The sequence below is a fragment of the Oryza glaberrima genome, chromosome 9, assembly GCF_000147395.1.
Source record: "Oryza glaberrima chromosome 9, OglaRS2, whole genome shotgun sequence".
NCBI lineage: Eukaryota > Viridiplantae > Streptophyta > Magnoliopsida > Poales > Poaceae > Oryza > Oryza glaberrima.
The window spans coordinates 4157358-4290723 of record NC_068334.1 but is presented as its reverse complement, the minus strand read 5'-3'; the positions used below and the strand labels follow the sequence as shown (position 1 = coordinate 4290723).

The 133366-nt window shown below is 40.4% G+C and overlaps 4 protein-coding genes and 4 pseudogenes across 9 annotated transcripts; 6 read left to right on the top strand and 2 right to left on the bottom strand.

Moving 5' to 3' along the window:
- Positions 1-12364: 12364 nt before the first annotated feature.
- On the top strand, positions 12365-15580 carry LOC127784917 (dimethylnonatriene synthase-like). 2 transcript variants are annotated; one of them, XM_052312336.1, is made up of 2 exons: positions 12365-13327; positions 14630-15580. In XM_052312336.1, exons 1-2 carry the CDS (start codon positions 12386-12388, stop codon positions 15260-15262), a joined length of 1575 nt encoding a protein of 524 aa, XP_052168296.1. In that variant the 5' UTR covers positions 12365-12385; the 3' UTR covers positions 15263-15580. The 2 variants fall into 2 exon arrangements, with proteins under 2 accessions (XP_052168296.1, XP_052168295.1); XM_052312335.1 differs by having other exon boundaries at positions 14582-15580.
- A 7265-nt stretch (positions 15581-22845) lies between these two features.
- LOC127784668 (uncharacterized) lies at positions 22846-33012 on the top strand (annotated as a pseudogene).
- Positions 27794-28298, top strand: LOC127785491 (uncharacterized; annotated as a pseudogene).
- Positions 33013-34483: 1471 nt separating the features above from the next.
- Positions 34484-35239, top strand: LOC127784261 (pumilio homolog 1-like; annotated as a pseudogene).
- A 3091-nt stretch (positions 35240-38330) lies between these two features.
- On the bottom strand, positions 38331-41675 carry LOC127784099 (cinnamoyl-CoA reductase 1-like). Its single transcript, XM_052311289.1, has 5 exons — positions 41477-41675; positions 41062-41216; positions 40352-40531; positions 39477-39832; positions 38331-38938 (listed from the first exon to the last, which is right to left on the bottom strand). The coding sequence occupies exons 1-5, from the start codon at positions 41601-41603 to the stop codon at positions 38782-38784; spliced, it is 975 nt and encodes a 324-aa protein (XP_052167249.1). The 5' UTR covers positions 41604-41675; the 3' UTR covers positions 38331-38781.
- Positions 41676-57425: 15750 nt separating this feature from the next.
- Positions 57426-71323, bottom strand: LOC127784137 (GBF-interacting protein 1-like). Of its 4 annotated transcripts, XM_052311333.1 has the most exons (13): positions 70910-71050; positions 69110-69181; positions 68942-68985; positions 67974-68076; positions 67475-67598; positions 65773-65843; positions 65500-65697; positions 65319-65423; positions 63517-63898; positions 62377-62632; positions 61712-61870; positions 58695-59180; positions 57426-58248 (listed from the first exon to the last, which is right to left on the bottom strand). In XM_052311333.1, the coding sequence occupies exons 4-13, from the start codon at positions 68035-68037 to the stop codon at positions 57955-57957; spliced, it is 2139 nt and encodes a 712-aa protein (XP_052167293.1). In that variant the 5' UTR covers positions 68038-68076; positions 68942-68985; positions 69110-69181; positions 70910-71050; the 3' UTR covers positions 57426-57954. The 4 variants fall into 4 exon arrangements, with proteins under 4 accessions (XP_052167293.1, XP_052167291.1, XP_052167290.1 ...); XM_052311331.1 differs by lacking the exon at positions 69110-69181 and having other exon boundaries at positions 65500-65649; positions 65728-65843; positions 70910-71323; XM_052311330.1 differs by lacking the exon at positions 69110-69181 and having other exon boundaries at positions 70910-71323.
- A 5059-nt stretch (positions 71324-76382) lies between these two features.
- Positions 76383-84701, top strand: LOC127785039 (phosphoglycolate phosphatase 2-like). 2 transcript variants are annotated; one of them, XM_052312461.1, is made up of 11 exons: positions 76383-76554; positions 76721-76788; positions 77838-77930; positions 78017-78088; positions 79159-79230; positions 79862-79921; positions 80016-80068; positions 82400-82497; positions 82570-82672; positions 84079-84182; positions 84279-84701. In XM_052312461.1, exons 1-11 carry the CDS (start codon positions 76464-76466, stop codon positions 84377-84379), a joined length of 915 nt encoding a protein of 304 aa, XP_052168421.1. In that variant the 5' UTR covers positions 76383-76463; the 3' UTR covers positions 84380-84701. The 2 variants fall into 2 exon arrangements, with proteins under 2 accessions (XP_052168421.1, XP_052168419.1); XM_052312459.1 differs by having other exon boundaries at positions 76385-76554; positions 82573-82672.
- Positions 84702-96693: 11992 nt separating this feature from the next.
- LOC127785127 (uncharacterized) lies at positions 96694-104757 on the top strand (annotated as a pseudogene).
- The last annotated feature ends 28609 nt before the right edge of the window (positions 104758-133366 follow it).

The following is a 133366-nucleotide window of genomic DNA, read 5'->3' as shown; positions in this document are numbered from 1 at the left end:
GTAGCATTCTCAAGCTGAGATAAAGAGCTTTTGCCGCTGATGTGTCATGCTAGGTATCTTTTATTGGCCATTCTGGATTTCTCTCAAGGGATTGAAGACTTTCCTCTATACTGACAGAAGCAGAGAGGCTGGTAAAAGAGAAACTACTGGAATGAAATCAGCTCCGGCGCACTAGCGCGAAAGCGTTAGCACGCGCATCCGTTTTCTTGCTTGATTTTATGCACAATTTTTGAATACTTAAATGTCAGTTGTATATGTACCTGCACGAATCTTTCAAGTAAGCTCTTTCTAGTTCGCTAGCAAGGCATTTTCCGAAGCAGGCAGGGCTAGAGCGAGGGAATTGGCCAATGCTAAGTGATCTCCTCGCCAGCGACTCCCGCGAAGCGAATGAAGGGAAGCTCTTCGAGCTTTCTCCGCCTGCGGCTTATGTAGTGGTCGGCATTCCTACGTGCTCCGACTGATTCCCACAGGAGATTATATGAGGGGTCTTGGAAACTGTCGTGACGCTTTGGTGACGAAGGTCACCGGGGTGACAATGGAAGGATTCCGTGGTAGTCTCTGACTCCCTCCAACTCAATCAATATCAAGAACATGTCGTGAGCATGGGGGTTTGGCCGACTACTAAACTATATTATTTATTTTGGGTTGTTGGTTCAACCCAAAATTTATCTTTTTCGTTCTTAAACGGAATTTTTTTTATTAGCCAAATAATTGCTAAAAAAAGTACGCAGTTGAGCATGGGATTTGGACACATCAGCACCAGTTGTTGAAGTCGAGTATGAGCTTCTATCCAATCGAAAGAAGAAGCAAAGGCTTTTTGGTAAAGTATCCGTTTTTTAGTGGTCCTTGCATTCACTCCTCCAAGGAGGTGGGAATTCATCCATAGTACGCCTATCTATGGAAAAGTTCTTGGAAGATTAGCAAAGCGGAAAAAGACAGAGGGAGGGGGAGCTGCATCTTATTCTCTTCGCGAGAACTTCAGGATCGGAGAAGCATTCGGAAGGGGCGAGGCCTTCATTTCGTTGGCAGAAACAGAAACGATCCAATTATAGTGACAAATCTATCTTTCTTCCGCTTGCATGACATGTTCTCCACCACATTAGTGTCTTCATCGTATAAAGTATCACCAACGTCATCATTCTCTGCAACAAAATCAAGAAATCTACTTAATTCCAATGGAATAAAAGTATATAGGCATTGACAAGGTCTTATACAAGCTAGGTGTGTACATACCAGGAGGCTCGACAAAAGTGTTTTCTTCACTGAAGTGCACATTACCACCCATTGGTGCAACACTTGGTGCATCAATGTCCATACCGTCAGGAATATTGGTGGGTGTTTCGTACGGCATTTTGAGATTCCATCTGGTTTCGCCGTTAGGGTTATATAAAGGATACGCCAATGGGTCATTGCAACCATGGTATGCTTTGATATAGCTAGGTTTCTCGCCTTTGGCACGCACCATCACATGCTTATCAAAAGTTCTCACCGGATCATCCCCTTCTAGCCAGATAGCAGCAACTTGAGATGTTGTAGGCACATTATATCTTCACTGGTCAGGGGTGACATTCTTGTTGAGCTCAATCTTATACTTCGAGCTGCTGCCATTTGGCTCTGGCCGGCAGATGTGCCCCGGGTACAGCCTCAGTATCAAAGTCATCCAGCTCATCCTCGCCAACCTGCTACACGCCTTCTCCTGGAGCCTCCCCGATGGCGTGGCTGCTGGCGAGCTGAGCATGGAGGAGATCTTCGGGCTCACCACGCCACGGAAGATCCCTCTCCTCCCCATCGTCAAGACCAGGCTGCCGGACAATCTCTATGCCGAGCCATATGACGCGCCATGCGTTGCGTGCATGCATGGATGTGCGTCTGTTGGTGCTTAGTTTGATCGAGGTCGTTGTGTCTTCTGCATTAATTCCAGGAAGCTATAGGCTCCAATTCAAGGATATATATAACTCCCTAGTGCGTAGTTGCGATGATTTGCGAATAATAGCACTAGAATGGTTTCGTATTGTAGCACTGCAAGATGCAAGCTCAAAATGTTGTCACCAGCACTATGGATGTATGATGGTATGTCTTATGTTATGGACATATCCAGTCCCTCCACCTTGCTAAATAAAAGGAATTCTATGTTCGCCATAAGTTTGATTATAAAATTTATATTTATGTTTATGTTTATCTATCTATCTATCTTATCTTATCTTAACTAATTAAAAAATCTACACAAATTGCCTTTATCCTTGGGACGTTTATCATGGAGGGGTGTGTGATAATACATGAGGTGCTCCATGAAAAGTGAACCCAAAAGCTGAAAGGGATTATAATGAAAATAGACTTTGAGAAAGCCTATGACAAGGTAAACTGCGACTTTCTGATGGAGGTAATGGTGAGAAGGGGCTTTCCAAACAAGTGGATTAGCTGGATTAAAACCTGTGTGATGGGAGGGAAAGTTTGCATAAATATTAATGGGGAAAGAACTGACTTCATTAGGACTTGGGTCTTAGATAGGGAGACCCCCCTGTCCCCTCTCATTTCTAATCTTGTTAGTGTTGCCTTAGTGCAATGTTTGACACTTCCAAGAGTGAAGGAGTTTAATATGTTGATGATACAGTCCTGTTCATTGCCAATGATGAGAACCGAAATTGTGGCAACAAAATTCATCTTGTACTACTTTGAAGAGATGGCTGGCCTCAAAATCAGTTACCACAAGAGTGAGGTTTTCACTTTTGGGATGGTTATCTCTTTGTCTTAATACTATGAAAGACCAAACCTTTATCATCCTCGTGTTTCTAATTTTATAGGTTTTAAAAGTCACACCAGTTGCTACCCCTTCTTTGTTACCCCATCATTATTTGCTTGCTCGATCTACCACTGCTTCTATTCATTCTCCTTGGAACCTTTAAAAGTTGAACCTTATAGTTTTTAGAGTTTATTGTCTCATTGGGTTTCAATTTTTATAACGTATAGAAGTCTCATCAAGCACTGCCACTATACTCCTCTACAGCCCACCCATTACCTCTTCCCTTCATTGTCATCAGGATTTTAAAAATCGAACAAAATTATCATTTGGATTCAATTTTTACTTTCTTGATGTCCCGCCAAACCGTTAGCTGATTTGCTACTGTACTGTACTTCTCTACGGCTCACCCGTTACCTCCTCTCTTTACTATCATTGAGATTGTAAAATTGAACATGACTATCGTTGGGGTTTATTTTTTACTTTTTAGAAGTCCCGCCAACCGCTGAGACCATGCTGCTTAATGGCCTATCCGTCATCCCTTCTTTTAATCATCATTAGAATTTTATTTATGGTTTTGTTAATAGTTTAGATGTGCCACCAACTGTCACCACTCTAATCTTTTTCATGCATGTTGCTTGGAAGTCCCGCCAAACACTACCACTGCACTCCTCTACAACTCGTCTGTTGCCTCATTTCTTTATTGTCATCAGGATTTTAAAAATCAAATATAATTATCATTTGGATTCATCTTTTACTTTCTAGAAGTCCCACCAAACCATTATCGGCTTTGCAATTGTACTTCTCTACTGCTCGTCCGCTGCCTCCCCTATTTATTGTCATTGAGATTTTAAAACTGGATACGATTATCATTGGGGTTAGTTTTTTACCTTTTGAATGTCCCGCCAACCGATGTGATTGTGCTGCTTAACGGTCTGTCCACCGTCCCTCCTATTAATCGTTGTTGGAATTCTATTTAGGATTTTTTAATAGTTTGTAGATTTCACGTCATCTGTCACCACTCTACTCCTTTAGAGGCCTGTTGCTTCTTCCATCTTTATTGTCATTTGTCATCGTTGTGTTCTAAATAAATATTTTTTTCAAAATTTTGTATTTTTTATTCCGATATATTTTATTTATAAATTATATTCGTACTTGAACTTTTATAATTGTTTTTTTATTTTTTGAATTTTTTATTTTTATTCAGAATTTTAATTAATCTCGTCGTGGGTTCTAGATGGTCTCTTCTTTCAATAGTCTTTATTTTTCTATTAGCAATTTTATTTATTTATAAATTGTATTCCTAGTTAAAATGTCATTTTCCTTTTTCTAATTTCAATTTGTTTTTTATTTCCAATTTTACTTGATCTCGTACTGTGTTTTATACGGACTATTATTTTTATATTTCTTATTTTCTTTTCCAGTTTATGTTGTTTCAAAATGGTATTCGTACTTGAACTCTATTTTTTATTTTTCTAATTACAGATTTTATTTTATTTTTTATTCTGAATTCTAATTAATCTCGCATTGGTTTCTTCTATGGACTCTTCTTTTAATGTTGGTTATTTTTAATTCTGAATTACCGTTATTTTCAAATTATATTCGTACTTGAACTCTTCGTTTTTTTTCTAATTTCGTATTTTAGTTATTTTTTTATTCTAAAATTTAATTAATCTCATATTTTGTTAATTATTATCTGGACTCTTATTTTAAATTCCAAATATAAGTTATTTTTAAATTTTATTTCTACTTTAACTTTTTTTCTTTTTTCTAATTTCTTCTTTTATTTTATTTTTATTCCAAATTTTAATTAATCTTGTATTGGATTCTTATATGGACTCTTCTTTCACTATTGCTTATTTTTAATTCTAAATTTCAATTATTTTTAAATTGTATTCCTACTTGATTCTTCTTTCATTTTTCTCCGATTAATGTGGAAATTTCTAGCCCCAAGTAAACGTGATACTTCCTTTCAAAGCTGTTATAATAATATAATAGATAAATATCATTACTATTCGCGATATCGGTTGGATGCCACTGAAATTTTTCAAAATTGAAACCGTGCCATCACCGTCACATTTTAAATCCTTCCGACTTCTTCCTTCTTCCTTCTCTTCTCCTCTCCTGCCTTCTCTTCGTCTCTTCTCCTCCCTATAGTTCGGTCATGCCTGCTGGTCCTCGATGAACGGCCGCCATGCCTACTGCTCCTCCCCCCACTGCCCTGGTGCGCTCACCGGCCGATGCCGTCACCATGTTCAACTCCTCCTCATGCGAGCTCCGGGGAGGTCGAATCCAGGCGTGCGTGCTCCCTGGCCGGCATCATTGCCAGTGCCATCTGCACCACTTGCTCCTTGTGCGAGCTCTAGGGAAGCCATATCCAAGCGTCACCGCCATATTCTCTTCACCTCCTCCTCCTCGTGTGAGCTCCAGGGAGGCCAGATTCAGGCGCGCGTGCTCCCCGGCCGACATCACCGCCATCTTCACCACCTCCTCCTTGCGCGAGCTCTGGGGAGGTCAGATCCAAGCGTCGCATAATCACCTCCTCCTCGTGCTAGCTCCGAGGAGGCCGCATCTAGCCTCCACCGTCATCAGCCGAATCCAGGCGCTACTACCATCTTCACCTCCTACTCCTTACTGTGGTTGGAGAGGTGATGGTGGTCTCCACTGTCGTCACTTGCTGCTCTGCCTTCGTGATCTTCACGGGTGCCAGTTATTGCCGTCATCGATTGTTGCTCCGCCGTCCCCGACGCCATCCTCACCGCGCCATCCTTCTCTATCATTGACTTTCCTCGCTCCTTAGGCTTTGGCACTGGCGGCCTCGCCTACTTCGTCGGAGCTCGCTGGTCGGCCTCTGACCTCTCTCGCTCCATGGGCTTTGGCGCCGCCAGCCTCGCCCGCTCCACCGGAGCTCACTGCCTGGCCTCTTTGTAGACGACCGCTTGATGGGGAGAAGAAGGAAGAAGATAGAAGGGGTGGAAAATATGACAGTAATGGCACGGTTTTAATTTTGCAAAATTTCAGTGGCACTCAGCTGATATCATGAATAGTAATGATATTTTTCTAAAGCTATTTAACACCAATCATCTCTCATCATGTCTTATGTGTTGTGTAAAACCAAATCTCATACATGATCTAGTTATTTTGGTTTTTCTTAGTAAATCTCTTACTATACATATGTATGTCACAGCTCAGTTGATTTAAAAAGGGATCCTAGGGAATCATCGGGCATGCCATGGAAGTCTTGCTTTTCTACCTGTACGTCAAATAATGGAGTAGCATTTATCCCGTGCATAAGTATTATTTCACGGCTTAATGACTACTAGTGTACTGTGTCCATGAGGAAAATGCAAAGGAAATATATAAGGCCAAGCATGTTGATCATGCATGATGTGCCGCAGCTGGCAGCTGGCCAGCGATGGTGATGCCCTAGCTTCCTGTCCTCCTACGTACGTACGTCTCCATGGACGGATGGACCATGCGTATAACCCCTCTCCCATTATATATCGACGACATTTTTTTTCAAATGGTATCTTTTAAAGTATTTGGTTGGAATTTGGAAGATAAATATATAAAGGGGGCATCCGATCAGTAGAAAAATATTTTTTCTAGACGGGCCAAAAAAGGTTTTCGTGTGCGGACCTTCGGCCCCGTCTGCTCGGAAGGGTCTGCGAAAATCCAATTTTTCCATGAGCATGGCGCATCCACTCACGAAAAATGTGCGGGTGCATATTTCGACCGCACGCGAAAACAAAAATCCGAAAAAAAACCACAAAAATCGAGCGTGTCTGCCGCTGTCGTCCGCCGCCGGGGTCCTCCCGCAACTGCCGCCGCAATCCACCTCCTGCTGCTGCCACCTGCTGCTGTCGTCCACCGCTGCCGCCGCTGGGCTCCTCACGCCGCCGCGTGTGACATTCCGGGCCAATTAGGATGAGACATGTGTGGAGCTTTATGCGCATGTTTAGTTCCATTTTACTAGTTTAGCAAAGCTGAAACCAACTTATAAGGCTTCTTCCCTCTAACTATATCACTCTTGAGTTAACTCTTTTATATGAAGCGATGACAAAAGTGTAAGTGGAGTAGTATGTGTAAGTGGGTCTGCCCATCGGTTGGGCTGGGCTACACGATCCTGAAGGGAGGGCTGTTTCAAATGGTATTAGAGCCGACCCTCGTGGTTGCACGTACGGGTCAGTGTACGGTCATATGGCGCATGGCGCATGTGGGCTTTGTGTGAGGTACATGGCATGGCATATAGCACTAGCACTGGACGTACGAACGTGTGCTAAGAGGGGGTGAGTTGGACCGACGGGGACGTCGGGACCTTTGAGGAGGTGTGTATGGTCCCTGGGAGCAGTGTACGCATATTTAGTACCACATTGTTAGTTTAGTAAGGGTGAAACCAACTTGTAAGGCATCTTCCCTCCAACCATACCGCCACCGTTCTCCTTCCGCTAGCACGTATGGCTCCTCCCGCCACCGCCGCTGGATATGTGTGGAGGACGGCCGTCGCCACACGCCCAACACAGCGCGCCCAACGTCGCCTTCACCACGCTCATGCTGGCCGCTTATGAGGCCTATATGGAAATAGCTCTAGTTTTTATACGGCTCCCTAAGAGGGCAGTCTGCGAAGATATATTTTCACGTGTGGGTCTCTTAAGGAGTCATAGCGAAAATAGGAGAACGAATTTTTCCTGACGCAGATATTTATGATTCATCTGCAACATGCTTATACAAGAAAATTATTTGTGTATCACTGTCCCCTTAGCGATGAGAATCCATTGCTATCTTAATTCCTAACCACCCCCTCCAAAAAAAAAAAATACATACTCTTTTCGCCCCCAAAACAACTTTATTTTTTAACATCTAAATATATTATTATCTACTAAAACTCTATTAAACTTCCTACAAATGCTCCTAAACCGTCACGTGGCGTCCTACAAACACTCCTAGGCTGCCACGTGGCATTATCAAATCTCACCATCGATTTTCATTTAAATTGGTGGCCCATCATTTTACACCATTGGATTAGATCTATTATTGAAAAAATTTAACTTTCTCTTTATATGATTTAAGCGCTACTACTATTGGTTTATACGATGTCTTCTCCCGTACGTACGTAGTACAAAAACAAAACAATAGTTTACGTACTGTTCGCTGGAAAGAAAAGAAAAAACCATACGCATATGCATAAAAAAGATGACAAAAAATACATCATAAAAATCGATGATCTTTATATAAAATATGGTTTTCTAAAATATATTACATCACAAATATAAATATATATAGTTAAACTAAGATCTATAATAATAATATAAAATATCCAATCAATGTTCCTTAACCATCTTCTAAATTATTTTTAAATTATATATCTAATTTATGATTTCGTTATTTTTCTTTAATTAAATTATAAGAATTATATGGTGGTCCTAAATATATCACGACACATGAGGATGATATATAATAGTTTGTTTTTTTTATAATCTATTATATACTAAAACGCCATTAAACATCCTTAAAACGCTCTCAAACCGTTGTACAGCTTTCTACAAACACTCGCATCTCACCATGTGTCACTCTAGCAAATTATAATACAAACAAAACATCTAGTCATCGATTTTCACTAATATACGGTACACCCATATTTTCTATCCTCGGATTTTACTTAAAGAAAAAAAAAGAAAGGCCCACACCCCACCGCTACCATTCATTACGTTACATTAGGTATATATACGTAGTTACGTATCATAATCCCTGCCCTCACCCTAATACATGAGGGCAACATGCCCTCCTATTTTCAAGCATTTTCTTAATTAATATTGGAAAACGTACTTTGTAATAAATTATTTTAAACAACTATATCATATAAATAGCTTTTTTTTATCCGTGCACAGGATGAGATTATTTACAATAAAATTTAGAATTCAATACCTAAATTAACTACATTTTGAAAGTAAAATAAATGTATTTCTTTGGGTCATATAATGCTAGAGACTACCTATTGGTCACTCGATACATATTTAGAAAAATCACATAGATTTTTAAACCATATGAGTGGCAACATTTAGCTTATATTAGTAAATACAACACCCGACACATTTTATAATAGGTCTAAAATTATATCTATATTTTAAAAATAGATAAGTAAAGACTAGGACCCGTTGGAATATGTCTCAGAAAAAAAAATATCCATCTCTCGTCCTGCTGTACATATACCTCCTCTAATCCTCTCGCTTTATATTTTTTAACTAACAACCTAATATTAAAAAAACATAGCTAAATGGCTTATAATTTCTAAAATTATATTTGGTTTTTAATTTGTTTTAACTATTTTTTTATTTACAGTTAATTAAATAATTCAATATCCATTATAGTTGTATTTTACTATATAAAAATTAAAATACTCCTTTGCAGGGCAACTGAATGAAAATGAAAAATTATAACAGAATGAAAACATGTATTTTTTTCATATTAAACAATCTACGCAATAAAAACCAATTAAACACCTTTAGAGCACACTTAAGTCGCCATATGTCACATTTTAGATTATAAAATATTTCAATTAAATCGATAGACCCGTTATTTTCAACCATTAGATTTAATTTACAAAAAATCTTACGCCACCACATGTCATGACCTGAAAATCATAAATAATCTTAGAAATTTTGAGAAAAAATTAAACCTTTCATCATTGATTTTAAGTTACATTATTTGGAGAAGTTATAAAAATAAATTGCATCTACCGCCTCGCCCCCTTCGCATGCGCGCAGACCACTGCCAATCCCATCCCTATTTTTGGGTAGGACTAAAATAAAAGAGAAATAATCAATATGTTAAAACAACCAGAATTTTTAAGTTACATGTCTAATTTCTAATATAATTGTTGCTCTGTTTATAATTAAACTAGGAATTTAAGATCCGTATCCTTATATTTTCCTATATACAAAATATGACATTCGACCACATTCAGCCTGCGTGCTTTGCATACCATTCAAATATGATTGAAATACCTTAAACAAATTGGCTGCACATATTACATCACTATACATCATTCTGCAAACATGTATAGCTAAATCAAGTCAATAGTTATCCAAACAAAAATTACAAAGTGAACTATGAAACATTTTTTTATTAAGGAAGAACACCCCTGCCCTTTTACATGTCATTTGAATTGCTGTAAAAGAATTACGAAATAATCCAATACAGGTTGCATCATCATATATATGTTGTTTGTCAAACATGCATAGCTAAATTAGATATACATTATCTAAGAAAATACAACTAACTAAAATATGAAATCCAAACCACCCAATGCATACAAAATCCAATGGCTTTAGTTAGAGAAAATCCGATTACTTCATGATTTTTTTAAAAAAATATGCTAAAATAATCCAAGCAAGCTAAATGATCTATCGTATATTTGCTTTAAACTATGTTACTATCTAATTGACTTTAGATGGTGCTTAATGCACTTTTAGTATATCATTGATATATGTTCAAGCGTGTTGTTCTAGCGCCTTCTAAGCATTTCAGGTAACTCCGTTTATTTTCTTTGTGCAGAGACCATTCAAAAGGTGAATCATCCCTATATATGAACATTAATCGTCTGCAAATATATTTTTATTGTATATATATATATACTTAAATGATTAACTTTGGAGTCCATTTAGATTTCACGATATAACAAGACATGGAAATAAGAGTAACTAAGCTTGACCAAAAATGTGATCACAACTATGATGAATCACAAGGCAACCTCCGTAGGTGCAATGACCACATCTCAACACGGTGACTAGGAGGTGCATAAAGCCATATAGCGGGGGAAAAGGAACAATGAATTTAGCTAACTCTTACATTTTCATCACACAGGGCCCAAAGCATTCAACAAAAAAAGAAAAAATACAACTTGCTTTTAATTTAATAAACATGTTTTCTAAACAAATTAGGTCTAACTCCTTTTTAGATAATGATGAAGATTATATATAATTGCTTATACAAATTAATTAAATACTATATAGTATATAGCATAGAGAAATTATTAAAGTGATGCAACGATGAATATTTGCTGAGGGAATGCACTTCCAAAACATGGCGGAGGCTATCTGATTAATATGATCCGTTTTCAAATGCAGTGCACAATGCTTGCCCGCGCGAATGCATGGGCTACCTTCCTAGTTATATCAAATTTATGCTTAGATATATAGGGAAAAGAGTTTATGCTTAGATATCTTGAGAAACAAATACGTACGTTGGAGATAGTGGGGTGTTCCAGGCAAATGAAGCTGGTGCTTCACACTTTTGGAGAGGGATTTTAAGTATCAGAAAATGATTTGTCCTAGGGGCTGAATGGAAATTAGTATCAGGTAAACACATTTCTCGGGGAAGATGTTTGGTTAGGTAGAGAATTAAATTTGAAAATATATTGTTTGTTTGTTCTTTTCTTAAGAATATTCAGAATGTAATTTATTTGATAGAAATATAATGTTATCTCGCACAACTGTTACGCGAAAATGTCTATACGGACGGTCTCGCACGATCAAGGCGTGAGACCGTGCAGTGTCGTTCGGAGAGGCTGCTAGACTGAGCGGTCCATGTCATATATGGCCGCTTCCATTTGATTAATTATTTGCTAATCAGGGTAATTAATCCCTAATTACATGGACGTTCGCTGTCGCTGATTCTATATGCGAGACCGATCAGTCTTGTTGTCCTGTTCTGCGAGCCGTGCGGTCTCGTCTGTCCCAGCGCGATATGGCTTGCATCATCTTTTTCGCTCAATAGTCTAGTGAGATTGATGGTATATTTGTGACATGCATCCTAAATACTTCCTCTGTTTTATATTATAAGACTTTCTAGCATTACCTATATTCATATATATATATATATATGTCTAGATTCATTAACATATATATGAATATGGGCAATGCTAGAAAGTCTTATAATACGAAATACAGCAAGTATTTATGTGAACAGTATATTTTTAAATTTAATTCGGTAGGTATGAGATCTGTAACCAGCAGAAAGTCATCGTTGCAGGGAAATTGGAAAATGGCCTGAGCTACCTAACGTTCAGACGAGCTAATTTTGGTTCCCTAGAGAGAGCTGTCTGGGAGGAGTCAGGGTCACAGTGACTTCAGTAACATTCTACGATAATCATAAGTCTAAATCTTTATAGAAGCGAATTTTTTATTGAGTTATTTGTGAGGCTACGCTCCCAATTTAAATGAGGTTATTTGTCGGTTCAAGTTCTGATTTAAAATGTTACAAATATCTGGTTGGATATAGATGCCGGGTAAAAAATACATTTCTCTAAAAAAAATCTATCTACTTTTTATAAAAGCAGGGCCAAGAGCCTTCTCTCTAAAAAAATATTATATCAAAATAAGCTTATATTATAAGTAACTACTGTATTAGAGTTTGTAAAAGTCAGAACAAATATATTATGGCTAGCTACAGTGAAAGACATTTACACTGGAGTTGGATAACGTGAAAGGCATATATTCTAACCATTTCGTTTTTTATTAGTATGCGGGAAATTCATGAAAAATGAAGATATTTTTGGATGGAGGTACTACAACCCATTCTAACCCTTATAAATTTTCATAGCGCTGCAACATCGATCTATATACCCATTACAGCACTTACCAATAAGCAATGGAGTTACTACCATCATGGGCAACTTTCTTTGCCGTCATGGTCGCCACCGTTGTCTTCGCCTTCTTCCTCCAGGCCGTTCTGCTCCGCCGCCGCGGAGCTTACAAGCTCCCTCCCGGACCAAAGCCATGGCCGATCATCGGCAACCTGAACCTCATCGGCGCGCTGCCGCACCGCTCCATCCACGAGATATCCAAGCGCCATGGCCCCATCGTGCAGCTCTGGTTCGGCTCCTGCCCCGTCGTCGTCGGCTCCTCCGTCGAGATGGCCAAGCTCTTCCTCAAGACTAACGACGCGGTGTTCGCCGACCGACCCAGGACCGCCGCCGGCAAGTACACTGCCTACGACTGCGCCGACATCGTCTGGTCGCCCTATGGCGCCTACTGGCGCCAGGCGCGCAAGATGTGCGTCGCCGAGCTCTTCAGCGCCAGGCGGCTCGAGTCGCTCGAGCACATCCGCCACGAGGAGGTGCGCGCGCTGCTGCGTGACCTGCACAGCGCCGGCGTGGCGGGGAACGCCGTGCAGCTCGGGGACCACCTGTCCATGGCGACGCTCGGCGTGATCTCGCGCATGGTGCTCGGAAAGAAGTACGTCGAGAAGCAACCGGCCGGAGCCGAAACGGCGTCGTCGCCGCCGACGACTCCGGAGGAGTTCAAGTGGATGATGGATGAGCTGTTCCTGATGAGCGGCGTGCTCAACATCGGTGACTTCATCCCATGGCTGGGTTGGCTGGACCTGCAGGGGTACGTCAGGAGGATGAAGAAGGTGAACAGGTTAATGCACCGGTTCCTGGACCGTGTCCTTGACGAGCACGACGAGCGGCGGCGGTTACAGGGGGATGGCTTTGTGGCCAGGGACATGGTGGACGTTCTCCTGCAGCTCGCCGATGACCCTAATCTCGACGTCCAGCTTACCCGGAATGGTGTCAAGGGTATTACCCAGGTAATTCATCATGCTCTGAGACCTCAGTAACAACACAAGGTTTTGAAATCTCAGTACGACCGAATTTTATATTGGGTTGTTTAAGGCTGCATATGTCTAGATATATCCGGTTGGATATAGAAACCAGGTAAAAAATATCCTTCTCTGAAAAAAAAAGTAATACATCAACCATATTCATATATTATCGAGGTTTTCTTTCCCTATTTTATGTCTTGGCAATTGAAATTTTGTTCACTCCTATTCCATAATTTAGTACGGAATACAATATACCTTATCAATACTTATCTGGATAGGGATTTTTCTAAATTGAACTAACGTGTGAAAAAAAAACCCGCAAAATCTAAATCGAGAGACATCTCGTTTTAGTGCTAACAAGTGACGTCATCAGATGTTGTCCAAATATATTACTTGTCTATCAAGTAAGTATAAAATATGTTCCTACCACCTTTGCTCCAAATAAATTTTTCTCTTAATTTAGTCATCCGAACTACGATCCAAATACACTATTGTCTCCGTAACAATTAAATATTTACAACAAGATCTTACATGATTATATTTTAATGAAAAAATACAAATTAATTTTAGATTTTACTAAACTACATCTTAGATATATGTAAGTAAATTTAATAAGGCCTAAAAGAAATTTATATATATTATAGCAGTAACTTAAGAAAAAGAAAATAACTTGTCACGGCATTATAAGTAAATCAGTTGTGGGGTAACACATCAATTAAATCTAATTTCTAGATAGACTTATGTTTTTACCCCACAACATATTTACTTTTAATGCGATAACAAGTTACTTTCCTTTTCTTCTAAGTTACTTATATAATATATGTAAATTACTTTCAGGCTTTATTGAATTTACTTTTATGACTAAGAAGCAATTTAATAAAATCTAAAAATAATTTAGATAAATTATAAAAGTAATTTATATTTTTTCAGAAAAAATATAATCATGAAATCGGATCGTAAATCGGATGAGTAATTTAAGAGAAAATTCTATAAGAACAAAAAAAAAAGCATGCACTTTTGGGTCTACTAGACTACTAGTAGCAATTGGATATGAGATTAAGGTCGCTGGTTACGACAATCCAGCGTACGGTCTCGTCGTAGTCACGTCAAAAAAAAATATAATAGTGTTCACAGCTTGAAATTTTCCCTCTGTGCAAGTCGAATTTAACTTTTCTTTCTAATAAATATAGTAATTTTGTATTGTCTAATTTTTATCCTATTTTTTGATATAATTATTAGGACGACATTTTGATACAGTGCACCGTTTGGCATATATGCCTTGTGCAGAACCTTGTCACCGGTGGCGCGGACACCAGTGCAGTGACCGTGGAATGGGCCATGTCAGAGGTCCTGAAGAATCCGGCGATCCTTGCCAAGGCCACCAAGGAGCTAGACAACGTCGTCGGCAGTGGCCGCTTGGTGACAGAGAGCGACATCCCGCACCTCCCCTACGTCGACGCCATCATGAAGGAGACGATGCGGATGCACCCGGTGGCGCCGCTGCTGATACCCCGGATGTCCCGCGAGGACGCCACCGTCGCCGGCTACGACGTCCCCGCCGGCACGCGCGTGCTCATCAACACGTGGACCATCAGCCGCGACCCGTCGCTGTGGGACTCGCCGGAGGAGTTCCGGCCGGAGCGGTTCGTGGGAAGCGGGATCGACGTCAAGGGGCGAGACTTCGAGCTTCTGCCGTTCGGCACCGGCCGGCGGATGTGCCCCGGGTACAGCCTCGGTCTCAAGGTCATCCAGCTCGCCCTCGCCAACCTGCTGCACGCCTTCTCCTGGAACCTCCCCGACGGCATCGCCGCCGGCGAGCTGAGCATGGAGGAGATCTTCGGGCTCACCATGCCGCGGAAGATCCCTCTCCTCGCCGTTGTCAAGCCCAGGCTGCCGGACCATCTCTATGCCGAGCCATGATGCATGACGCACCATGCGTCGATGTGGGCGTGCATGCATGCGCGTCTTCTGCATTCGACGAAGCTATAGGCTCCAGTTCAAGAATATAAAACTCCCTAATGCGTCGAATAATAGAACTAGGGTGGTTTAAATAATCGTACAGTAGCTCTGCAAGATATGCAAGCTCAAAATGTTATCACCTGCACTATAGACGTATGATGGTAAGTCATTTGTTGAGACGGATATGTCCAGTCCATCAACGGCTCCATCCTAAATAAAGGAATTTTATGTTTGCCACAAGTCGATGATCAAATTTATTTTTATGTTTATTTTATTCTTTATCTTTATCTTTACGGATTAGATACCTACTTAAAATATCCGTAAAGTTTTGCCAAAATTTTGACAATTCACTGCTAGAGAAAGGGGGTTTTACTCCCGATTGGTAACCCCAATATTCCCGGTATGCAACCGGCACCATGAATCCGGGAGGTGAAATAACCGGGATTAAAGTTCCGGTTAGTATTACCAATCGAGACTAAAGATGGAGCCAAGCCAGGTCCGGTTGCCATTTTTTTCTTTTCTTTCATTGTTTTTAACATTGAAAATTGATTTCACTCCATCCCAAAATAATCCCCAAATTGTGAAATCCCAAATCGATCCTCACAAATCACAGAACAAAAAGATCATCTCCAAATCCTCAAATCGATCATCTCCACACACACATCACAAATTCATAAAAAAAATTACACCACAAGTTCTAAAAATATCATCACAAATACATCACATATTCACATCGCACACAAATCAAATACATCACAAATTAATCACAAATCAAATCTGCATTTGAATCACAAATTCTAAAAAAATAACTCAGATCCAACCGAGGCGTAGGCCGCTGGCCACCGGCCACCACCGCGCAGGCCGCCGCCCGCCGCGCCTCCCTCTGTCACCGGCCTCGCTAGCTCCATTGCGTGCTCGCTCACTTGAGAGGATAAGTAAGAGGAAAAGAACGAAAGGAAATGGAGAAGATAAGAAAAGAGTGCAGGAGGATAAGGGTAGAGGTGGTTGGAGGATAAGTGCTAGGGATTATATATTATCTGCCAATTTTAAGTCCCGGTTGGTGTTTCCAACCGGAATAAAACGGGTAGGAGGGCGGACACTTTTTCAACCGGGACTGAAAATGATATGTAGTCCCAGTTGGTGTTATCAACCGGGACTAAAGATCATAAAATGGTTGTAGGCTTTTCAACCGGGGTAAAGATGATTTTTAGTCCTGATTCTTTTTGTAACCGGGACTATTGTGATTTTCGGTTGACCCAACAAAGATTAGTTCTCCAGTAGTGATTTGACCCTTTTAGAAAACTTATTTGAAGAATAGTCCATGTCAAAAACATATTGCAAAAATAGACCAAAACCTTAGCGCCTGTGGTATTGGCGCTCAATCCAATGATATGATGTATAGTGGCTACTCGGATAGGTTTTTAGCGCCAAAATATGTGGCGCTAAGACATTATAACTCAGCGCTAAACCCATTAGCGCTGAGGTTTTGGTATATTTTTGTAATAAATTTTTGACATGGTCTTTTCTTCAAATAAGTTTTTTAAAAGGTCAAATTGCCAAAATTTATCCGTCGACTACTCCAGCGTGTTGCTCCTCGCGGGCGCGTCTGTTCGGGAGTCCGGATCCTGTATGCTCAGATTGTACTCCCCTCCCGGCTCATTGCTCCCGTACATCCGATACTGCCCCAATCGGACAATGTACACATCCATAGAAGGCCAAAAGGCCTGGGGCCGGACGGCCCAGCCCTAGTACAACACGGCTTAACTGGGTCAGTCCTGTGCAGGCCCGACCCAACCGTTGGGTTGTCACTACTACAGAATAGATTTTCCTGGACGCCCCCGCCTTTTGTTTCCATACGGTTCGTAAGTGAAACCGTAAGGAAAAATAGGGGACAGGCTCCAGGCTGTCGCCCGCACGTGCAGATCCGGCGGAGGGGGGTTTGGGGGCAGTGGATCCGGCGGCGCTCGCCCCATCCCCTCCTTCCCCTTGCAGATCCGTGGGAGGGGCGGTGGATCGGGCGGCACGAGGCGGGAGGAGAGCACGCGGCGGCCACGGGTGACAGCGGCGGCGGCGCGCCCCCCCCCCCCTCCCTTCCCGTGCAAATTCGGCGAAGGGGGGGCTTGGGAGTGGCGGATCCAGCGGCGCCCGCCCCCTTCCCTCCTTCCCCTTGCATATCCGGGGGGAGGGGGCGGCGGATCCGGCGGCGCGCGGCGGGAGGAGAGCACGCGGCGGCGGCGGCGGCCGCAGGCGACAGCGGCGGCGGAGCGCGCCCCCTCCCCTTCCTCCCTCCCCGTGCAGATTCGGCGGAGGGGAGGCTTGGGGGCCGCGGATCCGGCGGCGCCTGCCCCCTCCCCTCCTTCCCCTTGCAGATTCGGGGGAGGTGGCACGAGTCGGCCGGCGCCGCGCGGCTCTCCTCTCCTCCCTTGTAAATCCGGCGGAGGGTAAGGGGACCGGCGGAGCGGTGGCATGCGTCGGCAACCGGTGACCGGATCTATCTCTCCCCCTCCTCTCTTTGTTTCTTGTGTTTTTTGTGTGTGATTTGTTCATGTGAGATGTGTTCATGTGATGTGTTCTTGTTGATGTGTGATGTCTTCTCTTGATGTGTTCGGCAGCGGGCGACCGCGAGGGCGACGGCGGCGGCGGCCGACCGCGAGGGTGACGGCGGCGGGCCTCGGCTAGGCAGCGGCAGATTAGGGTTAGGGTTAGGGTTTCTTTTTTCTTTTTTTGTTAATCGGTTTTCCCAGACGACTGGGTGCATGCGGGCCGCCCACCCGCATGCGAAAATTGGCTAGCCCGCACGGAAAAATTGGTGTTGTAGTAGTGTGTGCATGGTCCTCTACCTCGACAAGGTGGACTGGCCCAGCACGGCAAGGTCCAATGATCAGGGAGGCAAAATAGACTTATTTCAGCCAATAAGCATGGCCCAAAGAAATGAGGGACACATTATAGACTTTTTCCAGCCATGCAAGCTAAATAGATTTATTCTAAGGAGGAGCACGGTGGGTTTTTGTGCCTAGGCCGCTGATGCAGCCCGTGGGCAGGCACTACCCGGCCCAGTAGGTTGCATCGTGCCAGCCTGACTATTCTCAGGCTCAGGCCTGGTCATGGCCAAGCCAGGCCAGGCCGACCGGCCCATTTGGCCATCTATATACACATCCTCAAACTCATGTCCTGCTATGCTGCCCTCGAGTCTGCGCTAGGATAAAGTCATGGATGCCATAATTGTTGAAATGCACGCAGCTAAGTTGTAATGCTCTACTTTATTTCTTTTGCATCAATCGTTCTTATCTTTAACTGGTTAGATTGGCAAATTTTGAGCCTTTTGGAGAGTTTAGTTTTCCTAGCTGTTAGACGATCGGTACTCCTAGCGGCTCACCCACTAGGCCACTAGACACGCTTCACATCTAACTTCCGTTGTCATAGCCTTAGCTCCTCAAGCGAGGAGGAGTGGCACCCCTTTTTTGGGATTCGGCCAGGGAGCGGGTGCGCGGAAACGAGGTGATAATCGTGCGAAGCATAGGGATAGGCAGTTTAGACAGGTTCAGGCCGCTTCAATGTTCTTGCTCTATATGATGAAGCTTACAATTAGTTCTTAGTGTTTATATAAGTAGGAGAGGATGAACCCTTCAGTGTTATGAGGCTAGAATCTAACTTACCTCCTCTCTTTTTTAAGTGGCCTTTGGTCTTTCCTTTATAGTTGCAAGGGGATATCACAATGATCGGTTTCTTACAAATGGGCCTCAACATAGGGGTTAGGTATATGTTGGTCGTGGTTCTTCTTGGTGAGTGGGCCTGGTCGTCAAGCCTAGATGGAACGGAGACCTTGCCGACCCGCCGCGTGTCCTGAGCATGCTAGCAAAGCTTGGAGTAGAAGCCTGAAACACGGTTGACGCCCGTGGGCCCACCTATCAGCCACGGATAAGAGAAACTGCGAGATGGTTGTGGCTCCAGTCTCGCGGCACGGCAGTCAATCATACTGCCTGACAGTCCACGCTTATCCACACAGGGGTGGTGAAAGCCTATCGCGAGGCTGGTGTGCATTGTCTTGTCACGTGTTGTTCAGGCGGCGTGCCGAGTTGGTATATGTCGCCTCACATTAAATGTAAGGCTTGGTGGGGTCCATGCACTGCTGCTCCCCTGAGTACTCGGGAGCAGAAGGCGGATGTGCCCCAAGCATGGCATAGTGGGACCGTGCAGATGTGTCCTGAACACAGCCCGTAGAGGGCATGCTCAGGAGCTGGCTGTAGATGTGCCCCGAGCATAGCCCGCAGGTGGCTGCGCTTGGGGTGGCTTTGCTTCTGAGCATAGCCCCCTACCTGCAACCAGCGAAACCCTAGCTCCCAAGTTGATGTCATCGACGCTGCCACCACTGCCATCATCGTGCTCGCCGTAGTCCGTTGCCGCCATCATCACCACTGTAGCAGTCCGCCATCACCAGATCTGTGAGGATGGATTCTGCTGTTGCCGGATCTGTGAAGGAGGGGGAGGCCGACGATGGCGGAGACGGTGAATGCACGTCGCCCCCTGCCGCCACCACCAGATCTGTGGACGGGGAGGGCCGCGACGACAGATCTGTGCGGGGGAGAGTCGCCACTGCCGGATCGGTGCGCGTGGGAGTGCCACGCCACTACCACCGTCAACGCGCGCCTTCTCCATCGACCTCCTCGTGCACAGTCCGCCGTTGCTCCCGCCGCAATCTGTCGGAGCCGCAGTGGGAAGAGAGGAGAGGAGAGGGGGTGAGAAGCCGTCGGAGCCACTCGGGTGAGTAGAGGAGAGGGGGTGAGAAGAGAGGAGATGAGTGGGAAGAGGAGATGATAAGGGAGGATTGGGCTGAGAGTGAGGAGTGGAGGGAGGAAATTAGATATTCTAAGGTGGTGGTGGGCTGATGGTCCGCCTACGAACAGGGGCAGAACTAGAATAAAATGAAGAGGGGTTCCACTCGCTTGCTTTACTCTGGTTTGAATCAAATTTAGCTTGATGTGGGTGCCTATGTTTAAACTGACGGGGTATATATATGGTGAAAATAGATAAATTATAGGTAAATTTTTTTTGAACCAGGTTCCTGGGCACCCCCTTAGTTATACTAGCTCCGCCCCTGGCTACGAAAATCGGTTTTTTTTATTGCATGCGAGTGTACCTGTAAAAATTGATTTTTGCATTCGAGTATTTTAAGGAGCCGTATATGAAAGCGTATATGAAAGTGTAGGCCAATTTTATAGGTACGGCCAATTACGGTCCACACGTAACCTACAGGGGCTCTCGTCTGGAAAAAATGCTTTTTAGTAGTGAGTTCTAATTAAACAGTGGAAACAATCTTAATCAATATATAGCATGGAGTATATAGGTATCAAATCGATCGATGCCATATGCCAGGATATATAATTACTGGAAGTTTTAATTACTAGTAACTCATAGCCAGATAAGCACTGATAATACTGTATAAGTACATACGGCCGGGATACAGCTAGCGTGGCCATATATATTTGCTGCCCGTATTACTGTGAGATATAAATGAAAAGAAAAGAAATAATGAATGTGAGTCATCGTCACCAGCAAATATGTATGCGTATAACTTTTGAATTCATGTTGTTTGTGCAACAGAAAGAAAATTAATAGTCCAGCAAGATGATGAGTTGTAAAATATTGTCTGTATCTATATATATAACTGCATGTGAAGGTTTGCTTTAAATTTGGGCTGCTAGCTAGTTAGCGCTGCGGTGCTTCCAAAATCAAAAGAAAAGAGAAGAAAAAGGGAAGAAAAAGTTGGCGTCATTCATTTTGTAGTTTTGTACTAGCTAGGTATGTATTTGCTTAATTACGACGCCAGCCTCAGCCTTTCTTTCTCTTTTGAGCATGTAGCAGCTGGTTATAACGTTGTTAGATGGGAAGTGTTAATTAGCTAGGCTGCTAGCTAGGCATGTAGACACCTGGCATGGCGTGCACAGCCTCCATGGCCAGTTGTGCTGATGATCCTTCAACTCACGGTCTCACGCCTGCCTTGCATGCATCCACGCTCGATCGGTTGAGTTTTGTATGTATCCATCTTTTTCTAGCACATATATATAGCCAAAAAGTGGCAAGTACTCTTTCCGTTTCACAATGTAAATTATTCTAACATTTTTCACATTCATAATGATGTTAATGAATCTAAATAAATATATATGTCTAAATTTATTAACATCAATATAAATGTGAAAAATGCTAAAATGACTTACATTGTGAAACGGAGGAATAGTAAACATATATCTGTACGTAGTACACGCGTTCTAAACTTGTGTGTTCTGAACACGCGCGCGCGTTCTGTCTCCCGCATATCGATATATATCAAAGTTAGTACTTCTCTCCATTTAGCTAGTTCTTCCATTTCCACGACTCCATATATCCAATTTTTCTCATTTTCTATTTTGCGCGCACATACACACACCGGCGCTTCGAACTGCTGCTGGTGGTAGTATTGCCGTGCCCGTATAGCCAGCCGCCGTTTCTCCGTATACCGTAGCTACTTTCAGGTAAATTAACCGATCTGGCCTGGCTGTGCTCCACCTCTGTATGTTTTGGTATTCAACCCGGCCATCCATAGATCTGTATTGTACTCCCTCCGTTTCAAAATGTTTGACACCGTTGACTTTTTAGCACATGTTTAACCGTTCATCTTATTTAAAAGAATTTGTGAAATATGTAAAACTATATGTGTACATGAAAGTATATTTAACAATAAATCAAATGATATGAAAAGAATAAATAATTACTTTAATTTTTTAAATAAGACGAATGGTCAAACACGTAATAAAAAGTTAATGGTGTCAAACATTTTAAAACGGAGGGAGTATTATATTTCCATGCATATGCGTGTCGACCGGTCTCAATAGACTCCACCCACACCTGCTGCTTGCTCTCTCTTATTAAATCTTCACGCTGGTCGGATCTCTTTTCCCCTTTCTTTTCCGTTCAGATCTATACCCACCATAAACAAATTTGGATAAAATCCAGATTAATTTTTAGGATTGGATTTTAATTAGCTTTGGTGTTTTTTTTTTACTTCGCCCCTCCCTCTCCTTTTCCCCTTAATCTTGCTTCTCATTTTTGTTTTCTACAGAAAACAATATATCTATCTTCTTGATGTCTGTTGCTTTTCTTGAGTCCATGCTCAAACGATCCGTATTTGTTAACTTTTGTTATATTCATGATTTGTTCCGTATGCAGATCTATTTGCTGAAGAAAAAAACTTCTAAACCTGCTTAGAGAACAAATCATGAATATATTATAAGTCGTTTAACTTTTTTTCTTAGTCAAAGTTATTTATGTTTGATAAAGTTTATAGAAAAAAATAGCAACATTTACAACACCAAACTAGTTTCATTAATTTTAATATTGAATATATTTTGATAATATATTTATTTTGTATTGAAAATATTAGTATATTTTTATATAAACTTATTCAAACTTAAAGAAGTTTGAAAATAAAGTTAAACAATTTATAATATAAAACACAGAGAGTATCATCCTTAATTAAATATATATTTGGCAGGGGGTGCGAGAGAGACATGGAGAACGCAACTGCTTGTGGAGGGGCACCACAACCACAAGTTAGTGAGGAGAGGCAGAAGAAGATGAAGCACAAGGCAGCTCAGGAGATTGCTGATGGCAGCAGCACTAGTGACATATTACATGCTGCTGCTGATGGTGTGTGCTTCCCGCGTGGTTCAAGTACAGCCCCCATGTTGCTCGCGCAGCCACAGCATACTCCCTCTGTCCCGGAAAATGTCGATTCTTGGATTCCCGAGGTGAGTTTAGTACTAAGGTGAAAATACCAAAATACCCTCATTGAGTACATTCATTCGTCAGCATGGTCGCTATCTATATCCATTAATTAGTACTACTAGTACAGCACATACAGGAAGCGTCTATGAAAAAAAAAGGCAAAATAAATTGAATTTTTGCACTGCCGAAAGAAGAGACATCTGAATTCATATGCAAGAACTAATTTTTACACTTGCCGAGAAAAAAAAAAGAACTAATTCAGATGCAAACTGAGAAAAAAAGGATTGCTCTGAATTCAGATGCAAGAACTAATTTGTACACTTGCCGACGGAAAAGATAACATCCCTCCGATCTGAAAAAAACTGATTTTAATTCACCTGCATGAACTAGCAAGTACCAAGAACATAGAAAAACCAAGAATAGAGAAAAAAAAAGAAATTTGCATCAGATCCGTCAACGGCACCGCATCCACCAGTCGCCTCCACCTTCTCCTCCATGAAAACAGCATGCCATTGCCTTCGCCGCCGCTGCATCCATCCAACGCCACCGCCGCCTTGATTGGATCTGCCTCCTGCGGGCCTTCCTCAACCGCCACAGCCCAGCCGCCGCATCAGACGCAGAAAATCGTGTGTAGAGGAGAGTGAGGGGTGGGGCAGGACTGCGGGAGGGAGGGGGAGAGGGGTGGAGAGGGTAGGACGATAGGAGGATCAGCGAGGTTGCGCATCTGGATGCCGCCGCGAGAGAACGAGAGAGAGAGAAACGCGAGAGGCTTGGGAAGAGATAAGGTTTGCGCATGTGAACGAGGAGACGAGAGATTGTTGCCCTCCATATTCATTAGTATGGAGTTAACGTTTCTGGTTTTTTGTGCTAGAATCGGTTTTTTGTGGGACAAACCCCTCCCTCCAGGATTCGATTTATTGTGGGACAGAGGGAGTAAGGTAAATGCATAACCATGTTTCTAAAAATTAATTAATCCTTAATCCTTATACTCCACATTAACTGAGGCACTATGGTACTCGGGCACCAAGATTTAAATGAATATAACATTCTTTTATAAGTAATATTTAGGTATGAGCATTAACTTCTTTACTAAGTAGTTCATAAGTTTGAACTCGATTTGAACTTTTTTTTTTAGATTTTGATTCTAGGTAATATAGCATCTAAACATATAATTAATATCATTAGTTAGGTATGTAATAATAGACTGTGAAATAAAATTGAATTTGAGTTGTTTTGTTGCTAATTATAGGTATGAATCAAATTCTTATACCTAGGTATATTCTCACAACATGAAACATTTTAAAAATTTTGAGTGAATTTATATATTTCATATCTTGGTGTCCGGGCACCATGGTGCTACCTCATTTCTCAACATAAAATAAAAGAGAAGAGGGTATATGAGAAACAGAAGCAAAACGTAGTCACATATATACCATGACGTATACGATGACACGATGTTGTCAAGCTAATGTAGGGAGCGTCTGAACGAAAATTAAAAAAAATGTAGTATAACAAATTTAAATAGGTAATAATAAAAACAATGTTGTGGTTTTTTTGGGTGGGGGCATGGCTAACAGACCGTGTAATGAATATATTCAGAAAAAGTTCATTTTGAACCCTCCAACTACTAAAACTGGCAACATGACTCCCTCGACTGTTTTGAGATTTTTTTTTAAGCTGAGGTGACATCCATGTTGTAAATTTAAAAATATACTCGGGCCCCCAATATAAGTGACTACCTCACTTCTTTCTACTCCACCTCTCCCCTTTCTCCTCTCTCTCCATGAGCAGCACTAGCGAGGGTCACGTGGATCCGGACATCCGGCCACACCCTGCCATAGCGCATAGCTCCCGTGGAGCGCCCAAAGCACCTAGTACAGGTCAAGCTCGCTGGCCACGGCTCTGGCTCAGGGGAAGTACTTTTCATCCTTGTGCAACCCACAGCGGGAGTCAATGCCGAGCTCACCGAGGAGGAGCGAGAACCCAGCGTCAAGCAAAAACCCATCCCATCGCGCAACGCCATCCGGCTGCACACTTCATTGGTGTTCTCTGCCTTCTACGGTCGCACGAACGTCAGAGAAGGCCATGTTGCTCAGCACCTACACCCATAGGTCAGGGTTGAAGTACAGGTTACCAAAGAAGTTGTTCTTGTCGTTCGTCATCGCAAAACCACCTAGGCTCGCTAACGTGGCTATCCAGGATCACCATGAGTAGATGATGCCGTCCTCCCCGAGCTTGTCTACCACGGCCTGAATGACTTGATCAGCGCGAGGTCGAGGAACCTCAGGAATCAGGATGGTTGCCTCGACGCCAGTGACAGTCTCGGCAAGGTTGTGGGCTAGGAACGACATCCACACGGTGAGCAATGGCAGCGACACGTTGGTCACCAATGTGATCGAGGGTAGGTAGGTCCTCCATGAAGAACCCCAAGACAAACAATTTCTTGGTGATGGCATCCACTGACTCCAGGTGCAATGGCACGTTAACATGGGCCAGCTTCATTCGCTGCCCCGCCTCATTGACGATCCACTGCGATGACGTTAACAGTGTGACATATACTCTTGCACCATCTACGGCTGCAGTAAAAGAAACAACCCAATGAGTGAGGAGCAAGCTGTAAAAGAACTTTGTTGGTGCTGCTCATGGTTGTGGAGAGAGAGAGAGAGGGGGGAGAGGGGAGTGGGGAATGGAGGTGGAAGATGAGTCACATACATATGGGCCCCACGTCTACTGTTTAATTCTTTCATGCTTGGGCTGCCATGTTGATGTCACGTCAGTGAAAACCGCCCTAAAAAAGCCTAGAGAGTCGGTTTTTTCTGGTTTCAAGAGTTGAAGAGGTCTTATATTTGAGGGACTAAAATTTGACTTTTTTCCTATTATGATACCGTAGTTGGGCTTTAATTAAGGCCCACTTCAATTGGCTGCCCAAATGAAACACGAGATAGCTAGCTACAAGGGGATTAGCTAAAAGTTTAGTTTAGTTTAGCATCAAACTGTATGAAGTACACAAAGACAATGGGTCGGGAAGCAACTTCAGGTCTGCAACAACATATGCTATATATATGTAGTACATATAAGTACTTACACAATTTAATCCATGCTAGATTCCATATAATACCCTGGAAAACCTATAAAAGACATGTAATATAAGTGTGTATAATCCACGGTGTTCATAAATCAATCACAAAAGTGACATCAACAAAGATAATTCCCGATGTTTAGACCTACCTAGAATTTATAAATGCCCCGTACGTATACATCCCTTCACATGGGTTCCAAACAATACAGGTACATTTTTTTCTTTGTGTGTATGTGGGTGCGGGTGGGGGTGGAGGGATAAGGGAGGGGGTCGGCAAAAAAACATCCATGTACACAATGATAAAAACACACAATCTAATTGTGGCGGAGCTTGTTTTATAGGTTTGAAGAGGCCAATGTAAATAAAAAAACTCCCAAAAACAGAGATTGTTTTGCTATTTCGTTAATAGTAAAATATAAAAGTTAAGAAGTATCTCATTGAAGTTCTTGTAAAGCTTGTGGGGACCATGACCATGACCCCCTTTTTTTCTCTACAAGGCTTCAGCTTTGTTCATCAACCTCCTCTCTTTTTCCAAAAAAAGATTGATAGAAGTACAAATGTGCTTAGAGAAACATGCTACCTATCCCTGGTAACACACCTTCTAACAATGGCCACAGCCAAATACATGGGCAAACCAAATGGGAATACAAGTCAAAGGACAACCGCTTGTTTCGACATTATTACATTCAAGTCAATTTGTGCTGATAGACACTAAGCTCGCATCTCCACCGGCACTAGTGCCATGAGCTCTCTATGTAAACTAAGTATTCTCTTTCCGTTCCCTACTCCTATCATGGGAGGTCAATACAAGATATAGCAGGCGTGGACAAAATGGGCCTAACACAAGATGGCAGTTTGATCAGCAAAGGACGCCGAAATGAGACATGAGCTAACAAGAGCAGTATTACAACATGTGGGTGTTCAAGCGCGCCTCCGGTGAGTCATGTGCACTGAGTAAGCCATCACCACATTCTGCCACGACGCTCAAGCACAATTCCTCAGAGTTAAGCATACAAGTCAACCATGTAATTGACGCAATGTTGTGTTAGCATAGATTAGTGCTAAAATATGGTACTAAATAAGTAAGGAAAAAGTACGAATTACCCCCTCGAAATATCGTGGTCGGTCGAATTTCCCCCCTAACCCGGAAACCAGACATAACTCACCCTGAACTTTTAATACCGGACGAATTACCTCCCTCGACCCAATCAAGAGCGGTTTTATCCTACGTGTCATACGCGTGGCAACACAGTCAGCATTTTCTTTTTTTAAAAAATGCTGGGGCCCACCTGTCATACACTCTCTCTTCTCTTCCCCTCTCTCTCTCTCAGCGCGGACACAGCGCGGCAGCTATAGCGTCGTCGTCTGCGCTGGACACGGAGGCCGCGGCGGCGGCGGCATGGGAAGAGCCGGCGGCGGCGAGGGACGCGGAGGCCATGGCGGTGCTGGACACGGAGGCTGCGTCGACGGCGGCCCCTACATGTGCCCCCCGCGAGATGGTCGTAGCCTGCGTCGACGGCGGCCCCCCGCAATGTGCCCGCCCGCCTACACGACCATGGCACTGGTAGCCGCGCCACCATACCGTGGACTGCTGGCCAGAGAGAACGAAGAAAACGAGCAGAAGTAGAAGAAAGAACAAAAAGAGGAAAAAAATGAAAGAACCAATGAGCAGCAGCACAAGCCGTCATCTTGGTCCGCTGCATAGACATGACCGCTGTGCATGCCGTCCGGCTGCCACACTGCATGCCGTCCTGGCTGCGTCTCGCCGTCGCTCAACCACGCCTCGCCGATGCACGGCCATGCCAAGCACCATCCGGCGGCACCACCACTGTCAAGCCGGGGAAGGAAAGGAACAAGAACAAGAACAAAGAATATGAAATAAAAAGGAGGAAAAGCAGGGAGGCAGTGCCCGTCGCCGTGCGTCCGCGCCTAGTGCCACAGGAGACCCACCGTCTGCCGCGTCAACCGACACAAGGTTGTCCATCGCCAGCCACCACACCATCCGCTACGCATCGCCACCGCTGACTGCACCGACGCCCGGCCGCGCCACGCGACGCTCACCTTTCACCTCCGCACGGCCGAGCGACGCACTTCCGCACTAGGATCGCGCCCGCGCCGTCTTCCCACGTCCCCTCACGACCACCCGCTGCCGCTTGACCTGCGTCTCGTGCCGCCGCCCACCACCCGCCCTAGCACGCTGCCGTGCGTGCCGACCGACCGCCGCCACGCGCCACCGTGCGGCGCCGAGAGAGAGGAAGTGGGGAAAGGGGAAAGAGGAGATGAGAGAGCAGGTGGGCCCTACCACTAAAAAAAGCTGACTAGATTGCCACGCGTACGCCACGTAGGCCAAAACCGCTCTGGATTGGATCGAGGGGGGTAATTCGTCTGGTATTGAAAGTTTAGGGTGAATGATGTCTGGTTTTTGGGTTTAGGGGGATAATTCAGCCGGCAACGATAGTTCAGGGGGTAATTCGTACTTTTTCTAATAAGTAAATATAATTGATTGTATCATTCCAAGAATCTAGATGTAACACTCATATTGAAATATCGGAAGCAATATGGCAGATGTGCATGACACTTATGACCATTACAATGCTTCTTAAGTGAGGTTCCTTCAAATTATCCAAATTAATTTTATGAGTTATTTTTCACTAGAAAACTATTTGTAACTCATGCCAACACACGCCACACTTGACAATGGCCACACCGACCAATTTAATAATCGAGTAAAAAACTATGGGAATGAGTAGACTCAGAGAACAAATGCTTCTTCAACTTCGCGTTCAACTCATTGTTGTCGTTGGACACAAAGCTCTCATCTCGGCCATTAGCAGAGTCAATTGTTCTTTTTGTTGACCATGTATTCCCTCTTCCTTCTACCACTAGAGTGGAGTATTGAATTGCCAGATATAGCAAGCGTACTCAACTAGACATGGCTAGGGCAAGCTGACAGTTCGAGCACATTACAAGGGCACATTGTCTAACAAGAGCAATCTTACAATATACGGGTGTTCGAATGCACATCCGGTGACTCATGCAATCTGAGTACAGATCGCATTGGTCGAACATGATGCTCAAGCAATGGTGTCTTAGAATTAAGAAAATAAACCATGTTGTTACCACGATCTTGTGCTAGCACAGATCTATGAAAAAAATGGAATAAATAAGAATGGGTGCATTGTGATAAGAATACCATCCCAAAAAAATTGTGTGAAATGTTAAAAGTACTTGTGTAAAGCTACATTCAAGTCAATCTGTGAGATGCATTACAGAAGGTGCGTATACCATCTAGGGCCATTAATCCCGATGTTTTTTAAGTGGAGTTCATTCACATTATCCAAATTTTATGAGCTGCAGGAAAACTCTTGCTACTTATGTAACTCATCCTTGCCAACATTAGTTTGTTTGCATGCATGCCATACTCAATATTGACTATACCAGTCAACTGAATATTCGGGTAAACCAGATGAGAGTGAGCACTCAAGGAACAAGTGACTCTTTCGTCAACTGAATATTCAACTCATTCGTGCACCATCGAATGCAAAGTTTATCTCATCTCAGCCACTTGCGAAAACAAAAGCTCGCTTTGTCGACCATGTATTCCCTCTCCCTCCTCCTATTACCACCATGAGAGGTCAAAGTATTGAACTACCGGATATAGTAGGCATACTTAACTATAGACATAGACATGCCTAGTGCAAATCTATAGTTAAGCAGAGCACATCACAACAGCACACGGGCTAACAAGAGCAATATTACAACATGCAAGCATTGGAGTCAACCTCTATTGAGTCATGTGGGTTGACTATACCATCGTAACAGTCCGACATGATTCCTCGGAGTTAGAAAATCAACCACATCATTGCCACAACCTTGTTTAGCACTAATTAGTGCAAAATATGAAACGAATTAAATAAGTAAATATGGAGGATGTGTATGCCACCGAGGACCATAAATCTCAATGTTTCTTAAGTAAGTGTATTCAGATAGTTCAAATTCTATGAGTGCATTTTGTAGGAAACAATTTGTAACTCTAGTTCCTGCTAACATAAGTCTGTTTGCACACGCGCCGTACTTGATACTGGGGCCACCGGCCCATAGAATATTTAGGTAAACCAAATTGGAATGAGCATATTCAAAGAATAAGTGCATCTTCCTCTTCACATGCAACTCATTTGTGTGTTGGACAAAGCTCTAATCTTGACCATCAGTGGAGTTAAGAGATCACTTTGTTGACCATCTATTCCCCCTCCCACTTCCTATTGCCACAGTGAAAGATCGAAGTACGTTGAACTACCAGATACTCTCTTCCTCCAAAAGTCTAACGCATATTTCATTTTCTGGTTTTTTTCCAAATGAGATGGACATATTTTTAGTCTCTGTGCTAAATTAAATCGGTGATCAAAATCCAAGAGCATAGTTATGGCATGCAGGCATTGGAACACACCTATAAGGATTTAATGTTGGATGATTGATTCATTGCAAAGTGCTCTACTGCCGTTTGACCACAATACCACAGAAAGAGGCAGATTGACCATATTGTCACAACAATCCTAGGTGAGAGTAGATCAATACTAAATATGGACTAAATGTCAGCGCAAATGATCATGTAATAATTCTCATTGATTGAGGAAATAATACATAAAGCCAATCCCCTTGCCTTATCTCTAGTCCTAACTTGTGGCAATAGAATTATATGAGATTGGCATAGGATAATGGGAGTGTGACGTATGGTGCTAGAGGGCATGGCCACATGGCCAATTTCTATTGTATCACCTTGCCCACATGGACAAGACTACTCTCTTCCAAACCATTACAATTAATTGTGTGTGGATCTAATGCAAAACGATTTCCATACTATAGCAAATCAAACCAAACAAAATTAATATATGATCAGACATCTCATTTTCTGATTTGAACCACCACTATGATGCCCTAACAATTATAGGTTTTAATGCAATTAGGGTATGCTAGAGTTCTTTGAAACAAATTTCTATTATTATGATGACATACAAACATCCTAGAATGTAAGAATCTATGTGACACCATTAACACTAGTAAATAATAGGAAGTTGCGGGGTGTATTGCATCACCTCATGTCTATTTATTCCCTTTTACTCAACAAACTTATTGGATTTGTGCCGTATAGCAAAAGTTGGAGATATAAATTATTTCTATTATCTTAAAAATGAACTTAAGAAAATTTTACAAAGGAATGTTTGTACCTTTGATTTAGTATTGGATATGTTCCAAGTGAGCAATTAGTAAGAATATCATAGAGAGGTCACACATGGATCGGATGTCCATCTAATATTTCTTTTTTTCTTAACGAAGAACTACTATTGCCTATTGAAACTAAAATGCATATTGTATGTGGTTCCTTCTCCAGTAGTTTAGTCGTTGTACATATTATTGCTAATATTTATCTATACTCTTTTGAAAAGAATCCAATGATGGTGGCAATGAATTTGCCATCCCACCTACTTCCAATGTAATTTTTACATATTACCCCTTCAACCTCTTAATATTACATAACAACTAGATCTAAATGGATAGCCACATATAAAATTAATGTGGATCGCCACATTTTCAGAAAATGTGGATAACACATTTCATGGTAAATATGATTTATCTATTTTAGCAAATATTGTGATATTTTTCCTTTTATCCGCAGCAAAGCACGTGCATTTAGCTAGTCAATAACATTCATGTATTAATTGTATTCCTCCTTTTAGGGTTATAATTCAAGTAATCAAAATGTGCTTGCAAATGGTGCCACAGACATACATACCAACAATTTGGCAATGCAAACACAAGTTCCTACTCAAACTAGAGAAGGACCAACTTTCACACAGCTACTACTCGGAGAGGAAGATTTTGACCTTCCTCCATATGTTCTAGATGAAGCTGAAGAGAATAATCAGTTCTTTCATCAAACCACGAATGAGTTCCTCAACTTGAACCAATTGGGAAACAATGGGACAAGAACTACTCAATTGGAACCTCAGGAGCATATGATGACATTTGGCTCCAGTTCTGGTATAGGTTCACAACTTTCAGGTTCTCAAGGAATAGAAGTAATTGATGTTGTAGGAGGTCTAACTTCACCATGGGGTACCTAGCTATATGAGGGTCATCTTGCACATCTAATGTCATATATCCGTGCATTTCATGACCCAGAGCAACAGACCCCTCCCAACCTTGTCATGCATCAATCTATTGGGCCAGTGTTGAATCACTATGCTCGTAGTGCACGGATGTCATATTCCATGAGATATCCAGAAAATGCAGTTACTTATGGACCTCAAAATGTTTATGGGTTTCCCCAGACCTATGGACATATCAACACACTGGACAACAGGAACTCTTGAGTTCCATTTCTTGCTTGAACAAGCAAAGAATCCAGAGAACAATGCCATGCGACTAATCAACATCAAGGGCCATGTACCTGCTTTCAGGTGCACACATTACTCATGCAACAGTCAGTGTTTTATTGCTTATTCCTAATTTCATTTTTTATTTTGCATATGCAGCGCTGATGCATTTGGAAGTCGTTTCATACAACATAAACTTGAGAGAGCAACACCAACAGAGTTACTTACGGTGTATGAAGAGATTGTTCCTTATACCTGCATGTTGGCTATTGATGTTTTTGCCAACTACGTAATCTAGAAGGTTCACCCAAGTGCATATTAACTTCTATTTTGAAACAAAAATATTTTTTATTCATACTTAACTACATCATGAATATACATTTTAAATTTTTTACAGTAAATAATGAAAATGTGGAACTTAGCTGAGCTAATTTTGTTTTACCCTTTCAGCTTCTTGGGTATGGACCTACCTTGTACAGAAGGGAACTCATCGGTAAACTAATTGGTCGTGTGGTAGCCTTGAGCCTTCACATGTATGGATGTCGAGTGATTCAGAAGGTAAAATCTGAACATACATTGCAACGAGCTGTTTTTGCACCATGTTAGCTAGGGTATTTCAAAGTAAATTCTGGCACATGCATTATTACAATACAACATATACTTTTTTCCCCGTCTCAAAAGTATTACAGAGGTGTTGTTTATTGTTAGAGGGCTTTTTGCTGCAATATTGATAGAAGTTCGTTAGATTTAAAGAACAACTTAAGTTAGTTTTCCCATTTATTTTTTGGTATATAATGTTATTTAAGGTGTTCCATGGATTCTTCTTTAATTAATTAATGCATATAATTTTGACGTGAGGTTGCAGTTAATCATAATGTGTAATTAGACTATTCTTTATATAATTTTCATTGCGTGCTTTAATTAATTAGGCTTTTGAAGTAAGTGATATGGATCAGAGGATAGAGATGGCCAACGAGCTTGGCAGAAAGTTGATGCAATGTATATACGATAAAAACGGCAATCACGTTGTGCAGAAGTGTTTGCAGTGTGTGCCACCTCAATATATAAAATTAATCCATGCAAGCTTCTGTGGGAAGGCTGCGATGTTATCCACCCATCCTTACGGATGTCGTCTCATTCAGGTTGATATATATACACAAACACACTCTTTGTTTTTTTATTATTTGTCATATATAGTATAAATGCTTTTAATTAATAATTTTGCTAGTTATTAATTAGTTGATCATTTGCATTAATTAATTAATTGGTGTCATTTCGATCCCTATGCAGAGGGTGCTTGAGTGGTGTGATGATCTAGAAATACTGAAAGAGCTCATCTCTGAAATTGTGGAAGGCGGCCTCGAGCTGGCTGTGGACCAATTTGGAAACTATCTTGTGCAGGTAAATGATCATGTTTCATATATCAATCCTAATTAAGTCCCTAACTAGCTAGCTATGTAGTCTCTCCATAGAAAATTTTCATATATCGACCCTAATTAAGTTCATAATTAGCTAGCTATGTAGTCCCTCTATAGAAATTCATAGGATGTATGATGTATCAAATATAAATTAGACTTTAAAGATTTTGACCAACAAGAAATAAAATTATTATTTGTGTATATGTAGAAGTCTTAAGTGTACATTAATTTAGTGTATAGAAGCTATGTCAATAGATTGATCATATAATAGATCTAAAGTGTTTTAATGAAATATTGATTGTGTTTTACTTATTACATGGATGAAATATTGATATATATGTGTGTGGTATATTAATACATGGATGCATGCATATATATATATATATATATATATATATATATATATATATATATATATATATATATATATATATATATATATATATATATATATATATATATATATATATATATATATATATATATATATATATATATATATATATATATGCAGTATGTTGTGGAGCATGGAGGGGAGTCGGTGCGAGCGATGATAGTGATGAGGTTGAAGGGATTAATGGTTATGTTGAGCTACAAAAGTACGGATCGAATGTGATGGAGAAGTGCCTGACAATTGGTAGCATCCATGACCGTCTCATCATCGCAGCTGACATCGCCGGTGCCAGTGAGGACCAAGTCATTGTTAGTACTCTTTCTACATTCCTCGTCGATCACACACGCACACACACGCGCACACTCATTCACACATACACACACACACACACACACACACACACACACAAACACGCAGACACACACACACAGACCACACATGTTTGTGTGTGTTTATGTTGCGGTTGATGTTGATGGGCATGCGTATATGTAGATAGTGATGGTGAACGAGCATGGAAACTACGTGATACAGAAGATGTTGGAGACGGTGGCAGCAGAGTGGGTGGTGGACTTGATAGTCATCATCGTCAACCGCAACTTCTTCAGGCTCATCCACTACATCCATGGCAGGCACGTTCTCGCCTGCCTCAAAATCCTGCTCGCCGTTCGCGGTTCGTATATACTACCTTGCTCTTTTATTAGTTTTTAACTAGCTTGCATTGTTCAATGCATCATCTAGTGATCTTGTTTGTGTGTGTGTGTGTGTGTGTGTGTGTGTGTGTGATTTCTCATAAGCAAGTACTAAGTTGATTCATTCAATTCATTGATTGATTCAGGTATCCAATCGTTACTGCATGCAGAGAGGAGGAGGCTGCTGGCCCTTCTCACCCCGCCGCTCTACTACTTAGGTTAATTTCAGTCGATAAACTACTAACTAAGCTAGCTAGTTGCAGGTTTCCTTCGTTTTACCATGCATGCATGCCGTAACTATGTTTCGTCAGTCCGGTAATGTCGTACAATCACAATCAGTTCATCACAATTGTACCAAACAAGCGTTTTAATTTAATTAGTGGAATAGAATTGACACTACTTAAAAAAACTAAATATGTGTTGATTGGGAACAACGCATAGGTGTCAGTTTTCCAGGTGGCACTGATGAAAGAAATCAAAGGTGTTGATTTCAGAACTAGCACCTTTAAGGTCCCATGAATCCAAAAGAAAAGACAACTCGATTCGAGCTGATGCATCGAGTAGCTTCTAATCATCCCTGAGATCCCCATCAAAAAACATCCAAGAACACAACCATAGAATGGAGAACAAAATTAACACAATGATAAGATCAAGAATAAAATCAATCTCCATGAACATATTCAAAGAGGAGGCCACCGTCGCTGCTGCTACCGTCATCATTGAGCGGGCCGTCCGCCGTCCCCGTGCTCGCAATAGTGGATCCAGCTGCCCCCTTAGGCGCGGCGGAGGATCCGGTCACCCCCATGCGTGCGGCGGCAGATCCAGCTGCTCCTGAGGGGAGAGGAGGAGGGGACAACAGGACGAGCCGTCAGCAAGGAGGGGGGCAGAGCCGCTATCGCGCCAGGGGTAGGGAGGAACCGGCTGTCGTCGTCCCAGCAAGCGCCGCCGCAGGCTCCATCCGCGTGTGGTGTGGGAGAGGTGGAACGAGGAGGAGGAGAAGGAGGCGCGGGCAGTGGTGGAGGCATGAGGAAGGGGATTTGGTTTTGTGGGGCAAAGAACGCAAGTGAGGGAGAGGATTGGACTGAGTTGGCTGGGCAGCTCCGCTCGCTTGGCAAAATATCTATTGTCCCCCTAGCTCAGTCAGTCTTTGGTGCCGGTCTTTTAAAAACCGGCACATATATACATATTATATGTGCCAGTTTTTCTAAAATTGCACTTTGATGTGGCAACACATATATATACTCATAGATGCCGATTTTCAATTTTAGGCTCGCCTTATAGGTGCCAGTTATAGAAGTTCTTGCACCTTTAGTGCCATCTCTTTTTTGCTGTTCTATAGTATCTGATACTAGCTACCTTGTACTAGCTTGGAGTATATATATGTTTGAAACTTAATTCGATGATATCTTTGTCTGCAATCTGTTGCTGTACCGTCTAGTTGAGAGTAAGATCGAGTAGGTAGGATTTGCATTAATATATAGATACGCATGATGAATTGATAGAAGAAGGTACAATTAATTAATTAAGCTAGTGGTTTGGAGTACTCCGGAGAATAGAAGAGATACCAGATATAACTCTAGTAGTTGTTGACAGATATACTATGTATGCTCATTTCCTGTCACTCAAACACCCATATTCTGCATTGCATGTAGCTGAACTCTATCTGAATAATGTGGTTAAACTCTATGGGATGCCTAAGCAATTGGTATGTATGCCCCTTTCCTAAGCTGGCATTTAAGTATTTTTTGACCCTTTACCAATTTTGGTCCGAGTAGGATCGGTGGCATACATACATATTGCAGCTACCTGAGATCCAGTTTTCCATGTCTCCTAGCTCAAACAGTTTGGCCCTGATGCTAAGCCGGTCTTTTCTACTCTATCGACTCCTCTGCAGCTCGATGTTGCTGATTTGATCCCCTCTGAAATTCTGGATTGTCATATGGTTAAAAAAGGGAATGATGCTATTGTTCAAGTTTTGATTCGTTGGGGGTCATTGTCGCCAGCTTTTGCTGCTTGAGAGGATTTTGATGTTATCCGTACTAGATTCCCGGATGCAATCGCCTGGTATCAAGCTCCATCTCATGCGGGGGGGGGGGGGGGGGGGGGGGGGTGGGGGGCATGTCACGCCAGGGAACCTGACGAACATCGCAGCAAGGGCGACAAATGACCGGGAATAGTTCAATTTTGGCATGGAACAGAGGCAGGCAGGAAATCGAAAGATGTATTCATGTGGAGAAGACGTATCACTGGAAATGGGTGTTAGGTGTGAGTTGTTATTCTGTCGTGTGGGCCCAAGGACACCGGTGCGTGAGGGAGATATAATCTCCACAGCTGTACTGTTTAAAAACAGAAAATGGAAAACTAATCGCTTCCTACTCTGTCTTCTTCTTCCTCCCCTGTTCTTCTTCCTCACGCAAGCGTCATGTCCACCAAACACCGGCGATTTGGCTGTGACACCACTGCATTGTGAGTGAATATCCTCCTCCTCAGCGTCACCTCTTCAACCGGTTTCTCGCTTTCTTTCTTTCTTTCTTCCTTCCTTCCTTTCTTTCTTTCTTTCTTTCTTTCTTTCATGCTGATGCTGCTGATGCTTCCTATGCCCCTTGTGTGTTCGTCACAATGCCTCACAAGGAAGGCGCGTCATTATTCATCAACCCTCTTGCCTCTACCTTCTTCCTACATGTTTGATTGCATTCATCGGTATTATTTCTCTCTCGCGCATGCAATCTCTGTCAATTTTGTTCTATGAATGTCACATGTGAACTAGCATTGTACTCTCCCAAGTCCCCCAATTGCTTAATTTAGCCTTTTGGCCTACAGTAAACCGTCTTAGAGTATTATTCTAAGAAAACATTGGATGGACACAGAAATTGGCCAAATGATACCCAAATGAAATATACTCCCTCCGTATTTTAATGTATGACGCCGTTGACTTTTTGACTAACGTTTGACCATTCGTTTTATTCAAGAAAATTTTAAAAATGTGAAAATATTTATGTCATGCTTAAAGAACATTTGATGATGAATCAAGTCACAATAAAATAAATAATAATTGCATAAATTTTTTGAATAAAACGAATGGTCAAACGTTGGACAAAAAGTCAACGGCGTCATACATTAAATATGGAGGGAGTACTAGTATAGCCCATATCTTTATATTATATTATTATTAATGAAAACTTGTCATGCCCAGCTATGGCTTGGGGGCGAAGTAATAAGAGAAAACATAAGACATAAGAGATAGAAATAATTAATAGCAAGCGTCAAGGTGGCCTGCTTAGAAGATGTAAAGGCAGCTGCCGTCGTCCGTTGGGTCAAAGTTCTTGGCAACAGGGTCGGTGCAACCTTCCGGCACAGGCAGGTTACCTGCTTGATGAGCTCCTTCCGCGGGGCGAAGAAGCAGAGATGCCGGCAGCAACGAGGATACGGGCAGACAAGCATGGTGGTTGAGCCGCGTCATGTTAGGGGACAGCCTCAGTACGCAAGTACCCGTCGTGCCCCTATGAAATGAACACCTGGATTCTATTTGGTACATGGAGATGCCATCTAAATTCTCAAGGTAGGATGGTAAAAAAATCCACAATAGTGAAACATACAGTTCAACACAACAGGGCCAACAGCTAAAAAAGAAGCAGGACATGATTCATGCGAAACATACAGTCCAACACAACAGCTAGCAAACAAGCACGACTAACTCATTACATTTATATAATACCACGATAATACATGAAGGATGCATAGAACCGGATGGAATTTCTCCTGTCCTCAAAGAGATGAATAAGGCGGTAGGTGCCCCTTCTCCCTTAGGCATATCAGTGTGTTGTACAAACTTTCTTTTATGGGGGTGAATGTGAGGCCCAAGTCTCTCAGCCTTTGATTAGAGAACTTGAAAGGTTGGACCATCTGCTTGCTGTCTTCACACCTAGTTATGAAACAATGAAAACACACAAACACACACAATTGATAATTGCAAAATTTCTATGGAAATAATTAACATGTCATTTTTGAAAAAAATATATATATGTAAAATAAACAAGCCAAAATGGATGCTATTTCTTTACTCATACTTTTTACTAATAATAAGATAATGCATGGATGTATACTATCTTATGACACTAACAAAAAAGAATATCAATGTCCATGTATAGTACCATATTTGCTGATACATTTTTTTTCATGGAACACTGATGTATTTCATCTGCACTGTTCTGAAATAATTGGAGCAATATTAATTCTAGTTATATAAACCATTTCATCAAGAATAATTAAAATTTTCCCTATATATGTGTGTATCGATTTTTCGCGTAATGTTTGATCATTCGTCTTATTCAAATTTAGTATAAATATGTACAAAAGATTAGAGTTTCTTTGGTGATAAAACAAGGCACAGCAAAATAAATGATATTTATATTTTTTTAATAAGACAAATATTAAAAAGTAGAGGGAGTATAGTTTCTTACTTGTTACAGGTGATTGGATACTGTGGAAAGAGTTCTCTGATCATCTGAATAAGCTCCGACCGGTGAAGCACAGTAGCAATGCAGAGATAACGCCCATGCGCCTTGGGGTCTTCATACACCAGTGCATGTGCACGGGCCACATCGCGCGCATCAACATACCCAGCGACAGCATTCCGGTGGGTTTTCCTGCTTCCGTTCAAGAAATCGGCGATATGTCTGATGCTAGGGTTTATGGTTGATTGCAACATCTGGCCTAGTGTCATGGCAGGAAGCACCACCACTAGCTGAATCCCTCTCTTCGATGCCTGCTCTGCTGCTACCATCTCAGCAGCCGTTTTGGCATAACAGTACCAGTCCTATATTTGAAATTAAAAAATTAGTACTACATCCTTATCAAAATATGATTTCAACATGCGGTTATCCGAATTTATAGCTAGATATGTTTATGTTTCAGATGATTAAGAGGGGGTAGTACATAATAATGATGGCCAAGGAATAAAGGAAACTGCATTTGTTTAATGCACAACACATAAATAATTATGTGTGGTTCTTCAGGTTGCAATTATCCAGCATGCATATATCTTGCTTAATTTATCTTACGGTAAATAAATAAGTCTATTATAACTATTATATTTTCAAAAATATACTATTAGATCGTTAGAGAAAAGATATACTATACTCTACATTCAAAATATAACAATTCAGGATAAAATAGGATGCATTCCTAATACTAGGAATTTAGACGGAGCCTATGCAAATTCGATTTGTAGTACGTATATGTTCTATCGTATTCTATATCGCTATGTTTTGGAGCGAATGTAGTATTAGCTAACATAGAGCATGCTGCTTTAATACGGAAATTAAATTTACTTTACTTTTTGTTTGCAGAACTCAAGGTTACTCCAGCAGCTCTCATCCACAACTGTATCATGGCTCCTATTTGGGTCCATGTGTACAGCACCGAAGGTTGATGTGAACACCACGCGTCGTACGCCCATGTCTGCTGCAGCGTTGATCACGTTCTTAGTTCCTTCAACAGCAACGGGCACAAGTCGCTGCACACATATGAATTTAACTACACTCAGAATCAACAAAATTACCAATTACTCCCTACTGTCATAAGTATATTTGATTTTTAGTATAAGATGTTATCAAACTTTTAATTTTTTTACCATCAGTAATATCTCAAATGATTAGTTTTAGAAAAAAAAAATCTATGCCTAGATTAGCCTTGAAAAATAGTATCGTATAAACTTATTTATGTATTATAGAATTAAAAGATTTGTTCAATATTGTTCTAAATTACTCCCTATATTTCAGGTTGGTAGTAGTAAATATAAGGTTAGTCAAAAGATTCAGTTTTTGTCACTTTAATTATTAATTTATAAATTTTGAATAGCTTAGATTCCCTTCGAATTATCTGATTAGATTTGAAATTATTGAAGTAATAGGAATCATGAGAATTGATACAGGAATGCATTTTGAATCCTAATCTTATTTTTCAAAACGAAGTTTATAAAATATTTATGACCGGTAAGCATGAGCCTAAACAATGATGTTGCTGGCATGAAATTGAGAGACTCACCGGATCAACGGATACAGGTGAGGCAACATGGAATACACCTTCACATCCATTAAATGCAACAGAAAGACTATCAAAGTCCATCACATCTGCATAGTTCAGACTGAGCCTCTCTTTGGCTCCTTCAAGTTTTTGCAAATGGGAGTTCTTTTGACTAGCTTTGCATCCAGAAAATACAGCAAATGAAAAATAATATTAATAATAATAACTGACTATATATCATAATTTGAACTAAATAAGGAGAAGTTCAAATGTAAAAATGGAGAAAAAAAATTATGAAGGTCATGCTTGCATATACAATTCATATATATGGTACTTCAAACTCATAAATAGACTAGGGCTTTATATAATTTGCATATACTTGTTTATGTATCACTGAAAAGAGATCAAAACACAGTAAAGGATTTGTAGTCTTTACATGGATCTCTTGCAGTTCCTCTCACGGCATAGCCACGGAGCAGGAGCTCCTTCACCACCCACGACCCAATGAAGCCTCCTGCTCCTGTCACACATACCATTTTGCCCCCTTCAGCCTTAGCCATCATCGACAGCTAGCTAGAGAAATGCACAATAAAGCTGCTTGATTTTGTGGTCTTCACTCTTCAGCCTGCTGTGCAGCCTGACTTCAATTTAAAGCCACACATAAGAGAACAAACAAGTTAGCTGGCACGTACGGAGGAGGTAATCGTCGTCATAATAAAAATTTGAATTTGGTATACAATGACTAGCTAGTTGTAGGAATGACACACTCTTATTATCCTACAACTAGCTAGTCATAGTATGTACATATGGGCCCACATGTAAGTATGAGGTATGTCAAGTTCTTCAAATCGTGCTATTAAATTCTGGTGGAGATTTACTTATTCTTTTAAATTAATCCAGGAAAGGATCCATAATAGTACGGGAATAACTAAGAGGACATTCAAAATAGACGGTTCAGTACCAATTATTCGGACCATCAGGCAACGCCAAATCAAAATGACCTTCAAGCATTCCTAGCAGAAACGCTATCCCATCATCCATCGAGAAAATAGCGCATGGGGGAAGAAAATCACAATCTAAAATATATGTCATTGTTACCTCCAAATTTAGTGCGTCCACCATTCGAGAGAGAAAAGCGTCAAATTTAGTATTCCTCTTTTCTCATGCCATATTACAACCGCCTACATCTGGAGCGAGCTCCCGCCTCTAGTTGGATCAATGACTCGCCCAAGAACTCCTACCTCCAACCGGATCAATGGCTTGCCCATATCCATTGTCACCAACCGGACCAAGCTCCGCCAAAGGCACCTCCACCCATGGCACCTCTGGCCAAGCTCTGGAGATGGGGATGGATTTTGGGTGAGGGGAATTGGTCATCGCTGGCAGACCAGCTATGCCCGCGCCCTTCTCGTCCTCCCCATCCTCTTGATTGTAATAGTAGAAGAAAGGAAGAGAAACAAGGAACAGAACTGAGATGAGAGAGGAAGATTAGTTGTCTGTTAATTAGCATTTGAGAAGAGAATCTGTTAAAAAAAATTATCCATCCTTTGCAAATTTAGCCATTACAAAATATCAATTATGAATATATTCGTTCAAATATAATCATTTAAAAAATATCCATGATAAATACAGCTGGTCAAATTAAAAATCTATAGGTAGTTGAAAGATATTATTAAAATATAGGAGGGTGTGATATTGAAAATGTAATATGGATGATCTATTAGGATGAGAAGGGATATAGAGAATTTTTTTTGGAAATAATATGATTTTAATGGAAAATAGCAAAAATATAGGTCGGTTAGACGAAATCGTAAGTTTAGCACCTGTCGAATAACCGTGGTGTCGAACAACTGCAGTCGACAGGGTAGTAGGTCCAAGGAAAAATATAAAAAAGTATATCAACAGTGCCCGGGCAGGACATATCGAACTGGCAAAATTCAACAGGGTCTCGGTTACAGTGCCCTGCCTGACATATCGAACATGCAGGTTCGGCGCTACACGCTACAATGTTTTTTCTGTTTCCAAAAATTATTTTATCAACTGTCGAACTGGCATGCGGTTGTTCGATAGGTATGTCGAACCACGGATGTTCGACAGGATGCTAAAGTTACGATTTCGCCTAATCGACATATATTTTTACGATTTTCCATTAAAATCGTATTATTTCTAAAAAAAATCCGAGGGAATCTCTATTACATGGACATCCAAATAGGTATATGGAGAATTAAGTATGGATAAGCTGCTGGGAGTGCTCCCAACTCTCTGTTTTGAAGGGTGGTGGATGTAATAAGTACTGTTTAGATGAGAGGGAGCACATTTGTGTATTTAGACCTAAGCTTTGCATAGTTTATTATTCATGTGGATTAATACTATGGAGAAAAAGTGTAGTTGAACTGGTTAGATTACTTATGGTGAAATCTGTCTATCCGAGTTTAAGTTCTAAACTTGACACATGTACTCGCATTAATTTAGGGATGTTTTTTTTATTGGTGGGCAACGATTGTGTGGCGTCTTTCGACAAAAATAAACATTTGTTGTATGGAACTCCAGTGTTAGTATCAATGTTTCAACAAAAAATAAACGTTTGCATAGGGGCACCAGATTTGTATACAAACCCGTGAGAAGAAAACTATATATACTACCATGCCCCGATGCATTTTTGTCTAGGTCTAATAATATCGTGAGTTGCCATTAGCTCTTAGCCTCTTACATATATATAACCTAGTTTCTTCAAATTTTCCTCTCTCTCCTCACTAACCCAAATGTCGCATCAGATTTTTTACGTATGTGAGACAAGGTTATTAATTCCATGGAAACCATCCTGCGTGCAGAACTAAGACACGCTATTTAGAAAATGATTTGTTCGAGTACCATGCATGTATTTCAATTCATCGCACTCATGAAATTCGTTTCGGGGCACATTTATTTCGCATGCACACCACATGTTTGGGATACCTCAATTTATGTACGATTAGTGGGGTGAGATGGAACACCGTATTGGAATTATTTGGCGCTTATGTCAACTTTGATTTAGACAGAAGGATTTCTCGGAGATTTTTTTTTGGGGGGGACATGATGGCATATCAAGAAGCGGTGCAATAGAAAAAAAAATTCGGAACACAACTCCAAGTTTCTCAAACTTCTTGCATGGTTTTCGACAATATATTCTCCTATACACAAGTGTAGGATGAATGATCGTCTTAAACAGATACTCCCTCCGTATTTTAATGTATGACGCCGTTGACTTTTTGACAAACGTTTGACCTTTCATCTTATTCAAAAAATTTATATAATTATAATTTATTTTATTATAATTTTATTTATCATCAAATGTTCTTTAAGCATGACATAAGTATTTTTATATTTGCATAAAAATTTGAAATAAGACGAGTGGTCAAATGTTGATTAAAAAGTCAACGGCGCCATACATTAAAATACGGAGGGAGTAGTAGTTTTCAATTGGTTATGAATTTTGTAATTTTGGTGTTGATGTAACTTTTCTGTATACTCTTTTTATTGAGTAAAATACATTCATGATATATCAATTAGCATATGGGTGCAATTTAATAAAAAAAACTTGAAAAGTGAGTGTGCTAGTACAAATACTTAGCAGGTGGGTATAAAAAATATAAAGAGTTTGAGGTTTGGACACAAGTATTATAAGAAAGTAGGTTAAATTAAATGAGAGAAGGTTGTGATTGGTTGAGAAGAAAAGATAGGTAAAGAACTTGAATGATAGAAGGTTGTCATTGGTTGGGAAGGAAATATAGGTGAAGAAATTTTTATGTTTTGGGATAAATTTTGAATGCTAAATTGTTATATTTGGATACAGAAAAGTAGAATAACTTAATAAATGAGTTTACAGGCACAATAACTAAAGCATGTGTAATTTTGGTACAATAACTTATGATGCAACAAATTAATAATTCGGAGTACTTTTTGATATACTCATTTAAATTTAGTTTTTAAATACTTATTTTATCAATGTACTTGCAAAGATTTATACATTATAGTAATTAAAGAACAATTAAATTTTACTGTGTAAAAAATTTGATATTTTGGTTGAGATTTTACAAGGTGAAGAAAAAAAATCCAAACCGATAGTGAAAATTGTATGATAACATAATTCTTATACAATAAATCCAAGATTAAGGCAATATCTATAAGATTTCTATGTGATGACATATAATATCGTGAAAAAGAAAAATTCATCTAGCACTTATTAACCAAAACAATACTAATCTAGCCAAATTCTTACATCAAAATATTAAATTTTTCAAGTTCTTGATATTCAATTCTCAAGTTTATGGTGGTAAAATTTTACAATACTACTTGTTACTTTTTTTTATATGATTTAACTACTTATACCTGTAAGGGTTTTGAAATATTCCCTTTAAATAAAAGTATCTACGGCTAGTTGTTGTGTCCACTGGTGGAGAAACTATATTTACTCCCGGTTTGTAACCCCCTATAGTCCCGGTTTCCTAACCGGGACTACGACTCTGGGACTAAAGATAGATCTTTAGTCCCGGGCGAAATAACCAGGAGTAAAGATCTATCTTAAAGAGAGGGATCTTTAGTCCCGGTTAGTGTTACCAACAGGGACTAAAGAGAGGATAGGGACAATCCCGGATGGTCCCCTTTTCTTTTTTGTTACTTTTTTATTTTCTCCCGAGTCGGATGGCATGCACATCCCAAATCAAACCCCAAATCCCCAAATAAAGTAACATCTCAAATCCACATCACAAATCCCAAATCCACATCACAAATCTTAAAGTTACTTATACACACAAATCTAAAACATCACAAATCCTAAAAAATTTACACACAAATCAAATACATCACAGATTATACATCTCAAATCCATACAATGAATCACAAAATTACATCTCAGTGAATCACAAAATATTAAAAAAAAACAGAGAGACGGCCGTCTGCGCCACACGCCTGCGCGTCCGTCCGTCCACCGCGTCCGCGCGGCGCGGCCTCATCCGTCTCCAGGGGAGGGAGGAGGAAGGGAAGGGGAAGGAAGGAGGAGTGGCCTCATCTGTCTCCAGGGGAGGGAGGAGGAAGGGATCAAGGGGGAAGGAAGGAGGAAGGGGAGAATCTGTGTAAGATAGGAGAGGGGAGGGGGGAGAAGATCTGTGGTCGAGGAAGTGGTTGTGATTGTGGAGGAGAGGATAAGGACTAGGAATTATATAATATGTTGAATTTTAGTCCCGGTTGGTGATTATAGATCTAAATGATCTTTACTCCTGGTTGGTAACTAAAGTGGTAATCTTTAATCCCGGTTGGTAGTATCAACCGGGACTAAAGATCCTCGGCGCCCTAACATGCCTCTGACAGGGGATGAACCGGGACTAAAAATCATCTTTACCAACCGGGACTAAAGATTAATTTTTTTAACCGGAACTAAAAATCGTTTTTAATCCCGGTTTTTAATGAAACCGGGACTATTGTGGAATTTGGTTGACCGACCAAAGATGATTTCTCCACCAGTGATCCCATAGCAAGCGTACGATGTTTGGAGGATACCACAATCAGTGTACAGTAGTGTGTCCCAGCCTCCAGGGTGGCATGATGCACATGTTTGGAGGCTATCTCAATCAATGTACGGTCTGCACTCTGCCGTTTGGTGGTGGTGCACACATGTTTGGGAGTCTATCATCATGTGCCAATGCTCTTTGCTAGTACTCTATCATTGTTGCTGTTCTTGACTGCCTATCTTCCTAGAATCCATCCGATGATGCACCCACCCATGCATTTCTTCCCTTTTCTTGGCGTCCTCACACGAGGGAGGCCGTTTCTGTGCGTGTGCTGCTTCTTGACCATGCATCAATTATCAATTGCTTGCTAATTTCACGTGTGGATTAATGAGGGCAAAGAGTACACTACATTACATCCTCCATTTCAAATTATGGTAGTACAAGATTCGTTCTAAGGCTGCGATCGGAACTACAAGTACCCATCTTCTGCTCCCTTATTTTTCGTTAACACGCTTCAGGGACTGTTACATTGCGTTTTAAAAAAATATATCTACATAAAAAATTCTTAAAAAATATATTAATCTATTTTTTAAGTTCTTTTTCTAATACTTAATAAATCATGCGCTAATGAGTCATCCCGTTTTACATGTAGGAGGGAAAGATTACAACCCCTCCATCTGAACCAGCATAAGTCACAGTTATATCTTTTAACTATCAATTAGAAAAATTCTTAATAGTAAGTTTTAAATTTTGACATACACCGTGAGAAAGATATTTATAATAATTAGAGTAAAGTGTATTGGCGGTCCTTAATCTTGTAGAATTGTGTCATATAGGTCCCTAAACTCTAATGCATATCCAAGTCCCAGAACTTATCAAAGTGTATCATCTAGGTCACAAATCGACACATCCCCTCTAGGATCCTATGTTGCGCTGATGTGGCATGCCACATGGACGTGACATGTCATTTTCTTTTCTTTTTTTTCTTCTTTTATTTTTCTTTTTCTTTTCCGTTTTCTTCTCATTCTTCTGCTCGGGTCACGGAGAAAGGAGAATAAAGGGGAAAAAGAGAAGAAAAAAAGAAAAAGAAAAAAAATTTAAATGGGTCATATTTGTCAGTCAAAATAATGCCGCGTCATGTCTGTGTGGCATGCCACGTCAACGCCACGTAGGATCCTGAAGGGGTTGTGGCGATTTGGGACCTAGATGACACACTATGACAAGTTCTGGGACTTGGATATGCATTTTGAGAGTTTAGGAACCTAGATGACACACCCATATAAGTTTAAGTACCACCCGTTTACTTTACTCTAGTAATTATTATCATGTAGCGTTGAATTTGTAGAAAGTGATAGTCAACGATTGTTATGGATGGAGTAGTTTTCTCCTTGGAACACATCGACTACTTTGCACAGAAAAAATAATATATGTGTCGTACTTTTGTTCAAATTTCAGTTGGTATGCCCATAAAAAAGATTACCACTCCCACATACCACATAGTAGAAGGCCTAGAGTCGCGCGAATGGGCGACATCATAGGCTAGTAAAGTAGAATGCGATACAACAACCAAATCCAAGAAAAATCATGCAACAAAAACTATGATTATGTTGGCAAAATTAAATAAATAAATCCCTACCAACTAAAAAGGATTACCTCAATAATTCATCGCCCCCAAGCACCGGCGCTGCCTTCTCCCCATCCCAATCACAACCATCTCATCTTGCTTATGCCGCCTGCCTCTCTCCTCATCGACATCAACGGCGTTGCTTTCAGATGCAGGTAATGCCTTCTCATCCAAATGGTTACTATGCAAGAGGATTTCTTAAAGAAACCAAGGAATAAGTGCATATGGTTGGAACATCAGTTTTGACTTGTGTTCATAGATAAAGGTAAGGGGATATATTCAATCAATTTCAATTTTAGGGTTGAGTATACTAAAGTGCATAACTGCATCCGTTTTTATATATACGACACATCGTTGACATTCTAATTATCAGCCAGTTTAAAATCTTCGAAAAGTACAAAATTTCACTAATGGGAATGATAACATGTAATGCTAATGCAAAATGAATTATTCATCGCAGTTTCAACAGTTTCTTAGAATAATAACCTAATAGGAAAACACTCAAGTTGATTTTGTGTGCTGAAATAGAGTAGTATAAAAGAAGCCTCTTGCATCTGTATACGAGATTTTAGTCTATTTTTCGTTAACACGTTTCACGGACTGTCACAATGCGTTTTTAAAAGAATATCTACATAAAAAATTCTTAAAAAACATATTAATCTATTTTTTAAGTTCTTTTTCTAATACTTAATAAATCATGCGCTAATGAGTCATCCCGTTTTACATGTAGGAGGGAAAGATTACAACCCCTCCATCCAAACCATCATAAGTCACAGTTATATCTTTTAACTATCAATTAGAAAAATTTTTAATAGTAAGTTTTAAATTTTAACATACACCGTGAGAAAGATATTTATAATAATTATTATCATGTGGCGTTGAATTTGCAGAAAGTGATTGTCAACGATTGTTATGGATGGAGTAGTTTTCTCCTTGGAACACATCGACTACTTTGCACAGAAAAATAATAATATATGCGTCGTACTTTTGTTCAGATTTCAGTTGGTATGCCTATAGAAAAGATTACCACTCCCACATACCACATAATAGAAGGCCTAGAGTCACGCGAATGGGCGACATCATAGGCTAGTAAAGTAGAATGCGATACAACAACCAAATCCAAGAAAAATCTTGCAACAAAAACTATAATTATGTTGGCAAAATTAAATAAATAAATCTCTATCGACTAAACAGGATTACCTCAATAATTCATCGCCCCCAAGCACCGGCGCTGCCTTCTCCCCATCCCAATCGCAACCATCTCATCTTGCTTATGCCGCCTGCCTCTCTCTCCTCATCGACATCAACGGCGTTGCTTTCAGATGCAGATAATGCCTTCTCATCCAAATGGTTACTATGCAAAAGGGTTTCTTAAAGAAACCGAGGAATAAGTGCATATGGTTGGAACACCAGTTTTGACTTGTGTTCATAGATAAAGGTAAGGGGACATATTCAATCAATTTCAATTTTAGGGTTGAGTATACTGAACTGCATAACTGCATCCGTTTTTATATATACGACACATCGTTAACATTCTAATTTCCAGCCAGTTTAAAATCTTCAAAAAGTACAAAATTTCACTAATGGGAATGATAACATGTACTACACCAATGTTAATGCAAAATGAATTATTCATCGCAGTTTCAACAGTTTCTTAGAATAATAACCTAATAGGAAAACACTCAAGTTGATTTTATGTACTGAAATAGAGTAGTATAAAAGAAGCCTCTTGCATCTCTACACGAGATTTTAGTCCTGACATTCAAAATAAATATTGTCGACGTTTGATGTCATGACTACGGTATTTGCATGGTATGGGGATCGTTGGTACTAGGATATATGTGAGATTGTGGTAAAAGAGATGGGGACGAAGTTTTTTATATATGTTCGGGCCCCTGAATTGTTAGGTATAACCCTATTCCTGTTGGCCGAAGTCGGTCGTTGCTCTTATTCACCATAATCACACCAGTGCAATATTTGGGGTAGCCTCTCTAACTGTTGTCGACTTGGCGGTCTGAAGTGCTGACTCGTAGTCGACAACAAGGTAGCCTTCCTCCTCGAATCCGCATGCGGCAAGATCAAAGACAGCGCTATGTCTCTCTTATCAGTATCCATAGACACCATAGGGGACTAGCCATGCTTATCTCTGAAGTCGATATCCGGCGTCTTGTCTTGGCGTTTGTTGGCCCGATCTATTGTTCCGTGTCCCTTCTCCTCTTAGGGGGTCTTGTATTTATACCTATAGGTGTCCCCTTGTTCAAGTAGAACTAGGGAAACCAATATAGATACAATCCGAGTAGTCCTTGTCGTTTCCATGTAGAACTCTGGTTGTCTTTCCTTATCCGAAACTCCCTCCATATCCGAGGTCAGTTACCGTATAAGACATGGTATGTGGTGGGTCCTGCCGAGATTTAGTCAACTACTATTAGGTATGTGGTATCCATAACCCTGACAAATGTATAGTGATTGATACAGCTAGTCTAAACCTTAAAGTTACTACCTCGGTTGCCTTAATGGTGTGGTTGTGAATTACAGCAGAATGTACACATATTCTTTGGAGTAGTAAATTACAGGATTTGGGGAAAAAAACTCATTACTTTACTACTCTCAATTAGGCAAGAGCAAGAGCAAAATTTTAACGGGAACTTCCATAGTATGGCTGTTTTACTAAATTTTATTACTTTGTGATACCATTATTTTTAAAGTTTCAACTATATATTTGGTTGAATGTGAGAAAATAGACGGTACAAAATGACAGTGGAGCTCTCACCGCTGTGGAAAATGCACATGACAATATTCATAAAGAGTAGATGATTACATCCATTCAGATAACATATTTATTAGGATTGAACAGTATTATTATCTTATACGAACTGATTTGCCTAGAATTTTATATGGAATCTGCTATATCTGCACATATTACGTAGCCACCTCAATGTCTTTATCCCAAACAAACAAGCTGAAATGAATCCTGAAGATTCTCACTGAATATAATTTAGTTAATATGAGATTAAGCAAAGTTTGAAACTGGCAGCACATATCGTGGGTATCAAGTCATCCAAATTAGTGAGATGATAAGGTAGATCATATTTTTTAAATCCTGTAGCTCCTTGGTGCTTGCAAATGTTCAACTGAATTTACCTTTTCTTTTCTTTCAGTGAACTTGAAAACATCAAGAGCAGTAGCTCAATTACTGATTTATTTATTTATTTTTGCATGTATAACATCTAAAAAAAAGGATTGGAAACTAAACTGAATGAAGCAAGGTATGAAAAACACACACAATTATCCTTATTTGGTTACTGAAAGAAAATTAGGAGAAAAACTATCATTAGAGATGGTTTGGCTTGCATTAAAGTTGCATGTATATGACACTAAAGCATTTTCTACACAAAATTTGACTTGTCGTTTGTGCTGATATAAAGCTAAATTAGTTGGAAGAGAACTACTTTTTCTGCTCCTCCAAAGCTAATTATTTGTAAATTTTTTAGTTCATAATATGTATGTCAATGATTCAGACAACGAACACAGCAAAGCCAGAGTGGATTAAAGAGGGAAAGGGTGGCTTCAGACTTTGGGAATTGGGACTTGATCATGTGAAGTACGACAGTGGTGACGATGGGCATCAAAGAATGACCAGATATAGTGCGACTGTTTTGGAAATAGAGTAGTGATAGTCTTACGTGATGCGTTCATAACCCCTTCTTTTTAGCAAGAAGCGTAATTATACTGAAGGATCATAGTAAAGCAAGTCATCTCCTATATTCTTTTTAGAGAGAATCCCTTATATGCCACTCTAAATTAACCGGCTCCCTTATATGCCACTTCAAATTGGCTTCTCCCTTTTATGCCACCGGTTCAAGTTTCTCCTCCCTTTTATACCATTGCCGTCAGTCCACCGTCAGTTGACCGTTAACTTCATTGTAAAAAGACGCATTTGCCCTTAAGAATTAGTATACAACCAATAATAGGTATTTTAGCACTAATATAGCTACTGGATACAATATATGAAAATTGATTTTTTTTCTGCATCACATGTAATTTTAGCCATTACCATCACAAATAAATTTTCAATATAAGCATGAAACATGCAGTTTTTCAACAATATTTTTAATATAAAGAGCATTTTTCACTGGTTCTGACAAAATTTTGTTCACTCAAAAAAGATTTAAAATAAATTAGTTATGATTTTTTGAAGTTTACACATTTTTAGTTGAGAGGGCATATTGGTCATTTACGAAAAAAACTTACCTTTGACTAATGGTCAACTAACACTATTGTGATGGGAGTGACATAAAAAGGTGAAAAAACTTGAACTAGTGGCATATAAGAGAGAAGCCAATTTTAAGTGGCATATAAGGAAACTGGTCAAATTCTAGTGGCATACAAGGGATTCTCTCTTCTTTTTAAATGTAAAGCATAAAAGGTGAAACATGACCTACCAACTTTATTCATTGGAGTAATATATTTTTCAATTACAGTAAATAAGACAATTAATTAATACTATTTTCAATTCGAGTGTATGTCATTTAAAAGTATACAAAGCACATAACAACATGGTTAGAGTCGTGCATACAAATGCACGACTTCATAAGCTTTGAAAGAGCGGGTTGTTATATTACTTTGTACTTATTCGGTTCACAGGGTTTCCAAATCATAAGATTAGAAAAAACTAAAAGGTTAGCATATCACATACACTTCAATCCTTAGGAATTTTTCAAGAGGTCTCACCTCAATACTTCATATATATTAAGAATCCTATGAAATAAAATTGTAAAACTACAATCCTTAGGAATTTTGTAGGAACTATTCCTATGAAATGAATTATGCATATAGGAAAAAAATTAAGTTTTTAATTTGTACAAAATTCCTTTGAAAATCCTTCAAACCGAATAAGCTCTTACTGATTAAAAGGTTTTTTCTGTGTGTAAATGAACAAAAATATGTGCACATGATTGTTTAAATTTATTTCATTTCTAGAAGTTAGTTCATTTTAGACATTTGGAGTATTGGCTAACCCCATCTTCTATTGCGCACTAATCAACTTCAACAAAATTTGTACAATTTACATGGAGAGCTGAAATTGCCCTTAAAATTTCATCGAATTTGATTCAAACTCATTTTTAAAAAAAAATAAATTTTGGGTTTTAAAATTTGGTGTTAAATAATTATGTACCTTTGATTTTATTTTTATAACTGATATTATCTTCATCATGAGAATTGTGTTTATTTACTTCGATCTAAGATTCTACATGAATTTCAGCAAATTCTTGCGACCGAAACCTAGTTGTAACATTAGCCAATGGTAACACTTTACCTATCCTTTTGCCACCTTTGTGTGTGCTCCTTCAAAGTTCAAACATACATTTTCTACATACACCTACAGTCTGCATATGCTAACACCGTAGATCCGTAACACGGTGGAATGTTGCCTCTGGATGTAAAGAGATAAAGAGTATAAATTTCAGTAACCCGTGTTTAATGGTCACAATTGTATAAACCATGACGGGTGTCTTATAATATCAGTAACCCGAGCCACATGTATCAGGTCTCAAGTTTCAAACCATATCCCTGTTGAGCACATATTTATTTAAAATTTTAAAATATAGTATATATATTTTTTATGTTTATTTCTTCACTGAGGTTATTTGGTTTAATTCACTACTTTCAAAAAATAATGTGTTAGATATGAATAAATCAATTACAATTTAAATAAGGGTGTGGTTTCATAACGACCTCATTCACTTGGAGCATGTAGTTTTCTAAAATTAACTCAAAAATAAAAGGAACAGCCCCATCTGACAGACATATAACATGCAAATCAGGCGTGAGCGTGAAACTCAGTTTACGTGCGTCACTTGTTTCTTTTAGAGCGAGTTTCTTATAGCCATAAAATAAATATCAATTTAGAGCTCCTTTGAAACAATTGAAAAAGCACATGATAGAGAAAATGTACAAATAAAAGAAACATATAATTATAATAGGAGTGCAAGTGTAAAACATAGAACAATAAAATACAGAAAAAAATACAGGAATAACCATGTTAAGGGATATTGGGCTAAGAGGCCATGGCCCGAGGATAGCCCAGTACTGGTAGAAGGAATGGTACCCTCTCTCCTAGTAAGTCATATGGTAGCTCAGATTGTTAGGTTATATTGAATTATATGGTGTTCTTCATATCTTACTAGATTTATTACTAGATTTATTGTTAAACAAACTATCATAATATGTAACTTTTTTATTTAAAACATCTTATTTTTATACTTGTTGTTAGTCAAAGTAGCATCTCGAAGACTGTGTCGAGGTCAAAAAATGCTTATATTTTGGGACGGAGGGAGTAGTGCATATGTTTTAGCAATTTTTTTTTACATGCCTGAATAGCATTGATGTTTAGAGCAATACGTTTGTTAAATTTTAACATGGTGGAATTTGATTCGTTTGTTAAATTTTAACATGGTGGAATTTGATTTGTGATTTCTTAATAAGTCAGATTTTTTTTTTTGCAAAATAAGAACAGTTTTTCTTTTTCTCTCTTTAGAAATATTACTAACTGATATAAAGTTTGGTACGTAAATTTAACTTTTCTTGTCCGTTTTCTTTTTCCACAGAATGGTACATATTAAATTTCGGTCCTCTTTTACTTGCCTAACACTAGATCCAATGGTACATATTAAATTTCTATTGCATCGATGGTTCTTATTCACCTAATGACGTGGCTCATTCTAGGATCATCATGGGATTTACTTTTCACTTGAAGAGATATGCCTAGAACTCCCTTCATCCCAAAATATAAGAGATTTTAGTTGGATGTGACATATTCTAGACTACGAATCTTGATAGAGTCCATCCAACCAAAATCCCTTATATTTTGGGACGGAGGGAGTATTAGTTATTGGGGTTAACACAATAAATAATTAGAATTAATCTCCCTCAAGTTTTCTTCCCCAACCTATAATCTCTCCTCAAGTTCTCTTCCCCAACCTGAAGCCGCTCACCTGTCTTTTTGGCAATGTTTACCTTAATAAAACCGTACAAATAACAGGCCATTTGATTGAACCGTACGACACTTCTTGGTTGTATTTACCCTAAAAACCTACATATAACAAACCATTTGGTTGGACTGTACCAAAAATGCAGGACTTTGGAGAGAGAGAGACTTGAAGGAAAATTTACATGATGTTAAATTTCCTTTAAAGATTTTATGGATTAAGACATTTCATAGGAATTTCATAGAACCAGTAATGTAAAATCCTTTAGAAAAAAATCCATTCGTATTGAAATCCTAGAAAATCTCTATGTTTTTCACACAGACTAGCCAATTGAGTCGTGCATTCGCACGACTATGACTCTTTTTTTCATTGTTAAGTATCATTTATAATAATTATAAATGTTAAAATTTCTAGTCGGTCGTGTAATTCCTAATATGTTCATGACTCGAACAAAATATTTGAAATATTTGGACTGTATCTATTGCCTGGTGTTGCAGACCATGCAAACTGAACCAGTGGGAAAATCTGGTTTTCCATATTAGGAAATAGATTTGATTAAAAAAACTGATTACAATGTCTGAATGGTGGGCCTAGTTTTGCAGATTAGGAAATCGATACGATTACCAAAAAAAATTGATCACCGAATTTGATTCCGTGTGCGATAGACGATGGATGAAAAGAACACCGGAACCCCTACGTATTTTTTATTAAGTATATAGATATGTTAAAATTTAACTGAGTAATTACAACTATTATTGGTATAATTTAAGTTTTGCCGAAAACTGATGTTTGTTGGGTATTCCGTACTAAACGACATAGGAGCTATTGGCTATGATAATGTTAGGAATTAAGATATTGTTACACAGTATATGAAAGGTATTTAAATGCTGCTAGGTGAGCAAAGAATACAATGAGGCATTTTGGGTTATTATAGTTGCTCTTTCCTTTGTCATTTAGCAGCTCTTATTTCAATTGTATTTTTTCTTTCAGCCTTATCATTCTGCAAAAATTTAAATTTTAAAACCTAATTTTGGAGATGTTTTTTAAAATATTTTTAACGTAGTTTGTTTTTAGCATTGGCTATTAGCGATACATATGTATATATTTTACCCTAATAGATCGTTAGGTATATAGTTCGCTCTTGGGTTAGCGATGTGGTTTTTCCTTTCCCTAGTCAAAGTTGCCTAATAATTAGTGCTCCCTCTGTTTCAAATTATAAGACATTTTGACTATAGCTAAAGTCAAACTGTTTTAACTTTGATCAAGTTTGTAGAGAAAAGTAGTAACATTTTCAACTCAAGACAAATTTGTTATGAAAATATATTCAATTATTGATTTGATGAAACTAATTTATTACTATAAATATTACTATATTTGTCTATAAACTTAGTTAAACTTAAAATAGTTTGACTTCGACTAAAGTCAAAATATATTATAACTTGAAACGGAGGGAGTATTTTATAAGTGACATGTATGTCTTTCCTAATTGATCTCTCCAGAATGGAAGTCTGTGGACTCTTCTTCTGATCTCTATCAATCCGATCAATCCAACCGTTCCCCCTGAATCCAAAGGCTCATGGTAAAGGTGTATACGTGGCTCACTGCGGAAAGGAATAAACATTCTTCGTTCATTAGATGAGATGAGATGAGATAAGGGTACCAAAGCTTTATAAATTGTTTGGTCACCACCGTAATTTGCGCATCTGAAAAAAGTTATTAAATCGTTACTAATCTTACGTGACCACAAGTGCCCATGACAACGTTGTTCAAAATACACCATACCCAAAAAATAAAATATAGACGTATGTCTTGGAGGGTTTGGATGGAAATACATGCCGTTTCGAACAGCTGAAATTGGCCTGGCCTGCACTTGGTGCAATTTGCTTATTGGAAACGGCAAGTAATATTCATCTGAGGGCGTATTACAAAAATCTCCAATCCTTCCTCATTTCAAGGAATTTACTAACTTCACCGTTGTAGAATATTTATCAAATCAAAATGGAACGAGAGAATTCCAGTTTGTATTCTGCTGCGTTTTGCACCATATTTAATCAGGAAATTTAGATTTCATAACGTGCGCCTTGCTCTTTTGGACAGATTGGGCACACGATTTTTATGTGCTGCATTTCCACGGGAACAAAGTGAAAGCTTCACTTGCAACAGATGCTAACACGAGTTTTGTCTGAAACATCAGATATGTCACCTATATTTGCTGCACATTACTACGTAACTGCAAACAAATTATCACCAAAATTTCGTGAACGGGCTGTGAACGAGTACACAAAATGTTTCCCTCTGAAAAGAACAAAGATTTCGCTGCAACTTTAGGGTTGGCCTGTTTGTATTACACCGAAGTACAACAGTAGTGACATGTTTCTCGAAGCACCAAAATTTACTTTACAGGTGAAGAGGCGGAAAGAACGGCAATCCCACCAGCTCACTTTAATGAACTTAAATGTCCAAAGAGTAACTATAACCTCGGAGAAGAAACCCCACGCTTTCTTGCAGCAAACTTAAAACCAAGGGGAGCAAAGGCCAAAAAGGGGCAAAAAAAAAATTGGAACAAGCGTGGACCCTCGTCTCTAACTGAATGGTCAGTTCCAGCTACATATAATACCACAGAAATAAGCGCTAGACCATTTGGGAATCTGCAACATTTCCTTGCAGATCATCCATGCTTGATATATACACTCTTGATCAGGCACCTCTATGCTGAAAGCCCAAAAAAAACTTCCTTTGCCAACACTTAGATATCCAACAAATAACTGTTCTTTTTCATCCTATGATGGCTACTCGGAAAAATATACTACCTCCGTTAATAATTAGGCCAGTTCATCTGAGCCCGTTGTGGCTGCTGATAACCATTGGCAGGTGGTCCAACCATTTCACCAACCCCAGCAATGGCCTGAGGTGGCTGTAGTAGTGGATGAACAGCGGCTCCAGCCATTGTTTGTGCCGGGTGATATATCCCTCCAAAAGTACCATGACCAGCTTGAGCAGGGGCAAACGCCAGGTGCTGTCCCTGCAGAGGCAGTCCGTAATAGTTGCTAGGCTGGAGACCAGAAATATCACGTCCTGGGGCAGGAATCCAGACACCGGAGCCTTCGCTCTGATCAAAATATCCAATCAGTAATAAATAAGACTACCAGATATGTATGCAAATAAGTCTTACTAGATATTGTGTTATTCCCTCCAGTAATTAATGGCTAGAAGGAGTAACAGACTTCCAGTTTTTACTATACTGTTTCTAAATTTGAAATTTTTCATTGACGATGGTGGAAGTACAAGTAGCATAGGAAAAAAGAAAGCATGAAGCTAGAAAACATCCTATAACCTGATGTGTCTGAATTTAATCGACTGAGTAATCAGAAGAGAACCCTAGTCATCCAAATGATCACAAGAACATATCTGAAATTTTTGAAAATTAAAAATGAAGGTATCATCGTGAAAAAACTGAACATTTTTTATTTTGTTTTTCTAGGGAATACGCAAAAAACCAAACTTAAAGCTGCCGTTTACAACATTCTGTTCATAGATATGCATATAAACATTTACCTGCTGCCCGGCAATATAGACATTGGTTTCTTTGAATTGGGATCCACTGATATCATCACTCTCGACAGAAGTTCCACTTGCCACCATAGTGTTATTTGTATAGATTGACGGACTAGAATCATATGTTCCATATGCACCATGGTTTCCAACATGTGTCTGGGTTCCATTGTTAGCACCAGGCTTGTATGTATTGGTTGGGTATTTACCTGGTGGTGCAACAGCTGCACTTACAGGTGGATACATGCCTCCGGTTGAAGGGGGTTGAGGAACCATGAAATGAAGGGGTTGTGGTGGAACATAGAGTGGATACTGACTGTATGGGAAATAATTTGGTGGGTATTGAGGTAAAACACCTAAATGCTGGCGGAATAATTGAAGTGGCTGTTGTGGAATACCAACAGAATTTGGTACGGCTCCAGGGGTTGGGGTGGCAAGTGGAGTAGACCCAACTGAAGGCAGCACGAAGGAGTTGATTCCCTGTGGCAGCTAAAACAGAGCAATTAGGAACTGAATTGTATGTAATAACAGAAGACAACTCAAACTGCAGAGTGCAAGTGCCTCAAAGAAATTATCAGCCTACTCAGCAACGAACTACTGCCAGACGTCGAAAATGTAAAATCATAATTATACAGCAATGTTATTATGCTATGGTACTTGGACAACTGGCATAAGAACAGTATGCATCAGACCAAATGAACTTCGAATATCCCTAAAATAAACAAAACAACCATGGAAATGCACTGAACCTTTTTCACTCAGGACAGAGCATAAATTCAAGATCCAGCATACCAGATTAACACGATGTAATACATGGCAAGGATTTATACATCTGGGATTATATGCTCCTATTATCACACAATCATTGGATTCAAGGTACGTACATCAAAATTACCAATTTTTACACTAATAATATTTTAACTATTTCTGAATCACTACACTGTCTATGGAGAAGACAGAACACAGCAACACGGGTGTAGAAATCTGAATCAAATTGGGGTGTATGATTCCGTGAAATATATATATTGAACATGGAAGTGTTATTAGGACATGGTGATGGGTTTTAAAGATTCCCCAACTACCATATATCCAACCCTCCTACCCTTTCCACCAGTCTAAATTAAATAGCGTGAAAAGACTGAGATGAGAAATGCAGAACTTGGAGACTTTCGATGAGACTGTCATAGAGAATTCTTCATTTGTCATCCAGTGTATGTGAGTCCCCTTATGTGCCATCAAAAACTTACTACTCCCTCTGTCTTTTAATAGATGATGCCGTTGACTTTTCAACACATGTATTCAAAAATTTAATGCAAATGTATAGATCATGCTTTAAGTACTTTGAGTGATTAACCAATTCACAACAACATAAATTATAATTACGTAATTTTTTTTAGTAAGACAAATGGTCAAACTTGTGACCAAAAGTCAACGGCATCATCTATTAAAAAACGAAGGTAGTATTTCTTTAGATGGCACCAAACAAAATGTCAAGTCCCATGTATACTACTAAAATTAACATTCCATGAAAAACGTCATCAGAGGTACGTTTCTCAGAATTTCAATGACATAGCAGAAATGACCTTGGACCTCACCAGTCAGCCTCCTTTCTTCCACTTCTTTGCACTAGGCAACTCAGCTAGCTGCACATACATGATCCACTGCCGCCATTGCACATGTGCTCGGCAGCGAAACTTTGTCAGGGTAAAAGCGAACCATGGTGGTGAAGAGGAAAGTGCAGAGCAGGAACCCACCAACGCTATTGATGGAGAAGGTGGAAACAGCACCGACAGTAGTTAGGGTCCTAGGAACAGTGGACCAGATCACGAGGAAGAGAGAGAGGAAAGAAACTGTCAATCCACCACATGTGTGGCTTAATCAAAGGAAAGCTAGAAAGGTTCAATTTTTCGTGACCTGCAATGAGAATTTCCATTGCATGTGGTAGATTTAGTTGCTGCAGCCTAGCCTGCTCAGAGTTGAGCACGAGAGAAAGAAGCACTCCGTTCTCTGTCCCTCTTTTTTTTGGCTGCTCAATGCGGAATAAAGGGCTTCCATTCTTTTTCTATTTCCGCAGTGTTTCCCATATCAACTTAGGCTGTGTTCTTTCCTACATTTTTCCAACCCACCTCTCTCGTTTTCCGCGCGCACGCTTTTCAAACTGCTAAATGGTGTGATTTATGCAAAAACTTTCTATATGAAAGTTGTTTAGAAAAATCATATTAATCCTTTTTTCAAAAAAAATAGTTAATACTTAATTAATCATGCAATAATATGAGCTTCGTTTTGCGTGCCGGGGCCTCCCAAACACAGCCTTAAGCGCCTAGGACAAAATGGTATTTGCTTAAACTTTTCGACAACACACTAACAGCAAACAAATGAGTGTGGCAAATAAGGACAAAATTAAGGATGGATAAAACATAAGGGAATAGTAACATTTTTTGATAATATACAAGAGAACTAGTGAACTTTGAATGGACAATAACGATTTTCTCTATTTCTTGTTAAACTGTCTTAATGGCCTTCTACAGTGCATAACATTTTATAGCACTGACTTGACTGATTCGTTGTACAAGCGTTGAGACGGACTTTAGGTCTTTTGGGTTGGTTGTGCTAATCCAATTGGTACTAAAGTTCTTGAGTAAATATATTATAAATACACCACTTTGTGACCCTGTGCCATCAACTATTTAAATGCAAATGCTTAAGGGAACTCTTCAGCTACTAGCTTTATAGTACCTTGCTTTATTCCACACTTTCTTTTCAGACATATTCCCGACAACTGTTATAGTGCTCAAGAATTAAATAAATGCATTTTTAACAGAATTTATCTTCTCACGATTGAGAGCCATGTTTCAATTTTTAGCACGTAATAGCATGCGATTTGTACTTAACCAATCTGTTACAAGAACGAAAAGTTGTTAACAAAATAGATGGTACAGGTGAATATGCATTAGATAAGTTATATATTTATAAATAAATAAATAAAGTTTTAAATTAATTGCTAAGCTGTATCTACAAACCTCTTGGGCATGCCCAGTTTGTGTGGGCATAACCGACAAGTTTCCGTACTTGATAGCAGCTCCAGAAGCAGTAAATGGTGAGATACGGCCATCAAAATCAGCAGGTGGTCGGTAAAATTGTGTATAATAGCCTGCAGAAGAGTCATTGACCTGTTGTACCTGTACGTGTAATCACTTGTTAAGACGCACAGAAAGTCATTAAGTTATTTTTAAAAAAAATGAAAAGTCACTCAAGTTTTTTTTTAATGAAACAATTAGACAGATTGAGCACAAATAGCTCAGAGGATTGTTCTATTCAGGAGCTGGGGAGCTCATGTCAGGTAGAAATAACATAAATGGTTCGACCAATGCAAAACATCCAATAAATGAACTCCTAGGGCAACTAGAATGCCTACTATGTGGGAAAAGCATTCAGCAAGAGGGTAAAGAAATATAAAATGATGCAAAATCAATTTTATGCTGAGGAATTGTTAAAACGTCTAGTATAAAAAAGTAATTATGTAATCATGCATAGCATTTCAGCGTAACACAGTGACTATGAGAGAACAGAATAAGATTCCTTTGCTTGTATAATGTAAACCAACATCTAAGAAATCAAATCATTTGACATATGAACAGGAGATATATAAAGAAAAAATGATGGGTCACATAAGCACCAGACGTGCCTGAGATTCAGAAGTTTCAAGTGATGGAATCTGATCTCCATGTGACTGTTGTGGTGGGTAAGGTGTAGTAGTTTCAACTGAATCTTGAGGTACATGTGAAGCTATTGTATCGTTTGATTGGTCTGATTCTGCAACTTCAGGAATACTTGAGGAACTATCAACCTTCTGAGGTAAAATATTATCTGCCGTTTCAGCAGGCAGCTGCTGCAGATCTGACTCAGCTGCCATTTCAACAGTTGAGGACACACCCTGATGACTGCAGTACAGTTACCAAATTAAAATGAAGGATGAATGCAACTGAATACAGAAGGTAATCATAATGTGAAAAATAAATTAAATTGCAAGAAATACTTTAATTAACAACCATTAAGCTACATGTAAACATGAGAACCATGCCCAAGGTTACCATACGTATACAAATAGAAAGCACTAGACCGAGGTCCATGGGCAACGCCCGATTGCACTAACTCATACAATGTATCCCACCTGAATTTCAAGCAGCGGTTAGAAGGCGCTGAGAAACTGGGCAAAGCAGAAGGGTGGTGTTTAGCACGCAGTCAGCAACTAGCAGGCAAGGCATGAATAACCTTGGCAGCCAGCAATGACAAGCACTAGGGAGTAGGGTAACATCTAGTACCTAGATTAGGGGGGCATCGTTTATAGCAGTGATTTCAAGACATGAAAATGAAAATGAAGCACACAGACGTCTTAAAAATCTGAACAGGAACATGCCAACAAACCCCTAAGCCCCCATGGAATTAAGGTGAAGTGTTACATTGAAGTAATAGTATTATCTTATGGAAAGTCCAACTCCTCACTAGATCCATATCCTCAAAATATCCAACAAGGATTTTATGTGACCTAAAAACAACGTTAGGAGAACCTTTTTTTATGCACCAAAAATTGTGAAAAGTACCTAAATATTATATGTATAAGAAAACATGGACTGATTCCTTTTGGCATTTACACAGTAGACCAAAAAGGCACAACTAACTAATATGGGACATGGAAGGTGGAGCAATGAGCCAAAACTAAGTAAATTATTATGCTGGTAGATACTCAGAGAAGTCAAATTCAAGCATACATAGCAAAGAGTTTAATAAGACTGCTGGTGTCAAACGCATTAACTAGAACACAAACCTTGCAGCAGGTTCATCCAGAACTTCATCTGCGTCCTGAGACGATTCACATTGAGGTGTAGAGCATTTCTCACTTTCAGTGTCTTTTGAAAAGCTTGCAGATTGCTCAAAACAGGCACCGAAACTGCCAAAACTAAGCCCATATTTTTCTGACTCTGCAACCTGAAGGTGATCAGGAATAATAACATGCTGTTTGTCAGACAGGCGCATGTCACTTGGCCTTGTCTCCACTCCTGAAGTGGTATCTTCCTTATGGATGGAATCCGATACTAGAATCGACTGGGGAACAGTCTCCACAGAAACAGGCACTTTATCACATATAACATTTTCAGCATGGGCTGGTTTGTTTGTTGATTTTGGCTTCCATTCTTTATTTGGAACAACTAGACAACACAATTATAACTATAATCAGCAAAGCAGAGGCAATATTCTCAAGTAGAAAGAACAATCCATCCAGATCCAAAAAAAATTGACTTAAATAAGTAACTTAATAATTGATGAATAACAATAATCTGTTGGGGAATAAAGAATTTGACAACTTTACAGCATGTGGTATAAACTAGACACAGGAAGTGTTGAAGTGGAATGAAATGGAGAGTTGAAATGCTACTTCTTTTATGACAATTTTGGTCACACTTTTTTATTTTTCGTAGTAAAATGGTATGAACATCTACCAAAAAGCATTGTAGATTCTGTATATGGTAGCATCTACCATACATGAATTAAATAGTAATTAATTCATAACATAACTTAGCAATATAGATTTCACGGATGAACAAGTGAACAGCCAGTAATGTTTAAGCGTCACTGTTGAAGGTTGCCAATTTCATGTATAAGTTAGTACAACAAAAGGGCCAGCAAAATTGGTTTTTCATCGTCATCTGGCAAGGGTGCGAGACAGGAACCAGGATTCAAATATTCAAATCCTTAGTTCCCTAGAACCAATATGAATGAACTATTTTATTCTCCCTGGAATATCAGCAAAAGAAAAAAAAAATCCTACCAAGGTACCGTACTGAACCAAATCTTTTATTCTTTTCCAGTACAGACGTTGTAACAACTATGACCATGGAAGCATCCTCAATGGACAACAGAGTTGTGATTCTAGTTCGTGTACCGGCGATGCAATTTACTCTTAAATATAGAGCGAGCCAGATCATAACAGCTTGAATTATGGATGAAAGTATGTGCCAGCCACATGTATTCCCTGCTGCATGATGGCATTCAAACAGGTTGAATTATGTACATCCCCATTAGAGATGGCAACGGGTGCATACCCATCGGGTTCCCTTGCCCCATACCCACACCCACGATGGCTAAATATTCCCACTTAAATACCCACACCCGTCGAGGGTACAAAATCGTCCCCATGCCCACACCCGTGCGGGTAACGGGTACCCATACCCATATAATAGAGTAAAAACCCGTCGGGTGTCGGGTCATGGGTTCCCATTGCCATCTCTAATCCCCATGCGTGTTTTGAAGGCTTTGAATGTCTACAAAGGTAACTTTTATACTTTATAATCATTAGAACTGATGATTGTGAAAACCTGATGACATGTCCAAACGTCCAATTAATAATCTAACACAGAATATTAACATATTAAATGCCATGTAGCAGCCGCTATCTGCTCAATAGCAGCAGCAGATATAATGCATTTGCCCTAGTGTCGCATTTGGAAGGTCAAACATCAATTGCAAGGTAACAATCATAAAAATCTACACAGTGACATCAACATATCATTTGCTTCAGTGACGTGCAAAGGATTGGACCCAAATTTAGAAGTTCAGAATGACAAGTACCTTTCTGTACACTGCTCAACTGCTGTGCACGACTACTGCAGCTTGAAGATGGCCTACTACCAGAAGGTACCACAGTGGATGACGAACCAGAAGATCGAGATGTGCCTAGAGTATGAAAAGGTGTTAAAAACATGACAACACTAACCAAAGAGTCCCAAGACTCCCAACTCAAATATTGTACCTTGTGAAGCCGTTGATACATCATTAGAAACCACCTTTTCTCCTGCTGCCAACTGACTTGCATAAGCATGTTTGGTGGAAACAGTCTCACCGTGGCCGTGGACTTCAGGGGCTGGTGTAAGCACTGGGTCCAAAGCTGGTATGCACTCCCCTGATATAGATGGTGCTGACTGTATTAAAGATAGTCTTACATCTGGACCTAAGCCATTGACAAGCTTTTCTGGATTACCTTCCAAATCAGATATTCCTTTTGAATCTGAAATCTGCAACTGACCTATAGCAAGAGAACTTTTCTCCATGGAAGCAACAGGCTCTGATGAACCATTGGATTGGCCAACTGACAAACTGGTAAAGAAGTCAGTTGCATGTCCAAACAGGTGCATTTTAATTGGATAAGCTAATACTGAAATAAGTGGACCTCAATGTTTTATCCATTTGGCAAACTCCAAATACCAAATGATCCAAGAAACCATCAAACAATGTGAATCAAAGAAACTAAGTTGTAAATGAAGAATAGCTATGCAGTCAAACAGCATCGGTAAAAAAAAAATATTTACATCAAGCCACAAATTCTGGTTAAACTCCAGATCATAGTGGAAAAAACCGGACCGGGCTGGCGGTTCGACCGGAAAAAACCGGAACCAGAGGTCTCCACGGTTCGGTTCAACTGAAAGACCGGACATGCATTCGACCCGGATTGAACCGGCTGAACCGGGCGGGTTTTGACTAAACCGGCCATTAAACCGGCTCAGTTGGACCGGACAAAGGAGTTAAGGAGTTTAATGGGCCATGTTAAGGCCCAGTCCATGCCCTACAGGCCCACGTGACTGTTTTTTTGACAAAATGCATAGAAAAGGGTGGTGGAATGGGGATTTGAACCTGGGTACGCGCATTGAGAGTGAGTAGGTCTAACCATCCCACCTTTGCTTCGTTTTGTTTTAGAGATATACATGTTATATATAATAACTTATTGAACCGCGGTTCAACCGGCGGTTCACCGGTCAGACCGTCGGACCGGTGAACCGAGGCATCGTCCGGGTTACTCACCGGTCCAGTTTTTTGCACTATGCTCCAGATCAGAATAAAAGAAATATAAGAGCAAGTTTAATAGTATAGCCCACTACTAGCTCCAAATCATCTATAGCCAATGTAATAGCTAATTCATACAATAGTTGCTTACTATACTATTAATAGCTGGTCCCACCTGTCATACACACATTATGCCTTGGAGTCCGTGCTGCAGCTGGCTGCAGATCTGTAGCCTGCTACTCTTCTCTCTTTTCCTTTATCTCTTTAAAATATGTTTATAGCTGGCTTATAGCCTGCTATTGTACCTGCTCTAAATACTCTCCACTGGAATACAATGTAGAAAACTAGCAATTCATAAATTTAGGTGGTCTATTCCTCTTAGCATTTTACAATTTTCTAACATAATCATATACTAAGACACAAAACTACAGCTCCTTAATCATTCCTCCCAAAAGAAAAAAAGAACAGCATCGTACTGATGTTCTGCTGCAGCTGAATAACATAAATCTACACCACACATGGCACACTGTTTTAAGAATAAATAGATACACACATATGTTCTACTTTTTCGTTGGAATCCAGAAAATGTGTATGTTTCAAGAAAGCACATGAAAGTAACCTACAAACAGTGCTTCTGAACATACACAACAAAGATACTACTAGCAGTACAGTTTGGTATGGGTTTCACTCAAAGAACCCAGCCAAAAATGGGAGTGTAAAGCAGAAACATGATCTTGTCAAGAAAAACATCTACAATCCACATCCAAATAAGAATAAAAATCAATTAACAAATAACTCCGGCCAATTAACATCCTTTCCAATATGAGTAATAAAAAAATACCTTACCAGCATGTAAATACCAACAAAAAAGGGGACTCAAGGTTAACAGGATTTAGTAAAAAGAAAACAATAATCATGTGACTGAAGATCTTTTGCACTATAAATACCTTGAGATCGAAGTAGACGTCTTGGTGTCTGTGTTTGGATTGACAGGTACAGAGCTGTTACATTTGTCCATGTTTGGATTCACTCCAATTTCCTTTTCAGCAGGAGCATTTCTCCCAGTTATGTCTGAAGTATCACAGAATAAAACATGAAATGGTTATAAAGTTTCACTAAAAGGCTACTCTTGAAGTGGGTACAAAACATGTGACTATAAATGTCAAGAGGATACTTAACCCCAGTTGATTCAATATACTAAGCTCTTATATCTACTCATGCATTTGAAAAGTTGGAGAAAATCAAATGGCAGTAACATTCATATAATGAGCAGGCAGTTCTACATATTACAAAATCCATCAGATATCAAAGAGAAACCACTCTTTAAATTAAACAAGATTACAAGAATGCAACATGAGCTGCTCATAGTGTATCACAACACGGATGCCACATGTAGTATAGGTTTGATAGAGCACTTCCATTTTTGAAGACAGATGCCATGCATACCAGAGGAGTTGGATAGTTGGCGTGAAGAGTTTCCCCATCCACCTTTTCCACCTCGCCCCTGCATCCCAGGCCTCCATCGAGCATCGGCAGATTCTTTGGCACTCTATACGAGAAAGCAGGAAAATACACATTCAGGCACTTTAGAACAGAAAGTTACTTAAACAAAAATGTCCCAATTGATTATATGGCATTCTATAATTGTGGCAATTAGAATTGGCAATGAACCAATATAACTGATTAATAATGTATTTAAAGAGGGGACGAGATTTTAGGATTCCTTTCTCAAGAATAAAAGAAAGTCAGAATCAGAATGCATATCAGGAGAACAAGAACAGAAAGATTCAACATGATAAGAAAAATTTGCGTTGAACAACATTACTATGGAGACTCTTTCAACCATATCCAAAGCTTAGGTAGAATTAGTTGTGTCAAATTTGTAGTCTAACAAATATCATGTTGCCAATCATTAGCATATATGTATTCTTTTTTTTCTGACATGTTCAATATATGATGTATGTATCCTGCAAATCATGTCCTGCTGGCCGATTTGATACTGATCTCAAACTAACTTCTATCATCACCAGCATGTCATATCACTTGAACATCTTCTAACGGTGTTTCCATCTCATAGCTTTGCACATCAATTACATTTGCATATGACTCAACCTAATGTGTCTGACCAGATATACCTAACACAAGTCTGACCACCCATTTGGAACTTACATATCTATAGCAGGTCTAATTTTGAAAAAAACAAAAAAAAAGTAAGTGCTTGGGTACATTGCAAAGATCACAAAGTTGGAAAACATCATTCATGTGCCATTGATTTAACTGGGACCAGGCCACATGTTCTCACATGAAATCTAATTTTTGAATTCACACATAATTTGCACCAGTACTTAACTTTATGAAATAAAGATAAAGAAAAAGCAACAGAAGCAAGGGAGAGGGGAGGATATGATACTTGCCTCCTTTTTCTTGTCTCTTTTTCTTCTGACCTCATGGAATGTACCTGAAATAAGTGAATATTTGATTAAAAGGTTTGGTAAAATCAAGCATCTTCCATAGAATGTGCCTAACATAAAAAAGGGGGGAAACGTTAGCAAAATGCATGCAGTTAAGCACAAAAGGGATACCTCAAACAGTCCATAAATGCTGTTTACCTCAACACAATCTCCAGGGAATATGACATACGAAAGATCCATTCTCTACATATAAAGACAAGGTTCTCTTATGGTGAAAGGACTAGAATTTAAGCTTTGGTGGAGTAACGCATAAAGATTAAAAAAAAATAGTGAAGTTGATGCTAACACCACTAACTAGGCATGGGTCAAAGTCATGTCATGATGAATAAATCCTGACCATCTTGACCACAAAAAGGATGCTGGATCTCTTTAATCTTTAAAGCTATCTTTGAGATAAACTCCAGTACTCCAGCCACTCCAAAGAAGTCAACCATGACCCATTAGCTAAGGTATCTATAAGACTAGGTGTAAATCCAAAGTCTCTTAATCGGGAAGAACATACCATGTTACAAAAACAAAAAAGATGAAATAAAATGCTATGAACCAACATTAAGTTTCTCAAAACCATGTAACACATTTGGCCTTTGATGCTCAATGCAATGCTTTTCTTTAAAGTTCTTATGGAGCCTATTCAGCTAATCTGAATGACATTCAAAAATTACACAGCTCATGGTTGTAGCTCTCGCATTCCCACGGAGTATTCCGATGCTAGGATGAAGTAATATCATTTGTAAATTGCAATATGGTTTAAAGAAGGGCTATCCTAATACCAATATATCAAAATTTGGTTCAGAACGAAATTAGGTTATCATAAAATCCACTGCTATTAAAAACAGATCACTGTTCTATGCTTCACATGGGTTTGGGTTATCTTTTGAAAAAGGAAGTACTACTCAAGATAGGTTATGAATAGACGCCTAGTCACGAATGTGTACCTGGATGATCACACATTAAATCATGAAAACATGAGAATTCATCTTTTGCAGATCTCAAGTGTAAATACCGTAATGAGCATGTAGAGGTGTTGTTTGGACGTTAGCATTTTTTTCCATTGTCGAAATGCATTCTCGGGGTCAAAACAATAATTAACATCAGTTATAAAATGAATATCAAGTAGGACCAATGAAATTTTGTGCTTCATACTCCAGAACAGTATGATTCTATCCAAGTTTAGTTTGATTTACATGTATGGCATCTTTATTTTGGTAGGCCATTCAGCTTCAATTTCCACACAAACATTTGTGCATCAACTTCAAATTTTCACTACAGGTAGCACTAGAAGTTCCATGTTGCAAAGGTGGAAGCATCCATCCTATAGAAACCACTGCGCCTACAGTGAAACCACCAGCCGTACAGTGCAACTACAGAACGAAACCAAAAGCAACGATGTCCCTCAGTTCATAAAATTTGTAATTACTTCAGATCCAAGCAGCAGCATCCAGAAGGACTATCCTTGAGCATATTCTTTCACTCCAAATAAGACACAACCAACAAGTAAATACGTAGCTCCCATGGGGCATAACAAACTGAAGCAGTCACGATACCAAGCCGGATCCAACAGGAGGCATGAACCACACAACACAACTTAACCTCCAGCACACCACTCTCTCTGTAAACCCCAATTGATTATAGAAAACATTCTTGCGCTCTTGAATCAAACAAAGCAGGGAAGACCGGAAGAAGAGCGGTGCAGACTCTAGAACCCTAAATCAAACCATGCACGCATCAAATCAGGCGCGGGCGCGCCACGAGAGAGACCTACCATGCATCACGCATCGCATCGTCCCCTCCCCCCCACAAGCCAAGGCTAGGTTTTACCAGTGGAACCAACAGAACCGAACCGAATCAAATCAAACTAGGATCGAGAGGGAGGGAGGGAGGGAGAAATGGGGGGAGGATTTGGGATTTTACCTTGGTTGAGAAGCCTATCGGTGGTCTCGTTGGGATCCATGTTGCATTCGCGGAGCACGGCGTAGACCTCCTCGTCGGTGTGGCCGCCCGCGATCTCCTTGATGTTCTGGATCGTCCGCCGCACCGCCGCCGGGATCGAAACCCTAGCCGCCGCCATATCCTCCCTCCTCGCCCTCGTCCTCTTCTTCCTCCTCCTCTTACTCCTCGCCGCCGCAGCTGCCGCCGCCGCCGCCGCACGCGCCTGCTTCTGCTCCGCTACGCTCTCCCGCACGGGCGGATGAACGGAGGCGAATCCCGAGAGAGGAGCAGGGCGGAGGAAGGAAGGAAGGAAGGGGAAGGAGGGGGAAAGGAGGAGAGAGAGAGAGAGAGAGAGAGAGAGGAGAGAGAGGAAGCGGAGGTGGGGGGGAGAGAGAGAGAGAAAGAGGGATTTGTGGGAGGGTTTTGTGGGGGGTGGGGAAGGGAAGGGAGGAGGGAGGAATGCGTGCGTCGCTCGCTGGCTGTGGGGGCTCACACACACTACACTACTGGGGTATACAAAAACGGAGGCGGCGCCACAGACGGAAGAATTTTTTTTTGTTTCCTAAACATTTACTTATTTATATATAATATTGTGAATGCTCCAGTGTAATGTTGGAAATGATTTTATATCTTTGTTTGATGTCATATTAAAGAATGAACAGATGTATCGTTTTTGTCATGTCATTTGAACAGGGCAGCCAAAGTATTCTTATTTTAATACATAGCACAAACACAGATAAACTATAAACACACATATGTACGCCTACCTCGATGAGCATGTACCAAAGACTAGACCGACATATGTTGAGATTAACAAGTCACGATAGGTATCTCATTATCGATGAATACGTCGTCTGCCGCTAAAATATGAGTATTCATACTAAGTCAAAGACTTGAAATAGTATAAACATTGTGCTTATCGAAGTGTTTTTTCACTTTGGACTAGATAATGTTGGCAAATATTACACTTCATACCAGGTAGCCCACATGCAGGGGCCGATCTAGCATGGGGGCGGCGGGGTCTCGAGCCCCCACTACTGGCGTGAAGACTATGAGAGACCCCACAAAGACCCCACTAAAATTTTTTACCATATGTAGATGGAAGGAGGGATTGTAACTCTATCTAGTTTGCTCAGACCCCGCTGCTATTTCTTTCTGGATCCGCCACTACCCACATGTAAGTAAGACATTAACACCATAGTCTTATTGACATGTGGTCCACCCGGTTCAAAGGGCAACTTTTATAAAAATAGCTAGCTCAGAGTGAAAAGGATGTTTTTAAGGTGGTCTAAAGTGAACTTTGATAATAATATATGGCCCCAAGTACAATTTTTGTTATGATTTTGCTATCTCGAATCCCCTTATAGAACCTTTCAGAAACACATTCTTTCTTGTGCTTTCTAAAATAAGTTGCCCCAACAAACATAAGACAAAATAAGCTACATTGGATTGGACTGGACTAAATTGGACCTCTTCTTTGAGCAACCAACCCCTGATATGTTGTATCACCTTGGAACCGTCGGGCCTCGATGGCACCACCAAGACAAACATGAGAAACATGACGGGCTTGCATATGAGCACGAATGCTAGTTGTTGCTCTGCACGAGCTTGGAGTGCAAATTTGGATTAAGCTTTTTTGAAGGGTCTTCTTTAAAATAAGTTCTTAAAAGACTACAATGTCAAAACTATAGTGAGGAGAGTTGGAAAAAAATATATATATTATAATGGTTCATTTCGGTCTTTGTTTTAAAGAAAATACATCCAATTATTAAAAAGGTTGCATGACAAATGATTACGAATTATAAAATCACAGCGTAATTGAAAAACTACTTGGGGTGTGTTCGGCAAGGGGCATTCTCAACTTCTACCCTCGTTTTCCGTGTGCACGTCTTCCGAACTACTAAACGGTATGTTTTTTATAAAAATATTCAATAAGAAAGTTGCTTTAAAAAACGATATTAATTTATTTTCAAGTGTTTTCAGCTAATACTTACTTAATAATGTGCTAACGAGTCATTCAGTTTTGCATGCACAGAAGAGAAGCTCCAAACCCTTACATTCAAACTCAACCTCAAAACACCACCTCAAATATAAAGAATCTCTACCGATGATTTTTTTTTGTCTTAATGGCATTATTGTATTTCCCACAAAAAAGGTTTTTTTGAATTTTGTGACTAATCATTTATTGATCGTATTTTGCATATATCATGTTGTCTAACCAAAGTGAAAGATAACATCAAAGAGTAGCTAACCTATTCATTCACCCAGATCTTACCACCACATATCCATTGAAGCCTATCACACATGAACACAACCACCAAGGATGCCTCACCAGTATGAAACCTCCACTGCGATATCTCCGAGAAGCTCAAATTCCTATTAAATTTCATTTTTTTTCTAAAGGTACTACTAAAATAAGGAAATATCATAACATTTTCTACGAATACATGAATAAACTTCAGCAATTACCATCACGGTTCGATATTTCTTAACAACTACTACCAGAGTAGGAGATGCCGAACAAGCTCGATGGACGTCCTCGCCTAGCTGCCAGCGTCGGCATTTTGTGCTGCGCGGCTGATGGAAGTTCAACGGCACCGCACATTGGGCAGAAGGTGCTCATTTGATGTACCGTTCTCTTACATAGGTCGCTGACATGGCATGTGGGCCCACAAGCTGTGAAGCTCATATATCAGCCACTAGGGTTCACAAAACCAATGGAATTTCGCGATAACCGATAAGTTTTCTTGAAACTACTATGTCTCGGTTTATGAAAGCTGGTCGGTATTAGCCGGTTTTCGTACGATGTTGATCAAAGTCATTGGTTTTACCCGTTTTCGGTCAAATTTTAGTAAATCGGTGAGAAATGGTTTTTACTTTGAAATCGAAAAGTTAAACCCTGTCAGCCACTCAAAAATAGATAAAAAAGTTAAACCCTGTCAATCACTAAAAAATAAACAGTAAGGATGAGATATACAGTCTGGAAGAGATTTTGTTTGGTTGGTTGTATAGATATGAGTGTGTTTACCTCTTTATTTGGTTGGTAAGGTTACCTCCATAATAGGGTATGAAAAAGTATACTACAGTTTAACCGGCTAGTACATAAACAATTTACCACATTAAAAAAATAATAGTGTTTAAAATCCCTGCAGTATACTCTGCATGTAAACTTTTTAATAGGCAATATGAACCGGTTAAAAAGGAAAAACAATAATCTAAGACATACACATTGCACAGCATATTGATCGATGTGGGAGTACTGTTGGAAATTTGGTCATAATTCGGCATATTTTAATCCAAAATAACAAGATAATAAACATGATATTTACAATGGGATTTGATCCAGTGATAGTGGTGAATGTAATCAACATGAGCATGCTTAACGTTGAATAAGCATCAACAATCACATAATAACACAATGTTGACATTGCGATGAACATTAACAGTAAAACTTCTAATTGAAATAATGTAATAAGGTTATACCCCAACAATGGTCCTCCGCTGGAGTTTGAGGCAGTATTGCCTCCGTTGGTGTTGACGGGAGTCTCCTCCTTGTCTCCAGTGTTCGACATGTTGGTGAAGGTGAAGTAGACGTTGACGAACAGTGAGTAGTCACGCCTTGCGCTCCCCAAAAACCTGATCGCCCGCCCGTCTGTGCAAACGTCGCAGCAACGCGTGGTTTCGGAGGCCTACTCTCCCAACGCGTGTGCACACACTCGTCGGGATGGGATTACCGTAGCAGCAACAACATTGGAAAATGGATGAAAGTGTGTCTTCCTCTTTCGCGGGAGATCAAATCCATTCTCATTTTATAAGAGGAATGGAAGATGAAGAGTAAGAGTCATGGAATAGGAAGAGGAATAGAGTAACTAATTCTCATCAATTAGCCATCAACCATCCTCTACTACACAACCATCACCAATGGAATAGGAAGAGGAATAGAGCAACTAATTGTCATCAACTAGCCATCAACCATCCTCCACTACACAACCATCACCAATGGAATAGGAAGAGGAATAGAGCAACTAATTGTCATCAACTAGCCATGAACCATCCTCCACTACACAACCATCAACCATCCATCAATTAGGACTAATTGATATAACTTACCAATTCCCTAATCAAATGGATTAATTCTCAAAACTCTTCACCCTATTGATATCCCATAAAAAAATGAATTCACATGAATACCTAGCATAATGAGCCTTGGAATTTATTTGATTTAATTGATTTAAATGGATCAATTACCCAATTAAATCTAACAAGTACTTTATCATATACCCTTGAATCGGATAAAAAAAGAAAAGAAAAAAGGCAAAAAAAAGGAAAGAAAGACGGCAGAGTTGACGTCGAGCTTCTCCACCCTAGCGCTGCCCCAACGCCGGCTGGCCTGCAGCTCGCCTACGGCGCCACCTCCGATTCGCTTATACCGCCGCTCACCCTGAAGCTTGTCGCTTTCAATCCTTACAGTCCTACCCTCTGGATCTGGATCTAGTGGCTGGCATCGGATTTGGTTGCCATCGCCGTCGGAGATAGGCCGCCGTTGGGTCTAGTAGCCATGAGCTCTCGTCTGCCACCGCCTAGGAGCTCATGGGTGCTGGATCCGACTGGCCCGGTCGCTGAAGAAAGAAGATGAGCAGTTCCTGGCGGAGAAGATGATGGCGGCTACAATGAGAAGAGGAGGAAGATGCCAGCGGCTATACGTCGATGGAGATAGTGGCGAGTTGAGCAGCGGCCGAGCGAGCAAATGAGGGAGAGGGAGGTGATGGGAGCGCAACCCCTCTCGCTCTTTTGCATCGGCACATCCCCATGCCTGCACCCGTGTGTCACACTGCCTACACGAGCCTAGCCTGGATGGGGAGCGAAGCTCAACTCGAGTGTTTATCACGGGCCTGGCTGCGGAGGCCGTTTTGCATGCGCGGATCTAGGCCCGACGACAGTACAGTCAACCAAACGACCTCCTCCTCTAGCACCCACGCATGTGAGCCACCCTCCGTGCATGTAACCAAACACGCCCTAATGATCCTCACCGGTCATGGCCTCGTGGTTTGAGGCAGTTATCTTACATACTTATATAGTTCATCCCTATATACTTATATAGTTCATCCCCACTAAATATAGTTATTGCTATTTCTTCTTATCTTAATAAGCCACATCACCTCAATTATTTGCTATTGGATGATAGATCTATGGTCCAAATTGTCTCTACTTTCTTCTCTAATAACACCATACAATCTCAACTATTTATAAGTTTAAAATTTATAAGTATCAATTTGTTTTAATTTTAATAATTATATTTTATCATAATATTTGTACATATTACGTAATTTAATTTTCGGCAGGATATTCGTAGATGACTCGGACAGATTTTGCTACTAGTCGCACACCGTAACGAGCGCTCTCGGCCCACAGCATATTCCTCTCCTCCCCGTCTGTTATAACGGTGGCGTCGTCGTTGGAAGGGGGCACATTCGAATCTCACACCAAAAACCAGCGGAGGCGGAGCAGAAAACAGCAGCCAAGGAATCATCCATCCATGGCCAACGGGCTCCCCAACCCCCTCCTCACCGCCGACGCCGCCCGATCCCTCGTCGACTCCGTCGACGCCTTCCTCTTCGACTGCGACGGTATTCGATCCATCATCGTCTCGTCTCTTTCCCTTCTTTTTTCGAGGGAGATTTCTTGGGGTTTTTTTTTTGGGGGGGGGAGTACCTGTTCGATTGTGAAGCTGTGATTAGGGTTGTTGTTTCTGTTGCTCTCCAGTAGTAACTTTTTTTTTGGTTTGGATTGCAGGGGTGATTTGGAAGGGGGATCAGCTCATCGAAGGGGTCCCTGAGACTTTGGACCTCCTGCGGAAAATGGTTTGTGCTGCTAGCGACAACATTTGCTTAGTTCGTTGTATCCTGCTAGCTGTGATTAGGGTTTTGTTTGGTGATTGGAATCGTTAATTGCAGTAAACCACAGTTACAACTTAGTACAGCTGCTCTTCTTGTATTCTGTTAATTGTTTTATAAACTCACTAATCGGATGGATCAAAGTACATCAAGACTGTGAATAGGAAAAGAAAATGATATGTTTCTTCCTAAGTTGCTGATGTTTTTTTTTTAAAAAAAAGAAGTTGTGAATTTAAAGTTGCTTGTGTAATTCATAGGATACCATCCTGAATGAAATCTTTAGCATACTCTGGACCACCGTTCAGTTATAGATAAAATGGAAGAATTAAGACTAAGAACTAAATTTGTATTTGTTTTCTTCTTGGCACACCAATTTTGACCTTGATGTAAGACTAGTCTTTGGTTAAGAGAAAATAGATCTCTATTTCATGACTAGCGGATGAAATGACTAATATATATGGCTGTGTTCTGTATTGATTACCCATTTGGTATTTTGGATACTCTGTAAGATGAAGGAAAACATCAACTTCTGCATACTATGTATTTTTGCTGTTAGCTATCATAGTTACAGAAGTACATAAACATTGTTTATAATACATGAAAATGATAAATAGAAGAAGCTTAGAGGATTGATCTGCAATGGCAGGTTGAATTAGAGGAGAAGCAGAAAAAGGGTGGAGGAGAAACGGACGAATGTATATAAAAACAGCAATATTACCTGTTCTTAACACCTTTTTTTTCCCTTGATGATGCAATATGGTTTTGCTTTAACATGGTTCTAGTGCTAATTATTTGAATAAACTGTAAGTTTTCTGTATATAATTATGAGTTATGACATAATAGGCGGGGCATAACATAATCCATCATAAGTCTTTACTACCTTTATCTTGGGCATTTAATATGAAACTTAGAACACTTTCTGAGAACATCACTGTATTTAGGTTAGCTCATAAATACAGCACCAGTCCATTATGCATAGGTTAAGTAGATGATTTTATTGCATTGACTTGGTGCAGGGCAAGAAATTAGTTTTTGTAACGAACAACTCTAGAAAGTCGAGAAGACAGTATTCAAAGAAGTTCAGAGCACTCGGACTTGAAGTTACAGAGGTAGTTTCTATACATCCAGATTCCTCTGATGATAGTTTCCTGTATCGTGATTATTTGTTACATAGTAATTGTTATCTTCTCTGCAGGAAGAGATCTTTACATCATCATTTGCAGCAGCCATGTTCTTGAAGTTAAATAATTTCTCTCCAGAAAAGAAGGTACCACTAATTCATATTACCTCCATTCTTTTTATTTGAAGCCCTGAAATACATGTGGTCAACCTTTCTAAAGTTTGACTACTGACATGTTTGAAACTATTTTGATTTTTTAATAAAATGTGTGCCATTAGATTTGTTATTATAGATGCTTTCACAATTTCATAATTGTATTATCACATCTTAAAAGTTTATAATAAGTAATGGTCAAAGTTGCATCTTGAAGATTGTGAAGGGTCAAAATGTCAAGTAAAAAGGCGCAACTGTACCAAATATTTGAATTTAATATTTAGGTATTTTTTTAATCTAATTTCAATCTGCTTTCTAGACATGGTGTTGAATATCTTCTGTACTAACAGTTACTAATGTTTTCATCAAGAAAAAACTATGAAGGCACTTTAACAAAGCATTGGCTTAGGAGTAGTGTAACACATATATGCAGGAAGCTTCATGACATAAAGTGACTCTCACATTTTTTATTCCGTTCTACTTTCTGAGCCTTTTTTCTTGCCAGTAACACTGTTGGTGTGACAGCTTTGGTTATCACACCACCAGACCATCCTCATGAGCAATGGTATGGCGAGGCCAAACTCTTGCCACAGCACGACTTCGCTCTGGTGCAGAGCTGTGTTGCTATTCCAGCTGTAGCCTGTATGCTAGAGAGGCACAGCAAAAAGGGTTTAGATGTTGAAACAAGATACACATGTATTTAGTCTTAAATTGTATTAGAAAAGGTTAAAGAAATAAGTGCATAGTTTGTGTGTAGCTGTGTGCTAACCTCCAGGTTGAAGCTGTCTATACAATAATACAATATACACTCAATAAAGTCAATTTTAAGTTGTGATAAGCATTAACTATGATATGACTGATAAAACTACCTCCACAGGATTAAGAATTGGTATCTGCTAAAGATATTTAAAAGACCATTTATGCAAGGGACAAATAGTGATGCTTGATCTTACCATGCTACTTAATTTATGTTAGTGTACCACAAAACAGTGGTTTTTCATGTATTTTGTGCCCTTGTTATCACTCATGTAATACTGATCAAAGTTGAAACTTCTCTTCTTAAGGTTTATGTTGTCGGTGAGGATGGTATTTTGGAAGAGCTCAGATTAGCCGGTTTTGAATGTTTAGGTGGCCCGGTAAGATAAGCATGGCATCCTTACTCCTTCCCTTACAAATTAGGTAGATTTTCCTTTATCCATCTCCGGTTCATGTTTGCAGTGGAGGTTCCTCTTATTTCACTATGATATTCTATTTTTGGTGCATCTAATGCTTCCTAGAATTTTGACTTCTAGCAGGTCTCCTTTATGTTGAGTTCAGTTACCTAACACTGATGATGCATCGTCTTAGTTCTAATATGACTCCTATGCATTGTTATATTGAGTCTTATTTTTCTAGCCACCAGTGAAGAAGCTATAGTAATTAGTGGGCCACCACAGAGGATATATGCTTACCGTAGGCCATGTCCTATGGTTTGAAAGTAATAGACACAGCATCACCAGTGTTGTTGAAAATAAAATAGGCCAGAAGTATCCACACAAATTTGAGTTTCTAACAGCTGCAGTTGGACTTGGATAAGTATTGTAGTCAGTGGCCAGAGGAATGCATAAATATTGTAGTCACATAAGCATGTTTCTTAAATGTAGCATGGTGGATTTTCCTTTATCCATCTTAAGGGACAGGTGCTGAATGACTGAAAACTGAAATTCCCCTTCCAGGGATATATTACCATATTTCACCTTCCCATTCAACTAATGATGTTTTCTACAGGAGGATGGCAAGAAAAACATATTGCTGGAGGCAAACTTCTACTTTGAACATGACAAAAGTGTAATATCAAAACCTCTTCATCGGAGTTTTGATCTTATGTAGATCAGTCTGAATGTAATCATGCAGACTAAGCTTAATGAAATATCTATTCCAGGTTGGAGCTGTCATTGTTGGACTTGATCAGTACTTCAACTACTACAAAATGCAGTGAGGCCTCTTATGATCTTATCCTTTTGTTTTAATCTTATCTTCATTGCCAATCACAACACGTGCTTGTTTCAGTTACCCATATAATGTACCAAATTTAACCTTTGCACCTTTCCCTTCTACAATGTATTAGAGGTTTACTTACTGGCAGATCCATGAGAAAGCTGTGGGGTTAATGGACATCAGAGTATCTTTTACAAAAAAAGAAAAGAATTCTGTACATCTTTTAAGCTTTTAAGCATAACCACAGTCCACAGGAAATGTGAATCGTTGACGCCGATTGCCCTACTGGGTAAACTGTTGAATGATCCTCACTTGTGGGGAAATGGCACACAAATAGTTCAGGCCCATTGGTCTTTTTCCCCCTCCTTTCATTCTTTGTGTGTTGGATGCACCACTAATTTTACAGCTGATGGTTAAGATTTCTATCCTCCCTAGTACCTTCACAAGTTCTGTAGTACCTTTTGCTTCCTTTTCTCTTTCCGTCTGTAGCTTCCCCTCTCCTTAGTAGAATAGCTTAGTATCACTTGGAAGTTACTAATAGCTGTTTGCATAATTGTCAAGAGAATATTCAGGACATAAGAGTTGAAACAAGAGTCAGCAAGAACACTATATTTCTACCAAGCATTCTGTTGATATGATGTTTTATTCACCTTGTTAATAACTTGGAGTGTTTCCAAAGTTTTCAATTATTTTATGCAAAATGAAAATTTATGCCTAAATTTAAAGAACAAGTCCATTTTTCATCCGTCAACTTTTACGGACTCTGAAAATCAACTACTAAGCTGTTTGAAACACAATCTTGAACAAGCAAAACTAATTCATTTGGGTACTTCACCCATTCAAAAGTGGATGCTACATCGTGTTTTGTTCCCAGATTTTGGGGGTAAAATTTTGCTTGCCCACTGCCTGTGTTCTTCTGCGGCTGCTGAGGTCTACCCTGCTTTACTTTTCTCTGATCTGATGGCAATGTGGGTGGCATGTGGTTATAAACCATGAGCGGTGGCCACAACACCCTGCTAGCTCCGTTCACTATGCTTCCTGTGGGACTAGCTTGGAGGTCATTCCATATGTCCGGTTAGTCATTCCTTGGCCTTGGTTCAATTCTCGCTCCTTCTGCTCAGCTTAGGAGGAGGAACAAGTGTTAGCAGTAAAGGATGAGTTGCCAGAGGAGCTTTCCCTAACCAGTGGGCTCTTCCATTATTTTTTTGTTTTGTATCAGCATGGCAAATCAGCAAATGTTGTCTATTAGGATGCCACATAGCATAAAACCACCGTTAGCTGAGTAAAACCGGGGTGATTTTAAGTGAAAGGGGCGTTTTGACCGGTTTTAATAGTTCGGGGATGAATAGTGGGCGGTCTTATAGTTTAGGGTGTTTTCTGGACCAATGCAATAGTTCTGGGTTGAACTGTGGGTTTGCTCCTTTCTTGATCGTTTGCATCTTAATAATTAACTTAGTTTAATAAAACATGTTTTAATAGGGATTTTTGGAAAATTAGTTAGTTCTTACTTTGTTAGCATAATAGCAGTGGATAATTTATTTGGTTTAAAGAGTTAAGGGAGGTAAATCACGGAGACAAGAGTTAATGGTGGTCAAATAAAAAAAACCCTTATTTACATAATAGTTTGTTTGACGGAAATACTAAAAAAAATGTTAATTTGGTCTAGAGTCTAGACATGAGAAAGTCTAAATAACCAGCTGAAAAATCTCTCTTACATTCCTCCTTACTTGCTCTTCTCTCTGCTCTTGAACTCCACAGCCAAATCTTGTACAGAGCCCTTCTTTTCCCCTATTCAATCTCTCCACAAATATGGATTCGTTGGCACTGCAGGCATCAGGTCAAATGGACACCTTGTGGTCAGCAGTTGCTAGCTACTATATGTTCTTGATGTCGCTGGTGGTACAGAGTGATGGCTCAGCAAGCAAATGGTGTAGGACAAGGTGCTGCAGGAGAAAAGAGGGAGTGGGGGCATGGACAATTTCAGTTACTCCTGATTCCGGTTGCTGCCAGTGATTTATTAATTGCAACAGTCAACAGATTATTGTTGTATGGAGAAACCTAGTGTTTGTTTCTTAGATTTATAGTATGGCCATGGAGTTTTTACACCCTGCAAGAACAGAAATAGTGACCACCCATGCAGAGGGAACTGTTTGTTTTTAATCAGAACATTGGAATTTTGTCTATACATTATACAGGACAACACATTTTTCCTAATACATAGTTTAATTAGTATATCTAAACAAAGATTAAAAACAACCACCTAAGCCTATGTCCACTATTTTCTCAATGAAATTTTGTAATGATTAAATCATAATGCTACTCTTGCAGGTATGCGAGCTTGTGTATTCGTGAGAATCCAGGCTGCCTTTTCATTGCGACCAACCGTGATCCTACTGGTCATATGACATCCGTTCAAGAATGGCCAGGTTTGAATTTATTGAACCATGATCCTACTGGCCATTTTCTTTATTGCTTCGTTTCCTGATCACTGTAAGTAGCAGGAGCGGGAACTATGGTTGCTGCTGTTAGTTGCTCTGTGCAGAAAGAGCCCATTGTTGTTGGAAAACCTTCAAGCTTTTTAATGGACTTCCTCTTGAAAAGGTTTGTGACGTACACACATAAGAAAAGTGGCATTTTGTTAGTCATTCAAGCATTTGCATTATCAATTCTTTGCAACAGAAATCTAGAAACCTTCTAAGATTGTTTAAATGTGCACTGACTAAACAAATTGGCAATACCGACCAATTTAGAAAAACAATTCCTTGTAACCTACATGAGGGTTTGGTGTGTGGCTAATAACTAGAGATAGGATACCAACAAATAGGCTCATGCAATTCATTAGTTTGGATTTTTTTTTTACATGATTGGTGGGGTTGACAAATGACAAGTAAGTCATATTTGTGAATTGTTGTTAATAGAACTCCAAGCCAGAAACATATATTCATTTTTTTCCGATAATGGAAGCTTTATTAAAAAAAACTCAATCAAATACACCAAGATGATACATTCTAACTGAGCCCACTCCCGGCCTCTGTATGAAATGCACATAGCCACAAAAGAGGACCTAACTACACCCTCAACACAAAACAGGGAAATTAGTGACTATCAAACCGTAGACTAGATCGAAAAATTCATGTGCCACCTGATCCAAACGTCGCGATACCGCCACAATAGTATCCTGAAGACCCGGTTTGTGGAGGATAGACCAGGTGCGTAGCCATCGGGTGGCTAAAGCAATAATCTGCAAAGGAGGAAAGACACCATCTTGTTGTAAAAATGACCCCGTTTCTGCTTAGCCAAATGGACCAACAAAGAGCTGCTGCACCCATCAAAAACAGATTTCTCATGTCTTTAGGAACATATGTAAGCCAACGCCCAAACATCTGAGTACCATTTTGAGGAGGTTGTAAGTTAGAAGCCATATGAATAACGGACCAAACCAAACGAGTAACATGACACTGGAAGAACAAATGTTGGATGGAGAAACATATATTCATAAGTATTTGTTTTGGTTGGAGAAGTGTTCTGTTAATATGGTTTTTATGAAAGTGTTGTGAAATTTTTTTTTAAAGTAAAAGTGCTGTGGATACTGCATTAGGCCTCAAATTCTCAATTCAATTAGGGTTTGGTTTGCTTCTGTTTGGTAGCCTATCTCCTATTAATTGGTACGCAGTAGTATCACTATCACCTACTAGTTAGGAAGTTGTCCTTTGATCAAGTTTTTCATTAGGGCTGCCGCTAAAAAGTCCTGACAAACCTGTTGATTTAATCGAGCAAAGAGCTAACAAAATCGTACACATATTTCTTCTGTCCTCCCTGCGGAGATCTCTCCATCTTCTTACTATGCCCATATGATCTAGTGCTATTCCTCCCATCCCAACGCCCGTGGCCAATTTCATAATGTTTCATCCTCATTAAGAAGACAAGACACACAATGATTTCGTTTTCCTGTATTGATTTACAGTTACTGCTTGGGTAAATCTTTATTACTCTTTGAAATGCTGCAGCTTCAATTTGGAGACATCAAGAATGTGCATGGTCGGTGACAGACTAGACACTGACATACTATTTGGCCAGAACACTGGTTGCAAAACACTACTTGTTCTGTCTGGTGAGGAACTTCTCTTATTATTCCATGTGTAGAAAATCTTACCCCTTATGCCCAATCAAGTCTCAAATGCCGTTTGGACTTGCATTGTAATCGCAGGGGTGACTACCTTACCAGAACTTCAGGACGCTTCAAATACTATCCATCCAGATCTTTATACAAACAGCGTATATGATCTGGTGGGATTATTGCAACAGTAATATTTGATTTGCCATTGAAGATACAGTTCTATCAGTTCTGCCTGCCCCCACCAGAACTCTAGGATGCTTCGAGTACCACCTATCTAAAATATAGCAACATATATGAATATATGATGCGCAGTTGGGTTAATTGAGCTGCCTTCTATTCTTTGGGTTAGCTGATTGATAGCAACCCTGACCTCTATACTACTTACAACAAATTTAAGTGCTACCATTTTGAAGTCAATTTCACAGCCCCATACATGTAGATTGCCATTGGTACTGAGGTACAGTTGTCAGTCTTGAAACCTATATGGAAAATAAAGATGCATGGAGTTCATTATGGTTTGCCCTTGTCTTCCCAGTCTACAACGGACTTGCTATAAGTACGTCGTCAGTTTTTTTTGTTAAAAAATAGTTGAATTTTTGGCCATAGGATATGTATTAAGATCCGTGCTACGCAGCAGCAGGGAGTCGATTGCTGATCTGCTCAGTCGTTGAGAGCTCCTAACCAACCGAGCACAGTAGTTGTGTTGACTCAAAAGCCAAAATTATATTAATATTCAAAACGAAGTAATTACATGGTACTTGCATATACAGTTACACTGTAATTACATTCTATCCCAGTGTACAGTTACACTACTTATATACCAATCACATTATAGTTACATTGTATTTATGTTGTAATTTTTACTAGATTGGAGTATTATATAGTGTTAATTATATGGTTTGACAAATAAAGTATGTACTACTCCCTTCGTCTCTAAATAAAGGATTTTGGTAGGATATGAATCTGAATACGCTTCTGTCCAGATTAGTTGAATTAGGATATGTCACTTTCAACCAAAATTCCTTATATTCAGAGACAGAGGGAGTAGTTCCTAATTAATCGTGGAAGTCTGTACGTGGAGGCTCACTAGTCACTACTCGTTTTTTGGTAAGGATTAGAGATTAACCAAATTTTTGGCTCCGTTTTGTGTCGAAAGATACAACGACGCTATGGATTAGATGCTCGATCTTTTAGACTAAAATCTAGCGCTCTGCCTTTCCTTTTATTTAGCTGCCTACATGCATGATTTACTTTAGTTCTATCTCTCAGCTCAGAGCACTTACCACACATGCTCTCATCCTCTATCTTTAACAGAATTAGGCTGTGTTCGGCACCTTTTTTCCAATCCTTCTCTCTTGTTTTCCACGCTCACGCTTTTCAAACTGCTAAACGGTGCGTTTTTTTTTTCAAAAAAGTTTCTATACGAAAGTTGCTTAAAAAATCAAATTAATCTATTTTTTTAAAAAAATTGCTAATACTTAATTAATCACGTGCTAATGGACCGTTCCGTTTTCCGTGTAGAGGAGATGGGTTCCCAACCCTGATGAGCGAACACAGCCTTAACAGTGTATGCATCCATCTAAGTTGTTTTTAATTAAACTTTTAAAACAATTTTTTTAACTACTTATCTGATCTGTTAACCAATTGCGCCGTTTTATTTGTTGCAATTAAATCTTCGCAACAAGATCTCACATGTTTATGTTTCGGATGAAAAAAATCATGTTATTATAATTTTAGTTGAAACATATTTATATAACACATGAAACATCGACTTTATAACTATTGAAACATCACAAAGTATTTATTGAAATAATGCAACATTTACAAATGAAGAAATGTGCAACATAGTAGATGATGAGTTGAAACATTTTGCTTTTACGTGTGAAACATTAAACCAAATGATTGAAACATGTATATATTTATATGATACTTTCTTGTAAATATTTAGTTGAAATAAATACAACGGTATAAACGGATCCTAAATTGGATAAATAATTTTGAAGATGCGCTGTTGTGCATGATGCGCTGTATGCAGAGAAAGATCATATGCATGCATGATTTATGACAGAGGAAGCCCGAAAAATTTTAGCGTGCATGCAGTATGAGTTGGGCGTCCAATTTTTCTTTCCGTATTGGGCACTCGATTGTAAGCATTCTTTCGAAAGACAACCTGTTGTTTAAATATTTTATTTCTAGTTCTTTCAGCTAAGGAATTCTAAAGTAAGACCCAGGAATTTGGATAGTGGAATACAATATTACAAGAAATAGTAGTGATGAAACTTTTTGTTGGTGGAGGAAGGGACATGTAGGAAAAGGTCTATGGGAATTTGAATCCTACGAAAAATCCTCCTATAAATCAAAGGATCCTAAAAATCGATTTTTTACAGAGTATATTTAGTTTAGCATTAAATAGATCGGTGTATGGCTTTCTCTCTTAATTATTTTTCCCATTACGTGCCTTTTGCAGTAGATGTGCATCAAGATGTCAAGATTGATGTTTTTATTTTTGATGTTGTGTCAAGATTGATGTGACTAGTAACTGAAGTGAATACTACGATAGTTAGGGATTTAATTCATGAAGTTCGACACATCAAACTCTTGCTCCTTATGGGGCATAGACGTATGGTCAGTAGGACTAAAACGTTCATCGACAAAATCAGTGGCGGTGATAGGAATTTTATAAAGTTTGGGTAAACATAACTAAAACCGCTACCCACATATTCAACAGTTAAAAAACTAATTTATTATAAAATAAACTATAAAACTGTTTTATTATAAAAAATGAACTATAAAACTATTTTATTATAAAAATGAACTATTAGTATGGCTTATCTCTTGCATCGATGCTTAATTAGGCATTGCTTAATTCGCTTAATGAATATTTCTGGCATCAAGTGCATACACAAACAGACTCTTGGTTCTTGTCTGATGATTAATATTCAGATTTTGCCTTGGTTTTCATTAGCATGTTTTTCAAACTACTAAACTGCACGTTCCGTGTAAAACCTTCTATATATAACTTATAAGTTATCAGGTATATCTATGTTAAGTTAATAATTAAAACTTAATTAATCATATGCTAATGATTTTCTTGTTTTACGTGCATCAACTTAAATCTTCATTTTTCATCAATTTCTCCAAACGTGCATGCACGCAACGACAAGAATCAAGGATATCGTCATCCTGCCAAGTTGAAATATGTTACTCTTGAATGAGGCGCTTAACCTACTTTTTTTCCTGGAGGTAAAACAACAAATCAGCGTAGAGAAATCACTTGGCATTAATGGGTGGTGCATGCGGAGCGTGGGTAACTGCCAGCCCTAGGCGGGTGGTGAATCAGCTAATGAACGAAATACTGACCCCAACTTGAGAAAGAACAAAATTTTCTATACATGTATCTACAGATTATCACGATTACACCTCCTAAACTTTTAAACAATACTCCTACATTTTTTTTGACAAAAACTTTCTTCATCGGTGTTTTTTTTAAAACCTTTTTAAAATCGCCTTATCAACTCTAATTTGTATTATTTAGTGCAACAATTTGCACTCGGATAATGACAATAACCTCAATTTTATCCATTTTGTGTAATCTGTTGAGGACGCAACCATAATTGCCAACATGAAACTCATTAACTAGAAAACTAGGTGAAATCCCGCGCATTGCTGCGGGAATTTAGTATGATAACAATAAAAAAAATGTGTAAGATAGCTAGATAACATTAGATTAAGTAAATTAATGCGGTTTATGATAATTTAAATTTAAATAGTATATAGAATGGTGATTCAAACGTAAAAAATAAGGTGGTATGACTTTATGGAAGAAGAAAAGTAGGAAGATAGTTTGGACCGTAGATTAATCATCTAAAGGCTAAAAACAATTGATGTGATATGACTTAATTAGAGGAAAAAAGGAGAAAGATAATTTGGACCATAGACTAATCATTTAAGCACTAACTAAGTGAGGATGAACTATATAAGTATATAGGATATCATAAAACATAATAAAGATATATATTAAAACATTATGTGAATTATATTGGATGATAATTTAACATGTTTGTATTTGAAAAGCTCTTAAATTATAAAAACTATAAAAATATAGCATGTTTGCATGATGTTTAAATGTGATGATTGTTAGTGGATGATGATGTGACATCTTTACATGTTAAGTTTAAGGAGTTAAGATAGGATATCCTTCAAATAATCCACACAAGTTCCATCCAAGTCGGGTCTTTCACTGCAGCAAAGCAACACATAATGTTCCCTTTACTGTAGCATGTCAAGTAGCAGAAGAAAACAAACGGTTCATCCAAAGTTACACTTTTGTGACCTCAGTGAGTTTTGTTTTAAAAACCTCAGTGAGTTTTGTTTTAAAATATTCACAATATCGTTGAAATGGATTATTTGCTTCACACTTTAAAAAATATTTTTTTGAAAAACTTTATTTTACTTATATTGTTTAGACCACTTATTTTAAATTATTTATCAACCTTCTTTATTAAAATATTTAATTTGTGAGTAAATTTCGTAAAACTACATATTTAACATCAGTGTCATCATAAAACTTTAATTTCTGTAACCCTAATAGTGTTATGACTATAAATTCTAATATTTATAGTTATTTGATAACTTCATCACTAAATTTATAGTTTTATGATACGATGCTTTAAATCTGTAGTTCTATGATGGATTTGGCGCTAAATTTATAGTTCTGTGATACATATTTTTTAATCTGTAGTTTTGTGATAGTTTGATCAAATTATTTATTATAGTTTTGTGAAATTTACTCTTAATTTGTCGATTAAAGTAGATATTCAAAAACCCATCCTAGTCATCAAAAAGTGAACATATATTTGGGAAAAAGGCAACTTACAAATAGCTGATCAATGGAAACACAATTCAAAAATATATATTACTATGATATACTTCCTCCATCCTACTCCCTCATTTTTTTTAATAGATGACGTCCTTAACTTTTACACATGTCTAACCATTCGTCTTACTTAAAGAAAAGTTATGCAAATGCATAACATATAAATTGCACATAAAGTATTTTTAGTGATAAAATAAATCACAATAAAATAAATGATAATTACTTAATTTTATTAAATAATATGAATGGTCAAACATGTATCCAAAAGTTAAAAGCTTAATTAATAAAAATTGGAGGTAGTATAATACAAGGATTATGTCATTTTTTGTTTAGAAAATTAAGAAAGTAGCAAAAGACAAGTCATGGTTTAAAATGTGGTAGTTGGGAAAAATAGTAGGGAAATGACTAGTCATAGTTCAAAATGCGGAAATTTGGTTGTAGCCACAAAAGTTGACATGTGAGAATAAAATATGAGAAAATCCCCTGTATACCCTTGAAAGTTCACCTAATCCCTTCTGTACCCCTGAATTTTGCTCAATCCCTTACATATCCCTGAATTTTAGTTTGGATCCCTTCCATGCCCTTTACGCTAGTTGACCGTTAAATTCTTATAAAAAAGTCCATTTGCCCTTTGGTATAAAGAAGCATATAAATTAATAGAGTATATTGTTGAAGCATAGAAATTTGTTATATGAGACTATTATGTTTATGAGATAGTTATGCACCATATTATTTGCGACAAATATACTTTTAGATATGATATAAAAAAATAATACTTATTTATTAGTTATTAAAAGTTTTTTTAGCATATGTGTTCTGATAGTAATAAATAAATATGTTGTATTACTATGAAAACACATATGCTACATAAAAGAACTTTTAATAACTAATAAATAAGTATTAACTTTTTATATCATATGTAAAAGTAAATTTGTCACAAATAATATGGTGCATCACATACTCATAAATATAATAGTCTCATCCAATAAATTTTTACATTCCAACAATATACTTCATTAATTTATTATGTTTCTTCATAGCAAAGGGCAAAATGAACTTTTTCAAAAGAATTTAACAGTCAACTAACGGTCAACTAGCGGAAAGGGCATGGAAGGGATCCAAACTAAAATTCAGGGGTATGTAAGGGATTGAGCAAAATTCAGGGGTATAGAAGGGATTAGGTGAACTTTATGGGTACATAGGGGATTTTCTCATAAAATATTGTAAAAGATAGGTGGAAAGTACTGTATTCGGACAATAAAATCCCTTATATATTAGGTGTAACACCCTGAAAATCGACCGATAAAATCAAAACACTAAAAATACGGATTTTCAGAAAACTTTTTAAATAAGTTGCATCATGCCGATTTTGTTCGACTATTTTATCGGATTCGGATTTCGGAGTTCATAGATCGCAAATAAAGAACAATTGATTAGGAATAAAACCCAAAATTAAGTAAGCAAAATAAATAACTAGAATATAACTTAAAATAAGGATGAGGTGAGATTGGAAGTAAACGAAATGTTGTCGCGACCACGGTAGCAATAATTAAATTTTAGTACGATGGAATAAAGATTAACCCTAATTAAAAATTCAAATAACCTAAGTAAAAATTCAAATAAATTATATAAAAATAAAAATGGGTAATATTAATTTTAAGTGAATCCATTAGTTGGAATAACACAAATGTTGAGTAAAATTCATGAATGCAAAGATTAGAAATTATAGAATCAAATTTATAGGGGAAATAAACTAAAAGTGGAATAAATAAGAAAATGCACTGTTCATTATGGCGAAGGTGTTCGATCGCGTCCCTAGCCCTAACCCCTCCCCTGCCGCTCGCGCTGCTCGCCCGCGCGCTGCCCGCCCGCCACGCCGCCGTCGCCATCGTCGCCGTTGTGCCGCCGTCGGCCTCGCGCCCCGCGCCCGCGCGTCCCATCACCGTCGCGTCGCCGCTGCCGCGCCGCGCCGGTGTCGCGTCGCCGCCTCGCGCCGCGCGCCGCCTCGAGCCCCGTGCCGCCCCTGCCGCGCCGCGCCAACGTCGCCGCACCATCGCCATCGCCGTCGCTCGTCGCGTCGCCGCGCCACGCGCCCGTCTCGTCGCCGCACGCCGTCGCTGCTCGGCCGTCGCGTCGCTGCTGTCGCGCCGTCGCCATCGCGCGTCGCATCACCGTCTCGCGCCGCGCGCCGTCCCATCGCTGTCGCCCATCGCCTCCGCCGCTGCTGCGTCACGCCGCTGCCGCGCCTCGCGCCGCGCGCCCCCCCTCTCCCCTCTTCCCTTCTCTCTTCCCCTCGCCGCGCCCTATAAAGCCGGCCGCTCCCTTCCTTTTCCTCTTCTCCACCCCGGCCACCCCATCTCTCCTCCCCTTCCCTCTCCCCACGCGCCGCCGTTGTCGTGACCGCCGCACCGCCACCTTAGAGCCGCCGCGCCACCGCCACAAAACCGTCGCGCCGCGCCACGCTTTGCGCCGCCGTCACCATCGTCGCCGTCGCCGCCGTCGCCAGCGCCGCCGTCGGTAAGCCGCCCCCCCCCTCGCGTCCTATACCGTCGCCGCCGGTGGAGCAAGAGCCGAGAGAGGAGGAAGGGAGGAGCCGGGAGAGGGAAGAAGAAAAGAAAAGAAAAGAGAGAGAGAAGGAGAAAAGAAAAGAAAAGAGAGAGAGAAGAAAAGAAAAGAAAAGGAAAGAGAGAGAGAAGAAAAGAAAAGAGAGGGAGAAGAGAAAAGAAAAGAAAAGAGAAAGAGAGAAAAGAAAGGAAAAGTTAGGGGAAATTTAGGACACTTAAAAATATTAGAATTTAAGTATAGGATTAACGAAAATATAGTATTTGCAAAATAATGCTATAATCATAAATGTACTTAAAAACTAAACAATTAGGTGAATTATATAGATTATTGTAGATTGTTTTTAATGATCTCTACAAATGATCAATTCGCGGTAGTAATTTAGATATAATTAATTAGATGAATTCTTATAGGCTATTATAAATTATATTTGGGTAATCTCTATAAGAAATCGATTCACGATAGAAATTCGGATTTAATCACTAGGAATTTTAGACGTATATTATATTTAATCATTTAGTCATAGACTAAATTAAATCGTATAATATTATAAGATAATTTTAGGATTCCGTCCGATGTTTAGCTCGCAATAGAAATTTCTAACCTAAGATATGAATATAATACTCGGGTAGATTCAATCAAAAACTTATGCTAACCAAACATTTACACCCACAAAATAGTTTAGAATATTTAAAATCGAAATTAGGTTTGCCTTAGTTCGCAAATAGTAAAGTTAATATAAAAGAATTGACCTTCGCATTCGACTCCCACTTGGATTTATTTGGATTTTACTTGAATTCTAACTGAATTCAAAATCGATTCTTCGCACGTACTTGTAGAGCCCGAGGGAGTTGCGGATCCAAGCGAGGACCAAGACCCGCAAGACCTTGAGCAAGGCAAGTCATCACTATTCTTTGAACATGTTGATCCCAATTGCGAAATTGTTTTGTTTACAAATAAAATTGCATGCAATGATAAACATCCTACTTGTGATTATGCCATGCCTTGATTATTGTTTACCCTTAAAATCCTTGTAACCATGATTACGTATGAGTCCCTAGTCAATTATGACAATTGCTTAGAAATGCTATTCTAGAATCATGCATACTCATATTTATCAAATGCTATATGCTTGGGCAATTACCTTTGGGAAGGTAATTGAGATGCGGCATGTGGAGACATGAGCGCCACATTGCCATGATACTGATGACATGATTTGTGAAAGGAAAATAAAGTTAAACAACTGTTTTCGACTGGGGCGGCTGGAGGATTTGGGTGGTGTCCGGAAAAGGCTAGTGCCGTCCCTGGTCAGTTAAGGACCGAGCCATGAAGTTAAGCATGAAACGACCCCCGTACAACCGCACTTCTCGTATGGGTATAGACCTAGCGAAGTAGATAGCTGAGCGGAGGCAGTATCCCTGCATAGTGGTCTTCTTTTAGGTGTGTGATGCGGCAAGCAGTCTGCTGGCGGATGCCCGGTTCGGATGGCCAGGTGGATGGCGGATGCCCGTTCTGGATGGTCAGAGGCTGGCTTGGCAATACTACATGAGGATACCCATAAGAGAACAATCATGATGGACTGGGTTCAACAACAAGAAGCAACGTAGGAATGTGTGTGTTTTTCCCTTCCCGGGAGCGCCAGAACTCCTCTCACTGCTAGAAACGTATGACGCCTAGAGTGTATGAGGGATAAAGTTCATGGAGCGGGTACTGCCAATGCGAGGTTATCGAAAGGCTTTGCCGTGACGCGTCTTATGTGTTGGGACGAGGCTCATGTGTTGGGCAGTCGCGGGGTGCGGGTAAAGTGTACATCCACTGCAGTGTGAGTAAACCAAATCTATTCGAATAGCCGTGCTCGCGGTTATTGAGCACCGGGACATGTATTACACTTGGCTAGACTCTAAATTCTTTAACTTGTGTGGGATGGGATATTACATGATGATTTTTATGCTGATGGAGCCACTTCCTGAGAGGCGGGAATGTGGATGTCCTCAGAAAACCGTGACGACTCAATGGCGGGAAGCTATCCTTAGGATCACAATGGATGGTGGACAGAACCGTCATTGTTTAATGTGAACATTGGTATTAAAACTTGATCAGTCTATGCTAGGTCTTAGGCTTGTGAAAAGAATTACAAAACTTGCTTTGCGCAAAAGAACAATAGCCATCCTTTGAATACTCCTATCATGTGCATTGTTACTGTGATGGCTTGCTGAGTACGGTTGGTACTCACCCTTGCAAATATAAAATTAATCAGAAGTGGGAGATGAAGCTTCGGAGGATCCCTATGCCTACTACCAGGAGGGAGATGAAGACGATGGCGCTCAGTAGGTCTTAGTACGGTCATTGCCTGTGGCAATGGCATGCCGCCGCCTGAATTCCGCTACCTCATCTATTTCTGCTTTTGGATGTATTTCGGACCGCTCGGTCCGATGATTTAAGACAATGCCTGCGGGCTCATGATGTAATAATTAGCACTACACTCTCGTGTATGTGCTTTTGGTATTTCAGCTATGAACTCGTGTGTACCAGACTACTTGATCCAGGGAAATGGTACTGTTTACACGAATGATTCCTGTTATAAAAACGGGGGTCTACATTAGGTTAATTGGATCCATGCCACTAAAAATATGCCAAATTAGAAAAATGCTACTTCTATTTACGATATCGGCAACGTGTCACTGAAATTTAGGAAAATTAGAACCGTGCCATTCCGTCGCATTTTCCATCATCCCTGTTATTTCTATCCTTGCTGTCCTGCTGACACCTCCGAGATCACTCCACCGCAACAATGAGCAGATGGGAGGTAATGGCAGCGGCGGAGGAGCAACCCGAGAATGTGCCCACTGTTGGTGGCGCCCGGGAAGCTGGTAACCCCCAAGCAGTTTCAGCAATCCCTCGCCGCTGAGCAGTTTCAGCAATCCCTCGCCGTACCCCGCGTCAGCTAGCGGTGCAAGCGGTGGCGGCGGCGTCCCCGTGGCAACTGCGCTCGCTCATCATGCAACAACAGCAGATGTTGCAGTCGACGATCTTTGGGCAGCCGTCCGCGCTGACGACGCAGCAGGGGTTTGGGTTCGGGTGCGGCGTAGGCGTTGGAGCGGCGGCGGCGTCGCCTTCACCGAGGGGGATGGGGATGGCGGCGAGGCCGCATTGCAATGTAGTAGTTGATGACGACGATGACGATGTAGCAGCAGACTAGAGGTTAATCGTCCCCGTGTGGTGTGGCGGCATGGGGATGTCAAAAGGAAAGAGATGGAGTTTTTCTCGCTTTTGGCGTAGCAGGCCTCCCAAAGGGAGGCCCGCGCGACGGGCTATTAGCTCAGTGGTAGAGCGCGCCCTGATAATTGTGTCGTTGTGCCTGGGCTGTGAGGGCTCTCAGCCAGTTGATGACGATTTGGGTTCAGCGGCACTAGACTAGCGGCAGTGGCGGTGCCTTCGCCGCGTGGGATGGCAATGGCTGCGGGGCCGGGGCTAGAGCTGACGCGGTTGGGTGAGGCTTCCCTCGTCGATGACGAGCGACTGGAGTGGTGGCGGCTTGGGTGCGGGAAAGCAACGCTCGGCCTCGATGCGGCGGCGGCCTCTACAAGTGGATGAGATGGCGGCGCTGGCCTCGGTGGAAGAGACGGAGGAGGATGCGGATCTAACGGAGAATAACAAAAAAGTGGACGTCGATGGCATGGTTACAATTATACAAAATTTCAGTGGCACCCCAGCCGATATCGCGAATAGTAGTAACATATATTTTAATTTGGCATATTTGCAGTGGTATGGATCCAATTAACCCTATATATTAACACAAATTAAGAGTAGCAGAAAATCAAGATAGATGTAGTAACTCACTACATAAACACACAATTATAAATTTAAACAACAAAATATGCTTTAAATTTGCAGAATTTATATTTTTATGTGTAGATCAAATTTAGCTATTTAAGTTTGTATAAATTCCAGCTAGTTAGAGGCACTTAGTATACATACATAGTATATCAAAAAGGGAGTTGTCGACCTCCTCCCCACCGTTAGTTCCCCACTAAAGTACTGTCATATAATAAAAAAAGAATGAGAAAAAACTATTCACCGAAAATGAACTTGAAAATGAACTTGAAAAATATTGAACCTATTGAAATTTCGTTAAAATGCATGGTATGGCAGACAGTACTTAAAAATAAAAATAGCTAAATGATACCCCGTGCTTTGCTACCGGATATATGTTAGATATTGTAGAAATAATTAAATGATTTAGATTGAAATATTGTGAAAATGATTTGAGAAGTATGTGTATATTTAGTTTTATAATGAAATAAACCGTAGATATAATTACTATATGGTTGCATATTGAGATTGTGTGTTTAGTGGGTTGATGTGGTATGTTTGCATGTTAGTAATTAGGATTGCTAATAAATACTATGCAAGTATATTAAGTTTTAGTTGTTTAAGGCTGTTCGGGAGGAGGAGGGGTCCCGGCACTCAAAACGAAGCTCGTATTATTGCATGGTTAATTAAGTATTAACTAATTTTTTTGAAAAATGGATTAATATGATTTTTTAAAATAACTTTCATATAGAAAGTTTTTTTTTATAAATCACACCGTTTAGCAGTTTGAAAAGCTTGTACACGAAAAACGAGATAGGTGGGTTGGGAAAATGGGGGAGAAGAATACAACCTAAGTGAGCACTAGCTTTATAATACCCTCGTCCTAAAAAGATTGTAGTTTTGCACTGTTTATGTTCAACGTTTGACCGTCCGTCTTATTTAAATTTTTTTTTATGATTAGTATTTTATTTCTTATTAGATGATAAAACATAAATAGTAATTTATGTGTGACCAATTTTTTTTATAAATTTTTTAAATAAGACAGACGGTTAAAAGTTAGAAACACAACAACTGTACCTGAAATAGGACGGATGAAGTAGAAATAAAATATAATTAGAAAAAAAAAAGAAGAGAACATTGTTCCCCTCCCTTCCTGCTGGGTGCTGGGCTGCTGGCTGCTGCTCCTACAGAAAAATGTAGAGCGAGGCGTCCGTTCAGACCAAAACCCTCCTCTTTCTTTCTCCTCACTCACCAATGGCGTCGGAAACCCTCCTTCGCCACCGACGACGACGGTCGCTGCCCTCACCGACGACACCCTACTCTGCATCCTCCGCCGCCTCGCCCCCGCCGACCTCCTCCGCGCCGCCCTCGCCTGCCACCGCTGGCACCGCGCCGCCGCACGCTGCGTCACGGCCGCGCCTCCCCCACTCCTCGGCTACTTCTTCCACCCCGCCGACACGCCCCTCACGGCGCACATCGTCGCGCCCATCGCCGCCCTCCACCCCGCCGCCTTCACCCCCCTCGACTCCTCCTCCTCCCCCTCCTCCCCGCGCCTCTCCCTCCACGGCCTCGGCAGTGGCGGGACCAAGGGCTTCACCATCTACGACGTCCACCTCGGCCTCGTGCTCCTCCTCCCGGCGTCGCTCCCCTCCGGTGTCCTCTCCCGCATCCTCGTCCTCGACCCTGCCTCCCGCCGCCGCGCGCTGCTCCCGCAGCCCCCGCGCGACGCGCTGCCGGGCGACCGCTGGCGTGGCCTTCGGCACATCGTCGGCGCCGCCGTGCTCTCGCGCGCGCACCCGAGAAGGCTCTGCTTCGACGCCGTCTGCCTCACCGTCGACGATGAGCACCCGCGCGCCTGGGTCGCCTCCTACCGCGGCGGCGAGGGCAGCTGGAGGGCGCTCCCGCAGGACACCGGAGTCACGGTCGCGTTCGACCCCTTCTGGTTCGAGGGCCGCTGCGTGCACGCCGCGGGGGACATCTACTGGCACATCTGCAACTCCGGCGGCCTGCTCAAGCTAGACCCTACCACGCTCACCTTCTCCTACCTGCTGGCGCCGTCCGAGCTGGGGGACAGGAACAAGAAGTTTCGAATCGGGGAGGCGCCGGAGGACGGGAGGCTCTACATGGCGGCCATGGAGGACCAGGAGATGCAGTTCTGGGTGCGCGGGGAGGCCAGTGGGAGCGACAACGGCTGGTTCCTGCAGAAGAGGATGAACATGCGCAAGGTGTTCGACACCGTGCCCGGGCTGCCCAGGGACAAGTTGAGCCGGACCGTGTCCATCTGGCTCAGCGACATCGACGCGGGGCGCACAGGGAAGCTATTCTTCGAAGGGTGAATAGCCAAAGTGGTCCTCCAAATTTCATCCGTGGCTCAGTTTAGTCTTTAATGTTTTAATCTGTCCATATTAGTCCTTCAAGTTTTAATTTTAGTTCAAACTTATCCTTGAACCCACTTAAAAGCCACATGGCTCAACATAACCAACAACTCTCTCGATAAATAACACTTATACCCCATCATACGCTTATATAAGAGAAAAAATTGCATGCAATAAATTTTTTTTATAGATAATGCATAGTAAGTTATGTACAACGAAAATAAATTATGTACTTGTAAGTGTATATGATAGCCATTAGGTTAAGTTTCATGTGCACATGTTGAAAGAATGGGAATTACATATGCAACATTGTTTATTCATCTTGGTTTTCTCTTTTTCTAGTATATAGTTGTATACAAATTAAGGGCAAAAGAGATATTTTCTAATAGAAATGTTAACTAAAAATAGCCATATAACATATTAAGTGGGTAAAAGGATGAATTTAAGCCAAAACAAATATTTAGAGGACCTATGTGGACAAAACGAAACCTGAAGGATCAAATTGAGCCTTCGATGAAACTTGAGGGACTAAATTAGCTATTCACCCTTCTTCGAAACAGAGGGGTATGGGCGCTACTCCTTCCATATGGACACAGGCAAGCTGGAGCGCTTGGCCACTGAAGATGGAAAGGAGTATGGCCACCCCATCTATGCCTACTTCATGGCCTGGCCTCCTGCCTTCCTAGCTCCAGAAAAAGCTGAATTTCCGGTAAATGCAGAAACCTCCCCTAAACCTTCACCGATCTTATCATTTTTGCTTATGCCGAATTGCTTGAGCAATGCTTGAGTGGATTGCTTCTTTATGTCGTTTGTTGCCTGTCTGTTACATCTACCCTATACTTCAACAATCTATCTACCCTATAATTCAATAAATACTTTCACTCATCACTCATTCCTTCATTCCTCATGGAACGGTTCAGATCATCCAGCTAAAAATCCAACGGTAGAGATCGATCCACCTCCCTGAATCGCAGTTCTCGCTCTCCCAGATCCGCGTCTTCCCCCCGAGGCCGCTCCCTCTCCCCAAACTGCGCCACCGCCCTAATCGCCTCCTGCCGCCGCTGCCCTAATCGCCGCCTGCCGCGTGTCGCTGCTGCCACCGCATTCGATCCTCCGTCTTCAAGGGCGCCGGCTCGCCGCGGTCTCCATCGGCGCCCTCATCTCTCCCCTGCCGTCGCCGCTTTCAATCCTCCGTGGTCAAGGGCGGTCTCCATCGCCGCCCGCATCTCTCCCCTGCCGCCGCCTGCTGTGAGTCCTCGACGGTGGTGAAGCGGTGGCTGCGCGGCACTTCGTTTCTGACCGAGGTGGCGCGGTGGCTGGAACGACAGTTCTCCACTTCCACTGTGCTGCCGCTGTCATCATCCAACACCGCGAGTTGGCCCTCCGTCCACCGCATCCTCGCCGCCATTCACAGTCGTCCTGGAAGAACGCTGTTGCAGTGCCCAAGCTCAGCCTCCGTCATCGACGACTGCGGGTCTGTGGCACTCCATCGACACCTAGCTACGACCGCATCCCCCGGCTCTGCTAACCCCGCCGATGAGGTAACTATATTTACCGTTTTCTTTTCTTTGGTCCGATCGATTGATGGCCAGGCAACAAGGATCGCGACCAGCCAGCTAGTTATCTGTTTTGGTTAACTGATGGATTTAAAGCTGCTTGTCATGTGCTTTCGGGTAGTCATTCTTAACAACTGCCACAAGTTTAGAAAGCTGATAGAACCAAATAGGTTGAACTATAGTTAGTTACTTAGCTGCCTATGCAGTGTGTCTCTCTGGTCCAAAGGCACCTTACATTGTAAATGTTGCATAAATGCTATTTTTTATATCATTGAATTGTTCCGCACTTGAAGTGGAAACATTACCACTATGTATTATAGGTCCGAATTAGATCAGCTAACTAATCCACTCTGGTAGCTATGCACCAGGGTAGATCATTAATCAGCTGCAGAACATTGCCTGAACAAGTCCAAAGAAATTCCTTTGAAGTATCCTCAAGTCCACATTTGAAAAGTATACATCTGCTCTTAATCGCCTGCTTCCCATTATCCTGAAGCTTCATACATTTGGGCTTCTTCACCTGTTTCATGCTTTGTGATTTGTGTTGTCAACCTAGCTCCATGCATTTTCTTTGTTATGTTATAACTATATTTATCTCGTGAAATACATTGAAGTTATGGGCGTGCAGGAGCTGCCAGAGTGCGACAAGCAGCTTTGGTCGAAGTACATGATGGCTTTCCAGCGCGCAATTTAACCATGTTTTTTTTTTTAGTTTGGGTTAGCTGTTCTGTCTTCTCTCTCTATTTTTGTATTTAACAACGGCCTTATCACTCTTAACCGTAATGTTGTGCAAGAAATTAACAAGTGATGAGGCAGATTTGCCAAGCCAACATGTGGACTCTTTTGTGTAAGAAATTAAGAATACATGTTTGCATTAATGCTGTTCTAGCTTTGTGATCACAGTGCGATAAATTTAGCTTTATCAACTGCCATATTGTTTATTCTGTAATCGAAAGGAAAATAAATTACAAATTTCAAGTGGCAGAGCATCCAAAATGCATGTGTATTATTTGCTTCTTAATCCTGATCATGCACATATTCATAAATTTAGATGTGTAAATGTGTTGCAATTGAATGGTTAATCTGCACCCCTATGGCCGCCGGTTGTTAATTTTTACGAGCTGATGTTTTGGCTGACATTTTTAGTTTTCTACGACAAACTGCTCTCAATTATGCCCGTGGCAAATTTGTTCGGTCAAGTTATTTTATAAGGATGTATAAATTTTATGAATAAAAACTTATGTTTGTGATGTAAATTTAAGTTCACACTACTGTTAACTATATACATTATGTAGGGTTAGATGAAAAATCACCGTAGCGTTAGCACGGGTAGAGTCATGCAGTCATGCAATTTTAAATGTCTGTGGGTAGACAGTCATGCAGCTTGAGTATTAATTTTAAATCAGGCAAAATGCACTTGAGGCTATACAGTCATGCAGCTGAATGAGTATTAATGTCATAATCATGCAATTTTTGAGAGCCAATTTCTTAACATTTGTTTGCAGCTATTGAATGCCTCGTTTGGTCAAAAAAAAAATTCCTTTATTGTGTGCATGGATTTAAAATTCCTTTATCTCGAACTATGTATATTCTACTCTCTATATCTGTCTACTCTTTATGATCACATAGTATTGTCTCAAATAAATTTGATATGTAGCTTTGGTGTCTTTAAATGACATGGTTGTTTTATAACACCTTTTATATCATGATTTCTTTTATAACATTTTTCATTGAATGCTTTGCTGTTAATGCTATCCCCTCAACTATCAGTAGGACCAGTTGGATCTCTCGAGTCTCATAAAGAAGAGGTGCTTGTGCTTGTTGGTTCATCAAACAGCTCCATCAAAGTGGTAGGGCTTGGGAGAGGCCAAAGGTATGGTTTTTTTTTTTTCAGCTTTACATTTTTTTCTTACTGGAATTCGTTGGTATGCATTCAATGGTTTTCAAGGTTGATACGATAGTGCATTACTGTTCTGAAACGAGAAGCTTATCCTGTGCATCTTCAGTGATTTGTGAGTATTTCATCCTAGAAGACTGCATATTCGCATTACATTAGTTTCCAAATTTCTGAAGTTTTATGTTATCCTGTTGATGCTGGTTGCCTGAGTAAGGAGATGGATGCAGATTGTTATGTTCATAATATATATTACAGACTGTATATGGCTGCAAATGAAATTATGTATTTGTGTTCAAATGCCAATGTCGGGTAAAATCTGAATGCAGATTTTTTTTCCTATATACCTTAGTTTGGTGGCTCAGATGGTAAGATTTACAAATATGATTGGATTAAATTATTTAAAGAAACCTAAGAAGTGTCAGCGTTGCTACTTATAATAGATTTCATTCATGTCGTATGGTGGACTTGATTTTGTAATTTGAACCATTAAAAAGGAACCTCCTTTTACTGTGGGTGCGGCGGGCCTGGCAGCGGGGTGCTGTTGGCGATGGCGGGGTGGGTGTGAGCCACCGCTTTGACCTCACACGGCATGGTGCATACTGATGTAGCCCTGGGTCACCCTCTGCGTGATGATTCTAGGTTTCGTGTTACTAAACTTGAGATGTTATCCACCTTCAGATTCCTCTCTTGCTTTGTCACCCGATTTCATCCAGGCAATGACTACTAAAAGATTGGAAGGCAATTGCATCTTTTGGGATCCTTATTTTGTAGGAGAATAATCAGGATGTTTATATTCTGCTTCTTTGCTTATTCATCGAACTGAATGTCAGTAATTTAATTTGACAGATTTTTAGTTCGTCGAATGCTTTAGTTTTTGTTACAAATTAGAGGATGTGTTTCAATATATAGATTTTGCAGAAGTACCCAATCCCACACAGGTTCAGTGGTGACCCAAGGCTGATTTGAAACTTTGCGCTTTAACTTATGTCCAAGTGGGTTCCTTTTTTGTGAGCAGATATGTCTTATTTGGAAAAAAAATGGCATTGTTTTTCCAGAGTTTGGGTGTGCTGATGAGGCAGCAAGGTAAATCGTGCATAATTGTTTATTCTTAGTATCTTCTATGATGCAATTTAAGTACACGAGGTTGCTTTGATTTTAAATGAATCTTGCTAGAATTTTTATTAAAAAAATATCATTCATATATATTGCATAATAAAGAGAAACCATTTATAAGTTGTAACGAAATCATTTGTCATATTAGAAACTATTTTAACAAAAAGGTGACATTTTGCATAAATATAAACGTTGTGCTTAGAACAATTAATTAGCATCCTTATGCAACGATCTACTACATTATTATGATGTGCTCCGGAATAAATATATAGAGTAAATAACAGTAATTTTAATTCAAGATATGCTCTGCACAACAAAAACTTGTCTTTTTTTTATCGGGTATAAGTTTGTAATAATCTATAACTGTTCTTATTATCTGCCCCTACAAGCATTTGCTATTTTAAAAATCTTTTTGCTTATATGTGATCTGACTTAAAAAAATAAATCTTGCCATGGTTTGCCATGTTTTTATTTCTACAGTTTGCCTGTTGGATTAATGCTACTATACTCATTCATCTACGTTGACCAGTAGATACTTTTTGACAGGTGAGCTTATTAATATTTGAGATGATGAATATCACAGAATCTGTTGTAAATACTTGTTGGAGCTAGAGGTGATACTATGAGTTTGCAGCTTCTAAAGAATCAGGATTTTTGTATTTGATTGTTAACCTGGAAGACCACAAATGTTAAGTCATGCTATATATTGATATGATTGTTTTAATCTTCAATAGGCTGATCATCATATATCTTGTTATATCTGCACACATGATTTTTTTTAAATTCTGCAAGAAAGCTATTTTAGCTTTGTGATGCTGATTATTGTTTGATTTGCATTATAAAATATCACTGTAGCGTTAGCACGGGCCTATTACTAGTGTGCATTAGGTTAATAAGATCTAGGGTCAGATTCTCAGATGTATTTCTAGATAAGGAAGATGATTACATCCCCGGCCTCTGCATTGAGGATGCACATAGCGAGAATCACAAGTTTTGTATTACAATTTGTAAGGTTGTAGTGATTGACAAACTAGCTGATCAAGTGTTGCAATTGTGCTGAAACTTGAAAGCCGTATGGTATCTTAAGCAATCTTTGCAACTAGAATTATGTCTTTTAGTGCTGATAAAACTGCTGCTCTCGAATCCTGTTGTTTCGAAGTAATTTGAGATAATAGATGCAGTAGGTAGAAGAGTATACTTCCATCCTTTTCTTTTCTTGGTTCAAACACATGTTTATGATTTTCCATTTGCCCACTATATCTGATTTATCCTGATCATTTTATTCATGCCAGTTTTGTGTATGTCATGTTGCTTGTTCCATTCGTCTATTTGGGCGCCTCAGTTGTATTTGCATTACCTTTAGTATGTTAGTGCTGGACTTTGTTGTGAATTGAATTAATAATGCTGCCTTTTTTTTGTTAATGAAACACATTTTTCTATGTGTTTGCCCTTAGTAGCTTGTTGCATGCACATGAGCTTTATTTGGCTATTTAGCTTGGGAAAAGACAAACCGCACAAGTATGTCTATTCGTTTTAGGATTTGTCTTCTAGGTCACAAATAGAATGGTCTGCAGAGCCTACAACCTATTTAACTCTTACCGAGTCTCAAGTGTTAGCTGATTATTGTGGCATCGGTTATTACAGGAATCAGATTTATCTTTGCAACTGTTTATGAAATTAATTCAGTCAATTTGAGGATAATAAATATAGAAGATATTATTGCTGTCATAGACTTTCATATAGCAGCTCACCATTGTTTTACTTGTTGCTCAGTGTTCAATTTTCATTGTGAAAACAATTGTAGGCTGTCAGTACAAATAGCTTCTCTTTTGTTCTGGGACGTCAAATTTAGCAATTATTTTCACAATGAAAATTGAACACTGAGCAACAAATGGCTTATGTTACGCCCTCATATGGAAGCATAATAAATTATGGTCATGGGCTTAACTAATGTTCTGATACATGTTTTTTTTTAGATAATGAATGTTCTGGTACATGTTAGTGTGATTTATCCATCTTTTATTATGTAGTACTTGCAAACACCCTAGTTATTTGATTCATCGATACTGGGATCTATGCTGATTATTCTGCCATTGTTGTGATTTAGGGTGGTGACCACTGAGACTACGTTATCATCCAGCTCACTCCCTTCCATTCTGGGTCACCAGAATGCCATGCCTCATTCACTCATTAGCTACTGAGCATGGTGGGAAGTTATGAGTAGTTTTGTTGTTCTGCATGAGACTATCTAATTCCTATTCCTAGCAGAGTAGCAGTTCTTTTGCTGTCATTCAAGCATACTTTAACTAGATTAAGACAATGGGATGACATTGCACATTATGCTGGGTTTTTGTTTGGCAAATTGTGGTTTGAAATATGATATTATTCTCTCCTACCTTGATTCATACAGTTCTCTCCTGCCTTGGTTAATTTCATATTTGTGTGCCATGCCATGGTGAAATAGCTTAAATTTGTATGGAGCAATAGATAGTTGAGCACGTTGAATTTGCTTGGTTAAGAGCATCCCTAGCAGAAACTCCATCTAGTCCTCTATCCACAAAATAGAGGTTGGGAGAAGAAAAGTGAGCTCCAGCAGATACTCCATCCCAGCATCCAAATTTAGCTATCCTCCATCTGGGGGGAGAGAAACATCAAATTTGGCGTTTCTCTCTCCTCAAGCCATCCTCCACATCCTGTAACCGCCAGCGTCCCCCGCCTTCATCCGGAGTCCGGATCGACCTCCCTAATGTTGTCGTCGCTGCCGGCCGGATGTGCATTTTTTCCAAGGAGTGAGGGTGGAGAGGGAGAGACATACAAGATCTGGAACCCGCAGCCCACGCCGGCCGTTGCGCCACAGCGCCCGTTGGCCGCCTGCCTCCGCGCCCGTCGCGCCGCCGCGTCGCAGCCCCCGTTGGCCGCCGTGCCCCTGCGCCCGTCGCGCCGCAGCGCCCCCGTGCCGTCGGGCTCGTCGCGCCGCCACGGCCGCCGGCCTCTGCCTGCTGGGCGGAGAGAAGAAGAAGAAGAGGAATAGAAGAGGAGAGAAGAGAGAAGAAGAAGAAGATGAATAGAAGAGGAGAGAAGAAGAGGAATGGGGAAGAGGAGAGAAAAGGAGTAAAGAGAAGAGGAAAAAACAGTCGGGAATATTAAAAATACATCCATTAAAATAAACTCATTTAGATTATCGGGATAAATAACACTGTTAAAATTTAGTTGTTTAAAATATAGTCCTAAAAAATAATACAAATGTATGGTTAGTTGAAAAATATTAGTAAAATATAGAAGAGAGTGATATGGAAGATGCAATATAGAAGAGAGTGATATGGAGTAAGAAGAAATATGGATGAGGAATATGGCCATCCACATGAGTATATGGAGCATCATAAATATGGATGAACAGATGGGGATGCTCTAAGCTATGTAGCTAGTAGCTTGACTTAAGCTATTGGTCTTGATCGGATTTTGTTTTTGCCAAAGGGAAAGTTACGTGCATTTTGCAAACCACTTATGTAGCACTAGCATCAAAACTGCAGGTATCAAGTTCGAACCAATTGTGTAGTAGCATAACCAAAACTGACTTTCACAGGTTCTAATTAGGGCCTGATTTCCCAAACAAATTTTTTCACGCTGTGGTATTAAATGTTTGGACACATGCATGGAATATTAAATGTAGATAAAAAACCAATTACACAATTCGTTAGGAAATTGCGAGACGAATCTTTTAAGTCTAATTGCACTATGATTTGATAATGTGGTGCTACAGTAAGCATTTGCTAATGATGGATCAATTAGGCATAATAAATTTGTCACGCAGTTTCCTGGCGAAATTTATAATTTATTTTGTTATTAGACTACATTTAATATTTTAAATATGTGTCCGTATATCCGATATGATATGCAGAGGTAAATTTTTTTTTCCAACTAAACAAACCCTTAGTTGTATGATTTACTATAAAAATGACGGTCAGGCACAATTCCCCATTGTTAACTTTGCCAAAGCTCAAAGTTGCATATATAGCTACTATAGCCAACCAAACAATGTGCCACAGGACTCATCGCTACTTCGCGTCGGATCAGATCCTCTGACTTTGGGCAAGAAAAGGCAGAGGCGCGCAGTATTTTGAGTCCTGAGCTATAGTATTCTGCAGCGCTGCAGTGTCACGAACCAACATATTCTCCCTCGGATCAACACAAATCACAGCGGAGCAACCACCAATCCAGAGCCAAATCACAGCAGTAATCACTCAAGTACTTAGGATACAGAGTAGCAGAATGGAGTCCGAGAATACGCCGGCGTCACGCCGAGCAAGATCTGGACTCAGGAGAAGAAATCAAAGTTGGGGGTGGAAGAACTCTAGAGAGGAGGAAGAAGACTCAGAGGAGGAGGAGGAGGAGGCCGCAACCATCAAGTTCTAATTCCAATTATCCCCCCACTGCCTAGTGCTGCTTCCCTTTATATAGTATCTCCTTTGCCTCTACTAGGCCTGAAGCCGTACTTGCTCGTGGGCCGCCGACCTCGCATGGATCACCTGGGCCGGCTTCGTCTGGTCTCGCAGCCGATGCTGATGGTGTTGCAGCCGATGCCGATGGTGTTGGCGTGACATTCCTCCCTCCATAAATTTCGGCTTGTCCCCAAGCCGATTTAACACAGCCACCCGGATCCCAAGTCACCCGCACCAGGGGTGTTGTACACCACGCCAGTTGAACTTGCTCCTGAAGAATTCTGCTGTCAAGGCTTGGGCATTTCCCTCACTACAATTCTGCTGGTGCTCAGGAATTAGTCTGTAGTAATCACTTACACCTGCCCTGGGACCCTGGTATCCTCCATGTCATCTGGTTATCAATTGCATCTACATTTGACAGAATGCTGTTAGCACTACTTCACATTGTGTCCAGACCATATACTATTCTCGAAGACGTCCACGTGCAGGAAAAGGCAATGCGAAGGTCATGGGATCAAGGTGGAGGAAACAAGATTCTTCAGGAGCAAGTGCAACTGGCATGGTGTACAACACCCCTGGTGCGGGTGACTTGGGATCCGGGTGGCTGTGTTGAATCGGCTTGGGGACAAGCCGAAATTTATGGAGGGAGGAATGTCACGCCAACACCATCGGCATCGGCTGCAACACCACCACCGGCATCGGCTGCAACACCATTGGCTTCGTCTTGTCTCGCAACCGTCCCTTGCAATCTAGACGGCTACAGATCACTCGAAGTCAAAATACTGTACGCCTCTAACTTCACTACGTGAAGTCAGAGGATCCCAATCCCTCGACCATTCATTCTCTCTTTTATTTAATCATAAACCTTCATTCATTTTTCAATCACAATCCCACCTCTCATTTTCCATTATCCAAACATAGCCTCAGCATCAGCGATGGCATGAAATGTGCCAATAATAGCTGTAGCCTGTACTGTAGCTGGGACAAAAGCTGCAGTTCTGCAACAGTGGGGCACGTGCCGTCTGCAACCGTGGAGCTGCAATGCATGAAGGCAGGCAATTTCCCATTTGGTGCAAAACTTTAGTTCGCGAAAAGAAAATTTTTGGGGTCACACCGAATGTCGGAAGGTGTTTTCGGACATGAATAAAAAAACTAATTTTATAACTTGATTGAAAACCGCGAGACGGATCTTTTAAGCGTAATTAAGCTGTCATTAGTGTTGGTGATATGCCCTAGATAAATATGTTTTTTGAAATAGATAACTCATTATTGGTTAATGAATATGCGGTTCTTTTATGAGACTCTTTATGTTGTATATTGCTATTTCTAAAGGATCCCTGATCAAATATCACGTGGAACAAATATGTTTAAATGATCAGCACATGTATTAATTGATGATCATGTCTCATGAATTATGGTATAGAGATACCAAATTAATAATGTGGACACATGTTGGGGAACATGTTGTTGGATAGACCCAACATGAGACACTGCAAAGAGTCATATGTGTTGTGTCATCAGTGATCTCATTTAGTGTTGGTATTGAATCCTTAAACCTGAGATTATCATGGTTCCCAATATGTGTAGTAGCTTAATTAGGGATTGTTAAACGCTACTCCGTAATTGGGTAGTCATAAAAGTAGTTTTCGGGTATGCTATGAAACATGTAGTGAGATATGAATAATCAAGATGGGATTTGCCCCTCCTATGGAGAGATATATCTGGACCCCTCAATGTTATAGATTATGGAAGTGCATGGCCATACGAAAGGTGATTGAGGAGTCAATCACAAGTTATATAATCTATCACAAGTTCAAGTGAATGATTGAGCTATTAGAGGATGGCACATATTTAGCCATGAGCTTAATCGATATCGTGTGGCAAAGGGATTCATACAAGTACTACCTTTGTCCCAAAATATAACATTTTTTAGCTATGAATCTGGATACACATGTGTCCAATTCATAGCTAAAAATGCTTACATTTTGGGACGGAGGGAGTATACACTAGAGGTTCAACCGATATGATCTTTATGTATGCCCGGTGGATCAATACATTCTACTAGGGGCCGTTGTTGACACGTGGATCGAAAAGGAGTTTTCGGGTTACATCAGTGTACATGAACCTACAGGGTCGCACGCTTAATGGGCCGGAATAATGGGATTGGATGGAGATCTAATATGAGCTTAATTCGGATAGGGATCCGAATAGGAGTCCTATGGGCCTTGCAGGCCTGAGTCAGGGATCCTATATATTCGTGAGGGGTGTGACCGGCGGTGAGATCGCATCACGTGAGAAACCCTAGCCACCACTCCCCTCTGAAGCATCTAGGCCCCCATTGTTAATTTTGGTAATTAATGACAAGCGCTAATTGTGGACTAACCGTTCTTTGAGCTATATATTTTAAGTTAGGTTCACATTATATGTGTGCATGGATGATTACCGATGGATTAAAATTTGATGGTGCAAAGCGAAGAGAAAAAGACAGTAAACACTAGTGCTTTAATCTCAAATTGATCGAGGTGTAGGGCGATCAAATTTGCTAGTTTATTTTTAGCTTCGCTATACTATTAAGAGGGGTAATGACCTAGTAAAGAGTTGATTTAAATTGCCACATTAGATCATTTGCATTTACACTTTGCTCACATTTCCATTCATGATATTCTCTGAGTTTGGCCTAACCAGGGCGGTCTGACCGTTGACCGTAGATCCCTGGCCGGTCTGACCGGCCCTACAGTGGCGGTCTGACCAGTCTGAACGGCCGGTCCGACCGGCGCCTTATGGGCGGTCTGACAGGCCCCCTGGTGGCCGGGATGGTGTGCTCTGGGATGGCCGATACAGAGCCGCCGGAGCCGTATTCGGTCATACCGAGCTGAGGGCGGTCTGACCGAGCCGAGGCCGGTTTGACCGGCCAGGCCGATGGGGCCATTTTACAGGGCTAACGGCTAGAAAACTAGCTGTTGTAGAGTAGCACGGTCAGACCGGCCACATACCTCCGGTCAGACCGGCAGTGCACAGAGTTTGGGGATTTCGCCCCCAATGGCTAGTTTTGGTTGGTTGGAGTATAAATACTCCCCCACCAGTAGCAAGGGGACTCTCTTGGCACCCACTTCAATTGCATACACCCCTTGCACCTCTCTCACACTCATTTGAGCTTAGCGTTCATCCACTTAGTGTGTTTGAGGATAGTCTAGCCAAGAGTCAAGTGCATTGCTTTCATTTGTTGAGCTAATGTGGCACTTGATCATCTCCGAGCCGAGTCATCGCTTGTTACTCTTAGAGGTTGCCGTCTCCTAGACGGCTTGTGGAGGTGTTGCCCGGTGACCTCTCCGAGAAGATTGTAGAGGAGGCCCGACGCCGGTTGTGAGTGGTTTGGTGTTCACCACGTTCGGAGTGAAGGAAGAACTATACCCCGAGTGATCGAGGCTTGGGTAGTCCTCTCCGTGGGCTGGCTCCCGCCTTGCCCACCCCTTGACAATGGGGGCGTGCGGTGGCTTCGTGGTTGAGTGGTGGAGTTGGGCTCGCCTCAATGGGGAGTAGTAAACCGGCGAGTTTCCGAACCTCGGTGAAAAATTCCTTGTCTCATTGTCTCTTTTATTTGTCGCATTTACATTTGTGCAATTTACATTCCTAAAGACATACTTGAGATCATATCACCCTAGGATTGCTAAACTTGACTTAGGAGTGTGATTTACTTTTTTAGTGATATACTCGAGCTATTTTCACCCTAGGATTGCAAAACATAACTTAGTTGCTTAGTTAGATTTGTCCCTCACCGAGACTAGCAACTTAGGTTAGTTTTGATTAGGTGTCATTTAATTTTAAATCTCCTATTCACCCCCTCTAGTCGACATCTTGATCCTATACCCTCCCCGAGCAAAACCCTAGCCGCGCGCGGAGGCTAGCATGTTTGTGCGTGACGTTCCATCCCTGTACGTAGGGCTGAAAACGGTACGGAAACGGACGGAAACCACCTTTATCATTTTCGTTTTCATATTTTTTTCGGAATCGGAAATGGAAACTCCGGATACGAAAACAGAATCGAATATTATCGAAACCGAAAACGGAGCGAAACCGATCCGGCACGAATACGGTAATGAAAATTTATCGGCAAGCAAAAACCCCTCAAACTGATACACATCCAATTCTCAAGTCTCAACGGTCAATAATTCATCATAAAACACAATCATATAAGTCCAATTTTTAAGTCTCAACAGTACAACACAAAACACAATCTATGAAATAAATTATCTATATTTAAAAGAGTAATGTTGTTGATAAATCCCAATGCAGCAAAAAAATATTCTTATGTAACTTCATATTTGTATAACAAATATTTTTTAAAAAATAACAGCCAAACACCATGTTATTCACTATTCAGTGCTTAAAAAAAGAATCCAGGGTATTTCAGTCACAAAATTTCCGGAATTCTGAGAAAATTTCCGGAAAGTTTCCGACTGATTCTGAGTTCCGATGGAAACTGCACTTATCATTTCCGATTCCATTTCCGAGAAAGTATTTCCGAATTCGTTTCCGTTTCCAAAAAATTCCGAAAAAATTCCGACCGACAGATTCCGTTTTCGAAAATAGGTCCGGAATCCGGAAAGTTTCCGTACCGTTTTCACCCCAGGCTATACGTGTGGATACCGGTAGAGGTGCCGCTGGTTTGCGGTGTTGATCGGTGTGAGAGCACGGCGAAGAGAACGCACGAGGAGGAGAACGTCGAGCTTCTGCGATCGACTACTTCCTCTACACCGACGTGCGCTATGTCTCCGACGTTCCTTCAGCTACTTAGCGTTACTTCCGCTGCACAACGCGTCGAGTGGTAACAATCTATGATCTAATATTTGCATGGTTCCTGATTTACGCGGTAAAATTTTTTTGATTTATGCTATCGTAGCCTACGTGTATCCCAACAATTAGCACCATGTGGGTTACTGTAGAACTTATGGCTAATCATGGACTAATTAGGCTCAAAAGATTTGTCTCGCGATTTCCATGCAAACTGTGCAATAATATTTTTTGTTTTTTTATTTATATTTAATGCTCCATGCATGTGTCCAAAGATTTGATGTGATGTTTTTTGGAACAAATGGGGGGTTTGGATGGGGCTAAAAAGTTTTAGTCCCTGTCACATTGGATGTTTGGACACTAATTAGAAATATTAAATGTAGATTAATGTCAAAACCCATTCCATAACCCTGGACTAATTCTCGAGACGAATCTATTGAGCCTAATTAATCCATGATTAGGCTATGGGATGCTACAGTAAACATTTGCTATTATGGATTAATTATGCTTAAAAAAATTGTCTCGCAGATTAGCTATCATTTATGCATTTGTCTCATAGATTAGCTCTCATTTATGCAATTAGTTTTGTTGGTAGTATATGTTTAATATTTCAAATTAGTGTCCAAACATCCGATGTGACAGGGACTAAAGTTTAGTCCCTGGATACAAACACCCCTGGCTGAACTTGGAACAACAGCTGCTCAGCTACTCCTTCCGTCCCAAAATAAACACAATCATGAGTTTCCATTATCCGAGTCTTTTACCCCTATGGCATTAAAAAAGTTGCTGCTTACCTGTGTGCCACAAAAAAGTTTGGAGTCACCTGTATGCCATGAGAAAAACTTTCGTTGACCCGTATACCATTCCGTCCACCTTCTGTTAGAACTTAACAGTTCCATAGCTCTGACATGTGGGACTCATGTATGAAAATGACTAATTTGCCCCTGAAGGATTTTCAGCTCTATTCCTCCTTTAATCCTCCTCCTTCTTCTCTTCATCTCTTCTTTCTTCTTGTGCACAGGGAGAAGGAGAGAAGGCGTGGGCAGAGGAGAGGGAGGAGCCTCGGCGGCTGGTGCTCGTCGGTGATGGCGGCCGGAGGTCGATGCCAGGAATGGAACGGCGGCGGCCGGGGAGGCAAAAGAGGGCGGCGGCCGGGAGGATTAAAGAGAGGGAAGAGAGAGAGAGAGAGAGAGAGAGAGAGAGATAGAGAGAGAGAGAGAGAGACGACGGCGGGTGGTGGCACGGCGTCGTGCGGCGGCGGTGGAAACAATGGAAGACGGCGGCAAAGCGGCGGGCGACGACGCTATGTAGCGGCGGCGGCTAAAATGGCGGCGGCGGTGTTTGCTCTGTGGATGCCACGATGCGCCCCCGGTTTGTGCGGCGATGGCGTGGCAGCGGTGTGTTGCCGGGATTGCTGGATCTCCGCCACCGCTGCTGCAGAAGAGATGGCCGGAGAGGAGGAGGATCGGGCGTGACGGAGCGCGGCGGGCGGCCTCGCCGCGGATCGCATCGCGGGAGGCTGCGGGTCGCTGGAGGAGGAGGACGAGGGGCTCGCCACCGGCGATTTCCCGGGTGAGGAAAAGTGGTGGCTCCGGTTGGTTACTGTACACAAGGGCAAAACTGTCTTTACACAGCACCTAACACCTCTGTTATGTCTCCATCCATCCAAAATGGCACACGGGTCAATGAAAATTGGGCTCATGGTATACAGGTGACTCCAAACTTTTTGTGGCACACAGGTAAACAGCAACTTTTTTAATGGCATAGGGGTAAAAGACTCGGATCCAACTTTAATCGTCCATCTTATTTAAATTTATTTTGAAAAAAAATTAAAAAATATAAGTCACGCAGAAAGTACTGTTCATATTTTATAATTTAATAACAATAAAAATGCTAATAAAAAAATTCAAATAAGACGGACGATTAAAGTTGGACATGAAAACTCATGGCTACGTTTATTTTGGGACGAAGGTAGTACCCAATAGAGGTTAGCGGGTCAGTACCAGTTAGGGTTAGGGCCGGTTAGGGTTAGGGTTAGGGTTAGCGTTAGCATTCGTAGCTCACTTGTTCTCACTTTCACTATTGTTCGATCCGATCGTTCGTGTTACGAGTGCAAGCGTCGGCACGGCGGCCTACCCCGTCCCCTTGCCCAACCGAAGCTAGGCCTGTCGCCAGCTGCAGCGGGGCAAGCGGCGATTGCACGAGAGTGTGCAGAGGTGGTTTTGGAGATGATTGGATTTTACAGGTGATCGATAGGTACTGCTGTGATTTGGGTCCGGTCAGACCGGGCTGTGTATGCCGGTCAGACCGGTGGTGATCGAGCGGTCAGACCGGCCAGCCTGTGGTCTGATCGGCTGACTCTGTGTCGGTTTCGGTTTCGGGTTGTTTATTTGGATATCCGTGATTGTTTCATATTTATGGCTTCTAGATGGATACTATGCATATGTAATACTGTTGTTTGCTACTAATGAGTCAAGTTGAACATGAGTGTGGCTAATGGGCGATCGATCGCTCCCCATGCCCCCTGTACACACCTCTCCTCTCCTCCCCTTCTTCTCTTCCTACTACACTATAAAATTTTTTAAAAAAATAAAAAAACAAAGTTAGAAAAATTTATGTATAGAAATACTATATATGAAAAATATTTGAATTCAAATTTAAATTTGAAATGGGTATGTAAACTTTTGACTTATAAACTTTAGGTCTATAAACTTTAGATGTATAGAAATACTATATATATAAAATATTTGAATTCAAATTCAAATTTAAATCGGGTATGTAAACTTTTGACTTATAAACTTTGGGTCTATAAACTTTAGGTGTATAAACTTTAGATGTATAGAAATACTATATAACAAAAATATTTGAATTCAAATTCAAATTTGAATCGGTTCAAATTCAAATTTGAATCGGGTATATAAACTTTTGACTTATAAACTTTGGGTCTATAAACTTTAGGTGTATAAACTTTAGATGTATAGAAATACTATATATAAAAAAAATATTTGAATTCAAATTCAAATTTGAATTGGATATATAAACTTTTAATTTATAAACTTTGGGTCTATAAACTTTAGATGTGTAAACTTGAGGTGTATAAACTTTAGGTGCATAAATTTACTAAAATAGGAAAGTAATGCGGTGCCAAAAAAGGAAACCAGGTGAAGGGGAGGGGGGATCACTCCTGGCGATCAATCGCCAACTAGGAGTTTCGGTTGGAGATAGCTTGGTTTTGGAATATGGTTTTTTTCATTCATGTGTGGTGACTTGATGCCTCATGAGAGTATTTGCGGTGATGGATCGGGAGTCGGCTTGGGGACAAGACGATGTCTGTAACGGTCAGATATCATGCGGGATACCTAGGCTAAAGGTTCAATGCACGTGGTTGGTGAAGATTCCATATGGCATACGATGGAGGTATTGTGTGTGTATGGGATGCGGAGTCGAATTTGGAAGGAGTCCAAATTTGGTATGATTGGTTATGTAAAGTTTGTTTCTTGTACGAGAAGGTTTCCTATGGGGATTAGGACTTCTAATATGAGTTTGGTTCATGGGTTTAGGCTGCCTACCTCATGTATAAATAGAGAGGGAGCGTGAGACTTCCCGGTATCGCTTTTGAGAGCAATTGAGTTGATAGTTTAGTTAGGGTTTCGAGTTTAATTGAGATTTTTGTAAGGAGTGCTGTTGTTGCACTTTGTAAACATAGAGAGAAGCAATAAAGTTGTCATGTACTTTGAGAGTTCTTCGATTTGTGTTTTATCGGGTTCGACGGTCTAACCGGCAACTCACCGGTGGTCAGACCGACGGCAAGGCGCCGGTCAGACCGGTGGCGAATTCAGGCGACGACGGCTGATCTCGGCATTCAGACAGGAGATAAAATCTCGGTTAGACCGACGGCTTCCAGGCGGTCAGACCGGTTTATCAACTTCGGTCAGACCGCGATCCATCGAATTTGAGGGTAACTTTTATTTCGGCTGAAAGTTTTGGTTTTTGGGTATACCAACCATTCACCCCCCTCCTGTTGGCTTAGTTCTTTGTTTCGATCCTAACAAGTGGTATCAGAGCCTTGTTTTTTTCTTTGGATTTTGAACCGATCTAGAGTTGTTTTGCCATGGCTAATATGTTTACAACTAAGCCCCATGTTTTCGATTGAACGGATTTTTCTTACTAGTGTAGTAAGATGCAATCTTACATTATGGCTGAGGATTATGATGTTTGGAGAAAAGTTGCTAATCCTTATGTGATTCCTGAACAAATTAATGCTGCTGCTTTAAAAACTGAGTTTGAACAAAATTGCAAAGCTCGCAATATTCTTTTGAGTGTGATTTCTCATTCGGATTATGATCGTGTTTCTCATCTTCAAACTGCCAATGAGATTTGGAATGCTTTGAGTAATTTTCATCAAGGAACTACAAATATCAAAGAACTTCGTCGGGATCTTTTATAAAAGGAGTACATTAAATTTGAGATGAAACCTGGAGAAGCTTTGGATGATTATCTTTCTAGGTTTAACAAAATTTTGTGTGATCTTAGATCAGTTGATTCTTCTTATGATGTTAATTATACACAATCTGAGGTTTCTCGCCACTTTTTGAATGGTCTTGACATATCTATTTGGGAGATGAAAGTTACATCTATTCAGGAGTTTGTTGAAATGTCTACTTTGACTTTGGATTCGCTTTACACAAAACTAAAAACACATGAGACAAATATTCTTTCTCGTAAAGTTGATTCTAAGTCTAGTGCTTTGGTTTCTTCCTCGACTTCTTTGGATGTTGGTGCTTCTTCATCGAAGTATTCTGTACTTACTTTATTTAATGCCATGTCCGATGAGCAACTCAAACAGTTCGATGAGGAGGACATGGTTTTGTTAACTAACAAATTTTCTCGAGCTATGAATAATGTTAGGTACAGGAAAAGAAGTGGACCAAATCGTTGCTTTGAGTGTGGTTCGCCTGATTATCTTTGTTCGCATTGTCCTAAGCTTGGGAGAGGCAAAAAGGAAGACAATGGTGGAGAGACGAATAATGATAACAAGCCGAAGAGCACATTGAAAGGGAAGAAGATCAAGGAGACTCTCAAGAAGGCTTTTGATCAAGTCTATGCCGCTTTTGAGCCACTAAGCGATATACATGGTGAAAGTGGAGATAAAGATAAGGGAAAGAACATCTCCGGTGTTTGCTTCATGGCACGTGGTGAATCGGATTTAGAGTGTGAAGACAATGAGGTACGTTCTTTTGAGGAAGCTATTCTTATTTTGAGTGCAAAAAATAAGAAGTGTGAGAAGATGTATAGAAAACATGAGTTTATAATTGAATCTCTTAATTCTGAAATTGCTAGATTAAAATCTCTTATTCCTAATGATGATGATTGCAAAAGTTGTGAGGTTTTAATGAATGAGATTTCAAAAATTAGAGATGTCAATGCTGCACATGATTTGAAAAATAGATCTTCTCTAGCTCTTGGATTTGCTTTGCACACACGCACTTTGGATGAGTTGTTTTTGACTAAAAAGTTGCTGCAAAAGTATCAAATTGCTTTTCGTGCTAGTTTGATGTTTAATGTAATTTGTGCTAATAAGTTAAAACAACCACATGATGTTTTGGATTGCTCAACTTGCATATAGGGGTGTTGGTTTTGATGTTCATGATTATTTCACCAAAAATCAACCAAATGTTTTGAGTATAACTGAACATGGTGACATTTTTGACAAAACCAAGTGCTAAGAAAACAGTTTTTAAATCTGCTAGAATTTTGCCTTCTCTTTCTGCAACACTAAAAGAAACAAAAACAAATATTTCAAAATCATCTTTTTCTAAAGAAAAGTATACATGCTCTTATTGTGGTAAAGATGGACATCTTGTTGGTTTTTATTTCAGATTAGCTCGTAAACAGAAAAAAGATAAAGAAATTGCTTTTGCAAAATTAAAGTGCCAAAAATCTGGTTTTTCCTCGAGGAAACCGGTCAGACCGCAGTGGGTTCCGCGGTTAGACCGGCGACCCGTCAGACCATCTACTGAGCGGCGGTCAGACCGGCGGTACAGAAGCGGTCGGACCGGCCCACGGTTAGACAGGCTACTGTACCTCGGTCAGACCGACCTCGTAGAGATTTTTCTAAAAATTCTCAAACTGTTTTTGCACATAGATATATGCCTATTGTATCTATTGGTCGTGTGTCTCAGTACTGGATTCCTAAATTTTTATTATCTAACCCCAGTACTGAGGCTTCGACTTCTTCTTGTATGTAGGCTTTGGTGGTGAGGAAGGAGAACGTGTGGATCGTGGATTTCGGTTGTTTGCGGCACATGAGCGATGATAAAAATTGGTTCTCCTCCCTCAAACAGGCATCCAAGACTGAATCGATTATCTTTGGTGATGCTTCTACTAGTGCCGTTCTCGTTACAGGTTTGGTCAAGGTAAATGACAAACTTGAATTGAAAAATGTAGCTTTGGTTGAGGATTTAAAGTATAATTTGCTTTCAGTTTCACAAATTGTTGATGAAAATTTTGAGGTTCACTTTAAGAAAACTGGAAGTATAGTATTTGATTCTTGTGCTGATTCTGTGTTGAATACTTCTCGCTATGGAAGAGTGTTTAAAGCAGATTTTGAAAATCCTGTTTCACCTGTGATAAAATGTTTGGTTGCTAAGTTTGATAAGGATGTGATGTTTTGGCATCGTAGACTTGCACATATTGGTTTTGATCATCTCACGAGGTTAAGTGGTTTGGATCTTGTTCGTGGTTTGCCTAAACTTAAGAAAGATCTTGATTTGGTTTGTACACCGTGCCGTCATGTTAAGATGGTTGCTTCTTCACAAGCTCCTATTATTTTTGGGATGACGGATACACCGGGACAGCTATTACATATGGACACTGTTGGTCCAGCTAAAGTGCAATCTGTTGGAGGAAAGTGGTATGTGTTGGTTATTGTTGATGATTTTTCTCGATATTCTTGGGTTTTCTTCATGGCAACTATGGATGAGGCTTTTCAACACTTCCGTGGTTTGTTTCTTTGATTGGATCTTGAATTTCCTGGTTCTTTGAAAAGAATTCGAAGTGATAATGGTGGTGAATTTAAAAATACTTCATTTGAACAATTTTGCAACGAAAGAGGTCTTGAACATGAATTTTCTTCTCCTCGTATTCTGCAACAAATCGGTGTTGTTGAAAAAAAGAATTGTGTTTTGGTTGAGACAGCTAGAACGATGTTGGATGAGTATCACACTCCTAGAAAATTTTGAGTTGAGGTGGTTAACACCGCATGCTATATTTCAAAGCAAGTTTTCTTGAGGTCAAAACTTGGAAAAACTTCTTATGAGCTTCGATTTGGACGTTAACCCAAAATTTCACATTTGCATGTTTTTTGTTGCAAATGCTTTGTCTTGAAATCTGGAAATTTGGATAAGTTTGAGGCACGCTCTACCCCGCACATTCACGTGGCTACCGTGTACTTGTTTTGGAAACTAACAAAATTGATGAGGCTAGTCTACGTACTAGACCCGATATTGCAAGTACATTGTCAGAGGTTTAGGGGGAGGATGGTCATATTTTTGAAGACGAGAGCGACGACGACGACGACGAGGTCGGCTCGGCCAGTCAGACCGGGTGCCATGCTGGTCAGACCGCCGGCACACCTCCGGTCAGACCGGTGCATGACGTGCGGTCAGACCGGCCAGGTTTGTCGGCTTCCGATTCTGTTGACGGTGATTGAGATGGTCCTCCAGAGATTACAACTTCGACTAGTGAGGATACAGAACGTGAAACAACTTCAGTAGTCGCTGCTCCTTTGCATATTCAACGACGACATCCACCGGGACAAATCATTGGTAATCTAGGTGAGCGGACTATTAGGTCTAAGGTAATGACTCATGATGTTTGTGCAAATTCTGCATTTGTTGCTTCTGTTGAACCCAAAGATGTTAGTAATGCATTAACTGATGAATTGTGGATTAACGCCATGCATGATGAACTTGAAAATTTTGAGAGAAACAGAGTTTGGACTTTAGTTGAACCACCTTCTGGACATAATATTATTGGAACCAAGGGGGTTTTCAAAAATAAACAAAATGAGGATAGTTTGATTGTGAGAAATAAAGCTAGACTTGTTGCTCAAGGTTTTACTCAGGTGGAGGGTTTGGATTTTGATGAAACTTTTGCTCCTGTTGCTAGAATTGAGGCAATTAGACTTTTGTTGCCTTTTGTTGCTTCAAAAGGTTTTAAATTGTATCAAATGGATATGAAAAGTGCTTTTCTAAATTGTTTTATACAGGAAAAAGTTTATCTCAAACAACCACCAGGTTTTGAAAATTATGATTCTCCCAACCATGTTTTTAAATTTCTAAAGCTTTGTATGGCTTGAAACGAGCACCTAGAGCATGGTATGATAGGCTTAAGAACTTTTTGCTTGCGAAAGGTTTTACAATGGGAAAGGTTGATAAAACACTTTTTGTTCTTTAGCATGGTGATAATCAACTGTTCGTTCAGATTTATGTGGATGATATCATCTTTGGTTGTTCAACTCACGCTTTGGTTGTGGAGTTTGCTGAGACTATGCGCAGGGAATTTGAGATGAGCATGATGGGTGAGTTATCGTACTTTTTGGGATTGCAAATTAGGCAAACACCTCAAGGTACATTTGTGCATCAAACGAAGTACACGAAGGATCTTTTGAGATGGTTCAAGATTGAGAATTGCAAGACAATATCAACACCAATTGGTTCTACAGCTATGTTGGATCCTGATGAAGATGGTGAAGCTCCTGATCAAAAGGAGTATAGAAGTATGATTGGATCCTTGTTGTATTTAACTGCTTGTAGGCCAGACATATAATTTGTTGTGTGTTTATGTGTGCGCTTTCAAGCTTCTCCTTGGGCTTCACATCGTCAAGCGGTCAAGCGAATAATGAGGTATTTGAATCATACACTTGAGTTTGAAATTTGGTATTCTACTTCCTCTTCTATATGCTTGAGTGGATATTCCGATGCTGATTTTGCTGGTTGTAGAATTGATAGGAAAAGTACTAGTGGAACATGTCATTTTCTCGGTACATTATTAATTGCATGGTCTTCTAGGAAATAATCTTGTGTTGCTCAATCAACTGATGAATCTGAATATGTTGCTGTTGCTAGTTGTTGTTCACAGATTCTTTGCCTTATTTCAACTTTGAAAGATTATGGTCTTACTTTTGAGAAAGTACTTATCTTTTGTGTGATAATACTAGTGCTATTAGCATTGCTAAGAATTTTGTTCAACACTCACGCATAAAGCACATTGATATTTGCTTTCACTTTTTGAGGGATCTTGTTGAGAATGGAGATGTTGAACCGATGTTTTTGGACACTAAGTTGCAAAATGCTGATATTTTCACTAAACCTTTGGATCTAATCGCTTTGCCTTTCTTCGTGGAGAATTGAGAATAATTCATCCTTTTGGCATGATTTAAGGGGGAGTTTTGTACCTCATGGTTTTATCAAGCAATAATTTGACAATAAGAAAAATTGAGAAAAGAGAGCTTTGTCCTATACATATGGTATTTTCTTGTGCATGCTAGCAATACTATGAAGGTTTATTTGTCTCTAGCATAGCTTGTATGTATTCTAGTCTTTTTATTATGCTTAGATATTGCTTTTAAGGGAGATGATGCATGACACTTAAATTCTATACTTGAATTAAGCAAATGTGCAATATTGATGCTAGCATATGGTTTGATTTATAAATGCTTTATATATATGCTTTATTGAATTGTTATTCCTCAAATAGCTTTGTAATTGCTCATTGTACAAAGAGAATAAAAATATCTATGAAAAAAATGAATATCGAATCCTTGGAAACACTCTTGACGATAAGGACGTATTCGATGTGAGCAAAAATAATAGGTGCCGAATCCTTGGAAACAGTCTTGACGACAAGGACGTACCCGGAATAATTGAGAGAAAAAAATATGAGCAAAAAGGCTCAAGAAAAGAAAAAGTTATAAATTCTCTTGGTTGTTTTGTGCTAAAAGCTTTGAGAAAGAGTGATAAATGCAATAGGTATATGTGTATATTGTTTATTTTTCAACCTATGTGCTTGTTAAAATGTTGCATTATAAATCGAATGAAATCATGAATTTTGATTGTTGATTCAAACTTAATTGTAAAATCTTTGGTTCATGATTATACTTTAATGCATGATTGCTATATTATAGATGGGTTCATCTTCTTTTTATTGCAACACATGACTTGATATGCTATATGTATGCTAAGCTCTTGAACATTAATAAGCATAATTTCTATGCTTGATGAAATCATTGTCAAAAGGGGGAGAAGCAATGAGAGTTTTTGAAAGAAAAGGTGAATTTTTGGAGAAGCAAAAATGTTGAGAAGAGCATGTTTTTTTGGTTTCAATTGAGAATTTCTTTCTTTTCAAAAGTGAGAGAATTTTTCTTTTGGATTTTTTTGCACGATATGTACATTTGTACGAGGTGTGCTTTTTACCACTTTTGTTTTTATTTTTCCAAACCACAAAAGATTTTTGATGGGCTTGCCAATATGTTCATCAAGGGGGAGATTGTAAACTCAAAGGTGTTTTTGTTTATTATTCTGTGATGAACAATTGGTATATGAGATTATTGGTTTTGATATTTGGAATTTATTTGCGAAGTGGTTTTGGAGATGATTGGATTTTACAGGTGATCTATAGGTACTGCTATGATTTGGGTCCGGTCAGACCGGGCTATGTATGCCAGTCAGACCGGCGGTGATCGAGCGGTCAGACCAGCCAGCCCGCAGTCTGACCGGCCGACTCTGTGTCGGTTTCGGTTTCAGGTTGTTTATTTGGATATCCGTGATTGTTTCATATTTATGGCTTCTAGATGGATACTATGCGTATGTAATACTGTTGTTTGCTACTAATGAGTCAAGTTGGAGATAGCTTGGTCTCGGAATATGGTTTCTTTGTTTGATTCATGTGTAGGTGACTTGATGCCTCGGGAGAGTATTTGCGGTGATGGATCTGGAGTCGGCTTGGGGATAAGACGATGTCTGTAATGGTCAGATATCATGCGGGATACTTGGGCTAGAGTTCAATGCACGTGGTTGGTGAAGATTCCATATGGCATACAAAATCAAAATGGAATGTGATTAACTCAAAATTGACCTGGCAAGTACATGCAGCACAATTGATCTGAAAATTAGGAGCAATAAGCTGAATGATGTCACTAGTAAAAAAAAAGTGTTTACAAGAAGCATTCCATGGTGGGCACCGCACAAGAGTACATTGTTCAATTCATCTTAAGAGTACATTTAATAGCAGAAAACAAACAACAGCAGAGCTTCAGCTTCATGGCCGTGATGAGCTTCAGCAGACAAGCAACAGGAGGTGGATGAGCACGAACAGCAGCTCGTCCCAGGTGGGCAGCACCAGGGGCCCGATGGCCGTGATGTTGGCCTTGAGCACGTCCCTCGCGATGGCCATTAGGTAGGTCCTTGTTCAGGTTGATCCCGCAGTGGCCCTCGCCATCCTCCTCCCATAATACGCACTGGTAGGCGGTGTGGACGCACACGCCGGAATCCATAGCGTCACTGGACACGCGGGCATACTCGATCGCAGACTCCACGGCATCGTCGGACTCCATGGCATCGCTGGGCTCCATCGCGTTCACGGCGTTTGGCGATTCACTGGGCGGCAGCGTCGTCGTCTTGAATCGCGGGAGGTGGAGTCGAAACGAAGCGACGCGGACAACACGTCCCAGGGCGCCGGACGGGGTTGCTGTGGGGGGTGAATTGCAAAAAAACAAGATTAGCAAGGTTAATTGCGGGCGGTTATTTGCAAAATTGTCCCACCTCCACCCCTATCCATCGGATGTCCATCCAGAGGTCTTGATTGGAGTTTCCAAAGTTTGCACAGGATGGCTGGTTTCCATAGGATACGCTGCCTAATTGTTTTACTAATATTTATATACTACGTAGTTATTATCTTCCCACAACCTATAGTTACCTTCCTTCCACTTCCCTATCATCCTTTTTTCTCGGATCTTCGGAACCGTCCCAAGCGACGACGTTGTTGAGAGAGAGCAATGGCGACATGGATTTCTATGATCAGAACGTCACCGTCCGCCGAGCAGCCGGTCGAGGCCACCGATGCCGCCGGAGCAACATCCGGCGTCGTATCTGTGCCGCCGCCGACGGCCATCTTCGGTGACTTGAAGCTTCCCAGCCAGATGCATCTTCTTCCGTGCCCTCTGACTACTATGTTGTCGAATGACAAGTGCGTCATGTCGAAGGACGTGGAAACCCGTTGGGTAATTGGAATAGTAAAACAATATATTAATTGGTTAAAATTTTTGAGATCCCCCATTATATAACCCTTGGGGGCTATTTATAATCCTAGTACAGGCTCATACCCTCTAGGGTTTGATTAGTATACGGGAATTTACATAGTTACCCTTATGATAGGGATATTACAATGGGTATACAATGTCTTTTGCATTTATGGGCCCTAAGATGATCTTCCTAGGCTAGCCCATTAGGTAGCGAAGGGTCTCCATGGGCCACTAGGCCTCTCAGGTCCTCAACTGAAGGCATCCTCTACTGCAGACAACGGCCTCGTGCTTTGCTCGACGGCTTTCGCCCTTTGTAAGCCTTTGGTCGGTCGCCCAACTTGGTGGCGAACCCATCGATCTTCATCGTTAGGCTTCGCCCGATGCTTGGTGGCGAACCCCTTGGTCTTCATCGCCAGGCTCCGCCCGGTGCTTGGTGGCGAACCCCTTGGTCTCGCCCTACAGCTTTGTCTAGGGGCTTCGCCCAAAGGATTTAGCTGATGTTTTGATGGCTTAGGCGGTTTCGGCAGGTTAGCCGAAGGCCCTCATGACATACCTCCAATAAGCTCCTCACGGGCAAGGGTGAGTAGGTAGCTTCGGCCGAGACCGTTCACCATGTAAGGTATGGTATGAGTGTAGGATCGATATGTCTACTTACTACCAGAGGGGAGATGTCTACTTACTACCAGAGGGGGGTGAATAGGCGATTTCAAAATAAATGGCACTTAATCAAACCTAACCTAAGTTGCTAGGCAAGGAGAGGTGCAAGGTTAACTAAGCAACTAAGTTTAAGTTTTGCAAACCTAAGGTGATATGAGCTCAAATATATTCTAGGAAAGTAAATCACACACCTAAGTTAAGTTTTGCAATCCTAGGGTGATATGGGCTCAAATATGTCTCTAAGAATGTAAATTTGCACAAACATAAATACAACAAATAAATGAGACAAGAGACAATGAATTTTTCACTGAGGTTCGGAAATTAGCCGGTTTCCTAATCCCCGCTGAGGCGAGCCCAACTCCACCACTCAACCACGAAGCCACCGCACGCCTCTTCGTCAAGGGGTGGGCAAGGTGGGAGCTGGCGCACGGAGAGGACTACCCAAGTCTCGATCACTAGGGTAGTTCTTCCTTCACTCCGAAAGTGGTGACTCCAAACCACTCACAGCCGGCGCCGGGCCTCCTCCACAATCTCCTCGGAGAGGTCACCGGGCAACAATTCCACAAGCCTGTTAACTCCACCAACACCGCATCCAAGCTATCGGCTGAACCTTTCAGAGAATGGTTCAATAATTTCTATGATGGATTTCCATTGAATGCTAGAATCTGGTTTGCATAGGAAGGATTTGGCACCTTTGAACTGCCGAGTGATTTTCGGTTTGATGATATCAATTCCGAAGAATATGACAAATCCAGAGAAGTGTTTTCAACAGCCATCAACCCTTGCATACCATCAGGGCAAGAATATCCAGATATCTTATGAGTTCTACCATCCGACAAGTGCTGCAAGGCAACTAGGCATGGGCCAATTGCCGATCAGTTTATTTTTTGCCGACAAGATCCAAAGCAGGGGAGAAATAACATCAGCACTCATGATGGATCGGCTACTGAACATTCCAGGACCATCCTTAGGCAGTATCAACAATATTAAGCAGAGGATGTTGAAGAGTGCAGCTTTTGACCGATGGTGGATAGAGTGGAAGAAACATTTGTTCCATCAATTGCCTTCAATGTACCTGACAGATATATTCCTTGAAGCTGTCCCTCAAGTAAAATTTTTTTTCCCTTCGTCAATTCTGTCAATTGTAAGCCGATGCATCAATCTTAACCTTCAATTTTTTCTTTTTGCAGACAACAGAATCTTCTTCTCCTGTTGATGTAAAACACGAGGCCTAGGAGATCTGCTTAACTCCAGTGCAGGTCCAAAACTCGCCTTCAGGTGTATGAGCATGCCAGTTGATTTGATCCTGCAATCAATAAGAAAAAAGACAAAGAAACCGCTGTTAACCCATAAACGATAGCCGATCGGCTAATTGCCGATGACATATCATTTATCTTTGAGCCGATGTCATACGCGAATCGATCGGCAGTCATTAATAAATAAGAAAGAACTAAATCTACTCGATCGGCTGTAGATATTAACGATATATAATTCTCATGTCGGTATATACTTAAATCGAGTGATTGGGATAGATCGGTCGCTATGCCGAGACAATATAAATCACTTAGATCGAAATATATACTAACAATAGAACTATATACGTTCATAACATAGCCGATCAGATAGATCTAGCACGTATCGGTTAATACTCCGATACTACTTTATATCAAGATAGCAAGTAAAATATATCGAACTAGAAGTCTAATATACTTAAAAGCAACAAGATCTTAATATAAAGGGCATATTTAACATATCAATTAAGCATATGGAACGTAAAATAGTTAAATCAGGTAAGATCGGCTGAAATTCCGATACAACCCTAATCGGCAACCAAAAACAGGCTAGATATTATGGTTCTAATCACGACTTAATAGATCAAACTCAAATGATGCAGCATTAAGTATGAAAAGAAAGACAATATCTAGACAATTAAGTCGCTGGTTGTTTTATAGAGTGGTAGATATCTTATATAATCTGAGCCAACGTCGATATATAACCTAATCGGCTGCTTTCTAGTAATAGACGTTAGCCGATTAGAGGTTAGATAGCAGTATTGCGAATGATTATATAGGATATATGATAGCTTAAGATTAGAGTATCATAAAGATGGAAGTACTAATCCCGAGAACGTAAGCCACCATAACAAGTTTTACCTCTTGTTGAAGATCGAAATCGATGCAGCTCAACTCGAAAGCAAGAACTCGTCGAAACAAAACGAAAGTAAAAAGGGTGGCGATGCACCGAGATTGTTATTGGACATGTGTTATCTTTTGCATTGGGGCTCGGGGTCTATTTATACCCAAGATTACAAAATATGTCCATATCGGACACGACTCTTATCTCTAACAAACTCTAAGATACCATAAGTCTTTGCGGCAGACTTTTGCCCAAACAAATCTTTAAGGAAACTACATAAAACATCCTAGTTAATAGATACAATTGCCTTCTCAGGACACTATCCATGCGTGGCAATCATCATGAAGCACGTTAACTCAACCCGACAACGTGTACCGAGTCGTATTGTCGGAATCGGCTCAATCGACTAACCTTGTCCGACTCGAACTCTGCCGATCCTTGTCGTAGCCGATTTGAACTCCAGCCGATTCTAGCTCTGTCTCCGAAACAATCTTGGTTTTGGATTCCGCTTCGATCTAATCTCCATCTCCGATATTGAGGTTACCAAATTTGGTCGTTAACACATGCCCCCCAAGTCCGGAATATTTGATAATGTTTTGGATTTGCTGTATCTCAACTCCGAGAAAATATCGCACTTGCGGTTTCTCTAACCGTTATCGTTCTACTTTAAATACTAACCGTTGCCCACGAGAAACTTCACACCATCTCCTCTGTTTTCACCGCTGAAGCAAACTCCGTTTCCTCTCTCTCCGGCGATCCCCTCGGTGCGCACGGCGATTTCAAGGCGATCTCCTCTCCGGTCAATCTTCTGCCCGCAACGATGTCTGCCTCCGCCAGCCCATCTACCACGCCATCGGCCGAGTACGCTGAGGTAGGTGCCCATCGGCTAGATCCCCTTTTTCTTGTGCAGTAGATCGGTTTTTCTTGATCTCATCTTGTTTTCTTCTTCTCTATTCTTGTTTACATTTGTAGCAGTTGTCCAACCTGGTTGCGATCCCCAGCTTGTCGCATGAGCAGCACTATTTTCTTGGCCCCATCGGCAATCTTGATCCTACTAAGTTTATCATCGCCGAAACCAATAGGATACTCTTTAGGTTGGCCAACCCGAATCTAGGTCACTGGAAGAATACTTTCAAGTCTTGGCCCTCTCTTGAAAAAAGTTGGCCCGCCTGGTACAAGCGCGTATCAGCTAGCAAGCAGGTTCACTGGGATGAACTCGGAATCGGCCAAGCTCTTGCTCTTACAATAGCGAATTCGGCCAAAGATGAACCCCTGATGGCTTCTGCATCCTATTTCTGGTCTAATGCCCTTAATGCCTTCCTTTTCAACCAAGGGCCGATGACCCCAACCCTCTTGGATATAACAATGATCACTGGCTTAGATATCACTTCACTGACCAACCCAATGAGCTTAAATACCAAGAACACTTTTGAGTTCAAAACCAAGAGCATCAGAGGCTGGTCAGGTTATATCGGAGCATATATGGGCAAAGGGTCTGTTTCTTCTCGGGAACATGTAGCCTTCCTGCTGATGTGGCTTGAAAAAATCCTCTTCTGCGGATCAAGTTGCGGCCCCACAACCAATTGGCAGTTCCTAGCCGAAGCCCTTGAAACCAAAAAGCAAATCCCCTTGGGTAAAATCCTTCTCGGCTATCTATATCAAACGCTGAGCAATGCATCGGCTAAGATAGCTGTCAGCTCAGTTGTTGGTGCAGGTGGACCATGGTGGTTGCTACAGACTTGGCTGAATTTGGTAGCCATGAATGCTGTGAATCGGCCAGCAGTAACAGAAGCTGAATTCCCACAGTTAGAGCCGATTACAGACGAAGACGGAAAAGAGCGCACCCACCGTAGGTGTATGTCCTATGGGGAATATGCATCCACATCAGCTGATTCTGGAGCAAAGTTGTCAGCCGAGCTGCTCAAGGACTGGTTCTGCAGTTTTTATGAAGGCTTCCAAAAAGATGCTCGAGTCTGGTTTCCATACGAAGATTCAATGAGCTTTGATCTCCCATCAGATTTCAGATTTGAAGACATCAACTCTGAGAAATTTGATAAGTCCAGAGAAGTCTTCTCAGCTGCTATTAGTCCATGCATTCTTCCTGTTGGCATCCATCAAGGAAGAAATATATAAGTATCTTATGAGTTCTACCATCCAATAAGCTCAGCCAGACAGTTCGGGATGGGTCAACTCCCAACCGGCTTGTATTTTGCCGATAAGATCCAATGCAGAGGAGAAATCTCATCAACACTGATGATGGATCGGCTGCTCAACATCCCAGGACCTTCATTGGGCTCTATTGAGAACATAGAACTGGCAAAGTTTAGGAGCCGAAATTTTGACAGATGGTGGGTTGAATGGAAGCTGCATCTGTTTCATCAATCGGCTTCCATGTATATGACAGACCTTTTCCCGGATGTCATCCCTCAGGTATATCTTTTCTTCATCAATTTTGTAAACATAAATGTCAGCTGATTTATATCTTGAATAACTTCCTCTTCTATCTTGCAGACAACAGAATCTTCTCCCCCTCGCAAGAGTAATAGTGGTAGGGACATAGAGTATGCTCTAGGCCTTATTCCAAATGGAGGTGGAGTAGCTCCCCCAGCCATCGGCTTTCATGCCCCAAGACCTCAAGTCTACTCCATGGGCAAATGAGGGAACCAGCCGATGCTGGCAGGAAAAGAAAGACCAAGGCATTGGCTGTAGATTTATCGGCTCTGGCTCCCAAGAGAAAGGTCAAAAAGCACAAACCCAAGCCAGCCGATGACTTGCCTACCTTAGATTCATCCATTGAGCAAGCTTTGGATGAAGAAGAGATCGAGGAAGATGTAGACCAAGCCGCAGCCGGGCTAAGTGACTCAGAACACACACCATCGACTTCTTCTAAGCGAACTCCTCCAACTCCTGCTGCTCCGGCTCACTTTTCAAGAGTAAATTACTCACTTTAATCTTTTCTTGAAAAGTGTCAAATTTGAATAGCCGATTGCTTATTAATCCTGCTTTTGCAGAAAAAAAAGACTGCCGTGAAGAAGAAATCGGCACCAGCACCATCCAAGCCAGCTCCACCAGTAGGATCCTTTCTATATAAACCTCTGTAATTCTGATCATGACTGATGCTGATTAACACTTGTATTTTTCAGCCTCCTCCTCCTCCTTCACCTCCTGTGCAGCCAGAATCAAGCCATCGCACTCCATCGGCTGCAGGCAGTCATAATGTTGAAGAAGAAGAACAACCAACTGCTCCTACTATTCCAGTAAGTCTTTTCTATGAAAATCTTGAATCGGCTGAATATCTCATCTTGATAATTAACTATCTTCAAACTTCCTCCTGCAGGTCTTAGCTGATTTGTTCTCCTTTGACATCAAGGATTACTTTGATGAGGAAGCAGAAGAAGAAACATCAAGCAAAACTTTAGCCCCTCTAAATGAAGATGTCAAGAAAACCCTCGAAGACATATCTCATCGGCTAGGGTCATCACTGGACAGTCTGGTGGCCGATTGTGGTTCAATCCGAGCACGATTTGCTGAAATCCAAGCCTTTGTCCCAGATGATTTGGCAAACATCATTACTCCAGCTGCGTACCTTGAGCAACATCAATTCAAGCTGGAGAAAGCTAAGCAACGGATAGCCGATCGTCGGGAACGAAAAGATATTGAAGCCACTATCCAAGTCAATCGGCAACTTGTGCATGAAGAAAAATCCAAGCTTGATCAACTGTCTGAAGGTCCGATTAAGTCCAATATTGATCGGCTTGAAGCTCGTAAAATTGAACTTTTGGCACAGCTTCAAGAATGTACCGCCGAACTAGATCTAGAACATAAGAAACTAGCCGATCTCCCGCAAGCTGTCGAAGAGCAGAAGGCAAAGCTAAAATCAGCTATCAAGAATGTCGGTGATATGACCAAATCCTTAAAAGTGATCCCTAGAACCGATGCTCAAGACACCCAAGCAATCGAAGAAGTTGAGCAAATCAGACAACGAGCTATATCGGCTATCCAGCGCTATTTGTTTCAGTTACCTTTTGTGTAATAGTCCTTAGAAAATTCTTTTGTAATCGGCTAAGAAACTCTGGTACTTCATTTGACTGTCTTGATGATCCTTTGTGCCGATTAATAAAGCTTCTATTTTGCTCAAAATTTTTCACTTTTATACCTCAAGTTTGTAAATATGTGCCCCCCTAATTTTGTAATGATGAAGGCATTGACAAAATTATAATTTGGACTAAGGGCGATATAACAATATCGGCCATTGTACATCGACAAAACACAACCGATGTCAATATAAAAACAACTAAGGGTGATATAACCTATATCGGCCATTGTACATTGGTAAAACACAACCAATTACATTATAAAAACAACTAAGGGCGATATAACCATATCGGCCATCTCAAGGCGATGTTGACACATCGGCTATCATGTATCGGCAACATCAGCCGATCATGCATTAACCCAAACACTTGGGTAATATTTCTTCAAGTATTTTCCGTTAAGCGCACGTCCATAAACTTCTCCATCAAGTCCTTGCAACATGTAAGCTCTTTTAGACACAACTTTATGAATTTGAAACGGTCCTTCCCAATTCAGCGACCACTTGCCGAATTTGTTATCTCGAGTTCCTATCAGCAAAATCAACTTCCACACAAGTTCACCTTCCGAAAAAGTCTTGGGCACCACTTTCTTGTTGTAATGCCGAGCAACTCATTCCTTATCCTTGGTAACCTTTGTAAGAGCTCTTAATCTAGACTGAACCAAATCCTCCCTTTCATCGGCCATAAGATTATAATACTCATCGGCTGTCTCTTGCAATTCTGTTCTTCTCGAGCCGATTCTAACTTCCCATGGTAAAACAGCTTCATGTCCATAGACAAGCTTATAAGGAAGGACTTGAATCGATCCATGACAAGCCATCCGATAAGACCACAATGCTTCGGCTAAACGAGCATGCCACTGTCGAGGATAATCGGAAATCTTTCTCTTAATCAATTTGATTAAACTCTTGTTAGATGCCTCGGCCTGCCCATTAGCTTGTGCATAATATGGTGAAGAATTCACCATATTTGATCCCCATGCTATCGGCAAACTGAACAAATTCATCGGAGACGAAGATTGAACCTTGATCGGTTGTAATAGTTTGAGGAATACCAAATCGATAGATTATATGCTTTTGAACAAATTGTATAGCATCCCTAGAATCAACCTTCTTCAAAGGAACCGCCTCTACCCACTTGGTAAAATAATCGGTTGCCACCAATATAAACTTATGCCCTTTACTCGATGGTGGATTAATCATGCTGATCATATCAATTCCCCAACCTCTAAATGGCCATGGCTTAATGATAGGATTCATAGCCGACGCCGGTGCTCTCTGAATCGCCCCAAATTTCTGACATTCTTGACATCCCTTGTAATATTTGAAACAACCCTCCAGCATTGTCAGCCCAAAATACCCTGCACGTCGAAGCAACCACTTCATTTTATGAGCCGATTGATGAGTGCCACAAATTGCTTCATGAACCTCGCCAACTGCAACCTTAGCCTGATCGGCACTCAAATACTTAAGCAACACCCCATCAAACGTCTGGTAACAGAGTTCATCATCCAATAAAGTATACTTCAACGCCTTATATCTCAATTTCCGAGAAGCCGATTGAGATGGATTCTGTAAATACTGATGTACATCATACCTCCAATCGTCAGCTGTTAATGCAGCAACCTCAATTCTGACATCTTTAATCATCGGCTTATATCCCGATGCCCCTTGGGCCAAATCATTAGCTCCAATATTTTGTTCTCGAGATACATGCCTCAGAGTCAGCAGCCGAAACTCCTTCATCAGCTCTCGGCACTTCTCATTATAAACCATTAATGTATCATTCTTGCACTCATATTTTCCTGCCAATTGACTGATCACTAGCAAAGAATCTCCCATAATTTCAATAGCATCGGCCTCAACTTCCTTGAGTAACTGCAATCCTTTGAGAACTGCCTCATACTCAACTTGATTGTTGGTTGCTTAAGGTTTAATAGTGTAAGCAAACTCAAAACATGCCCCCCGAGGGGAAATTATAACTAAGCCGATACCACAACCATGAGTACATACTGATCCGTCAAAGAATAGAGTCCATGGCACAATCTCAACCGAGCCGATTGAATCATCACGATGATCAACAATGAAATCGGCTATAGCTTGCCCCTTGACAGCCTTCGGCGACTCATACGAATGATCAAATTCTGTTAAAGAAAATATCCATTTTCCAACCCTTTCTTTCAAAATTGGAGCCGACAACATGTATTTAACAACATCGGCTTTGCATATGATAGTGCACTCGTTGGATAATAGATAATGCCTTAACCTGGTACAGGAAAAATACAAGCACAAGCACAATTTCTCCATAGGAGAATACCTGGATTCTGCATCCAAGAGTCGACAACTTAAGTAAAATACAACCCCTTCTTTCCCATCCAACTCCTGAATCAAGACTGAGCCGATCGACTTCTCACCGGCCGATAGATATAACCTAAAAGGTATCCCCTCTTGTGGAGGAATCAAAACTGGAGGAGAGCTAAGATATTCCTTAATACTATCCAAAGCCTTCTGTTGTTCTGCCCCCCAAGCAAACTTTTGATCGGCCTTCAATCTCAACAATGGTGTAAAA

Coding starts and splice junctions, on each gene's coding strand:
- LOC127784099 (XM_052311289.1), bottom strand. CDS start 41,603: ATGATGGCTAAGGCTGAAGGGGGCAAAATGGTATGTGTGACAGGAGCA. Junction 40,532..41,061: donor CACCTGTATCCGTTGATCCG/GTGAGTCTCTCA, acceptor ATATGTGTGCAG/CGACTTGTGCCCGTTGCTGT. Junction 39,833..40,351: donor TTGAGTTCTGCAAACAAAAA/GTAAAGTAAATT, acceptor TTTCAAATATAG/GACTGGTACTGTTATGCCAA.
- LOC127784917 (XM_052312335.1), top strand. CDS start 12,386: ATGGAGTTACTACCATCATGGGCAACTTTCTTTGCCGTCATGGTCGCC. Junction 13,328..14,581: donor GTGTCAAGGGTATTACCCAG/GTAATTCATCAT, acceptor TATAATTATTAG/GACGACATTTTGATACAGTG.
- LOC127785039 (XM_052312461.1), top strand. CDS start 76,464: ATGGCCAACGGGCTCCCCAACCCCCTCCTCACCGCCGACGCCGCCCGA. Junction 82,673..84,078: donor ATGGACTTCCTCTTGAAAAG/GTTTGTGACGTA, acceptor GAAATGCTGCAG/CTTCAATTTGGAGACATCAA. Junction 84,183..84,278: donor AACACTACTTGTTCTGTCTG/GTGAGGAACTTC, acceptor TTGTAATCGCAG/GGGTGACTACCTTACCAGAA.
- LOC127784137 (XM_052311330.1), bottom strand. CDS start 71,066: ATGGCGGCGGCTAGGGTTTCGATCCCGGCGGCGGTGCGGCGGACGATC. Junction 68,077..68,941: donor AAAGAGACAAGAAAAAGGAG/GCAAGTATCATA, acceptor TTTCTCGTATAG/AGTGCCAAAGAATCTGCCGA. Junction 61,871..62,376: donor TTGAAACTTCTGAATCTCAG/GCACGTCTGGTG, acceptor TTACACGTACAG/GTACAACAGGTCAATGACTC.